The sequence below is a fragment of the Hakea prostrata genome, chromosome 4, assembly GCF_041222555.1.
Source record: "Hakea prostrata isolate BN-2017 chromosome 4, UWA_Hpros_2, whole genome shotgun sequence".
In the NCBI taxonomy this organism is placed as follows: Eukaryota; Viridiplantae; Streptophyta; class Magnoliopsida; order Proteales; family Proteaceae; genus Hakea; species Hakea prostrata.
In genome coordinates, this window is record NC_142603.1 from 48,068,300 (window position 1) to 48,191,649 (window position 123,350).

Consider the following 123,350-nt stretch of genomic DNA (forward strand, 5'->3'; position numbering starts at 1 on the left):
ACAATCTTTCTTTGGCTTCTTCGAAAAGTGGCTTCTACCCTTGACCGTGATGAATCGAAAAAGTGGATGTGTACATCAGAACTACCCTCCACTGCGTCCTTCTTCATCTATTGGTCCCCACAATGCTAGTCCCTATCGGCTATCGCCATCACTCTAGAATGGCTGATGGGAAAAAGGGTGTCGATGCGAAATCTTGGAAGGCAGTGGAACCTTCAGGAGGTCTAGCTCGACTTCAGAGTGTCCCACCTGTTGAGATCTACTCGGCTAGCTTTGTCTTTTATGGGTATGCTCTTGGGTTTCCAAGGGAATTGATCACGGTTACAAGGAAAAAACTAACGGACCTCTGGTCTCCATTGGGAGCCAACTCCGTCACCAGCACTGGAAGGGAAGACTTCAAAGTTTGCTTTGTTTCTGAGAATCACAGGAATCATGTTTTGTCAAGGTCACCATGGTGGTATGGAAACTATATTATGCACTTGTCCTTTGGCCCCATTCCTGATTGTAAAAAAAATACTCCTCTCCCTCCAATTGTTATCTGGATTCAACTAATATGCGAAAGAACTTCACTTCTTTCATATGAAGCTATTCTGATGGCGGCTTCCAGAGTGGGGAAAGTTGTTGAGGTTCAGTTGAACCCAAGAGAAGTTGGGCGCCAAGTAACACGGCTAGAGTAAGAATTGTCTTCCATATCAACAACAAGGTCCAAACAAAAATTTGCTTCAAAACCATAAAAAATGAGTGGTTCAACCTCGAAGTCAAGTATGAGGTGAAGGTATTATGCCAGCGATGTGGAAAAATCTCCCACCAAACCGACTTCTGTAGAAAATATGAAACCGAAGACCATGTGTCTCTAGATGCAGCCCAGCAATCAAAAATCTATGAAGGAGTGACAACTGAACCCCTAGCTGGAGGATGCATGAAGACACTGTCTACAGAAGGCCTTCGTATGTTCTTAAATCCATCTCAAGAACATCCAACATATTTTGGCACTGAGGAAGAAGAAGACATGTAGGGTTTTCAGCTTGTCATAGACTCTCACTTACCTGCTAATCAAGGCTCACCTTCGGAAGGAGACAACTCGGGTAGCAGCAAGGAAAACCAGGAAGACTTTCAAACTGGGAGAGGGAGGAAATCAACTACGCAGTTCAAACTGAAAGACAAGATGAATGTGGGAAGTTCACAACCAATGGAAGCAGGGCTTTCGGCTGGGGGTTTTTCGGCAGCAACGACAACAGGAAACAAAGAAAATAAGGAGAATTTTCAAGCTACAACAAAAGGAAAGCATATGATGGTTGAAATTGATGAAGGACCAAACTTTGACTGGCAACTCTTACTTACAAGACAAAATGAAGTCGAATCCTTGCTCAAAAGTCATGTAGAAGCTCAGCAGATGCAGATTCAAGAGATAAAAAACAAAGAACAAGAAGCAAACTTGTCGATTATGTCCAAACTAGTTGAAAGACTTGAAAATCTAGAGAAGAAAGCACTAATGGGGAGAAGATCAATAACAAAGAGGTTCCAATCTGACAACCAATGATGAGATGCAGGAAGGACCACAAGGGATGCCTACTATTGCCTTTGCAACGGGAATCGACTCAAACCAGCTCAAACAAAGAAGAGTTGAGCAGTTCTCATCTGCTCAAACCACAGTAGCCTCACTCTGTTCAAACTTGGACCATGTCCTCCATAACTGTTCTGAGCCTTTAACCGTTTTCTATCTGTTTAAGACTGAAATGGAGACTCGTCATCAAGTCTTTGAACATCTCAACAACATGAACAACATGAGTTGTCCAATGCAGAGTGGAGATGAGCAGGTCCTCGAAGTTCACACTGACATTCAGCCAAACAATAACCAGGCAGAGGTTAGAAATCCAACTTCTATAGCCCCTCAGATATTCCCCTATCACCTGTATGCTGAAATCTTTGGTCAGTGCATTGTTTACTTTATGCTCTTATTTGCAATCATTTTTAGTTGGTCTAAAATTTGAGGTCCTCTCTTTTTTATATACTATTTAAGGTCATTCATTGTCTATATGTGGTGTCTGTTTTTTGAAATAAATCTTGAAAGGTTGTGGTGTTTCTTAACTACTATTTTGGTACTCCCACTCTTCATCCTTTAAACGTTGTTATATTTACTAGTTATACTTGGTCCTTTTATTGTAAAACTATGGTTGTTCTAATTTTAAAGACGGTGAGTGCAACCGGTGGATCGATCGTGCTCAAAAATGAAGATTATGTCGTGGAACCTAAGAGGAATTAATGATGCATTCACAACCCAATGTCTTTAAAAAATACTTAAGAAAAGTCAACCCGATATGCTATTTTTATGTGAGACAAAAAGCAGCGATCATGAGAATTATCTGGCGAAGAATGGGAAAGTTTTCAAGAATTATTCATCCATTGGTTTTAGCAACAGTCAAGGAGTAAAAGGGTTAAAAGGTGGTATCTGGACTTTGCAAAAGACTGGATTAGGATGCAACCTTTTGATAAAGGAAGAATCCCTCATGGCAATCAACTACTCTTTTCAAGGCAAAGCTTGGATAACTTTTTTTCATCTATGCACCCCCTACATATGCCCTTAGGAAAGTTTTATGGGGACACCTTCTCTCTTTCCTACAATCTATCACCATAACTTTCATCATTATTGGAGATTTCAACGAAGTCATGACCCAAAATGATAAGCTTGGAAATCTATTCAAACCTTCTCCTGCTCTCCCAGCCCTTCAAAATTTGATCTTCGGACTAGACCTGCTTGAGATTCCAATCCCAGGAGTATCATTCACTTGGTCCCACCCCACTTAATCAAAGAAAAAGTTGATAAATGTTGGGCTTGCCCTTCCTAGATTGGCATGTTCACGGATGCAAGTCTTAAGAAATTACCAGCTACTAGGTCTGATCATAACCCTATCTTTCTACGTGTGGCCAACAACTTTGTTCAAGGTAGGAAACTCTTTCACTACCAAAATGCATGGCATTGCCATCCTCTTTTTGTAGAAGCCATAGAAAAAGCTTGGGTAAGTGAAGGTAGCTCTCCCCTTAGCCAAAAATTGGCAAATCTTTCTCGTTTTCTAGTCAACTGGAAAAAAATGTTTTTGGAAACATTGACAATATTTTTTGCAATATATCTGAGGAAATTGAGGTACTATAAAGCAAACCATCCCCCGAATGGGAAAAAATAAGCATCAAAAGGAAAGCCCTCGCAATGGCACTTGAGGCAGAGGAACACTTCTGGTTTCAAAAGTCTAGAAGTAAATACATCATGGATGGGACAGAAACACCAGGTATTACCATCTAGCCTCTAAACTACACCGTCACAAAGGGAAGATTGAAACAATGGTGCACAATGGCAAGATGGTAAGTGCCCCTTTCGAAATTGTTGAAGCTTTTTCTAGTTACATGCAAAATCTTCTCACTTCCTCTAACCCTTTGGATCCTTCCTTCATTGAATGCTTATTCTCGAATATGTCTACTCAAGTCCATCTAGAAGAGATCTCAAGGGTACCCTCTATCGAGGAAATAAAAAAAACAGTGTTCTCCATGGATCCCTTTAAGCTCCTGGTATGGATGTAATGCCTATTTCTACCCAAAAAATTGGGATCTAATTAACACTGAAATCTGTGAGTTTGTACTTTCTTTCTTTAACCATACTACTCTTCCTTTTGGTACAAATCACACCCTTCTCTGCTTTATTCCTAAAAAGGACAATGCCAATCCGGTAGCCTATTTTAGACCAATTAGTCTTTGCAATGTACGCTACAAATTGTGGCAAAACTGCTGGCTCGTAGGCTAAACCCACTGCTGAGAAACTTTATCTCACCATGTCAAGGAGCTTTTGTGGAAAACAGATAACATTATGTTAGCCCAAGAAATCTTCCACTTCTTAAATAAAAAGAGAGGTGAAAATGGGTTCTTGGCACTCAAACTTGACATGTCCAAAGCCTATGATAGGGTAGAGTGGAAAGTCTTAATAAAGATTTTTGAGTTTCTGGGGTTTGATCCAAAATGGTGTGCCCTGATTGAGTCTCTAATTTCTAACGCCACCTTCTCAGTCAAACAGAATGGCAACCGATACTTCTGGTTTTCGAGTAGCCGAGGCTTGCGTCAAGGATGCCCCCTGAGCCCAGATCTCTTTTTATTCATTATGAAAATCCTTTCTAGACTACTGAATGAATATAGAGCATTCAATCTTTTTAAAGGAATTAAGGTGGCAAGAAGAGCCCCTGAGATATCCCATCTTTTTTTTGCGGATGATACTTTTCTATTCAGCAAGGCAGAAAAAGAGGATGCGATGGCTTTCAAAGCTGTGCTAGAACTCTTCTCTGATATTACGGGCCAAGAAATAAACTTTGAAAAAAGTGGAGCCTGTTTTAGCAGAAATGTTATTGTCAATGATAAAACTGCGATTTTATCAATCCTGGGCGTAAATGAAATGAGAAGAGACTCGATTTACTTAGGCTCGAAATTGATACATGGCAGATCCAAAATGAAGAATCTACAGTTTATAATCAACAAAATGAAGAGAAAAATGGCAATGTGGAAAGCAAAAAGTCTATCTTTTGCAGGGAGAGGGGTACTTCTACAATCTGTCTTTCAAGCACAATCCCTGTACCATATGCAATGCTTCAAGTTCCCAAGTACCTTGTGCAAGAAGATAGACGCTTTATGCCAAAAATTCTGGCTTGGAGATCCTACCAAGAAGAGGCAGCTAACACTCATTTCGTGGGATATATGCTGTCAACAAAAACAAAATGGCGGGTTGGGTTTTAAGAGAATGGAAGAGGTTAACAACGCTCTTCTATTGAAGCAAGGTTGGAGAATGCTCAAGAACCCTGAAGCACTATAGGCTCAGACTCTAAGGGCAAAATATTTTCCACACTCTACACCCTTTGATCCTAAGGTAATGAGTAAAAAGGGGTCATGGACATGGAATAGCCTTTCGGGTGTACTACCCACTCTGGAAAAAATGGTGTGGAAAAAGATTGCAAACGGAAGTAATACGTCCTTCTGGTTTGACCCATGGATAAAAGACATAGCAAATCGATCATACTCACTACCTGATATAGACATTTGTTCGAGAAACTCAATAGTTGCACAGGCGGCAGGCTCTCTCATCCATCTAAATAGGGAGTTACCCCTTCCTCAAGTCTCTCAATTTTATGGCATTGCTAATATAAACCTGTCTACCGAGGCTGATGAATGGATATCTCTTATCTCTAGCAATGGAGATTTCTCAATCAAATTGGCTAGGAGACATCTTTCACAAACTCGACACCTTCAAAATCCAAACAACATCGAAAGATGGTGGGTTTTCTTTTGAAAATTAGCCATTCATCCAAAATTTAAGATGTTCTTCTGGCGTCCCTTAAATGCAGGATTACCAATTAAGGAAACCCTTGCAAAATGGATGCCAATCAATCCAACATACGAAATGTGTGGGAAAGAGGTCGAAACATTATGGCATGTCTTCATTTCATGCGAGTGGACGAAAAGAATTTGGGCAGCAGGGCCGCTGGGTTTAAGAACTGAAAGTTTGAGACATTCGTCTATTACAGATTTTTGCAGCTCTTTCATTATAGATCCAGGGATAGACAGAGCTACTAAAATATGGACGGTGTTGGTCCTTATTATAACCTGTTACTTTGTCTGGAAAGAAATAAATGACACAATTTTCAACAAAATAATTCCAAATCCCAGTAAAAGTATTACATAATACCTTAAACTGGATAAATGATTTAAAGCTTTCAGATTCACAATCCTTTGAATCAACAGAAAATGAACCTCCTACTACAAGTAACAAACCTGATACTTGTTTTTGTAAATTGATTACTCAACCCACTAAATTATATTTTTTTATATGTGCAGGGGTACACAATACAGTACTAAACAGTCGGCTCTGGAATGTTGGCCTTTTTTGGAAAGGAAGGCTAAACTTTGTCAAGACTGGAGGAATACAGAATGGAAAGCAAATGGAGGCTTTACTTGCTGGGATGAAAGATGGTTTAGACCAAGCACAACAAAGGAACATCACACTAGATGAAGTTTGGTGCAATGACAAGAACATGCTATCTCTAATTTCAAAAGGAAACCATCACAAATGGCCAATAAACTATGTCCCCATTTTGGTAGAAATAACATGTAATATTAAAGACCTGAACCTAAAGGATCATCCAACACTCCAAATTTGGTTTAATCATTAAGTATTAATGTCTTCCATAGACTACCAGCATAATAATGCTGTTGTAGACTTTAACAAACTATGTAATTGCTTCTCTAACTAATATAAGTTTTTATTCAGTATCAAAAAAAAAAACTTAGAATAATGGGGTGGTTCGGGTTTTCTAATTTCCGCCTCATTCACAAACCGGGACTTCTCAAGAATTTTTCTTGTTCATCTCCATTAACAAGAAGAAGCTCCAATCATTTCTTCGTTCCATTCGATTCTCATTTGCAACTGCAAGACGATCATCATCCCTGTTTCAATGTCTAAACGAGATGGTTTGGTTAAAATTCCAACCATCATTCCGGGAAAGAAGGAGACAATATATTTAAGCTGGGCCTGGCTGCCGACGTTTTTCTCGCCTCCGGCAAAGCCATCACTGGTTACTTAACCGGAAGCCTTCCGCCATCATTGCCGACACCGCCCATTCTGTCTCCGATGTTGTACGTCCAATTCCCAATTCAAGAATCTCTCAATATTTGTCTTCATTTATTGGGTTTTGTTGAAGATTCAGTTCTCTGTTCTTTAGTGGTACAGTAGTGATCCTTTAAAGACTCTGTAGAAATTAGCGAAGGATGTCATTAGCACGAATTTTCTAAAAAGATTTGGCAAAGAAAATAGAACCCCCCCGTAGATTCTCATTCACTCCTTGCCTAATCCAACCACAAGAGGGTTTTAGAAACTGGGGTACCTATAAAACTTTGATGTTCTCGAAAATATTAAGGCAAGCCTCTGAAATCAGATGGGAGTTAGATACTCGGTAAATACAACTCGATTATCATGAAGAGGTTTAGGGCAATTCTCGCAAATCGGATGAACCAGTCATAAGGGGCTAAAGGAATCAGAAATAAGCCTGCAAGTGTGGCCGTTAGGTTCCACTTCAGAAGAGACAGCCTACAGCCAGCTCTTCCCATTTCGGGGAAAGAATTCAAGTGGGGCTGAGTAAACCTGTGACATATATCACTCATACTGTGGTTGTGCCTCCCTTGTAATAATATATGGAGTTTACTCATGGAAACATTTAACTCTGTTTTTTTAGCTTTTGTTGGTACTATGCAAAAATTATGGGTGTGGTGAAAATGCTGAAAATTTTAAATGGCAAATTGGAAATTGATAGAAATTGAAAATTGATACGACAAGGTTATATAGATAGGTCTTCATGTAAGAGTCCATTATATCTAGGGATTCAGTTTTTCGATTTGTGATCTGATTTACAACATTGTTGCAATTTTGCTAGTGTTTGGATGGTAAAAATTGTGGGTTCAGAAGTTGCAGTTTTTTTTTCCTTTTTGGGATGAATAAAAAAATATATTAAAGATAGCGACGCCAAGAATACAAAGGAAAGGGGGGGAAGCCTTTCAAGAAGAAGGCCTAAAAGGAGGCGAGACTCCAAGAACTAAAAATTAACCTACTTCTGGGGGAGTCGGTCACCGGGGGATGGGGATATAGAGAAGTCTAGATGAGACTTCAAAACAGATGACCTTCCAGATCATGTCAAGGGATCGAGATTTGGAGGACCATCACCTAAGATTTCGCTCCCACCATAAGTGGTGAATAAAGCAGAGGAGGTGGCGAAGAGCTTGGTGGGGGAAGGAAGCTAGATGGTGATGTCTCTAGAGGAGCCATAATTAAGGGGAGGGAGAGAATTCCACACATGAGTGAGTCTAGGGTGGGGGGAAGCGGACCACGAGCCTTTAAAGATGAAGGTAGAGAGAGGGGTGAGTTTGGGGATATGAGTATCATAGACAAAGCGGGACCAAGGAGGGAAAAGATGATGCCGGACGAATGCCAAGGCTCAAGCCAGAATGAAGTGGAGGATCCTGAAGAGATTTGGGTTGAGATAGCAGAAAGGGCTCGAGTGCTAAGAAGAAGAAGTTTCCTCCTTACCTATGATGGGTTGGAAGGGATGGGAGCATTCCAAGTAGAATTAGATTTTAGCAAGTGAGAGTATACCCAAGAGACTCAGATGGAATTGTGCTTAGAGGCAATTTTTCAAATGAGATTCAGGAGACAGGCAAGGTTGATATCGAAAATGCGGCAAATGCCTAAGCCTCCTTTGAATTTGGGATGACATACAGAAGACCAGCTGATGGGATGAAAAAAAAGGGGAGGTTATGATGGATTAGAGTTGCAGTTGTTGTTAGTTCTAGAATAATTGAATTTTGCCTTCTAATGGAAAAGAAAATTTGGGATTATGAGTTCTAGATGGTCTCTCATCAAGTATACACTCATTAACTATTATGTAAGCTAGAACCACCCTTTGTAATGATTTTATGAGATGATACTAGATACCATTTGCTATCCCAGGACAATCATGCAAACCTGGAAGACTAGTCATATTTTAAGACTAACTGACTTTGTAGTTTCGCACATATTTTATCATTTCAATCTTAATCTCTTTAATCACCACTGACTCTTGAAAATGGTCCTACCCCCTCCATATTGCAGTTCTCACTCCCTTGAGGGAATGATATTGAAGCAATTGAAATGTTTTTTTTATTTTAAAATGAATAAATAAATAAGATTGGAAGCATTTTAAAATTGGCCCAGTATGATAATATTAATGCATTTGTGCAAGGGCTTGTGCCCCCTACCTCATATGGCCCTCGCAGAAATGGATTTGTAGGTGAGCCTGAGCTAGAGACCTGGTTAGAACTTTCAAGAACCCAGAAATGCTTATCGGTGGAATTCTAGACTCGCCCAGTCGAGGCAACGAAATTCTAGATACAGGGAACGCGGTAGGCATGAGAAAAGCTGGTGCAAACGAAGGCACTGAAGCTCTGTAAATTATTTACTGCCTCTCGGATCCTCAATCACAACTAGAGAAATATACAGATAACAAGTCAGAATTTGGATCCAAATTGGCGGCTAATGGTTATAAATAGAAAACTGAGATTTTTCCCCCTGTAAATTCAAAATTGGATCAGTTTTTACTGAAGATGTGGTAGTGAAATTTACCAGTCAAATAGTGGTGTCTTTTTTTGCATATCCAAATTTAAAACCCTGTTTTAGAATTTGATCAAAACCAGAGAAACGGCAGTAGTGGCATGCATAGACAGTGAAAAAATTTCATCCATGGTGTAAGGGAAATTCTGTCGACCACCATATCCATCATTTAAGATCATCATCACAGAGGAGGGTAATTCAACTAGTTTCAAATTCTTCAATGTGGGATGAGGATTGATGATGATCCAATTGTCTAATCTGGAAATGTTTTGCCAATCTGGAATCTTAAAAACTCTTTTTAATGAGAGAAAGTAATAATGCTTGGTTGTTGCATGGTCCACTTAGGAAGGGCTCCTAGTTCAGCCCAAATACCTGATTACATATATATACTAAACATGCATGTGAACCTTTTCTTAACATATCAAACCACACATCAATAGAAGTTTAGAGGTAGAATTGAATGGTTTTACTTAGATCAGCAATAGAAGCTTATGATTTTTGTTACAAAAAGGTGTAAAAACTGTTTCCAATCTGTTTTACTTTTGGAAGTTATTCCATTAAACTGAATGGCTCTGCTTTCAGTCACTTTTAGCTTGTTCATGAGGCTTAAGATAAGGTGGTCTGCCTTCGCTTTCCTGTGTAAATTGATATGCTTCTAACAAGTACCTGTTTTATTTTTAGTTGAGCTGTTGAGGATGTTACAGCAGCCAAAAACAACCCTTGAATTATTTGATGGTGTTTTAGGGCTGCAGATCAGTATTTCGAAAAGCTCCATTCACATCATGGTCAGCAAGAATTGTGGCCATTTTCATTCTGGGGATTCTACACGTTTACTTGAACTACTGAACTGATAGACAGTTGTTAACGATCTCAAAATCATCAGCTGTTAACGATCTCTCTGTTTGCTATCTTCGTTAATTCATAATAAAAAAGTGAATTTGGTGTCAAAGACTTTCGCAGCAATAGAGTCTGGGTAGAAGCAATAATTGCTTGCTGTACGATTAGTCACAAATTTAAATCTTGGAAACAGAATTAAAGAAGTGTGCATGTGACCAATCTCAAACTCAGTCAAAAACCCTGTGCATTGAATATGATCTTTTGTGATAAACTTGTTTTTGACTTTTAGGATCGTTATCTTTCCAAATCTGCATCAGGTATATTAACTATTCTAAAAGGTAAAAAAACAGAAAAAAGTCTTACATTCTCTTATCAATGGCTTGTCTCCTTGTCATCTGTTGCATTACTGTAAGGAGATGGGTTGGGGATTGGAAAAACATACTCTGGTGAAGGTTTTTATGAATATAAATCATTAAACGAGTGCAGTGATGCATAGGTATACACAAATTACCATATTCGATCAACTTAATTCTTTCGGGCATTATTAATTTGCAAGATAAAACAGGGTGGGAAAAAACAATGTATAAGATCAATTTTTATTGAATTGGAGAGGTCATGGGTTTGACCCTTGTGAACGACAAAGTTTCCTCTAAAAATGTAATTGAAGTGCACGTAAATTGGCCTGGAAGAACCTCAGACAAAAAAGAGAGAGAGAGAGAGAGAATTGGAGGGACAAGAAAGAAAGAAGAAAAAAAATTGCAACAAAAGTCGGTGAATTCCACTTTTTTCATGAAGTCCCAATGAAGAAAATGGAAAGCCATGCCAGGAAACAATCTAGGTTAAGTTAACAAAACTAATTAAAAGTGCACATTAATTAATTATGAAAGACAAATCAAAAGTCGAAGCTACATTAGAGAAAAACAAACTACAAATTTAGGTTGCAACGTACATTATCAGATAAAAATGGTTGAAAAGGAAAAATCGACTGAATAGGTAATTGTGGAACTTTCATCACCCGAACAGGATATCCAGTAGTGCAGTTGTACCAAATCAGCTCTTCAGAAGTCCTCACTAACATTATATTCATGGTGTCCATTGACAATATGAAGAAATGCCCATCAGCTAATACTCCTTCCACAAGTTGGTTGAGTGGTTGTAAGCTTATTCTATATTTCTTCTTCCACGTTTTCTCAAGATAATCATCCATTACCCAGAGCTCCATCCATAATGATCGAAAGCTAATGTATAACAGACCAAGAGCTCCCTCACAGTTTACCAGCTTTCTAAAAATTTCTTCTCCTTCTACCACTCCTTCTGATGACGACGGCAATGGAGTTAACTTCCAATTCTCTTTATCAACGTCAAAAGAAAATACCTTTGATTCTTGAGTTAACCAATGAATAGAGCCATGCACTAGAACTTCGTGGTCTCGAGATAATAAGAGCTTGAAATAAGGGAATTTCACATGGTCCATCAACATCGTCCATGCACCCTTACTAGAATCAAATTTCTCGTAGTGAAGCCAACCTCTATTCTTTTGTGACCAGGAAAATCGAATGATTCTGTAACGTAATGAATCAGATTTTGTCACTATCATTGCTATTTTCTCAGTCTTGTAACGGGTTTTGGGAGTTCGAATTCTTCTCCACTGTTGCGTCATTGGCTTGCACACATAGTAATTCGGTTGGGAGCAGTGGGTTTCAGTACTCATGCAGCAAACCAAACCTTGTGCTCCATCAGAGGTGGCTGCAATCTTGAAGCTCCTCGGTGGCAAGAAGTCTAAAGAGATTGATTTGGGAACTGATGTGGTGGACATGAAGGTGGTGTGATACTTATTCTTTCTAAGATTCTGAACGAAGTAACCAGAGAGAGATTGTGTTTGTTGGTAATGGATGTGCCTTAAACGGGGATCGTAAGTGAGAGTCTTCCATTCCCTGCAAACCAATCTGCATTGCCAGAGAAGATTGTCAAGAGAAACGCGAGTTAAGATCTCAAAAACCATATCATCAGGCAACTCTCCTGAATATGGTGAAATCTTGTAGTTTCCTCCTCCTTTCTCTTCTTCCTTTCTCACTCGAGGCGATTCCATTGTAGAAAACCCTCCTTCTAATCTGAATCTCACGAAAAAAAGGTGATCGAGCTAAAATCTATGAGAGGAGCTCCTCTACGTAAATTTATTTATAGGCCTGTTACAACTCGGAGTCCTATTAGGATTACTCGCTTCTAAGATCGAAACCGAGTCCTAGAAGAAGAAGAATTGCCACTTATTACTCGTTAAAAAAATAGAATCAGACTCAAGACTCCTAGTAGGACAACACGACAACAATCTCACTTGTTGTTTGATTAGTTTTGTGGGTCCCATCCAACTCCATCGTACGGTTTATATATTTTATTTTTTTGTGAGGATAACGATGAATTTGGGAAATTACATGATTAGTTAAATTAGTTTTAATTTTTCCTTATAAAAGTAGCAATCTAATGTTTGCCAACTGAATAAAAAAAAGCTTTTGAATTTATAAAATAGCCAAAACAACGTTTCAGACATTTTTACCCTCATTTTTTACTTTATTATTTATAACTTAGAGATTTTTGGGATTAGCAAAAGATGAGTTAGATTTGGTGGAACGCCATCAAACTGGGTGAGAGAAAGATCGTTTTTTGTTTTTCTCTTTTCCTTTTTTATTTTTATTAAGAGCTCCTAACGTATTGGGATGGGAATGTGAATATTAATGCTGCCAAATGGGTGCGAATCCAAGACCTCCCCGTGGGAGGTTAGGCCTTTAACCGCTTTACTAACTCACCATTAACCCAAGATTGCTTTTGCTTCAATGCAGCTACTGCCGGATAGGTGCGAACCCAATACCTACCCATGGGAGTCTGGGCTTTAAACTGCTCTACTAACCCACCATTGACAGAGAACGATTGCTTTTGCTTTAGTGCAGCTACTGCACGTGCAGCCAACCGTTGGATGTGCAGCGATACTCTCACCTTAATCTGAACCATTTAATTTAATGGCTCAGATGTTGAATGGGTATACGGCTGCTCATGTAGCCGTTGGGTGCAGATGTAGCCGTTGCACCCAAGCAAAGCCCGAGAAAGTGAAGTAAACATGTGGGGTGAGGAAGAAGAAAATGAAAGGAAAATGTTTTGTGAAATTTTTTTTAATTATGGGTCTTATTTTTGGGTTTTCTACATTTTCCCACAAAGTTTCACATATTTTGTAGGACGAGAGATATGGATGGTCGATCGAAGTGAGAAGAGCAATCAGGTGTGAAAACGTCTCCATGATTATGTTGCTTTTGAATTTGAGTTCCAATAGAACACAGAAACCATTACAAACCATTATGTTATTTATTATCTTTTCTTGATATCTTGAAAAGATTCAACACTATGAACCTTCAAGTAATATTTTTTGGTTTTCAAGAGACGCCCTTCCTGTTTTTTGGGCTAGTTACTGTTAATTGTTTTTTGAAACAGTAGAGAAATTGAGAATTAAATTAATTCAAATAATTTCAATAATTTTAATTGATCATTATAGACATTATTTATTACTAATACAAAGGGATAATTGATTGAATACAAAGGGGTATTGGAGGAAAATAAAATGTATCGGTATCCCTTGAGTTCATATTTTTATAATAGTAGTATGATATGATTTTGAAAAAGTATGGAGTGAGAAAATTAGCTTGCCACTTGTCAATGTAGGGTTTGTAGAGTGGTAAGATCCATACTTCCCAGTTGAGAGGATAAAACTATCTAAAGGGAGGGTGCAACATTATTTTGGCTGCTTTTGTAAACACAAACTCATATTTTTGAATTTAGATATTCTTTACCGAAACTCACACTTATGGAGTGTGAGTGTATCGGAAAATTTTTGTTAATTGAGACATTGAGTGTGAATGTATGATTATATGAACAAACTTGATAGAGAAGATATGGACTCTTCTCTTCACAAAAAAAAAAAAAAAGATATGGACTCTTTTATTCAATTTTGTTAAATGAAATATTGAATAACTTGCCAATGATGGGTTAGTAAAGCGTTTAAAGGTTCAACCTTTCACGGGGAGATCTTGGATTCGCACCCATTCGACCACATTAATTATATAAAACTTCCCTTGAGGATGTAATGGTGCGCGCAAGCTCTAATTTTGTTTAGAAAACCTAAAATTGACTAATAATGCAATTTTTGAATTTTCTTTTTTTGGTAAACTCTTATTGGATTCACTATTATATGAATTGTTTTTTCTATTTTGGTAAAAAACTATACGCATTCAGTCATTCTCCGACCCAAGCCGGTCCATATTATTCGATACCGGTCAACGCAGTCAAATAAGAGAAAGGAGAGAGAAAAGTGGCCTAGAGATTTGGGAGAGAGAGAGAAACAAGATTAAATGCTGTGATCAAAGAAACTTAGAATAATGGGGTGGTTCAGGTGTTCTAATTTCCGCCTCATTCACAAACGGGACTTCTCAAGAATTTCTTCCTGTTCATCTCCATTAACAAGAAGAAGCTCCAATCATTTCTTCGTTCCATTCGATTCTCATCTACAATTGCAAGACGATCATCATCCCTGTTTCAATGTCTCCACGAGATGTTTCGGTGACAATTCCAACCATCATTCCGGGAAAGAAGGAGACAATATATTTAAGTCGGGCACGGTCTGCGACGTTTTTCTCGCCTCCGGCAAAGCCATCACTTGGTTACTTAACCGGAAGCACTGCCATCATCGCTGACGCCGCCCATTCTGTCTCCGATGTTGTACGTCCAATTCCCAATTCAAGAATCTCTCAATATTTGTCTTCATTTCTTGGGTTTTGTTGAAGATTCAGTTCTCTGTTCTTTAGTGGTACAGTTGTGATCCTTTAACAATCGTGTAGAAATTAGCGAAGGATGTCATTTAGCACGAATTTTCTAAAAAGATTCTGCAAAGAAAATAGAACCCCCCGTAGATTCTCATTCACTCCTTGCCTAATCCAACCACAAGAGGGTTTTAGAAACCGGGTACCTATAAAACTTTGATGTTCACGAAAATATTAAGGCAAGCCTCTAAAATCAGATGGGAGTTAGATACTCGGTAAATACAACTCGATTATCATGAAGAAGTTTAGGGCAATTCTCGCAAATCGGATGAACCAGTCATAATGGGCTAAAGGAATCAGAAATAAACCTGCAAGTGTGGGCCGTTAAGTTCCACTTCAGAAGAGACAGCTCTACAGCCAGCTCTTCCCATATCGACGAAAGAATTCAACTGGGGCTGAGTATACCTGTGACATATATCACTCATACTGTGGTTGTGCGGCTTGTGCCTCCCTTGTAACAATATATGGAGTTTACTCATGGAAACATTTAACCCTGTTTTTTTAGCTTTTGTTGGTACTATGCAAAAATTATGGGTGTGGTGAAAATGCTGAAAATTTTAAATGGCAAATTGGAAATTGATAGAAATTGAAAATTGATACGACAAGGTTATATAGATAGGTCTTCATGTAAGAGTCCATTATATCTAGGGATTCAGTTTTCTGATTTGTGATCTGATTTACAACATTGTTGCAATTTTGCTAGTGTTTGGATGGTAAAAATTGTGGATTCAGAAGTTGCAGTTTTTTTTTTTTCTTTTTGGGATGAATAAAGAAATATATTAAAGAAGAAGGCCTAAAAGGAGGCGAGACTCCAAGAACTAACAATTAGCCTATTCTTGGGGGAGTCGGTCACCGGGGGATGGGGATATAGAGAAGTCTAGATGAGACTTCAAAACAGATGACCTTCCAGATCATGTCAAGGGATCGAGATTTGGAGGACCATTGCGTAAGATTTCGCTCCCACCATAAGTGGTGAATAAAGCAGAGGAGGTGGAGAAGAGCTTGGTGGGGGAGGGAAGCTAGATGGTGATGTCTCTAGCGGAGCCATCATTAAGGGGAGGGAGAGAGTTCCACACATGAGTGAGTCTAGGGTGGGGGGAAGTGGACCACGAGCCTTTAAAGATGAAGGTAGAGAGAGGGGTGAGTTTGGGGATATGAGTATCATAGACAAAGCGGGACCAATGAGGGAAAAGATGATGCCGGACGGATGCCAGGGCTCAAGCCAGAATGAAGTGGAGGATCCTGAAGAGATTTGGGTTGAGACAGCAGGAAGGGCTCGGGTGCAAAGAAGAAGAAGTTTCCTCCTTACCCAGGATGGGTTGGAAGGGATGGGAACATTCCAGGTAGAATTAGATTTTAGCAAGTGAGAGTATACCCAAGAGACTCAGATGGAATTGTGCTTGGAGGCAATTTTTCAAATGAGATTCAGGAGACAGGCAAGGTTGATATCGGAAATGCGGCAAATGCCTAAGCCTCCTTTGAATTTGGGACGACATACAGAAGACCAGCTGATGGGATGAAAAAAAGGGGAGGTTATGATGGATTAGAGTTGCAGTTGTTGTTAGTTCTAGAATAATTGAATTTTGCCTTCTAATGGAAAAGAAAATTTGGGATTATGAGTTCTAGATGGTCTCTCATCAAATATACACTCATTAACTATTATGTAAGCTAGAACCACCCTTTGTAATGATTTTATGAGATGATACTAGGTACCATTTGCTATCCCAGGACAATCATGCAAACCTGGAAGACTAGTCATATTTTAAGACTAACTGACTTTGTAGTTTCGCACATATTTTATCATTTCAATCTTAATCTCTTTAATCACCACTGACTCTTGAAAATGGTCCTACCCCCTCCATATTGCAGTTCTCACTCCCTTGAGGGAATGATATTGAAGCAATTGAAATGTTTTTTTTATTTTAAAATGAATAAATAAATAAAATTGGAAGCATTTTAAAATTGGCCCAGTATGATAATATTAATGCATTTGTGCAAGGGCTTGTGCCCCCTACCTCATATGGCCCTCGCAGAAATGGATTTGTAGGTGAGCCTGAGCTAGAGACCTGGTTAGAACTTTCAAGAACCCAGAAATGCTTATCGGTGGAATTCTAGACTCGCCCAGTCGAGGCAACGAAATTCTAGGTACAGGGAACGCGGTAGACATGAGAAAAGCTAGCGCAAACGAAGGCACTGAAGCTCTGTAAATTATTTACTGCCTCTCGGATCCTCAATCACAACTAGAGAAATGTACAGATAACAAGTCAGAATTTGGATCCAAATTGGCGGCTAATGGTTATAAATAGAAAACTGAGATTTTTCCCCCTGTAAATTCAAAATTGGATCAGTTTTTACTGAAGATGTGGTAGTGAAATTTACCAGTCAAATAGTGGTGTCTTTTTTTGCATATCCAAATTTAAAACCCTGTTTTAGAATTTGATCAAAACCAGAGAAACGGCAGTAGTGGCATGCATAGACAGTGAAAAAATTTCATCCATGGTGTAAGGGAAATTCTGTCGACCACCATATCCATCATTTAAGATCATCATCACAGAGGAGGGTAATTCAACTAGTTTCAAATTCTTCAATGTGGGATGAGGATTGATGATGATCCAATTGTCTAATCTGGAAATGTTTTGCCAATCTGGAATCTTAAAAACTCTGTTTAATGAGAGAATGTAATAATGCTTGGTTGTTGCATGGTCCACTTAGGAAGGGCTCCTAGTTCAGCCCAAATACCTGATTACATATATATACTAAACATGCATGTGAACCTTTTCTTAACATATCAAACCACACATCAATAGAAGTTTAGAGGTAGAATTGAATGGTTTTACTTAGATCAGCAATAGAAGCTTATGATTTTTGTTACAAAAGGGTGTAAAAATTGTTTCCAATCTGTTTTACTTTTGGAAGTTATTCCATTAAACTGAATGGCTCTGCTTTCAGTCACTTTTAGCTTGTTCATGAGGCTTAAGATAAGGTGGTCCACCTTCTCTTTTCTGTGTAAATTGATATGCTTCTAACAAGTACCTGTTTTATTTTTAGTTGAGCTGTTGAGGATGTTACAGCAGCCAAAAACAACCCTTGAATTATTTGATGGTGTTTTAGGGCTGCAAATCAGTATTTCGAAAAGCTCCATTCACATCATGGTCAGCAAGAATTGTGGCCATTTTCATGCTGGGGATTCTACACGTTTACTTGAACTACTGAACTGATAGACAGTTGTTAACGATCTGAAAATCTTCAGCTGTTAACGATCTCTCTGTTCGCTATCTTCGTTAATTCATAATAAAAAAGTGAATTTGGTGTCAAAGACTTCCGCAGCAATAGAGTCTGGGTAGGAAGCAATAATTGCTTGCTGTACGATTAGTCACAAATTTAAATCTTGGAAACAGAATTAAAGAAGTGTGCATGTGACCAATCTCAAACTCAGTCAAAAACCCTGTGCATTGAATATGATCTTTTGTGATAAACTTGTTTTTGACTTTTAGGATCGTTATCTTTCCAAATCTGCATCAGGTATATTAACTATTCTAAAAGGTAAAAAAACAAAAAAAGTCTTACATTCTCTTATCAATGTTTTGTCTCCTTGTCATCTGTTGCATTACTGTAAGGAGATGGGTTGGGGATTGGAAAAACATACTCTGGTGAAGGTTTTTATGAATATAAATCATTAAACGAGTGCAGTGATGCATAGGTATACACAAATTACCATATTCGATCAACTTAATTCTTTCGGGCATTATTAATTTGCAAGATAAAACAGGGTGGGAAAAGACAATGTATAAGATCCATTTTTATTGAATTGGAGAGGTCATGGGTTTGACCCTTGTGAACGACAAAGTTCCCTCTGAGAATGTAATCGAAGTGCACGTAAATTGGCCTGGATGAACCTCAGACAAAAAAAACAAAAAAAACAAAAAAAACAAAAAAAAGAGAGAGAGAATTGGAGGGACAAGAAAGAAGAAGAAAAAAAATTGCAACAAAAGTCGGTGGATTCCACTTTTTTCATGAAGTCCCAATGAAGAAAATGGAAAGCCATGTGAGGAAACAATCTAGGTTAAGTTAACAAAACTAATTAAAAGTGCACATTAATTAATTATGAAAGACAAATCAAAAGTCGAAGCTACATTAGAGAAAAACAAACTACAAATTTAGGTTGCAACGTACATTATCAGATAAAAATGGTTGAAAAGGAAAAATCGACTGAATAGGTAATTGTGGAACTTTCATCACCCGAACAGGATATCCAGTAGTGCAGTTGTACCAAATCAGCTCTTCAGAAGTCCTCACTAACATTATATTCATGGTGTCCATTGACAATATGAAGAAATGCCCATCAGCTAATACTCCTTCCACAAGTTGGTTGAGTGGTTGTAAGCTTATTCTATATTTCTTCTTCCATGTTTTCTCAAGATAATCATCCATTACCCAGAGCTCCATCCATAATGATCGAAAGCTAATGTATAACAGACCAAGAGCTCCCTCACAGTTTACCAGCTTTCTAAAAATTTCTTCTCCTTCTACCACTCCTTTTGATGATGACGGCAATGGGGTTAACTTCCAATTCTCTTTATCAACGTCAAAAGAAAATACCTTTGATTCTTGAGTTAACCAATGAATAGAGCCATGCACTAGAACTTCGTGGTCTCGAGATAGTAAGAGCTTGAAATAAGGGAATTTCACATGGTCCATCAACATCGTCCATGCACCCTTACGGGAATCAAATTTCTCGTAGTGAAGCCAACCTCTATTCTTCTGTGACCAGGAAAATCGAATGATTCTGTAACGTAATGGATCAGATTTTGTCACTATCATTGCTATTTTCTCAGTCTTGTAACGGGTTTTGGGAGTTCGAATTCTTCTCCACTGTTGCGTCATTGGCTTGCACACATAGTAATTCGGTTGGGAGCAGTGGGTTTCAGTACTCATGCAGCAAACCAAACCTTGTGCTCCGTCAGAGGTGGCTGCAATCTTGAAGCTCCTCGGTGGCAAGAAGTCTAAAGAGATTGATTTGGGAACTGATGTGGTGGACATGAAGGTGGTGTGATACTTATTCCTTCTAAGATTCTGAACGAAGTAACCAGAGAGAGATTGTGTTTGTTGGTGATGGATGTGCCTTAAACGGGGATCGTAAGTGAGAGTCTTCCACTCCCTGCAAACCAATCTGCATTGCCAGAGAAGATTGTCAAGAGAAACTCGAGTTAAGATCTCATTAACAATATCATCAGGCAACTCTCCTGAATATGGTGAAATCTTGCAATTTCCTCCTCCTTTCTCTTCTTCCTTTCTCACTCGAGGCGATTCCATTGTAGAAAACCCTCCTCCTAATCTGAATCTCACGAAGAAAAGTGATCGAGCTAAAATCTATGAGCAAAGCTCCTCTACGTAAATTTATTTATAGGCCTATTACAACTCTGAGTCCTATTAGGATTACTCGCTTCTGAGATCGACACCGAATCCTAGAAGAAGAAGAATTGCCACTTATTACTCGTTAAAAAAATCAGAGTCAGACTCAGACTCCTAGTATGACAACAGGACAACAATCTCACTTGTTGTTTGATTAGTTTTGTGGGTCCCATCCAACTCCATCGTACGGTTTATATATTTTATTTTTTTGTGAGGATAACGATGAATTTGGGAAATTACATGCTTAGTTAAATTAGTTTTAATTTTTCCTTATAAAAGTAGCAATCTAATGTTTGCCAACTGAATAAAAATAAGTTTTTGAATTTATAAAATAACCAAAACAACGTTTCAGACATTTTTACCCTCATTTTTTACTTTATTATTTATAATTTATAAGAGATTTTTGGAATTAGCAAAAATGAGTTAGATTTGGATGGACCGAGAAAGATCGTTTTTGGGGGGGGGGGGGTTGGGGGGGCCGCGCCCCCCCCCCCCCCCGGGCGCCCGCCCCGGGGGGGGCCCCCCCCCCCCCCCCCGGGGGGGTGCCTTTATCCCCCCCCGTGCTTTGCCTGGGCCCGGGTGCCCCCCCCCGGCCCCCCGGTGCTTTGTGCGGCTCGCACGTGGGCCCCGTTGGATGTGTAGCGATACTCTCACCTTAATCTGAATCGTTTAATTCAACGGCTCAGATGTTGCATGGGTATACGGCTGCTCATGTACCCGTTGGGTGCAGGTGTAGCCACTGCACCCAAGCAAAGCCCGAGAAAGTGAAGTAAACATGTGAGGTGAGGAAGAAGAAAATGAAAGGAAAATGTTTTGTGAAAAAATTGTTAATTATAAGACTTATTTTTAGATAAAGTTTCACATATTTTGTAGGACGAGAGATATGGATGGTCGATTGAAGTGAGAAGAGCTGTCAGGTGTGAAAACGTCTCCATGATTATGTTGCTTTTGAATTTGAGTTCCAATAGGACACAGAAACCATTACAAACCATTATGTTATTTATTATATTTTCTTGATATCTTGAAAAGATTCAAGACTATGAACCTTCAAGTAATATTTTTTGGTTTTCAAGAGACGCCCTTCCTGTTTCTTGGGCTAGTTACTGTTAATTGTTTTTTGAAACATTAGAGAAATTGAGAATTAAATTAATTCAAATAATTTCAAGAATTTTAATCGATCATTATAGACATGATTTATTACTAATACAAAGGTATAATTGATTGAATACAAAGGGGTATTAAAGGAAAATAAAATGTATCGGTATCCCTTGAGTTCATATTTTTATAATAGTAGTATGATATGATTTTGAAAAAGTATGGAGTGAGAAAATTAGCTTGCCACCTGTCAATGTAGGGTGTGTAGAGTGGTAAGATCCATACTTCCTAGTTGAGAGGATAAAATTATCTAAAGGGAGGGTGCAACATTATTTTGGCTACTTTTGTAAACACAAACTCATATTTTTGAATTTAGATATTCTTTACCGAAACTCACACTTATGGAGCGTGAGTGTATCAGAAAGTTTTTGTTAACTGAGACATTGAGTGTGGATGTATGATTATATGAACAAACTTGATAGAGAAGATATGACCTCTTTTATTCAATTTTGTTAAATGAAATATTGAATAACTTACCAATGATAGGTTAGTAAAGCGGTTAAAGGTTCAACATTTCACGGGGAGATCTTGGATTGGCACCCATTCGGCTGCATTAATTATATAAAAATTCCCTTGAGGATGTAATGGTGCGCGCAAGCTCTAATTTTGTTTAGAAAACCTAAAATTGACTAATAATGCAAATTTTGAATTTTCTTTTTTTGTAAACTCTTATTGGATTCACTATTTGAATTGTTTTTTCTATTTTGGTAAAAAACTATACGCATTCAGTCATTCTCCGACCCAAGCCGGTCCATATTATTCGATACCGGTCAACGCAGTCAAATAAGAGAAAGGAGAGAGAAAAATGGCCTAGAGATTTGGGAGAGAGAGAGAAACAAGATTAAATGCTGTGATCAAAGAAACTTAGAATAATGGGGTGGTTCAGGTGTTCTAATTTCCGCCTCATTCACAAACGGGACTTCTCAAGAATTTCTTCCTGTTCATCTCCATTGACGAGAAGGAGCTCCAATCATTTCTTCGTTCCATTCGATTCTCATCTGCAACTGCAAGACGATCATCATCCCTGTTTCAATGTCTCCACGAGATGTTTCGGTGACAATTCCAACCATCATTCCGGGAAAGGAGACAATATATTTAAGCTGGGCCTGGCTGCTGACGTTTTTCTCGCCTCCGGCAAAGCCATCACTGGTTACTTAACCGGAAGCACTGCCATCATCGCTGACGCCGCCCATTCTGTCTCCGATGTTGTACGTCCAATTCCCAATTCAAGAATCTCTCAATATTTGTCTTCATTTCTTGGGTTTGGTTGAAGATTCAGTTCTCTGTTCTTTAGTGGTACAGTTGTGATCCTTTAACGATCGTGTAGAAATTAGCGAAGGATGCCATTTAGCACGAATTTTCTAAAAAGATTCTGCAAAGAAAATAGAACCCCCCGTAGATTCTCATTCACTCCTTGCCTAGTCCAACCACAAGAGGGTTTTAGAAACTGGGTACCTATAAAACTTTGATGTTCACGAAAATATTAAGGCAAGCCTCTGAAATCAGATGGGAGTTAGATACTCGGTAAATACAACTCGATTATCATGAAGAAGTTTAGGGCAATTCTCGCAAATCGGATGAACCAGTCATAATGGGCTAAAGTAATCAGAAATAAGCCTGCAAGTGTGGCCGTTAAGTTCCACTTAAGAAGAGACAGCCTACAGCCAGCTCTTCCCATATCGACGAAAGAATTCAAGTGGGGCTGAGTAAACCTGTGACGTATATCACTCATACTGTGGTTGTGCCTCCCTTGTAATAATATATGGTGTTTACTCATGGAAACATTTAACTTTGTTTTTTTTAGCTTTTGTTGGTACTATGCAAAAATTATGGGTGTGGTGAAAATGCTGAAAATTAGGAAGCATTTTAAAATTGGCCCAGTATGTGTGCGTGTGTTATATTTTTTCAAGAATGACAAATGCTTATATTTGTTTCCTTCCAATGCTCATTGGTATTATATCTCTTTTGAATCTACAGGTCCTTAGTGGTGTTGCTTTGTGGTCATTTCAGGCTTCGAGGGTTCCCAAGGATAAAGAACACCCATATGGTCAATTTTTACCTAGTCTTTACTAATAAATCTTAGGATATGCATTGGGTTGCCTATTAGTCCATCTGATATATAATGCATGACTATTATTCAAGAAAAAGAGAGAGAACTGGCTTATTCGCAGAATCGATTTTATTCTATGCTCTGCAGTTGGATTTGACCAGTCTGATGCTTTCTTGTGGAGTTGCTATCTGGATATAAGGTTTGAATAGTTTTCTAGGCCACTTTCTGGATATGGTAATGCCGGGATGATTCCAAAGAATAATGTCCACATGATAATTCTAAATAATCCCAGTATTTGTGGCCAATACCTGTTAAAGAGAGATCGAGGCAGAAGAATAAGAGAGGGTAATGGGAGAAAATGGCTGGGTGATAGAATACCGCACAAGGCAACACATATATTTGTAATAAACTGAGAGCCAATAATAGAAGGAATATCCTACTTGAAAAAGCCTAAAGCCTGATAAGAAATGCACTTACACTAGACACCGATGACTGAATACCTAAACCAATAAGCAAACCACGGTTGGGGAACTTCCCCTGTCGTGTTACATAATATCCCATATCAGTGATATCACTACCAATAATTATTGTTGATGGAAAGATGTAGATGAACTCGAGATGTAGAAATTTGACCTGCAAATCCGGAAATTTCCTCAGTTTCTGTTGTTGAACCCTATTGCCAAATCATAATGTTACAGAAGTTTAATATTAATTTACACCTTTTCATTTTTCAAATCCTTACAACCTGGAGTAACAGTATTTTTGGGGTCTTCTGCTATCAGACTGTCTGTATGACTTATAGAAATTATATTCTTAATATGGCAGTTCCTGCTGTGTTGTGAAACTATATGGAATGATCTCTTTTCAAACTGTACCCAAACTTCACTTGTCATTTTCCTTAAAGGAACTCATGTATAGCAACCAAGTTCTGCAATTTTTTTGATGTAATTGTGTACCCATTTATGCCCTATGTTCAGGCGAGTCAACTAAAGTACAAATTCAACTAATATCTTAACTAAGTTGGGGTTGATTTCAAGACAATGTGATGCTGCTAATTCTACATGGTTATGAATATGGGGAAAAGGCTAAAGGAACTTTAGAAGAAGCAAATTACTTTTTTCACAAGTATTTTTTCACAGTTAATCAAGTTAAAATTAGGCTATACAAGGAAGCTGATAAGCTCCTTAATGAGGATATAAGTTCATATAACCACATCAACGTCGGTCATCTTGGATTTTAACTAACATGTGTGCTTGCTTTCTGTCAATTTAGAGATCTTTCTGGAATGTGGAGTACTGAAGTTCTAGGTATTGCTTTACAAGCACATACCATGCTTGAGTCCTATTGTGCAAATGTATTGATTCTTGTGTTGAATAAGCTAACCCTACTTGCTGGTAGGTCAGCTGTGTGGCTCACGCCTGTTTTGGAGAATAAGGCAAATTCATTTTAAAGAAAAAAAATAAAATCTATGTAGAGTTTCTTATGTTAGCCCCAATATGAATTTTTAAGTGATACCACTGGTTTTTTTGAACTTAAATAACATGTTTCTATTTATGCAAAGGAAAGTACAGAAATACTAGTCTTGGGCTTATTTGTGCAGTTCACTGTGGAATGTGGCTCCCACAGTACTCTTTCTTTCTCCATCTTGAATAAATTTCTCTTTTTCTTTGCAGGACATGGAAAATTTGAGACTCTAGGAGCTCTTGGAATTTCTTGTACGCTTTTGGCTACAGCTGGGGGCATTGCATGGCATGCTTTAGATATTTTGCAAGTATGTTTCAGTTTCTTTTGTGCACACCCTTTACTTCATTTTATTGCACCCTATTACTAATAAGGAGTAGTTCTTGCCCCTACATTAACTTCAGTTAGTTCTTGCCCCTGCATTAACGTTAGTTTCTTTCTTCTTCAAATTTGTAGTATCACAGAGATTTTAGACATTTTAAATTCATATCTTTCTGTTACTTTTCCATATAGTTACAACTTGGTGTGACACTTTTATATGTTTCAAGGTTGGAGTGCAGTGTTGATTGATTGCATCTCTTAGGAAAGTTCCTTTTCATCTGCAGGGATTGCTTATACCGACCTCTGAAATGGTTAATCAAGCTTCGCTAAATGAACATTTGCATAGCCATGGCAATGGTAACCTTCACCCTGGGATCAACATGGAGCATCCTATCCTGGCTTTGAATATGACCATTGTGTCAATTGCTGTCAAAGAAGGGTATGGAGCATTTTCTTACCGTCCTCCATGTTAAATGGTTTGGTATCATGTTAGTTTTACAATTGGGGTGTTTCTTTCTTTTTTGAGTTTTTTACGTGTGGGTCCTCTTAGTAGAGCATAAGCTAATTTTGGGTCCCCTTAGTGCAATATATCATATCTAGGTTACAACCAGACTAACACCGTCTCCCACCGTTAACTCTTTTCAAAATTCAAACTTGGAGGGACCAAAATACCCCCTCTTGCATATCCTTCCCCCCCCCCCCCCCTAATGCCAATGTTCTTAATACCTTACCAAAACTTAATTCTTTCGTTACTCTACATAAGGAGGAATTGAAGGCAGAGATAGGGGAAAGTAAGTGATCGATCTTGCATCTGGCGGAAACATTGATGCCTCGGCTCAGCAGTCGCTGGAACTTGTTCATGACGTCTAGCGGGGCAGTGAGTTCACAGGCATTTACGAGTGAGAGTTACCAATTTCAGCAGGAGAATTGGGATTCTTTCTCAGTTATTTGAGCATATCAGGGATTTCAAGGTTGATAACAATGTGGATCCCTTCAGTTCTACATCGTTTTCATCTTCTTCTTGCTTGAAAGATATACTAGGAATCCTTCAATCTGCTAAGTGGCTTCTTCTTATTGCTTGGAATTATGACTCCAAAACTTCTACTGTAATTGCTTTACTTGCTTTCAATCTGGGAATACTTGTCCTTTACCAAAGCTTTTATCTGCTCAAATAAAGACCTACAAAAGCGTCGAAGAGACAACTAGTCACACACAGATCAATGTGATTGATCCCACCTAGTTGTAGTTGCAACTTCTGATCAAACCAATCCAACTGTAGATGATCAGTATGTATTTAATATCACAGCTTTGCTATGTACAAAGAGAGAAAGAAAGATTGCCCAGTGATGTGGAAATGAACATGGTATGCTTGCTTTTGTTTTTGAATTTGTCCGTTATATTCTCGATGATGAACCCAAGAGAATGGCATTATACTCGTCAGTAATTGAGGTGCAAACCCAGTTTTGCCCAGTGATAGAATTTGAAAGCAAAAAGGAGGTCAGGAATCATGGAGGTCATGTCTCTTTCTTTCCTTTTTCTCGAATCCTGTTCCTTTTCCAAAGTAGAGATTTGAGCCAAGAGACGATGCTAATGCAAAACACAAACTCACGATTTCAATTCCATCCATTTACGTATATAAGTTTCTCTGACCATATTATTGTATGCGCTCCTCTCTTTCACTATTTTTTCAATCCATTTAAACATCTCACTTTGTTTTCCTGTCTTCCCTTACTATTTCCTTACTTCTACTGCATGCTTTAATGCATAGAGGAATTCAAAGTGGGGAGATGAATGGTAAGAGAAGTTGTGGGAAGGGTTCATCGTCGGTGTTCACACAGGTTGAGTTCGAGAATTAGAGGCAAAGAACTCAAGTGAGACGCAACGACTTGAAACCCAAGAAAACCTGTTTTAACATAAATGATATTTTAGAACTCCGCTATAGATTTTTGGAAGTAAATGTTTTCAACGAGTGAAAATCTGGCAATGACCAGAATTTCTTTAACATTAGTGTTGGCATTATAAAGTAAATAGGATATGTAGGGGGTATGTTGGCCATTAATTAACCTGAGGGGTATTTTGGTTCCTCTAGGTTTGAATTTTGAAAATACTTAACGGTGGGAGACGGTGTTAGTCTGGTTGGACCTAGACACAATACATTGCACTAAGGGGACCCAACATTAATTTATGCTCAACTAAGAGGACCCACGCGTAAAAGTCTCTTCTATTTTTTAGGGGTTCTGTATGTATCCAGTTATTGGGGATAAAACTAAATGAGTATAAATCTTTGGATATTGTATTATTATGTTATGTGACTCATTATAGTGGTTACAGTTTGGCATTCAGCAAGAGAAGTACATTTCCCTCACTAAGGCTTGTGGCTTCTTCTTCTTCTCTCTCTCTCTCTCTCTCTCTCTCTCTCTTTCATATGACTGATAACCTGTTCTGGTGATGTCAAATGGTACCTGAGTAGGTTTGATCAGTCACTGCTATTTCCTTTAATTTCTATTTTGAGACACTCTCCTTAGGGTTTAGTGGTGTCAGGTGTGCAGCCACCTATTGCTGTTATTACTATTATTTTTTAATTACTAAGAAGATTAACCATTGGTCTCTGTAAGTAGCACTCAGAATTAGGATGTAAGATGACATAAATAGACAAGAAGAGCCCACATGTGCTGTGGAGCTGTATAGAAACTTGTGAAGTCTCCTGTTCGTCTAATGCTTTATTTACAAGTGAAATTGCAAGCAGAAATAAACTAGGCAAATAAATCTGAGTCAAGCAAGGTATTTACAAGTCCAAATCCAGCTCATACTAAGGATCTAATCCCATCCAGGTGCTAATTCTTGATAGCTAATTCTATGACTGTTATGCCTTTTAATACTCACCCTCAAGTTAGAGCATATATGTTATTCATCCCGAGCGCCGAGCTTGTTACAAATGCAGTGTTAACCCTTGGACTCCCTAATGCCTTGGTGAATAGATCTAATAGTTGCTCCGTGGTATGGATATGTCTAGAAGATGTCAACCCTTGTTGTAGATTGTCACGGACAAAATGACAATCAACTTCAATGTGCTTTGTATGCTCACGAAACATAGGCTTTGATGCTATGCGAATAGCTTTGTTATCACAACAATAACATAGGAGAAATGGAGAATCATCAACAAAACCAAGCTCTTTAAGTAGTTCTTTAATCCACGTTAGTTCACAAGTAACCTGTGTCATTGCCTGATACTTTGACTCTGCACTTGACCGAGCAACCACAATCTGCTTTTTGCTTTTCCATGACTCTAGATTTCCTCCAATAGAAGTACAATAACCTATGGTGGACCTCCTATCAACTGGAGAACCTGCCTAATCAACATCCAAGAATCCTTCCACTCTGCCTATGACCATGATCTGTTGATGTAACCAGGCCCAACCACCACAAAGTCCATCAGAGACTGAACCAGGAACTAAGCCCAATTGGAGCACCAAAGGGCTGGCTGGCCCAATAATTTCCCTGATATTTTTAGGAGTCCATATCTACTTTGTGTTTTTAATTTGGAATAGTGGTTTGAGTCCCAGTTAGAGTTTGAGTTTCAGTTGGAATCAATTTTCAAGTAGGATTCCTCCTGGATAATTGTTGTTTATTTTTGTAAGTTATTTTTGTAAGTTATTTTTGACTTGGGAGATCTTTAGAAGACTCCTTTTGAATTTGTAATTGAGCTGTTGAGTTGTAAAGGGAATCCCGATCCAAAAAGGATTCCTAGTTATAGTCAAAGTTTGTTTCTTAATTAGATAGAGTCCTAGTGTCACTCCTTTAATGTAATGAGGCTATAAAATGGCTCGATACCTTGTGTCAAGATTAGATTGGATTAATAAAATTCCAGAGCATTGAAGGAATTGGAGTCTTGGGTTCCAAGAGAGATCGCCATGGCTGAGTGTGTACAACTTCTTCAACTTCTACTTCCTGTGGCAGCCTTGTGACAGCACTTTCCTCAAGTTAGAGTGAACCAGTCCACTCTTCCACAACTGAGTACAATCCCCAACCCCATTCCCCTCCCTAGCCCCATTGCAAGTGTCCCCCTCTCCCTCTCTTTCTTGCGGGAGCAGCACCTAGCCCTCTCTCTAAACCCTAGAAACCGTTCGCCCCTTCCCCCTCTCACCCTACCCTTAGGGTTGCACCTCTCTCCTCTCTCTTATCCTATCTCTAAAACCCTGATCAGTCCTTTTTTGAATCTGCAGAATTTTCTGCACTTCATCTTCTTCCTTAAAACCCTAAAACCCTAAAAGCCCAAAATCTCTCACCCCTAACCCTAAGCCTAAACCCTTAAAGGACTAGTATCCCCATCCCTAACCTACCTTCGATCCCAACCCTAGCCCTAAGAGTCCTAAACCCTATAGGTGATCTAATTCTACTTGGAAAGATCTGCAATTGCAGATTGGTAGAAACAGAGTAATTCTCTCTAGTTTCGAGACCTAATCCTAGTCTAAACACAACCCTAGACCCAAGCATTAGGAACACCACTAGGCCTCGGCGCAGGTTCCTTGAGTTTTGAGATTGATTTAGTTGCTGTCCTCTGAGTTTCAACCCAAAACAGCAAAGATTTAAGCGTTAGTTTGCTGCTGGTTCAATTTGATATGATCCTAAAGATTGGCCCAGACCCTGGGTTACATCATCTGTATGTGGTAACCACATCCAGGAGCACTTTTGAGTTTTGAGATACCTTAAATCCTCATAACACCATCCAAATGGGTTTTCTTAGGAGCAAACATGAATTGACTTCTAACACTAACTAGAAAGACAATAATTTAATTTTCCAACCAATCTTCTATACTTTTCAGGGTCATCAAAAATTTCTCCATCATCAAGCATAAGTTTCATGTTTGGGTCCATGGGAGCCTCTACAGGTTTACATCCAAGCTTCCCTATATCAAACAATAGATCAATAACATACTTTCTCTGTGATAGGAAGATACCCTTCTTGGATTGTGCTCCCTTAATACCCAAAAAGTAATTAAGTCATCCCAAATCTTTGGTCTGAGTTTGTTGCTATAGGCGAATCTTCAATTATTCTATACATGAGAGTCATCTTCAGTCAATAACAGTGTCATTAACAATGACAACAAGAAATAGCTTCCCAACTTTGGGATGGGAAGAATGCTGAGTGATCATTTCCACTCCTAGACAGTCCAAAATTAGAACGCACGGGAGTGAAGTGACCAACCATGCTTTAGTTGATTGTTTTAGCCCATATAAAGATTTCTTGAGTTTACATACCAAACCACTCTACTCTTGAGCAACAAAGTTGCTCCATATAAACTTCCTTTGGAGATCACCTTGAAGGAAAGCATTCTTCATATCAAGCTGATATAATGACCAATGGAAAGTAGCTGCCAAAGAAACCAAAATATGAACTGAAGTAAGTTTTGCCATCAAGGAGAAGGTATTTATGTAATCAATACTGTAGACCTGAGCTGAGCATGCCCATTTGCCACAAGCTGAGCTCTTAGATTAGCAAGAGTGCCATCTGGATTGACTTTGGCTACGATTACCCAGGCATCCAATAGGGGTGATGTAACCCCCAAATTGAGGGCCATTTATAGGATTAATCAACTGAATTGAACAGTAGAAATTAGGGTTCCCACAAACCCTGCAGTTATATTGTAGAGGCTTTTCTGAATGATCTAGTGTTTGGGAGAAGGGTAGGCAAAGTGTGCCTATCGTTTAGAAGCTAGGGTTATTGAAATCTAAATCTTATTTTTATTGTTAAATTCAGATTTAGGTTTCAGGGTTTTTTGGGGGTATAGAAATTAGGGTTTTCTAATTCTAGGGTTTCAAGGGTTAATAGGGGGTGGCTGGGGTTTGGATTGGAATTGAAGGTAGAGGAGAGGAAGGGGATGATGAAACAAAAGGGAATTGGATTTGGGTGAGGGGTTGGATAGATCTAGCTGATAGGAGATTGGGGTTGCTTGGGTTTGTGGAAGAGGATGAAGTGCAGAAAATTTCTGGTTTTGAGAAAAAATTAGGGATGGGGATCGAAAGTTATGGTAGTGGTGGGGGTGACTATGGCAAAAGGGGTTGGGATTTGGGTGGGAATTGGGAGACCTAGGGTTTAGGATTTGTGGAAGGGCGAGAGGGCTGTCACAAGAGAGAAAAGGAGGGGAAAGGCCAAAGGGGAAGGTGCATTTGGGTAGCGTTGCGGAAGAAAAGGGCATTTTGATTTGGGGCTGTGATGGGTAATAGGGGTTGGGGAAGGAAGAAGGGATGCCACAGGCTGAGAGAGGGGGAAAGGAGTAGGCTGCTATGGGAAAGAGAAAGGGAAAGGTGGGGGTACTTACTTGAAGTAGAGCTTGAAGAAGGACAATCTGTATGAGCAAGAGATCATAACAAGGCTTCTGCAGGTTTCCTTCGTTGGAAGCCCTCACTCCAATTCGTATTCTGTAAGCAAAGCTGATTTGTTTACAAGTGTGGGGCTATATTTATAGCAGTACATCAAAGGATCCCTCCTAGGACTCAAATTGGAGAACAAAACAAACTAGAATTTCTACTTTACTTATGACTCCTGCTCTGCTAAGGACTCTCACTTAGCAAAGGAAACAATCTACGACTCTTTTAAATAACTCTGAACTAAATACACCTGCAACTAGCCCATAGGTTCCTAAGCTCTTCCATACTTCTATTGGGATTTTAAGATGACCTTGTGCCTTGCCTACTTTCATCTTCCTTAAAGCTTCTTTTACTTTGGACATTGAAATTCTCCATATATATCCCTGAAAATTGGTGCCATGGTGAATGGTGTAATCAACCAAATCACAGATACCTGAAGTATATTCGGTAAGTAAAAATTATTTTTATTATTGCTATGCTATTCATTACTGAGGAGTATGTTTATTACACCTACACAATTATAACTGAGTTAAATGTACTGCAACTACTAATTATTTACCACAAAATTGATATCTTTGATAACGAATAAAATGTGATACAATTGTATCCTGTGACTGAAACCGCCCACTTTTTGCATATTTTCTGCCTGGCAGTGCTTCTGTATATTGTAATCTGGCTTTGATATCAATTCATAGAGCTTTTTTTCGTGCTTGAAATGATTTAATTTATTTGGGGTACTTATCCTGTGTTCAATGTCTTGTGAATAGCCTTTTTTGGGTAACAAAAAGAGCAGGGGAAAAGCAAGGAAGTGGACTGATGAAAGCGAATGCGTGGCATCATCGTGCTGATGCTGTCTCATCAGTATTTGCTCTCATTGGTGTTGGTAATAACTCATTTTCAGATACATTCTATTGTAATAACTGTGATAAGATTATTTGTTTTGACTAATCTCATTTTGTTGGACTAGTTGATGCCAGACAACTAGGATCTAGTACCTGAACTTACCAGATGCAATCTTTAGGGGATTTGGGATATTCTGGGCGGGATCTCTAAAGTCTTTTGGAGATTAACTGATTCTTTATGAATGCAGGAGGTTCTATTCTAGGTGTGAAGTTTCTAGATCCTCTTGCTGGGCTCATTGTATCTGGGATGATTCTAAAAGTTGGACTTGAAACTGGCTACCAGAGGTATACGTCTGTTGTACTTTGTATCACCAATTTATAGGGGGGAGACCTACTATTTTGTTTTCTTTTCACAAGACCAACTCTAGAGAGCTTGAACTGCCTGGAAGTTGGATGTATATTTCTAAGTTATCCAAGCAGTAAAAACCTGTGCAATATCTTCCATTTGTAGTAATAAAATTATATTGGGCCCAAAAAAAAAAGTATTAATATTATCTCTGGTGGTAATATCCAAGCATGCTGATGTAATCCCGGATTGAATTTCCCTAAATCTAAGGGCTGCCCAGGAATTTCAGCAAAGAGGAGGGATGATTCAGGGTGTTTGGGTATTCTAAAGCTCTGAAAACTCTGCTGTAATGACCAATTCAGAACTGAATTTTAATGTGTTTTCCAGATCTGAGTTTTATAAAAAAAAAGGGACTGAAAGACATGGTTTTAGGGTTTCAGTTAGGTGGAAGGACGAGCTGCTGCTTCTGTTATGTAATTTCAGAACTCTTCCCAAGGTGTCACTGTGTCAGGGTGTAGGAGAGAGATAGGTTGGGTTAAGTGCAGAATTTTTATAGTTAGGGTTTGTATGTTTTAGGGCTTCTAGATTGAGTAGGGGATGATTTAAGGGTTCGGCTAGGCTAGAACTAACTCTGATTTTGTTGTTTTACAGTTTCAGTATTAATCCTTTAAGGCTATGGTTCAAACTAGGTTCCTTACTTGACTTAGGACTCTTGGTTAGGGTTAGGGCTTCGTCCGATTGGGCTTAGATTAGGATGGAGGGTCACTAGGGCGAGGGGGATGATATTCCTAAAGTTTGGGACAAATCTAATGGTGTAGATTTGACTTTGAATTTTAGGAGAAGCTTGCAGGTAGTCTAGAAGCAGAGGGAGGGGGTCAGGAAGGGGTTGGGGTTGCTGTTTAAGTACTTGGAGTTGAAGGTAGGCTACTGTGAGTGATTGATGGCTGCTTGTTGAATTCTTAGACTGCTGAAATGAAGAAGAAATGATGTAACAAGGGCTAGGTCCCCTAAAATTGGGCCAAAAAACCAGACCCCAAAAAGGCACCTAGAGCTGGCCGAATTCCCCAGGTGTATTTTGTTCATTTTTTCCAGCCCACTTTTGGGGCTCAATATGGGTCTTCATAGAATCCTCTTGATTCAAGGATCATGGATCTACCTTTATTTTTCTGTTTGAGTCAGTAGTTTGAGAGTTATAGTCCTTTTAAAATATTGTTGAGTTAGTTAATTGTGGATAAGGTTCCTTATCAAGTATTGTAAATATGAGTTTTGAGTTAATGAAATTATGAATTGAAGAAAGACTCGAGAGAAGTCATGGGATCCTCGGGGGGGTGTTATGCGGCTGGTTTATGTGCCTTTGTTCTTCAAGTTTAAGATCTTCGCTGTCTTCTCCAAGCTCCTGTCTGCAGAATTCCAGCAAGCTCGCTCAACTTCAAGTAAGTTTAGACACCTTCTGACCCTTTCCCTGCATCTCTAGCCATTCCCCATTCAAAGCCTTAACAGTCTCGCCATCTTCTCCTTCTTCCTGCAACACCAGATCCTAGTCTCAATAGGATTCCCTAAATCCCTGCCCAGATTGAACCCATTCAGCCCTCTTTAGAATCGCCTAAGCCTATAGAGCCAAGTCCTAACACCATGTTACCCAAAGCAGGCTAAAATTCTGGTTTTCAGAATTTCTGCACTTCGACTTCTTCAAGTAGAAGTTGCTGGAATTCTAGAGTTTCAGAATCTGAAATTTCTTAAATCTGGCATTAGATCCAGTTCTGGTTGGAGAAACATCAATAAGAAACAGTTCTGATCTGAAATTTCAGCAACGCTAACTCTTCCCCAACCTCATCCAAAACCCTAGAAATTCAAATTTCAATAAATTTACTGTTTACCCTACCCAGCAGGTTCTTAGACCCCTAAAACCCGTAGCCAGAGCATCCAAAAATCCTAATTTTGTGCTGGTTCCTATCTAGAAGATCCTGAAGATCTAACCCAAAACCCTGGGTTACATTAAGAAAGGCTGTAAATAGATGGTAGGTTGCTTGATCTTGAACAAAATCCTTTACTCAACCATGGCCCCCTCAACTAGGAAACCATGATCCTCAAACTCAATAACTTTGTTCAATAATCAAGACTGAAGAATTACAGAGAATACTTAGCTATTTTATAGTCTTTACAAGGAAAGAAGAATTGGACTCAAACTCTACTGAGACTTAGAGACCAACTTAATTATCACCTAATAATAGACTTCCTAAAATAAAAGATTACCTTCTCTGTTAGAGTCCCCTTTGGGAAAGACTCTTTACCTAAGTAACTCGCAACCACTAATAAAGTCAAATCTTAATCAAAAGCAAACTCCTAAAAAATAAGAACCCTCGTTGTTTAAAGTCTTATCTTATCCATAACCTAACCAATTCCAACACAACTCAAATTAATAAATTACAATGGACTGGGATTCTTTCATAACTCACAAAATACTAATCCCAATAAAAAAAAAAAAAGATCCATAACTCTTGGATTGAAGGGTTTCCAATCAGACCCATCTTGAGCCCTAAAAGGGCTGGAAAATGATCAAAATACCCCTGGGGGTATTCACCCAGCTCTGGATTGGGCCTTGTGGGCCTCAGTTTTGGGCCCAATTTTCTTTTGGGGGGGGTCAGCCTTGGTCACATTGCATGTTGAGTTGTACTCTCTTAATGTTCTTAAATTTTTTGGAGCATTTTCTTTATCAACTCATTCTCTTGTTATTTTATGGTGGATATTGCATAATTTTTTATTCCAATTTATGATCGAACTTTTCTCCGGTTCTAAACATACTCTTTATTTGACATGTTGGTTGGTTAAACCTTTTAGTGTCATGGAGCTGGTGGATGCTGGAGTTGAGCCACATCTTTTAGATCTTTATAAGCGAACAATACTCCAAATTGAGAGGGTCAGGGTAAGAACTATGCTTTTCTCTTCTTTTCAGTTGGACATATTGTTTCTTGTATTCATGGCTTAATTTCTGCATCTCATACTATGATCTACATGTTATTTCCTTTTTTTTTTTTCCGGTTTGCATGATTTCCTTTTCTTCTTGACATTGGATATTCTTATAAGCTGGAGCATAGATTCTTTTTAATTGCACAAAGGTATTTAACAGGCCCCCTATTTAGTAATTTATTGAGTGATGGATAACCTTATTGGATTATTTATATGATATAGATCTTTTATTTTCTTACTTTGATATTGATTTGTCTATTTTTGACGAACTGACGTGTTATTGATGCAGACCCAGCATTGAATTGGCCCATTTTTCTTTGAATTCAATCTGGGATTGGTAGATATGGGTGTTAGGTCTTTGTTTGATAGGTTTATGTGGTCATGAGCATATTTTATGGGCCCCCAAAAGTTCAGTGCCTTGGTTAAGTATGGAAATAGTTTAATTAATTATCTTAATATTTGTAATTTCTGCCTAAGTTATAAGGGCAGAATAGTCATTCCTTATGTTTTATTTTGGCTTTAGGTTTCCTAGTCTAAGTTAATTAGATTCTAATTTTAAGTTAGAGTCTAGTGTGGAGCCCGAATTAGGAAGAACTCCAGCATCTTATGTATAAATAGACACCCTCCAATCAAATGGAGAGATTAGACTAAATATTGAATAAGAAAAGCTTCTCTTCGAGTAATTCCTCTATTTGTTAGAAAGTCTTGGTTCTATTAGATTATCATTTGGGATTTGAAGATCCAAGGCTGAGTGGGGTTCTAAAGGTGAAATCAAGCTTGGACACTTGCAGCTGGTTGAAGGTAAGAGGTCAATTTTCATTTCTCCATCTGAGTATTCCGTCCTGACTTAGGTCCTAAGTCCTACCCAAAAGTAATTTCATAGCCACTAGGAAGCCCTGGAGAAGAGGACTAGATTGTATTGGGCTCCTTGTGCAGCCCATTGTCTTGATCTTATGTTGGAACTTGGAAGACATGAAATCTTAAAGAATACAGGAGGTGATAGCATAGGCAAGGAGGATAACAACATTCATCTATAGGCATATAAGACTATAACAGGCCACGAGAATGAGGACATATGGGAGGGATCTGGTAAGCGTTGTTGTGAAGATTCGCCGCTTACTTTGGACGCTCCATACTAAAACATAAGGATAACTTGAGGTGCTTATTTATTTATTGAGATTGCACAAATCTATGTTGTCAAGAAGAACTTATCTGAAACAATATTTGCTACTACATTTTAGCATGGTGTTGAGAATTGTATTAGAGCATCAAAGCCTCTCATGGTGGTGTTGAGGATTGTTGATGCTGATGAGAGACCAGCTGATCGTTTCGCTAACCAATCAAAAATAAAATCCTATACTAATCTAGCTAGCAGAAAGTACGGGGTCGAACTATGGGGAACTAAAAGGCTAAGTTACTAAGATTGAATTCAACAAAACTAAATTTAAATTAAATCTATTAATTAATGCAAGAACTTTAACTATGAATACGTGAGGATCTTTGGGATTTCAAATCCCCAATGCTTTTCATTAACCGATATAACTCTACGCTTCAAAACAAAGGATGGTCTTTCCTAGATATGGCCTATCTTCGCAAGACTATCGTCCTTCGCCGAAGCTTGGCATGCTTAGTTTGCTTAGCTATAGAACATCTTTGGCCAGACTCAAACACAGTCAACTAGAAGATGTAGAACAAACAAATTAATGAAATAAGCAATGGTTCATCTACATCCCAAAGAAAAGGAACTAGCTACTCATTATAACAAAGTTCATAAAACGAATAAAGATGAAATTTAGAGAGAGAGAGAGAGATGTGGTCTTCTTCTTGAGCAATGAGAGAGCTAAGAGACAAGATCCGTGTTTGCCGTTGTCCTCTCTTCTCTGTGGCTGGCTTCTCTTTTATGTATCCCGCACACAATGAATTCGTCCTCTTTACCCGTCAATTCAACCTTTATTCGTTCGGATTCTAAGAAAACTCAAAACTAGAAAGTTGTAGATATTTTCATTATCTTTCCATAGCATCTTTAATCACCGCAATCCGAGTTCATACAAGAGAGATATGCCCAAAATACTCAAGTTGGGTCTGTTTACACGATTTTTAGATCTTATTACCAATTTTGTTCCTTGGACCTCCACTTGTTTCCAATTTGGCTAAGATTAGTGCTCTCCTTGCATTACTTAAGTTGGATCTCAGCATTCATGATTTCTTGGGCCGCAAGATTGAATCCCCTAATTTATTTTAGTTAAAATCCTTTAATATATTTTCCAACTTTGCTCCACATTATCTATAGTAACCAAAATCACTTTATTCCTGAAAAATACACAAAAATACTCAATTGGCTCTCTTTTAATTAACTAAGTATGGAAAATTAAATCAAATAAATAATGATAAATGCATGCTTATCACCAGCCATGCTGGAAGTTTATATAGCCATGTAAGACACTATGAGGAAAATAAAGGAAAAATTTTGAGATAAAGAAAGAATATGGAAGAAAGTGATCAATATTGTTGATAGGTGATGGGAGTGTCAGATGGAGAGACCTTTTGATGTGAACAAAGTGACCCCCCTTGCCCTAACCTCATTGTGGCACCAAGACCCACCTAACCATGCTGGCCGAACCCCATTCTAGGGGGTATCTTGGTCATTTTTTCAGCCCTTGAAGGGCTCAAGATGGGTATGGTTGGAACCGCCTCCATTCAATGGTTATGGATCTTTATTATTTTATTTTATTTTATTTTATTTTATTTGGGTTGGTATTTGCGAGTTATGAAAGAGTTTGAGTCTATTGTATTTTCTTAATTTGAGTTGTGTTTAAATTGGTTAGGTTGTGGTTGGATAAGACTCTTTAACAAAGAGAGTTTCTATCTTAGTTCTTGTTTTTCACAAGTTTACTTTTGTTTAGAACTTATTTTTATAAAGTGTTTGTGGTTTATTTAGTTTGGAAGTCTTTTCCTAAAGAGGATAAGGTGTAGTTAAGTTGGTCTCTAAGTCTAAGTTGAGTTTGAGTCAATTTCTTCTTTCTTTGTAAAGGCTATAAATAGCCAAGTTTCTCTACAAATCTTTACTCTTGATTATTGAATAAAGTTATTGAGTTTGAGAATCATGGTTTCCTAGTTGACGGGACCATAGTTGAGTGAAGGATTTTGTTCATGATCAAGCAGCTTACCATTCACTTTGCAGCCTTTCTTTTTCATTCCAACAGTCTATAAGCATTCGACAAGCAGCCATCAATCACTCACAGTTGCCTAGCTTCAACTTCAAGTAAGTAAACAGCAACCCCAACCCCTTCCTAACCCTATTCCTCTTCTTCTAGACCACATGCAAGCTTCTCCTCACTTCCCCCCCCCCCCCAAATATACCTTTTGAGTTTTTTTACTTGTCGCCCACTTAAGTGAGGGTGAGACTCTTGACTGCCCACGTAATTGGGAAAAATTACTGGTTAGCCACTTCTAACAAAACCGAAAATTACCCGTTACCCAATGTTAGTTTTTAACCTTGATTCTATTAGTGAATTCAAAATTTGAAATTTAAATGACACTTTTGCACCCATTGCCCAGTATTAGTTTTTAACCCTCATTCTATTAGGCTGCGTTTGTTTGCAAAGGTGGGGTGGGAAAAAAAATGTGGGCCCCATGTGTAGTGGGGTAAGGGAGAAGGAAAGACAGGAAGGGATTTTGCTCACTTTTTGGTTTTTCACACTTTTCCACAAAATTCCACATATTATTGTGGGGTTTTGAAAAGGCATGAGGTGGAAAGTTAACTTGTCACCTCACCAGACAAGTTTCTTTAATTTGAGGAAGCTTGTCTCTAACTTTCCCACCCCAAGCAACCAAACAAACCACACTTTTGGGATTTAATGGAAAAGTATGATTTTTCAAAAATTTTCCCACCCCACCTTTATTCTAGCAAACAAACGCAGCCTTAGTGAATTCAAAATTTGAAATGTAAATGAACTTTTTCCCTTATAGAGGCTGTGATGACCATAATGTCCCTCTCCTATCCAACCCTTAGGTAGGTGAAGTTCTCCCTTCACCCATCTTCTTCCAACACTACGTCGGAAACCCTTCACCCATCTCCTTCCTAAGTTCACGGGAAACTGGCCACTTCCCCTGTCGGAACTCACCCACCATTGTTGATTCAAAACCCTAAGAAGGAAATCACCCTAGATTTGCCCTAAACCATCTCAGTTGCCACTGCTACTCTGTGCAGTCCATTAAGCAAGGAACGGATGGCTTTGTGGAAGAAAATAAAGATAAGGATTGGAGATTTCTGAGAACCCGATTGATGAAAAACTCTAGAACACCCAAACTTTAAAAAACCCTTCTCTCTAGAGTCTGACGTCATCTTCTAACTTCCTCCATTTTGGAGTTGCTATAACTCTAACTCTGCATCTTCATCTTGATCTCTTATGATTTCTTAAGACTCTTGAGATTTTGGGCATACAAAATAAGATGAAGTATAGATATCATCCATCTTCAACGGAAAGAGTAGCTGATCAAAATTTTAGTAAGGTACTAAGGTCGAGAAACCCAATAATAGAGAGGGGAAGCATTGAGTACTTGATGGTTAGGAGTTGTATAGATCCGTTTGGGAAGTTTGCACAGGTGAGACTTGGTCTTATATTGATCGTGTCGCTAACCAATCAAAAATAAAATCCTATACTAATCTAGCAAGCAGAAAGTACTGGGTCGAACTATGGGGAACTAAAAGGCTAAGTCACTTAGATTGAATTTAACAAAACTAAATTTAAACTAAATCTATTAATTAATGCAAAAACTTAAACTATGAATATGTGAAGATCTTTGGGATTTCGAATCCCCAATGCTTTTCCCTAACCGATATAACTCTACACTTCAAAGCAAATTAGGGATGGTCTTCCTAGGTATGCCTTATCTTCGCAAGACTATCATCCTTCGCGGAAGCTTGGCACGCTTAGTTCGCTGAGTTATAAAACATCTTTGGCCAAATCAAACACAATCAACTAGAAGAGATAGAACAATCAAATTAATTAAATAAGCATGGTTCATCTACATCCCAAAGAAAAGGAACTAGCTACTCATTATCACAAAGTTCATAAGAAAAATAAAGATGAAACATAGGGAGAGAGAGAGAGAGAGAGAGAGATGTGGTCTTCTTCTTCAGCAATGAGAGATGAGAGCCGCATTCGCCGTCTTTTCCTCTTCTCTGTGGCTGGCTTCTCTTTTATGTCTCCCGCACACAATGCATCCCCCCTCTTTACCCATCGATTTGACCTTTATTCTTTCGGATTTTGGAAAAACTCAAAACTGAAAAGTTGTATATATTTTCAATATCGTTCCATAGCATCTGGAATCACCGAAATCCAAGCTCATATGAGAGAGATATGCCCAAAATACTGAAGGTAGGTCTGTTTACCCGATTTTCAGATTTATTACCAATTTTGTTCCTTAGACCTCCACCTATTTCCAATTTGGCTAAGATCTCACTTTTCATGATTTCTTGAGCAGCAAGATTGAATGCCATGATTTAAAATCCACCAATATCTAAAATATTTGCCAACTTTACTCCATATTATCTCTAATAACCAAAATCACCTTATTCCTGAAAAATACACAAAAATACTCAATTAGGTCTCTTTAATTAAATAAGTATGGGGAATTAAATCAAATAAATAATAGTAAATGCATGCTTATCAAATACCTCCACACTTGAGTGTTTGCTAGTCCTCGAGCAAAACAAGACAATAAAAGTAATACAGAAAGTAAAGAAAGAAAAACCTAACTCACTTTCGTAGGAATCATGGTTGCACTTAGCATGTGCAACAAGCCTTTAAACCCCTAGGTTACCCTAGTGGACGAGTTGTGTCTCGTGAGTGTTTGCAGAGAATATACACACAAAATTCGTAAGTGCTCTTCTAATTATTCTGGCAATAGTAACATTAAAAAGACAAATTCCAAGACAAAGACACTCCATTAAATATTGAAGGGAATATAGGCACCCCCACACTTAAGCTCTTTACACCCTCTCTTGAGTCTAGCTCTAGGCAAACAATTCAATCGAGAAGTCTCCTCTTATCTTCAGTCTACCAGTTCACCCTCAGATAAGACTAAACTAGGTACCAAATAATACCAAGAACTCAAGATCTAAGCAATATTGACCTTCTTAGACATTTCTCCTTTATAAGCACATTAATTCACTTCTTTCTTTAATGGTCACAGTTCTAGTCCGTGCAATGTCTTGCCTCTTAAGCTTTCTAGATGGCCTATGTAACGAGTGTTGGGTCAACCGCTCTCAAGCCAGATGGCCTTAAGGGACTAGGTGTAGAATACCCCTCGAACTTACTTACTCAAGCCAACTAGGCTACAGGCCAAGACTGGACCAAAGACATCCCAATTGTTTGACGCGAAGCACGATGTTGGTGACACTGAGACCCGGTTACTAAGAAGGAGGTCTAACCTTTAAACTTCAGCATATATATATATATATTTTTTTTCACATTATACTTCAATTCACTTCACATTTAAATAGTCTAAAATCGGTCTCAACTTGTCACCATTAGCACAAGGCAATACAAGATAACTAGATGGTCAAACTTTTTGGACTACCTGGAATTCCTATTTTCCGATTCAACCTCGGTCTCAAAATGTAAAACCCATTACTATTCTCTTAAGAGGGTGTTTATTACTCCAGATGGGATTTCTAAAACACTTAAACTCTCATTTTGTATCTAAGCAAGGAATTAAAACATTTATCTTACCAAAGCCAGAAAAAATTGGGCACTTTTTATCTTTGTGACAATGCTCTACCAACTATCAACAAGTCTTACTCGAGTTGACACCCCCCCCCACACTTAAATTATGCAATGACCTCAGTGCATGCAAAAAAAATAATAGAAGCAAATAGAGGAAAGAGTGTACCCGATGTTTGAACTCATGATAGAGCACGCAACAGTAAAACCTAACAACAAACAAAGAAAATAAAGGAAAAAGAACAATAAATAATATCTAAACATATGGGTTGCCTCCCATAAAGCGCTAAGTTTAGAGTCTTCAGCCAGACTCAGTAAGAAGCAGCCAATGGAGGTGGAAGCTCAAATCTAAATGTGAATGGTGACTGCTCCAAAGAAGTGGAAGAGTCCAACAATGTGTTGACTTCCTCAATATTTAGGTTATATTCCCCAAATGGCAAGTAATGTTGTAGGGGATCATCAATAAGAATGTTTAGAATATAATCAACCGCTACCTCATCAATAAAATTAATCGTAAAGCACTCTTCATCTCTATTTGGGCTTAAAGATACATTCTTTATAGAATCTGGAATTGAGGACTCAAGAGCTTCAGGGAAGGGGGCTTTGGGAGTGTAAGATTCAGGAGTAGGACCCTCTACAATCGGAATGTGCAACCCCTTACAAGGAAATTGATGGGAAATACTCACAGTTGGTGTTTCTTTACTAGGCTTGTGTGCATCATTGCCAGTCTCATGGGTCAAATCAATCTCTTCTCGACTCTCAAGGTCAATGGGCAAAGGTGCATAATATTCCTTCCCACTGCGTGTCACAACCGAGACTGCTTGGACTTGTTCTTTCCTAGACCCAATTTGATGATTAGGGTTATCTATTGGTTGACTAGGTAACTGACCAACCTCCCTCTTACTAATGGCATCAGCTAGTTGACCAAGTTGAGTTTCCAATTTGTTAATGGACTGAGAATGGGAATGCAACAATTGAGTGTTTTGCTCTAATCCACTAAGTGCTTTTAGTACCTTATCCTCAAATGATGAATTATGTGAGGGTTGTGAAGATGATGGTTGCTCATTCCTATAGGCATTTTGGTGCATATTAAATGGAGGTGGCTTATAAGGTATTTGATTAGAGGGATTGGGCATTGAGTTTCGCCATGAAAAATTGGGGTGGTTTCGCCATCCTGGGTTATAGGTATTGGAATATGGATCATTGCCAAATTTAGAGACTCCTTGGGCCAAATGTGTATGCTCCTTAACAAACTCAGGGTATTGTGTAGCCAAATAGCAATCAGTGACATGATGGGATAGGCTAGAACATAAAGCACATGCTTCAATCTGATTAGGTGGAGAGAAACTTGTAGGAAGTGGAGATGGGGTTTGTTGTCCTAATGACAAGAGATGGTCCAATTTCTTTGATAGCAAGTCAACCTTAGTGCTCATCTCAATGGTAGGATTTATCTCATAGAGACCGCTCCTCTTTGGTTGCCCAATGGATGGAATCTCAGTCCTAGCTGCTGAAGCATGGTGTTAGGAGTTTTCACTAAAGGTCTAAAAAAGTTCCCATGCTTCATTCTCATTCTTGTGCATGAAAGTCCCACCACAAGAAGAATCAACCATTTGCCTATGTCGGTCTCTAAGGCCATCATAAAAACATTGAACCAATTGCCATTTAGGAATAGCATGGTGGGGGCACTTTCTAAGTAATTCTTTTAGTCTTTCCCAAGCCTCATGAAATTGTTCTCCTTCTTGTTGGGAGAAACTCGTTATCGCTCTCCTAATGCTATTGGTACGGCCAATGGGGAAGAACTTTTTAAGGAACTCCTGTTGCATTTCTACCCAAGTGGAAATTTTAACATTGTCCAAAAAATGAAGCCAAATGCTTAGCTTTATCTTTAAGGGAGAATGGAAAAAGAAGTAACCTTAAAGCATCAATTGAGAGGTTTTGAATTTTAACCGTGGATGACACCTCTAAAAACTCATCTAAGTGCTTATAAGGCTCTTCATTGGCAAGTCCATAAAAAGATGGTAGCATTTGAATCAAACTAGATTTGATCTCATATTGAGCCACCTCTATGTTAGGCAACTTAATACAAGAAACTGGAGTATATATCGTAGGAATGAAATGCTCACTCAAGGGCCTCATTGGAGGCTCATAGTTTGCCATGGTTCTTTGCCTTATAAGGTTGGCCAAAGTGTCTTCTAACTCTAAGTCAAGTGGAGTCAACTCAGGGTTTAGGGACCGACGACCATGCATACACACAGAAGAATAAAAAAAAAGAATAAGCTAAATAAGTAAAATTAAAAGAAAATAACTATAGCAAAAGGGAGAGTTTAGGACGTACCTGAAGCGCAATCCACGTGATCTTTCGAACAAAAGTTACACATGTGGGAATTGAGGGATGGGGATTTTTAAAAATTAACCTAAACAACCCAATCTAATGCAAATATTACAATTGAAAAGTCCTAAATACAATTATATCTAAGAAAAAAAAGATAACAACCTAAACTAATTATCGAATCGCTACTCTTGCAGTTACCTACAAAACAAAAGAAAAAGAGATTAGTTAAATAAGCAAAGAAAAATAAAAAAATTAAACACTAAAATTACTCTAAAAATTATGCCTAATTGACAAAAATCAATCCTAGCAACCGTGCTTTGGTTCCCCGGCAACGGCGCCAAAATTTGATCGTGTCGCTAACCAATCAAAAATAAAATCCTATACTAAGCTAGCAAGCAGAAAGTACTGGGTCGAACTATGGGGTACTAAAAGGCTAAGTTACTAAGATTGAATTTAACAAAACTAAATTTAAACTAAATCTATTAATTAATGCAAAAACTTAAATTATGAATATGTGAAGATCTTTGGGATTTCGAATCCCCAATGCTTTTCCCTAACCGATATAACTCTACACTTCAAAGCAAATTAGGGATGGTCTTCCTAGGTATGCCTTATCTTCGCAAGACTATCGTTCTTCGCGGAAGCTTGGCACGCTTAGTTCGCTGAGTTATAAAACATCTTTGGCCAAACTCAAACACAATCAACTAGAAGAGATAGAACAATCAAATTAATTAAATAAGCATGGTTCATCTACATCCCAAAGAAAAGGAACTAGCTACTCATTATCACAAAGTTCATAAGAAAAATAAAGATGAAACATAGGGGGAGAGAGAGAGAGAGAGAGAGAGAGAGAGAGAGAGATGTGGTCTTCTTCTTCAGCAATGAGAGATGAGAGCCGCATTCGCCGTCTTCTCCTCTTCTCTGTGGCTGGCTTCTCTTTTATGTCTCCTGCACACAATGCATCCCCCCTCTTTACCCATCGATTTAATCTTTATTCTTTCGGATTTTGGAAAAACTCAAAACTGAAAAGTTGTATATATTTTCAATATCGTTCCATAGCATCTGGAATCACCGAAGTCCAAGCTCATACGAGAGAGATATGCCCAAAATACTGAAGGTAGGTCTGTTTACCCGATTTTCAGATTTATTACCAATTTTGTTCCTTAGACCTCCACCTATTTCCAATTTGGCTAAGATCTCACTTTTCATGATTTCTTGAGCAGCAAGATTGAATGCCATGATTTAAAATCCACCAGTATCTAAAATATTTGCCAACTTTACTCCATATTATCTCTAATAACCAAAATCACCTTATTCCTGAAAAATACACAAAAATACTCAATTAGGTCTCTTTAATGAAATAAGTATGTGGAATTAAATCAAATAAATAATAGTAAATGCATGCTTATCATATATCAGCAAAGAGTGTGAGAGATTCAAATTTTGGGTAGTCAAAACACAAAAGCAACACAACTCCTAAAAAATGACAACGTTTGTGCATTTAGTTTTCTCTTATATCAGAAGGTGAAAATAAAGGCAGTCCTATAGAACAAATCCCTAGGATTTTTGTGAGAAAATAAGAAACCCTAATATCATGAAAGGTTAGGCTTTCTGATAAGCCCCCGGTATCACGAGTCTACACTCGACAGGGAAAACAATGAGTCTACACTCGACAGGGAAAGCAATGGTAGATTTGAAGAGTCCTATTGCATTCAGGTTATTTTTAGGATTAGAGTCATAATACATTCAGGTTACTTCTGAAGAGTCCTATTCGAATTAGGATGATTTTGTTAATTAATTTGGTAAGAATGTAATTACTATAAATAGGGGTAAGGAAGAATAGAAGGGACATGTTTTTGGAGAGTTATTGGTGTCACATCCACCCAGTCGGTACCCTATCAGGCATACCCGAGTGTGTGATCCACAGTACACAAGATCTAGTATCTAGTAAATTAACCTCCCACATTCACAACAATATAATTAAGAACAATACTAAATTAAGGTTAACAATATTATTCAAATGAATCAAAGTAAAGTAACGAGACGATCATTAGAGTGCGGAAATGATACCAATAGATATATAAAATCAAATGTAGAGTGAGGTGGAATCCCACTCCACGAGTACAGCGGAATGTAGATCGAAAGTCAAAGGAAATTACAACTGGTTCTAAAGACAAGAAAGAAAGATATAATCTAACTATGCTAGAGTCTATTCTACTTTATAAAGAACGTCTTCATAAACATAGACTTCATCAATCACGCTCAGACGCTCCCACTCCACAGTAGGGCTAATCTTGGTAACAAGTGAGACCACTCGAGGAATCCTCAATGTAATCTTCATAGTTGCCAACACCTTGCGTATGGTACGCTTCTTCATCTTGTGCTTCTTCATATTGCGCTTCATAGTCATCAATGCCTGCAAAATAGTCTAACAAAAGATGTTGTACGAAAGGAGTGAGCTTCAAAAGAAACCGAGTAAGGCAAGTTATTCCATAATAGCATAAATAACATAATAGCATAAGCAAAGCATAATGTGATATGATATGAGACATACAATGCATGTATGAATCTAACTCTATGTATGCTGGTCTCTATAGGCAGACATGCTTTAAGTTATAGCACCATACTTCTTTGGGTAGGTCTCAATTCACTCATCCTCGGTTGGCAAAGGGTCCTTCATCCCTCTCGGACAATCCATGGCTGGGGTTTAAGTCACCTCTCTCTCACATCACCGTTGGGTCTAAGTACTGGCGCATGTCAGGGTAAAGCCTAGTCCAATGCAAGTCATCTACTTAGTTACATCAACTCAGATCCAGATACGTCCATTCCTCCCCTCTCGGGATCCTTTCTAGTATCCTTCACATTAGAGTCAGCGTATCCGACTCTCTCAAATACGGACTCATCAACCCTATAGGTCATCCACATATAGTAAACGGGAAGCTCTCATGTCCTCTCACGGGTTGGTTACCGGTCTTGTGCGCCCTTAAATCCCCATTGCTACCACGGGTCGTTCGGTCTCAATACCCTTCCGAATCAGGTCTGATATAACAGGGAATACCCTAGCCAAACACTGCTAGACAAGTCCTAGGTATGACAACCAATAATTCGGGAAAGTGTCAAAGGGCAACATTGGAAATATTCCATACTACTCCCAATGATGTCCAAGGACAGAAATGTCAAAAGGACATTCCCCAATCCCAAATCATACCTAAACCATCACAATCATAATTCAGTCATATCATCCACGACATATATCTCATCATATGAAAGAGTATAATAAGACAAGATTAAATGAATAAGCAATATACATGAATAAGTATTCATACATGATCAAGTACATAAATTAAATAAGGAAATAAGATCCTACTGTAATTACAGCATTTATATCATAATAGAAACTAACATAACAGTAGCAAATCTAAGTAGTTCCCAAATTAGAAACTAAATCTATGCAATCTATGTTAATATGGTAACAACTTTCCTTACCTTAAATAGATTCGAATATATTCCGGACGGACAAGAAGATGAATCCAAAGTTAGCAAATAAACCCTAGAATAGCATCACACAATCATTAGGAAGTAGTCCTAAAAGAATAAGCATCAATCGAATCGAAACGGACGAAGAAATCCAATTCTATCATTGCGGGTTGATTGGCTAGGTGGACTGAGTCAGTCGACCCAGGCAGTTTGCCCAAGAGCAAATCCGAAATCAAAAAGAGAATCTTGATCCGAAACCTATGCTATACAATCCGGAATGCGACGAAACTTGGAGAGAATGTCTAGCACAGTAGTCTAAGACTAAAAATCATATTTTAGACATCAAACAACTATTAAAACCTTTACTTACTAATTTGAAATCATAGTTTCTATTTTGGTAAAAATCATGGTTTTCATTGGAAACATGCTATGAATGAAAGAGATGAACTAGAGATGATAAGGTCTCATTCTAGTACAAGAACATAGTAAATCAAAGGTATGAATAATCATGGAGAGGCATCTACAATGCTAGAATAAATCAAAATAAGAATATGATCATAGTTTAAGAAGAAATCATAAAAATCATATTAAGAATGAATAAGATGATTATGGCATAAGATAATGAAAAGAGATTGTAAAGATATGACTACAAGGTTGTAGCATCTTCATCATAATCTCAGTTCAGAGATGAGAGTGATCATGGAAAGAATGAATCAAGAACACAAAAGATTGAATACTAACCTTTGATTGAAGAACAAGAGAGAGAACTAGCAAGATTGCAAGATTAGGTTGTCTTCAACACTTTTGGAGGCTTGGAGATGAGTTCCCTTCGTTCTCTAAGTGTTTTGGAGGCTAGGGATACTAAAATCACGAAGTCATGGGGTATATATAGCAATATAACCTAAATAGAAGATTTTGCTCGAGTTCATCATCTGTGGGTCGATTGGCTGGGTAGCCTGGCCCAGTAGACCCAAGCAATCGACCCAGGCAGACAGAAAAGCCAAGATCAGGGATTTGAGGGCCTTCCACTACTCGGAATCAAACGAAACTTTGAACACATATTCTATAACTTACCTAGCATGGAAAAATGGCTTTAAATCATATCCCACCAAGCTCTATGGTCATCAACCAATCTTCTTTTCATCAAGGCGTAGTCTCTTCTCTATATCAACACTGTCTTCAAATATGGGGCATCATCTTCAATCTTCATAGGTTCGGAGTCGAACACTATATCTTCTACTGATATGGCCCATATTTGACTTTCACTTCTACTTCAGGTCTTCGGACCTACAGACAAAAGAGTATCCGGTTAAGGTTAGGGCCGGGTTTCACAATTGGAGAAGTTTGGGTGAGAGCTATTGCTCTTGGGTAGCTGTAGGATTCACCTACTGCTAGTAGTATATTTTGTTTCTCGTTATACTTTTTATATTACATTTTTAAGTTGCCTTATCTGGGTACTTAACAAATTGGCATCAGAGCCATCGATCCTAGGGGAATGGTAAAGAGTTGAATGGAGCAGAGGGTAGAGGAATTGGATAGTATTGTGAAAGAGATCCAAGGTCAAGTTGGGCTCTTAGCACAACACATAGAAAAAGGAGAAAAGGCTAATGACTGTTTCAGAGAGGAATTAAGGTTTATGCTGTTGAAAGAAAAATCAGCAGAGGTGCATACCTTAATGCCAGAAGTGAACGAAACCGATGGTACTCCAGATTACAACGAGCGAACAATCGAACCAGAAAAATCACGAGACTTCCTAGACATCTTGAGATGCCGATTTTCATGGGAGAAGATCCGATGGGGTGGATCGCAAGAGCTGAGAGGTACTTTGATCTGTATAAACTGAGCGATGGGGAGATACTCAGAACTTCAACTCTATGTTTCGAAGGAGCAGCCTTAGGATGGATATGCTTCTGTGAATTACAGCAACCTTTGTTATTGTGGAGAGATCTGAAAGAGTCGATGATCCAGCGGTTTAGTTCAGCGCAGATGAAGACTCCCAAAGAGGCGTTGATCACTCATAAGCAGATTGGTATGTTCGCAGCCTATAGAGAAGGATTTGAGTTACTTGCAGCGACCGCCAGAGCTGTAGACGAAGATTGGCTCAAGGGTTTGTTCTTGGCAGGGCTACACGATGAAGTAAGGGCTGAAGTTCGATTGTTTGGACCCTTAACATTGGGCCAAATAATGGACCTTGCCCAGGCGATGGAGGCCAAAAATTGGGCTGGAAAATTAAATAAGAAAGCACCATGGGCCCAGCCCATTCAGCCAAACCAAAATCCAACCCAACGATTTATTAATTTGGGCCCAACCAGCACTTTTAATAAAGGATCCGGAACCGGAATGAACCAAGGGAATCACACATCGGTTCAACCAAACCAAAAAATCGGGCCGTCGTCTTCCTCCTCCCAAACACAACCTGCAGCATTTTTTGCGATCGGAAATTCCAGCTGCTCACGATGGTTGTCTCAAGACGAAATTAAGGAGAAAATGGACAAAGGAATATGCTTCCGGTGCAACGCTCCTTACACTAAAGGCCATCGATGCCCCCTGAAACAACTTAAGTTGCTGCTACTTCATGACAACGATGAAACAGAAGTTGAAGTGTCCGTAGGAGTGCTCGATGAGGATCGTGGTGCAGTTGAAATCGAACCTGTGCTTGAAACGGAACTCTCGCATGCTTCTCTAGTTGGAATCGATTCCCCACACACCTTAAAACTAACAGGGCAGATCCATAGCTGCGATGTTATCGTTTTGGTTGACTGTGGCGCAACACACAATTTCATCGCTCAAGAACTGGTGGAGACGATGGGATTGGAGGTAAAGAACACAAAATTTTAGGAAGCTTTGGGGGATGGAACGATTAGCAAGGGCACTGGAGTTTGTCGACAAGTTCCGATTCACCTGGGCGGTGAGTTTTTCGTACAAAATTTTTACCCTTTCAATTTGGGAAGCATTGATATCATTTTGGGCGTAGAATGGTTGCAGACACTTAGGGAGGTACGCAGTAATTGGCGTTTGAGAACCATGAGCTTTGAGTGGCAGGGACGACTTGTGAAATTGAACAGGGATCCGACTTTGCTGCGTTTGGAAACAACATTGCAAAGCGTGCTGCAGTCCGTTCAAGCAGGAGGTGATGGATACTAGCTACAGCCTCAAGAACCCGACGGAGACGATATAGAGATACATGAGAATCCAGCAGTATCAAATTTATTAACCGAATTTGCTCAACTATTTGCTGAACCAACTGAACTGCCGCTAAGAAGGAAGCAAGACCACCGGATACGGCTAGCCGAGAGTAGTACCCCACCTAATATTCGACTCTATCGTTACCCACACTCTCAAAAGAACGAGGTCGAAAGGCTGGTACAAGAAATGTTAACAGCGGGATTGGTACGGCCTAGTGTGAGTCCTTACTCCAGTCCAGTATTGTTGGTTCGAAAGAAGGATGGCGGATGGCGGTTCTGCGTGGATTATCGTGCCCTGAATAAACTCACAGTTCCTGACAAGTTCCCCATTCCCGCAATTGACAAACTATTGGATGAGTTAGGCGGAGCCACAGTGTTCACCAAGCTTGATCTGAGGGCAGGATACCACCAGATCAGAATGGTGGAAGGTGATGAGGAAAAGACAGCTTTTCGTACGCATAATGGGCATTACGAGTTCTTGGTGATGCCATTTGGGCTTTCAAATGCTCCGACCACATTTCAATCACTCATGAACGAGGTATTTCGAGACCACTTACGAAAATTTATTTTGGTGTTCTTTGACGATATTTTGGTGTATAGCAAGACCATGGAGGAACATGTGGGTCATTTGCGAACCACCTTTGGACTCCTCGCACAGCACCACCTCGTCGTCAACCGAAAAAAATGCATGTTTGGGGTTGCTACACTGGAGTATTTAGGGCATATCATATCTAAAGACGGAGTTGCGGCGGATCCGCGGAAGATCAAGTGCATGGTAGGGTGGCCCTAACCTGCCAATCTTAAAGCCTTGCGAGGATTTTTAGGATTAACCGGGTATTACCGCAGATTCGTCCAAGATTATGGTAAGATTGCCGCTCCGCTCACGAACTTATTGAAGAAATATGCATTTCAGTGGGGTAACGAGGCAACAACGACATTTAATGCCCTCAAGACAGCCATGACGACCGTTCCAGTGATTGGTTATGCCGATTTCACAAAGGAGTTTTTGGTGGAGACTGATGCTTCAGGCTTTGGGCTAGGTGCGGTTTTAATGCAAGATGGCCATCCCATTGCCTACTGGAGCCAAGTGTTATCTCCTCGTGCACAAACCAAGTCTGTTTATGAGAAAGAACTAATGGCAATAGTGCTTGCTATCCAGCAATGGCGTCACTATTTGATGGGGAGACATTTCAAGGTACGAACTGATCAGAAAAGTCTGAAATATTTGCTGGAGCAACGCATTGTGGCTACTGATCAACAGAAGTGGGTCTTGAAGCTTTTGGGATTTGATTTTGAGATATTGTATTGTCCGGGCAGCGAAAACAAAGCCGCCAACGCTCTCTCGTGACAGTCAAAGGATGATAAGCAGCTTTACTCTCTGACAATAGCAACTTGGCAGGAAAGTGAGGGTTTAGATGCAGCGGTACATGCCTCGAACTGTTACCTGAACATCACTCAGGCCTTGGTGAAGGGATCCCAGGACTACCCCAACTACCAGCTTCAACAGGGCACCTTACTCTATAAGAACCAGTTAGTCATCCCCGACGGTTCACCATTAATCCCCAAATTACTTTTAGAGTATCATTTTACCCCATTCGGTGGACATTCAGGGTTTTTGAGGACTTACAGGCGATTAGCAGCTGTGGTATACTGGGTAGGAATGAAGGCTATTGTCCGCGAATTTGTGGCTAGTTGTGATGCTTGTCAGCGCAGTAAATATCAAGGCATGAAACTTGCTGGACTCCTTCAACCACTGCCAATTCCATACCGCATTTGGGACGACATTAGCATGGATTTTATTGGTGGGTTACCCAGGACTAAGGGTGGAGATACCGTGCTTGTTTTAGTTGACCAGCTATCCAAGTACGCTCACTTCATTGCTCTTTCACACCCTTATTCCGCCAAGGATGTGGCTACCTCATTCAGCAAGGAGGTTATCCGCTTGCATGGGTTCCCTAGAACCATTGTCTCTGACCGAGATCGTGTCTTTCTTAGTAATTTTTGGGTGGAGCTTTTCAAATTAGCAGGCACCAACCTCAAGTTCAGCAGTGCCTACCATCCTCAAACGGATGGTCAAACGGAGGTGGTAAATCGCAGCCTTGAGATTTACCTACGATGCTTTTGCACTCGCCAACCGAAGGACTGGATTAATTGGTTGCCGTGGGCCAAATATTGGTACAATACGATGTTTCATTCCGCCACTAAAATGACTTCCTTTCAGATTGTGTATGGGCGAGAACCCCCTCTCTTCTGCGTTGGGAGGATGGTCGATCTAAAGTGGATGAGGTTGATGTGTTCCTTCGAGAGCGCAATCGAGTGTTGGAGGACCTCAAAACAAATCTGCGGGTGGCCCAAGATCGGATGTGTGCTTCAGCGGATTCAAAGCGAAGGGAGGTGCATTATCAAGAGGGGGATGAAGTTTTTCTTAAGCTACAATCTTATCGCTTCCAGAAACTCGCCAAACGGCCCAACGAAAAACTCAGCCATCGCTATTATGGGCCGTACCAGATCATTGAGCAAGTGGGACCAGTCTCCTATCGTCTACGTTTACCGGATGATTCAAGGATCCACTCGGTGTTTCACGTTTCACAGTTGAAGCAGGAACTTGGGCAGCATATTACTCCGCAGCCGCTTCCAACTTGTTTGCAGGGAAACGGTGAATTGCAGCTCACACTCGAAGTCTTGCTCAACATTCGTTTCTCTACCCAAGGGATGCTGGAGGTTTTGATTCAATGGAAAGGACTGCCGCCTTGTGAAAATACTTGGGAATCTTATGAATAAATGCAGTCCCACTTTCCAGATTTTCACCTTGAGGACAAGGTGAAACTTTTGGAGGGGAGTATTGATAAGCCCCTGGTATCACGAGTCTACACTCGACAGGGAAAGCAATGAGTCTACACTTGATAGGGAAAGCAATGGCAGATTTGAAGAGTCCTATTGCATTCAGGTTATTTTTAGGATTAGGGTTATAATACATTTAGGTTAGAGTTATATTACATTCAGGTTACTTCTGAAGAGTCCTATTCGAATTAGGATGATTTTGTTAATTAATTTGGTAAGAATGTAATTACTATAAATAGGGGTAAGGAAGAATAGAAGGGACATGTTTTTGGAGAGTTATTGGAGAAGTTTGGGTGAGAGCTATTGCTCTTGGGTAGCCGTAGGATTCACCTACTGCTAGTAGTATATTTTGTTTTTCGTTATACTTTTTATATTACATTTTTATTATCATCTTCTTGGATTATTCCATCAATTGTTAAGTTGCCTTGTTTGGGTACTTAACACTTTCTATTTGCATCTATTAAAACAATTTGGAAACCTCCATTCCTAAAATATATGGAGATTTCTTCTTTAGGAGGGCTTGGAAGATTTTTTTTTGTTAGTTGTGATGATTCACGGGTTGTTTGTGTTTTGGATGTTCAATCAAATAAAAAAAGGGAATAAATTCATGTCAAAAGTCTCTCTCCTGCCGATAGGGGATGGTGGTGGGTGATTTCCGGCAAGGGGCGGGCGGTGGCAGGTACAACAAGCAAGGTTTAGGTAGAAGATGGGTGAAAGGAGAATCTCTTCACCACCCAAGGGTTGGGTATGGGAGGGTAATTTAGTCATAAGACTTCCCTATGGGCAAAATGGTTATTTCAATTTCAAATTAACAGAAAAGTTAATAGTGGGTAACGGGTAATTTTAGGTTTTGTTTAAAGTGCACAACCAGTAATTTTTCCCACTTAAATGGGCAATCAAGAGTTTCACCCCCACTTAAGTGGGCAACAAGTAAAAAACTCTATATTTTTACTTTCCTGAATTTTTTTTGGAATTTTCAAACTTTTTCTTAAAACCTAAAACTTAGGGTCAGATCTATGGCAATCTAACGGTTAAATCTGTCCCAAACTGTAGAAACATCATCCCCCTAACCCTAGTGACCCTCCATCTTAATTTCAACGCAATCGGACCAAGCCCTAATCCTTGTCAAGAGTCCTAAGCCAAGTAAGAAACCTAGTTTGAACCATAGCCTTAAAGGATTAATTCTGAAATTATAATACAACAAATCAGAGTTAGTTCTGGCTTGACGGAACCCTTGAATCATTCCATACTCAACCCTAGAAGCCTTAAACCTTACAAACCCTAACTTGTGAAAATTCTGCACTTCTTCTGCTATTTTGGAGAACTAAAGCCTAACCCAACTTAGTCCCTATGCTACACTCTGAAACCTTGAGTAGAGTTTTGAAATTAATTTCATTTATTGATTGGCCATCTTTGAGTGAATGTTGTGGCTTTAATTTGCTAGAAAGTTAATTGGAGCTCGACTAATGTTGAACAATGCGTGTTGGCTCGATCTTCATGTGGATTTAGTTAATTAGCGAGTAGGATAAGATAATTCGCCTCACATAAGCTCCAATGGAACCCAGGCGTAACTTGGCATCCTTAGTTCAATTCCCTATAGGAATATGATGGGTTTAAACTAGGATGTGAATGCATAAACGGGTCGGAAGATTCCCGTGTATAATTATTTGATATACTTTGCAATACAAGTTTGTTACCATCATGGTTGTCAAGGTGACCAAGGCAACTGGGGCTCCGTCTAGGCGACAAAGCGGCTCCTAGGAGGCAATAAGGTGACTAAAGCATTTGGGTCAAAAATTTTCAATACAACTATTTTCTACAATAAGCTAAACAAACATTCAATAATCATATTCATTAATAAAAAAAAATAATAAAAAAAAAGATTTCATTATTCGGATTTCCAAGTCATTGTCCATTTAATGATTCATTGATTCTTGATGTTGAGCATGACTTATGCTTCACATTCTGTTGCCGACAGACACGGGGATCCCGCTCCGGCGGAGGTGTGGGGGCAACGCCCTTGGAGCTTGGAGAGGTCCCATGTCACTTTGGGCCTCGGAGTTCCTTTGCAGTCTGGGCCTTGATTCCGGGGTTCCTTTGTAGTTTGGGCCTCAATTCCAAAATGACTAGCTATTAAATTTATATACGGCTTTGTATAATAAATTTTGATTTGAAAAATAAATTTAAGAAAAAAATATTATATACAAAATGTCAAAAAAGTGGCTGCTTTAGCGTCTAGGCGGCAATAAGGCGTACAAGGTAACAAAACAGTAGTACTTAGGCAAAAAAAGCGGTAAAAAAAAGCAGGTCAATTAAGCTGTTCAAAACAAGGCTGTTAAAAAACCGCCTTGCCGCCTAGGCAGACGTTTTGACAACCATAGTTATCATAGCCCAAATTTAGGAGAAATTGTTTGCTTGTATCCAAAAAGTGTTGCGCAAGTGCACTTGTCGCAATCAAGTAATAGAGAGTAAGCAAAGTATTATTCCCACGGAGAAAATTATCCTTGACTCTCAATGTAAAAGTAATACTAATTTATAGAAAAATTTAATGAGAATATATGTATTGACGAACTAATTAAAGGAAAGACAAGTGAAACAAACAAGAGATCCGGAACCCGAAGCACACAATCAAAAGAACTTCAATCAGTGGTATGGATGTTGGGATTCAATTTCCCTTCTGTTGAATTTGGGATATGAATGCTACAACAAAGTTGTATCGCAAGCATATAAGAGAACCTGGAACGAAATTATACATGAGAATCTTCCAATTCGCTTATTCATTAACATTCTAGTTTAAAACCATCGTATTCCTATAGGGAATTGAACTAAGGATGCCAAGTTACGGTTGGGTTCCATTGGAGGTTATGTGAGGCGAATGAATATCCCTATGACCCTATTTGACCCACTAATTAACTAAATCCGCATGAGGATCGAGCTAACACACATTGGTTAACATTGGTCTAGCTCTAATTAACTTTCCAATAAATTGAAACCACAACATCCACTCAAAGATGGTCGATCAATAAATGAAATTAATAAAAAACATATATGTTGAACATGATGATACAAATTATGCTACAACAAACTGAACATTCAAGCTCAAATCACAGAATTAGGTACTCCATCATCCCAACATTACAAAGAAATCAGTTCATATTGAAAGCATGGAGAAATATCGACCAAGCAAATAACCGAAAATTTCAGGTTTTGACCAAAATTTTGGTGGAAACTTAATACTTTTTTTTGAAATTTCGACCATAGGTTTCGGGCCTTACATAACCTACATTTCATCTATTTTTTGCCTCCTACTTATTTAAAGCATAATAAACACAATGGAATTAGTATTATGCCAAAAAAAAAATCATTGAAAAGTTATCATTCAAGTAAACTAATGAATGACTGGTTCCAACAAGTACAAATTGTATTGCATACATGCATAGAATTATTAATATGCATGAATTGTTTTATAGAATGGTTACATATACAACAATTCAACAAAATACAATTACCAACTAGATCAAGTGAAAGTGTCTCACATGTATTAAGTTCAAGCCCATATATATCAAGTATACATATATGTATTTAGAAATTTAGAAAATAGTTTTTAAAATTAGAAAATTTTAAAAAAAAGTTGCAATAATAAAAAATAAGTTTTAACAACACACAATCATAGATCAATAGTCTTAGACTAAACATATATTAATTTCAAAGCAATACATGATCATTTAAGGCATTAACAAAGCAAAATGAAAAAAAAAAAATGGAAGTTTGGACTTGTTGGGTTACTTGGGTATGGCTCATGCTTCACATTCCGTTGACGACGAGTTTCCTTTGTAGCTTGGGCTTAGGCCCCTGAATAGCTGTTATGGCTTAAGAGGTATTTGGAGGCAAAAGAGGAGCAAAAGAGATGTTTGAAGGCAAAATAGTTGTGGAGAATCTGGAGATTAGGTGAAAATGGGATAGAAATCAACAAAAACAAGTTTTAGTGTTGAAACCTACAAAATTTTGGTCAAAACTTGCGAAATGGTCAAAACATGCAAAATTTCTGTCGAAACTTTATAATGGACTGAACTTTTTGTTATTTCGTTTCGTTTTAAAAAAATGCAGGCATTTCGGTCGAAATTTCCCTAGTTTCGACCAAAATTTATTCCATGATTGAGAATTCAAAGCTGAGAAATTATTATAGCCATTAATGGAGTTCAACTAGAGTAGATAAAAATAAGAGAAAAAGAGAACCAAATGAGAGCTAGATTATGCTTCCACAATGCTCTAACTTCTCTTCTTGGCCGATTTCTTCTCCTCTCCGTTCTCTGTTCTTGCCTCTTTCGTGCTCCCCCCCCCCTTCTTGGCTGCCCTCTTTCTTTACTTCAGTGCTAGGGTAAATAGGGTTTGTAGGATTAGAACATCTTCTCTTCAAATTAGTGGCTGAGATATTTCAGGTAATGACAAAAAAAAAATCTAATCGTTAGTCTTTGTTTTGGTGATTTGATTTGATTTGATGATGCCACATGTGCTTTGATCACCCAATTTGGAAAAAGTATGTTATAGCATTTTTGCAACATCTCTGCAGTAAATTGAGAAGATTTGTTCTTTGTTCCTCTTCCATCACTCATGCAATTTCTTTATCCAATATAACTCTTCTCCTACAATGCCTAGCAAAGTAGGGTTGATCAATTCCATCTGCAAAAACAACATAAAAGAACTTTACTAGACTTAAAGAACTAAGACTCTCTAAACTACAATCAAGTAAGAACTCTCACTAAAAATAAGATAATTATTAGATTAAGCTATATCAAGCATAAAAGCACTAGAATTAACTCTATTTCATAGAGTTATCACGCCCCAAACTTAAGATATTGCTCAATCTTGAGTAGGGGTGTCAATGGTGCGGTTTGGGGCGGTTTTGGGGTGGGCCTAACGGTTTCGGGCTGAAAAACACCTAGCCCAAACACGGCCCATTAGTAAAATAACGGTTTTGGGCCGGTTTCGGTTTGGTGCAGTTTGGGTTCGGGCTAACTAACGGTTTGGGCTAACGGTTTAGATTCGGGTTGACTAACGGTTTATTGTGTGTAAGAAAAAAAAACAAGAAGAAACAATTGAGCATCCTACAACAAAAGCGAAAATTATATGGAAAGCAAAGTTGTTATTGGTCAATTTCCATTAAAAAAAATCCACCCATTCTATAGAAATCAAGAACCTAGATATTAAGTAGTAAAATGACTATTTGATCTTTAAATTCATGCTTAATTTTTTTAATTGTCTATACTAACTACCTAATGGTAATATAATTATTCAAATACTATTTAATGTAACATTACAAAACGGGTTATAACGGGTTGTGGTTCGGTTTTGGGTTTGTGCGGGCTCCACAACCCTCAGCCCAATTACGGCCCATTAAGGTTCGGTTCGGGCCGGTTCGGGCTCTAACGGGCCGGTCCGGTTCGGTTTTAACGGTTTGGGCTATAAATTGACACCCCTAATCTTGAGCAATAAAAAAAAATCAAGAAACTACAAAACAAAGGACAACACTAAGACACTAAAAGAAAAGGAAAGACAACAACCTAGCTTAGTTATGCAGGTGGATAAAAGTTTTATAGAAGTTTCTTCTTAATCTTCCTCTGATTTTCAGGTCCAACACTTCTTGCCAATAGCACTCAGCTGTCATAAATTTACTCATAAAGCTGCCTTTCAGTGTGTGCGGGAGTTAAGGATCTCACCCTAAATTACCCTAGCCTAGTTGAACTATGATCATCAAGCTTAGTTTAATGTTTTCATAGGTTGACCAAATGATTTCCTCTTCACTAAATAAGGACCTGTACCCTTTTTGCACCCAAGAACCTTTCTTATGCGGATCTTAGCACTCTCCCTCAAGTTAGATCATACAAATGTCCCATGCCCAGCTTGGAACTGATGGATAAAAAACTAGGACCAAAAATGGCCTTAGCGAACATGTCCTGACTGATCAGCAAAACATACAAAAGGTGTCATGATAAATTTTTTTCTTAACATCATGGACAAGGCAATCCACCTACAAACAAAGGGTGATTTGGAGAACATACAAAGGGTGTTAAGATCTACGTGATATTTGGATATAGCTGCAGTTGGATTGGAAATCTGGATTTTCCTTTTGCAAGAATATAGACACGAACAGCTTGAGACAATAACTAGTAGTTGGAACTTGGAACTACCTCTTAAATTAATGAATGTGATCTGTACATTCACATTATCTCCTAAAGGTCCCTTAGACTCAGCAATACTCACGGTGGAATTGCCAGTTATGCCCGACTCTGAAGTAGATCTTTTAAGGAAAACTCACCCAGTGCAATTGGGCTCTAGCACTATAGTGGAAATCACAGTAAGAACATAACAGCAGCCTAAAAGCGCAAGGAGCAGCAGCAAGAACTTGGAGAGCATATTACAAACGATTTTCTGCTGTAAACAAAATAGATCAGTTAGTAGGGTATTATAACTGAGGTCGATCCAACCTCGGGGGTTTTCAGTACAAGTAGTAGATAGAGAAAGATCAGGTTATATAAAAGACTGATCTAACACACTACTTGTAGCAATAGATGGCTGCGCACCAAGACAAAAGAAACGGAACATCTCTCAGAAGACCTTGGTTTGAAAAACACTGGTTTGATTACAAGAGCTCTGATACCATGTGAGAAATCATACTTTTAGAATCAAAACCAGATGCTAGAATGAAGAAGGAAGCAAGGAAGAAGAAAAAGAAGAAGAAGAACCAGCAGGAATAACACATCTCCTGCGATTCTAGATTAATTTCCTAGAACTGCAAGCCTCTTTTTTTGTAGGCTGCAGTCTTCAATTACAATCTACTACTGGGACAGGATATTCTGTCCTCTAGAAAAGGAAAAAAGTATTACAGAATATGACAGAATAATATTGTAGAATATTCTTTCCAAAATAGAAACAGAAACAAATATTATAGGTGATTCAGTCCAATATTCAATCACATAAAAATAGAAAGCAATAAAAAGGAAACTCCAGGAAATCCAGATCTCTAATCCTACTGCAGCTGTATTCAAATCTCACACAGATCTTAACAGTCTATGCACGGGGTTAGATAGTTCCCCCCTTGGGGGAGGGGGAGTAAAAGTAAAACAGGGACACATGGACTAAAGCATACCTGACCCAGTGTACCCCACGGTACACAGGGCCATGTACCCTGACATAATGTTTTGGCACTAATGTTATATTTCACTGTTTAGAATATATGGTGATGTTTGGGTTCTAATCAGCTATTGACTTTTTCAGAACTTAAGTTTAAGAGAGGGAAAATGAAGAATGTCACTTGTGGGATGAGTCCTGGAATAACTTATTTTTTTTTGCTTGATAAGAAATTCTGTAATACCTGTAGGGGTGCCACCGCTTGAGGGGAAGGAAGGCCGGCTCTTCTGTATATCTTGATGTACACATTGAGGTCAGTCTTCATGATTCTTGTGCCATTCTAAATACTAAGACAGCCTTTCTTAAAAAAAAATATTTAAGTTTCGCATCTACATGAGGTAGCTGGACTCTATTTCCTCACTAGCTTTAGCAGCCTGGTTTTCTTGCAGGTTGATCCATTTTTAAGTGTGAGTGCTGCACATGAGATTGGTGAAATTGTTCGTTATAAAATCCAGAGTTCCCATACTGAGGTAGCTGAAGTCTTCATACACATAGGTACAGTCTTCATTGTTTCAGATGAGAATTTTAGGACATGGCCTATTAATGTGATACACCTGAATTTATTTGGTTATCCACCCCTAAAGGGTTTTAATTGTTTTTGTACTGGAGTTCCTGCTCCTCTCTTGCTTCCCCTTCCTCAGTTTCTCCTCTGTTGTGACTGTACTGATGCTAAGTCTTGGGTGGCAGTTGGTTGGAATCCAGTTACCATCTTTAACTAGTAGATGGGGATTGATGGGCTAGATAATCTGAATTGAGAAACTGCTACTGCTGGGCATAGCTTGGCCCATCTTTCCATGCTGTAGCCAAAAACTAGATGCAGGAAAGCCCCATTGTGAGGACCAGGGATTAGAAGCCCATACTATAGTTTCTGTATTCAGCTTTCAACTTGTCAAAACTTTTTGGTATATGATTCCTTGCCTCAGATTTGGGAGAAGTCCAGGAAAAGAAAAGTTTCCTGTTTCAATCCAATTATCTTTGTACTAATTTATTGGATTACGTGAAGTATGGGACATTCATGACCTATCTCATAGACATTGGTTGCATCCATGTTATTTATGGTCCATCTTTACCTTTCTTGTCATTGGATTAATATGTTGGGGGGGGGGGGGGGCTCTGGGACTGCACACTCTTTTTTGATGAACAGAGCACCAACCCCCCCCCCCCCAACCACCACCCGGGGGATGATGGTGAGTGTCTTTGTCTACACTTTTCAGTCTCAACTGACTTTTGGGTTTTTCCACGTGCTAGATCCTACAATTTCACAATGTTCTCCCAGTGCAACAGACCAACCAGAAAATGCAGAGGATCTGATGAAGTTGATCATTTGTTCCAAGAATAATGATGTAGTAGCTCTTGCGTCCGACATTCTCACATCTAAGTTTTCAGAGGTATGATCGTTTTTTCCATGTGCTAGATCCTAGCACTTCCATTTCTTCATTCTACTATTGTTGCATTGCTAAATGCTGATTTTGATTTTGACCAATAAGTCTTTGTCCCTCCCAACCAAACGGGTCAGCTGCATGGATTCTTGCCTTCCAATCAGCTTCATTTGAGGCTGTACTAGATAGAAGGCCTAAGCTATGCATATGCTTTCTCACCACTTCTCTTAAGGTTACCTAAGGTCTGCCCCCAGTTTTTCTACTTCCTTCAATCTGGATTAAACTGCCTTTGTTTAGGGGCCATTTAAAGGCCTCCGGTAAATGTGCTAGTGCCATTTCAATCGACTTTCTCGTAGGTTATTGTTTAATCAGAGCTACTCTCAGACCAGCTCTAATATGATCATTTCTTATCTTATCCTTACTAGTTTTGCTGATTTTTATTTTGATAAACTGAGTTCCGTGCCTGAAGCAACAACAATTGGCAATTTGTGTAACCATGTCATAATATTGTAGAAACTGAAATGACTAGTGGAAAAAAGAACGACATGAGTCAACTCCGACTTTCATACTGGGTCTGACTTGCGGAAAAAAGATTTTAAGTACCTAAGGAACCATTACGCCTTATTACCTAGAAAATCGGCTCTCATCATCTCACCTATGACATAGACCAATGAAAGATGTGGCCATTTTCCTACCTAAGATTAAGCTATAGGCTAGTGCTTGTTTTGGTTTCCAATTATTTTTGCTAGTTTCTGTTGCTGTCCATCTCCCTTCTTTTCCAGTTGCATTACTGATAAATGAGTAGTTTTTTTTTTTCTTTTCCGTTGTATACCATGTCCTCTCCAACTCATGGCAACTGATCATCATTCTCTGCGATCGTTCCTTTTCCCCCCCTTATTTATTTTTGGTTTTGGGGCAGGCCCGGGGGGAGGGGAGAGATGGAGAGGGGAGGGATACAATTTTGGGAGAAAAGTAAGTTTTATATTAGGTGGCTATGACAATTAGTTTAGGAGGTCGGCTTTGGTGCAGCCGTAAGGTTTCAGCATTGGTGCCACTCATAAGGTTGTTTTATTTTTTACCTCATAGGTTTGAGCTTGGAACATCTCTCTCTAAGTAAGGCTGCATACGTTATGGGTGGTAACCACACCCTCCCCCCCCCCCCCCCCAAAAAAAAAAAAAAAGGGAAGTAAAGAAGAGAGAGAGAGATCAAAAGTGGAGGGGTCCTCATGTATTAATACACCTTTTACCCAATGAAAGTCAACCTAGAGGAGGTGAATAGGTTAAGACTAGTGAATCATGTTTGTCTTCACAATTAATTAAAAATTAGTGTAAGTAGCAATAGACAAGACACCAAAGTTTTATAGTGGTTTGATTCAATCTCTAAGTTGCCTCCGTTTTAGACCTCTAGAAGGATTTCACTTGTTTCCTTTTTAGTGTGGTGGGTGGGGACACAACATCTCTTTTACAACTCTTTGTCTAGGCAAGCGTACCTTTACAGGATCCTTGATTTCGAGCAAGAGTAGCTAATAACAAATGAAAATAAAAAAAAATAAAATTCCAAGCACTTACAAAACCTTAGACATGGCACTTTCCTTTGAATAAATAAATGTAAAGGCAGCTCAGGCTTTCTCCAATCTCTACCTTGGGATCAACGCTATAACCTTCTTCAAGGAGAGGGAATGAATCTCTAAAGGTATTTCAATCTAAGGAAGGCTAGATGGCTAGAGTGATGGCACAATTATGAGAACTTTTCACATCTTGGAGTTTATGCCTTAGACTGTCATAGTGACCCCTATTTATAAGCAAAAGGCCGAGTCAGAATCGGTCCCAGTGGATAGAAGACGGTCGCATTTTTTAACCCACGATCGACTGGCTCATTCTAGCCATTGGAAACTAGCTGTTAGAAGGCCAGCTGTCTCCGGAGTTGATTGATGTTCAAATGGGACCATCCACTGTGGGGCTAGGCAAGTCGGTCAGTTGACCAGAGGGCTTTAACGGTATGTACTGTGAGCTATCTAGAATTTTGTCAATTGATAGGCTTATTTAACTCATTGTCAATTGACACTCGAGCCTTGGGCCTTTTTAGGGCTTTCCAAAAATGTTTTTCAAATTCTGTTTGTACCCTTGGAGGTTGACCCAATAGTCCCTTATACCGTATGATTAGTTTCTTGAAAACCTTAAAGTGAAAATTTCATGCAATTACATGTGTCACTTTCCTAATCTATATGCATGGTCTTCAAGAAGGGTCTCTTTGTCATTCTTGAGCCTTGAAGTTGTATGCACATGGGGATGTCCATTTGTTGGTCTTCCATGCCCTTGAGTCCTTATCATTTATCTTTTCATGGCGTCTGGACTGCTTCCGTGTAGTGTACTTTCTCTGCTCTCGTGTAAGATCTCAATTCTCTGTGTTTATGATCATCAAAATGTTTCAAGGGTAGTTGAGTCATTTCCTTAACACCTCAAACAATTATTTTAGTGGTATAAAGTGTTGAAATTTTAAAACAGGAGTCTGCTTAGAAGCAGCCTTTTGGGCTGCTTTAAACTTTTCAAGAATGATGAGCAGAAAACAAAACTAACAACTAGAAAGGTGATTGGTGTGGAATATGGATATAGAAGTTGGACATGGCGGTGCGAAAGAGAGAGGAGGAGGAAGGAGAGTCTTAGATTGTGGGGGGAGCAAAGATTGAGGATTGAGAAGATACTCCCATCTCAGGTAATCGTACAAAGGCCAAAGCCAAATTGCCAGGAAAAATCAACAAAACGGAACCAAAACAGGGTAATTTGAATGAGGCAGTCCCCCCCCCCCCCTTCTTTCTTGGGGTGTGAGGGTGGGGTGTGTAAGTTATGGCATAAATCGGAGAAGGACTGAATGCCTTGAAGAGAACGAAGAAGAAGAGTTTCAAAAGACAGAGAAAAGAAGAAGAAGAATGAGATTGAGAGGAGCCTCATTCAATTGAGGAACTCCGAAGACATACCTTCAATATTTATAATAAAGATGCAATACTTATAATCGAACTAAAATAGGGATAGAAGAGTTCAATATGAACTTAAAAAACCTTCAGATCTCAGCCTATTTCTTGTTTCCCAAAATGCCCTCCAACACTCCGCCTCAAGTTGGAGAATAAACATCAAAGATTCCCTGCTTGTTACAAATATACTTTACTCTTTTTGCCCCCAAAAATTTTGTAAATAAGTTAGCCAGCTATTCTCCAGTTCGTATATGATGAGTGTAGATCAATCCTTGTTGAAGCTTCTCTGGAACAAAATGACAGTCAACTTCTATATGCTTTGTATGCTCGTGAAAGATAGGATTCGATGCTATGTGAATAGCTGCCTGATTATCACACCACAGAGACACAGGAGACTCATGACTAAAGCCAAGCTCACCCAAGAACTGTTTGATCCACATTAGTTCACAAGTGACAAGTGAAATGGCCTGGTACCCTTGACTCTGCATTGGATTGAGTGATTACTGTTTGCTTATTACTTTTCCAAGACACAAGATTTCCTCTAACAAAGGTACAATAACTTATAGGATACTTTTTATTACTCAATGTAGTAGCCCAATTTGCATTAGGAAATCCTTCAATTCTCTTACGACCATGATGTATGTGAAGGAGCCCAATGTAGGAGTTTTCTTAAGATATCTCTATACGTGCACAACTGCATCCTAGTGAGTGGTCTGAGAGCTCGATAAAAACTGACTCACAACACTGACTAGAAAAGCAATGTTAGGTCGAGTCATAACCAAATAGTTTAAGTTTCCAACCAACCTTCGACACTTCTATGGATCTTTAAGGGCATCTCCATCTTCAGGCATAAGTTTTATATTTGGATCCATTGGACTATTCAAAGGCTTTGAGCCAAGCGTCCCCATTTCAAATAATAAGTCAAATCACATATTTTTGTTGAGACAAAACAATTCCCTTCCTAGACTGGGTCACTTTTATCTCCAAGAAATACTTATGTTTTCCCAAATCTTTGGTTTGAAATTGTTTCTGTAGGTAGGTCTTCAATGCGTCGATACCAACTAAATTATCTCCATTAATGATTATATCATCGACATACACAACTAAAACTATTCTCCCTGTACAGCAGACTGACGCTAGAATGTAGAGTGATCACTTTTGCATCAGTTAAACTATACTCTTATCACAATTGAAGTAAACCAGCTAAACCATGCACGTGGGCACTATTTTAGCCCATATAGTGATTTCTTCAAACGACACTCCAACCATTCTCCCCCTGAGCAACAAACCTGGAGGTTGCCCCATATAGATGATTTCATAGAGATCCTCGTTGAGTAAAACATTCTTCACATCCAAATGCAATAGGGGCTAGCAACTAAAGGGATCAGGATCTGAATAGAAGTATTCTTTGCAACGGGAGAGTAGGTATCCAAACAGTCCACACCATATACTTGGGCATATCCTTTTTGATAGGTCTAGCCTTTAATCTAGCAAGTGTACCATCAAGATTTGCTTTCACTACAAACATCCAATACCAGTTTTCCTAGGAGGTAGAGGAATAAGGTCCAAAATATGATTTCCCCTTAGGGTTGCTAGCTCCTCGGTCATTATTGCCGTCCACCAGGTTTTAACAGGGCTTCAGACAAATTCTTTGGAAGAGGGTGAGTTTCAATCGTAGATAAACACACACGAAAAGTAGGAGAAATATTAGTATATAAATCAAAGTTAGAAACGGGATATTGAACATAACTCCGAGTTCCTTTTTGAAGAGCAATCGAAACATCAACGTAAGAAACAGAGGGACTTACCACAGGATCCACGGGTGGAGGAGGCAAAGGTGGAGGAGCAGGATTGCAGGAGGGACTGTAGATGTCATTAGACATCGTCGATACATAACAATGATTTTGGTTTGGATAGGTGGTAGTGGTGGCCTATTGCATAATGTTAGAAGAGTAAGGAACAGACTCAAAGAATGAGACATCAACAGTAATAAAATGTTTTTGAAGTTCAAATGAATAGCAACGATACCCCTTTTGGGCATGGGAGTACCCAATGAACATGCATTTAAGGGAAAAATTTATCCCAATTATAATTCCCTTATTCATCCACAATTATTTATTTATTTGGGGGGGGGGGGGGGGGAAGGGGTTGGTGAGGTGGGTTATCAAAGGGGCTAAGTAGCAAAACCGGTCCGTAGAACTTAGCTAATTGTTATTAACACAACTAAAAATGAGCTAATAACCTCTGATGCATATAATGCTAAGAAAGACTTAATTAGATATTTTGAACGAAAAGATTCTAATTGATACCGATCCAGTGCCAAATTGACTTATTCCCTTTGAAATCAACCTAGGGTTAATAAATACGGATATTGGGCCTTTGTTTCTATTGAGAAACACGACATTGGTAGAATGGCTTATAGATTAATGATCTCAACCCCTCTATTTATAATTAAGTGAAAAGTACATTATTACAAGGAATAGAATTTTACATGAACACAAACTCTAATTGAACTCCTAGTAGAATCCAACACTCCCCCTCAAGTTGAGGCATAGATATTAGTCATGCCCAACTTGCCTACAATAGGAAGGAAGTCTCTTTTCTTTCAAACCCTTAGTGTCTCCAGATCTTACAAAAGGCATGCAGATAAGCCCTTGTTCCAATTTTCCTTTGACAAAAACCTGTCAATCTCAATGTGCTTAGTTCGATCATGTTGCACCGGATTATTAGCAATACTAATAGCAGCCTTGTTGTCACAATATAACATCATAGGGTTTGGAACTTGAACTCCAATATCTTGCAGCAAGCCTTTCAACCATAGTAGCTCACAAACTCCACGAATCGTAGCTCTATATTCAACTTCGGTACTAGATAAAGCTACCACATTCTGTTTCTTACTTCTCCAAGTAACTAGATTACCTCCAACAAAGGTACAATATCCTGAAATTGACTTTCTGTCTGGAGATTCAGCCCAGTCTACATCAATGTATGCTTCTACTTTTAGATTATCAGTGGGTGACAGAAATATTCATTTTCCAGGAGTTCCCTTCAAATATTGTAGTATTCTAGTAACAGCCTTCATATGAGCTAAATATGGATCATGCATGAATTGGCTCACTATCCCTACAACATAAACGATGTCTGGCCTGGTGTGGGACAAGTAAATAAGCTTCCTTACTAGCCTTTGGTATCTTCCTTTGTCCACTGGTTCTCCCTCTTTTTCTTTAAGTTTTGCTCCAGTTTCAATAGGGTTATCAACTGCTTTACACCCCAACATTCCCATTTTTGATAATAGATCTAGGACATACTTTCTTTGGGATAGGAATATACCTTTCTTTGATCGAGCCGCCTCAATCCCTAAGAAATACTGTAACTTCCCTAGATCTTTAATTTTAAACTCTCTGCCAAGAAAGTCCTTCAACTTTTGAATTTTTTCACCATCATTCTCTATGATGATAATATCGTCTACATAGACAATGAGAAGTGTGATGTTAGTATCTGACTTTTTGACAAATAGTGTATGATCAGCATTACTTTGCTTGTACCCAATAGAAGTTATTGCCTTCAGGAGACGTCCAAACCAGCATCTAGGAGACTGTTTTAACCCATAAATTGACCTCTTCAACCGACAAACTTTCCCTACAATATTGTCATTGGAGAAACCATGTGGGATATACATATAGACTTCTTCTGCTAACTCCCCATGTAAAAAGGCATTCTTTACATCTAGTTGGTGCAAGTTCCAGTCTTTGTTCACAGCTACAGACAACAGAATTCTGACATTGTTTAGTTTCGCAACAAGGGCAAAGGTCTCCTGATAATCAATCCCATATGTCTAGGTAAACCCCTTTGCAACTAGTATAGCTTTCAACTTGTTGACTGATCCATCCATATTTTGTTTAACCACAAATACCCATTTGCAGCCCACTGGTTTTTTTCTTGGAGGAAATGTAACCAACTCCCAAGTGTCATTTTTCTTCATTGCCTGCATTTCCTCTACCATAGCTGCCTTCCATCTCTTATAAACATAGGCTTCCTGCCAACTTTTAGGAACAGATACAGATGACAGAGAGGATATAAAAGCACGGTAGGAGTCAGACAAAGAGTTATAAGAAACATATTTAGCTATGGGATGTTGAGTACAAGATCTGACCTTCTGACCTCTTTTCTAACAGCAATAGGAAGATCATAAGAAAATACCTTAAGGGGAACAGTAGAATCTGATTCTAGAGTAGGAGACTGAAGTGGTAACGTATCACCTTTCTCCACTTGCTTTAGTCGGCTGTAATTCTTCCTCTGATAAGTATGCACCTCCTTATTCTGGTCAATCTGGTTTTGAAAGAACCCAATAGTGTGTCTCATAAGAGTGGTCTCCCCTTGGCTAGGTTCTTCACATGATTCAAAAAATGAAGGGGGAGGATTAGAGTCCTCAGGTATACTGGCTGAAGTCTCCCCCTGGTTAGGAAACTCTTCTAGGACTCTTAAGTTGTGTTGGTGTGTGATAGGAAGATCTAGAGTCAGAAAGAACACCTCTCCTCTAGAACTCTCCCCCTGGAGAGGTGTATAGTATGGGCAAGACTTATGAAAAATTACATCCATGGATACAATGGTTTTCCTAGGAGGATGATAACATTTGTGCCCTTTCTGAGTAGCAGAATACCCCAAAAGTATGCAACGTAGGCCGCGGGGAGCCAGCTTAATCTGGGTGGGTGTGATTCTGGCATAACACACGCATCCAAAAACCTTTGGGGGAATAATAAAAGAAGAGGCTCCCTGAAGAATCTCATTAGGACATTTAAAGCCAAGTATCCTTCTAGGCATCCTATTCATAAGGTAAGAAGCAGTGAGTATAGCATTACTCCAGTATTGGTTAAGTACATTCATAGCAATCATAATGGAACGGGCTATTTCTAAGAAATGCCGATTCTTCCTTTCGGCAACCCCATTTTGGGCAGCCGTATCAACGCAACTGGTCTGGTGTATTATGCCAGAGTCAGAGAGATATCTCTGAAATTTACCATCAATATATTCTGTGCCATTGTCACTGCGAAGGATCTTCACAGTGGTATTGAACTAAGTTTTAATCATATTATGAAAATCACGAAAACATCGGAAAACCTCATTTTTTTGTTTTAAAAGATAAATCCATGTAGAACGAGAGTGACTATCAATAAAAGTAACAAAGTACCTATTACCAGTAATAGACACACGTTGGCAGGGACCCCACACATCATCATGAATTAGCATAAAAGAAATAGTTTTTTTATTATGAAGAGAAGGTAAATAAGTAGAACGAGTCTGCTTCACAAAAATGCAGGCTTCACAAAAAAAATTATCCTCATTACAAGAAGAAACTAAATCAGGAAATGTTTTCTTAAGAGTTCCTAGAGGGGGGTGACCTAGTCTACAGTACCATTGATGAAGGTCTGATATTACCGAATGGACTGGATTAGAAGATGTAGTCAAAGCAAACGCAGATCCTCCAATCGGCTCAGAACAAATAAAGTCCATTGTCTAGTTTACCATGTCCAATCTCCTTCCCCGTGACCAGATCCTGGAAGACACAGTAAGATAGGGAAAAAGTCACTTTACAATTCAAATCATGTGTAAGACTACTCAGGTTAGTAGAGAAAGAGGGAACATATAAAACTTTAGACAAAGAAAGTGATGGAGAATGCTGAATGATCCCTTTTCCAGCAATGGAAGAATAGGAGCCATCAACAATTCGAACTTTATCTTTTCTAGAAGTTGGAGAATATTGTAAGAAAGAGGAGGATAAACCTGTCATATGATCTGTTGCTCCTGTATCAATGATCCAAGGAGTAGAAAATGAAGAAACTTGAAAGCCTGTAAAAGTTTTACCTGAAGTAGCAAGGTAGGAGTTGGTATGGGTAGTAGAGAAAGCAGTGGTTGAGGCTGTACCGGCAGTAGAAGACTGCAGAATACGTCACAGAGTAGCGAACTCCTCCTGTGAAAAACCAACGTCTGCAGAGGGTGTGGTGCAAATTGTCTTTGAAAGATTAGCCTTTGGTTTTCCCTTTCTTTGTGCTCGTTTTTGCTCAAAATCAGCAGGGTACCCATGCAGTTTCCAACAATTTGCCTTGGTATAATATGGTTTGTGACAGTGCTCACACTTGACAATCTCCTTAGCCGTATCAGATTTAGTGCGAACAGACTGTAAGGTTGATTTCTCCATAATAGGAGTATGAAGCATGGCTAATCGACGACTTTCTTCATGCTGAACAAGAGCATAAGACTGTTCTAGTGTAGGAAAGGGAGAACGACGTAAGACTTGCACTTTGATCTGATCGTACTCCACATTCAAACCTGCCAAGAAGTCATATACTCGACTCTTATCAATGTGCTTCTTATAAGTAACCACATCATTTGGATTAGTGGGGTGATAATCCCCATAATGATCCAACTCTTGCCAAAGAGATTGCAACTCAGCATAATAGTGGGCCACAGTCAGTTCCTTTTGGGTAGTCTCATGAAGCTTTTTCTGGAGCTCATAAATCTGGGCATCATTCCCCAACTGTCCATATGTTTCAGTAGTAGCCTTCCAGATTTGGGCTGCAGTATTTAGTAATAGGTATCCCCGGGCAATATTTGGATTCATGGAATTAAAAAAAAATGACATAATAAGAGAGTCAGTCAAGATCCATTTATCCTGTAAAACACCTATGGTAGGAGGTTTGATCGTGGTGCCCATAATGTGTCCAAGAAGTCTTCTTCCAGCAATAGTCAGGTAAGCAGACCGAGACCAGATCAAATAATTTGTTCCATCAAATCTCACTGAAAGAGGATGACGAGTGGGGTAATGTTCGGAGCTAGTGGGAACAAGAGTACCATCAATAGTTGTCATATTGACAAAAAATTCTGCAGTTCTTCAGTCTTCACCCTTTCGAAGTAATAGAAACGTCGCAGAATGCAATAGTCGAACAACCCAAACAATTCTAAGTAATGAGCCAATTTTTATCTCTTTTTTTTTTTAAACTATATAAAAAATTACTAATAAACCCTGAAAAGTATGAGCCCCTGAAAACTATATATATATAATCGTAGGAATAAAATATGGTTCGACCAAAGGAGGTCTGGTCTGGTTTAGTCCAGGCGATAGGTTTAATGGGATTGCAGAAGCATTGTCCCCAAATCGAGAAAGGAAGAAAACCAGAGCAGGCGATGGGCTTAATGGGATTTCAGAAGTATCATCCCAAATCGAGAATGGAAGAAGCAAATCAATTTCAGAAGGTTTACCTAGGTGATGGCAGTGGTTTGATGGAAGAAGCAAATCTGAGTCTCGCTGGAAGAAGCAAGCAGAGTCGATGGACTTTTTTTCTTTCCCTTTTTGTTTCTTTGGTCGATGGCGGAGGCAAGGTTGAAGTGAAAGCTTTGTTAGGTGTGATGGGATGTTGCAGATGAAGAAGAAGAAGTTCGGTTGCAGTGGTGATGGTACAATTTCAGCGACGATAGCTTCTGGAGAAATATTTCGGCAATGGAGGTAGGTCTGGTCTTCTCAGCGAGATTTATTTTTTCTCTCTCTTCCCTAATCGAACTTAGGTTCTGATGCCATGTTGAGAAACACGATATTGGTAGAATGGCTTATAGATCAATGATTTCAAGCCCTCTATTTATAATTAAGTGGAAAGTACACTATTACAAGGAATAGAATTACATGAATACAAACTCTAATTTTAACTCCTATACAAACTCTAATTGAACTCCTAGTAGAATCCAACAGTTTCATAGGTTTGTGTGTTCATGGGCCTACCCTATGGGTCCAAAAGTTAAGTATGAAACAAGAAAACAACTAAGTTAAGTAGTTTAATTGGTTTGATAATGTAAGTTCTAAGCAACTTAAGTTACAGGGGCAGAAAAGTCTATTTTTTTATTTTTTATTTAGCTTTAGGTGTCCTAATCTAAGAAAACATTCTTTGGATGTTATCTAATCTGAAGTCAATTAGCTTCTATTTTGGGTTAAAGTTAAATTAGGAGATCAATGTAGATTAGAACTCCAGCTTGTTGTGTAAATAAGCCCCTCCACTCAATGCGATGGGACCCAACTTTAATATATTTAGAGCAAATGCACGGGCACCTCAAAATGGAGGTCGAAAAACACTGACACCCCACTTAATGTTTGAAAAACAAAGACACTCCAAAGTTGTATTTTCATTGGACAAATTAGTCCAATCTGTTGATGAAAACTGTCAAACCACTGTCAAGGTAAAACATTTTGGCGAAATTCGCCCAGTTCGACACTTAGTGATACGAAATAGTGGCGAATCTCGCCGAAAGTCGCTGGATTTCTTCTGTTTGCAACCCTGCAATTCAAAGAAATGAAAAATCCAACCACATCCTGCCTCTCCCAATATTTGCTTATCCTCTGCAACTCAAACCCAAGTTGCTAAAAATCCAACTCTACAACTCAAATCCAAGGTGCAAAAAATCCAACTCTACAACTTTGCAACACAAACCCCAGCAGTGAAATCTGGTTTCAGAAGGTGCAAAATAAGCCCTAAAATTGAAAGCCTTCCATCTTCTGCTGTTTTTCACTTCTCTCAACTTTGAATCTTCACTGGAACCACCACTTGACGACAGAGTAGCGCCCATGGTGCAGCAAAATCTGATTTGAGAAGGTGCGAAACACGCCCTGAAATTGAAACCCCTCCATCTTCCGTTGTTCTTCTCTTCTCTCAGCTTTGGATTTTCGCCGGAACCACCACTCAATGGCAGAGCAGCGCCATGGTAGGTGAGGAACATTGCTCACGCAGAGATGAGAGACCTACACCACCGCCTCTCCCAATATTTATCCTCTTTTTATTCTTTTTTAAACCGCACTAAAGTTTGAAGGAGAGAAGAAATTACTTCTCTTTTGAAACTGGGGTTGCGTGATAGGAAGGGATAATGGGAATTGTGCAGCAAAATTTCAGAAAAAATATCGGCAAAATGTCGTCAAGATTTCGTACTTTGACCATTGTTGATATTTTTTTATTCCAAAAATACCCTTATCAAAATCTGAGGGGGAAAAAAAGAACCCAACAACACAACGTCTTCATTGAATACCCTTCACTGGCGGGATAGAAGTGTGAAGTGTCGACCTTCGTCCTGAGCTACCTTCTCGAAATCTGTGAAGGACCTTCTTGGCAAAATGAGGGATTATATCCTGCATTTCAATATCGATACATCAACACAGAGACATTAGGATTAGAACTTGTAAAACAAGTAGAGGAGAAGGATCGGTTTTTAGTATTACCCTGACAAGTCGATGGCCCTGCTTTCTGTATGAACAAGACTGGACAATGGCTTGTCTACTTAGTGAGCTGCCAGCCTTCCCAAGCTTCGGGATAAGACTTGGAGAGTCCAATTTGACCTGCTTTTTGGTTGGGGTATTTTATTAAACTCATTGAAGAGTAGCAGAACCATCTTGCCTTCCTTGTGTTTGTTGAAATTACTCAAATACATTGAAAAGTAATAGATAGGAGTAGATTAGATCACTGACAGATTGGAGTTATCTGCAGAATTACAATACAACAGTTTAACAAAACCATAAAACGGATTCAATAAGGAGCCCCAGAGAAAGTCGAGTCTAAGGTGCGAAGCCTAACAGGGCAGAGTTCTCCTTCAAGCTCTTAAATGTAATGACTCCCTTCTCAGCATCCGTCAGTAATCGAAACCATTACAGAGCTCTGCAGTCAATGAGTTGTCTTGTACTTTATCTCAACCAACTATCTAGTCTACACCTGCTGAGTTATTCGATTCCCATTGTTTCTTGATGGTATGCTTTGGGGTCCTCCCAATTTAACATCTTTTAGGTTATCCGAGTTGGTCTTGTAATTTCATCTCAACCAACTATTTTGTCTATGCCTGCTGAGTTATTCGATTCCCATTGTTCTTGATGGTATGCTTTGGGGTCCCAATTTAACATCTTTTTAGGTTATCATTTCATATTTTATGATTCATGGCTGGGACAGCAGAATGTTTTGACTGCATAGTGGTCGTCTTGTTGGCATTTTGTCGCCTTGGTCGCTTTGTTGCTTTGACAACCTTATAAAAAAAAATTAAAAAAAGAACTGATTTTATCAGATGACTTGAGTTTCCACATTTATTATAACAACTTAATAAAGTGAGAATTTAATCCACTTATAGTTTCTTAATAATCTACGCTCACTTTGACAGTAAAAATAGGTTGTAAACTATTCCACTGCTGAAGTGATAAGATCTCAGAAATATGGGTATCTAAAAGGCTGCAAGTCTTCTTGGAGGTCTTCAAACTATTTCCATTTCTAATGGCAGCAATCAGAAGAAAGGGAAACAAAGGGCAAACCCTGTGCCAAAGGTTCTTGCACTAGCAGAGTCCGCCACGGGTTGTGGTTTTTCCTTCTTTTTTTTTATTATTTTTTTTATTGGGGGGGGGGGGTTTGCCTATTCAAAATTTGAATAAATTAATTTAATTTAATTTAATAGCTAAAAACTAATGGATTTCACCTAATCTCTGAGACCCCTAATATGAGCTAACAAGGGAATCCTGTAACGTCAATAAGCCCAAAGATAAGAATCCTACTTTCTGGGGGAAACACTATGGGCTAAAACAAAGTATTTTGGGGCTTGATTGGTCACAACTGCATCAGCTATCTTGTTGCTTAAAGAAACCATGACAATTGATGGAATCCAAGTTTTTGACTTTCTGCCTGGACAAGAATTCTCTGTTGTCAGTCATATCAGGATAAAGGATGTTGTCTTTTCTGTCAGAAAGAAATTGGTATGCTGTCTAAACATGTTGTTAGGGCTTCCTAGCTCATAGCATGCATCTCAAAGTAGACAGGTCTTTGATCTTCCAGTCATCAATTTTAAGCATTATCCCAATACTTGTAGAGCTATTTGGATATTCTAAATTAATTTGAAACAACAATAAAACTAGCTGCATCCTTTTTATTTTTTACTTTGTTGAAACTACTGTAGCTTAAACAGGAATGTTAAATTACACTTCAGACAGTTACAGGTCAATTAGAGTCTAAACCTCATTTGGCTAACAGTTTTGCCTGGAATAATTGACCATATAACTTAATGAAGAAGACAACTCATGCAATGAACTGCGTATCAGTGAACATGACCCTTTTTCTGCCCTGTAATATCTGTTGACTTTGAAATAGCACAAATTACAAGTTTGATCCTCTCTTTTAAATTTTACTTTCCACTAGTTTATTCATCTTTTAAATTTATTTTAGAAGTGAATTGTGGTAAATCCATGGGGTACAATGAGAAGCTTGTACCCAAATAAGGTTGACAAACATTTTGGGATATCCAAAACAGGATAGGTCAATCTGGTTGGTTGAACTTCACTGCTATGCATTTAATGCGCAGCACTTTGCTGCGGATGGTCGAGAGCGAGATTCCGTTCTCAACTGTCCATTTCGGTTTTTACCACCAACGAAATGGGCGGTCGAGATTTGATCTCCACATGCTGCGCAGTAAATGCGCAGCATTGAAGTTCGACGCCAGTCCAGTGGGTGGGAGGAGTATTGTGAGGAGTATTGTTGCAGTAGTACATAGTAAATACAGGCAAATACTCAAAAATACTGGAGAAGTTTATCAATCCTCAGACTGGTACAAACTATGGTATTCCATCTGACACTGCATCTTACAGTCGTGGAATTTTTTTTGCAGTAACAATTCTTGCTGGCAGCCAATGAAATGAATAATTCAGTTTTCCTTTCAGATTCTAATTCAGAATTTGCACCATGAAGATACCAGCTAGCGCAGTTTGTTCTTTGAGTTATCATAAACGAGACATACGATTTAGTCCTGTCTTAACCTTCTCTCTTGCCCCCACTCCTCAATGTACTCACGTTGATCTGGTCCAACTTAGGTTCTATAGTGGAAAAGATGTTTGAAGTCAAATGACATTTGTATTATCTAACATTGGCATGCAGATTTATTTCATTAAGAAAATGGAACTAGGAAAACCAAGTATGACACTTATTATTATTATTATTATGTTTTTATATTTACTTTAATCAATTTGATGATGTCGTGAAGAATGAAGCACTTATAACGATTTGCTAGTTGCTTGAATTGTGATTATATGTGTGGTCTCTTTTGCACAGTACTGACCTCTTGTCTTTGAGTTTGACTGTGTGAGGAGCTTCAATCTTGTTTTCTGTCTTGTGTCTGTGACTTGTTATTGTTTATTTATATTCAGCATATTATTGTTATTTTGTGGGGTTGGTTCAAAGGGGGGAAATCTTTTTCCTGGTGTCATTTATTAATTTTTTACTAATGGTGTATTTAAATACCAAAATGAACTTCAGAAGATGGTTGTTCAGCACATAACATACCACTTATTAGAAGGCAAGATTTTCCTCCAGGTTGAAGTCTCAATGCCTCATGAGATGTTTATCAGGTACAATCCTTGACTCGATCAAGGCTAGTCAAGTTCTTTTCCAAGTAACTATACTAATTATCAGGGTTGCCATCTGCAGGGTAGCCAAAATTATCGCAAAACAAGCGGAAGAGGAAATTTTGAAGGTAGCCCCTACTAATGTAAGCCATGTGAGCATCCTTTTGAGGTTAGGGCCTTCAATATCACCAGCTGAAGGACATGAACATTTGTAAATTCTTTGGTAGACAATGATTCCAGACTTTAGAAAGCTAGAATCCCACCTCACTACAAGGTTTCAAACCAAAGTTGGACTGGATTCTAGTGCATGTTAGACCTATCCTTAATAATAACTTCATTTTTTCAGTGAAAGAAGCTTAGGTTGAATGTTGCATCGATTGTATTTTAGCATTGATACATTATTTTGAGTCATTTAGCTTTTCAGGTTGAATTTTACATCAAATGTTTTTTTTAGAGTGATTTGGATGAGTCCGGATCAGCAACCCCGGGTCGCACACGGCTTACCACCACAAAAAACAAGGGGGGCCTAGGGGTGGTGATAGGAGTGCTTTTTATTTTTTTTTATATATTTTTCAGCTGTGGGATCCACCATTTTTGTGGTGGAAAAACCGTTGGAGAGTACAGAGTGCTCCCGTCGCTCCCGGGGGTGATGACCCGGTCTGTGCTACCCACAGGGTGATGATCCGTGATCCGAGACGGTTTTTTCACCACAAAAACGGTAAGTCCCACATCTGAAAAATATTTTAAAAAAACAACAAAAAAAACTCTCCCATGGGGACTGTTTTTTCTGAATGTTGAATGTAATAGTAAGGAACTGTCACTAGAACGATAATAAAAAACACTGAATTTTTTATAATTCTATGCATTTAACTGTTAAAAATGTAAAAGAACTCTTTATCAGCATGGCCAGAAATATGTTATCTGGTCCAAATGATAAACAGAGCAAATAAAAGAAGAGGCTAGACCTAACATAACCATGATTGAAGTAGCAAGGATAGAAATGCCTAGGGCATTACAGTAGGCATTTCAGTATTGACTGCTAAATAGCTTGGGAAGACGAGGACACAATCGCTCGTCAGATCTAAAAACAGAGAATTACCTAAGGTTTTAGGTGTGGAAGGGTAAGGACGACTTCCATTCTTCAAAAACAATTCTATTCATCATACGATCTTGAAATCCCTAATACTGGATAGTCTCCCTTGAGAAAGAAAAAAAAATCCCTAATACTGGATAGTCTCCCTTGAGAAAGAAAAAAAAATCAGAATTTGCCAACATAATCAATAAAATGCAGGAGAATTTCCAGCATTTAGGGTATGAATCAGCGATATTTCACAAATCTGATTTACAATGTAAACCCGGGATCCGTTACCATTTGAGACGGAAAAATAATCATGTTTTTGAGTATCACGAAAACATTCAGGCGAGCAGAGAAGAAAATTTGGTCCAAAAGTAAGCTAACCTCCCCTTTTTTTGGAAGCCTAGATGATGTTATTCTACTTCATCTCGGCAAAAGATTAAGAAAGTATGAAGGATCCCGTTGATCAGATAATTGTAGTCTGATTGATAATCGACATTTTGTAAATTTCCGAGTCAAGTTATCATCACTTCAACGGAACCTAACAAATCATAAAAACAGGAAAATATTCGTCTGAGAGAAATTCAGAAAGAGAAAAGATGTTAATCGATGAGGAGGAAGGCTCAGAAGGATCCATTGGTATTTATAATCAGAAAGGAAAATATTACATTCCCATCAGAAAATAGGTAGTTTTCAACATCACAGCCTCCTCCTTTACCACCCAAAAGGATCAAACGAAAGAAAAACCAAAAAACAAAAGAAAGAGAAGGAAAAAAAAAAACAAAAACCAACAACAACAGAGTTACAGAGTTTGAATCGATGGAGGATTCGCCAGAGATTTATGAGAAAGAAAACCTTAGGCCGGCGATTGCATCTGGAAGCCACACTTTGTTCCTTGCTTTATATAGACGAATGGAAATAGTTGTTTTTGAATGAGGCGCCGCCGCGCCGATGAGCTAGGGTTAGGGTTTTCTGCTTCCTCAAAATCTTGTAATACCCAAAATACCCCTATTGTTTTCCTGTAATTACAATTTTAACAGAAGTTCTGACTTCCGATAGAAAAATCAACTGAAGCAAAACCGGACTTGGCGCAAGGGAAGAAAACACAGTTGTTGGTCCTTTGGTGCCTTAGTATTTGATGAAGTGTGACTTTCATTAAATCTCAACCATACAAAAGAATATATGCAGGTTATACCAACTCAAGTAAAATAAAACATTTTTTCTAATAAATCTTTTGTGCTGTTGAGATTCAATGAGATTCATTTGACATCTATTCAATACTGGCACCTTAGGCGCCACCACGTCAAATGCACCAATCTAACAAAATCCAAATCCATGGATGTCTAATCGCACGTTATGCACTAAATTCACAATTCCTTGTACTTACAAACTTTTGTTTGTTGTTTGTTGCGGGTATCTTCCATGCAACTCTCATATTGTAGCGCATATTATTTTTGAGATTCAATCATTGTAATTTCTTTCACTCTTGTATTCACAATAGCTGGAGTTAGAAAATGTCATGTTTTACCATCTGAAAGCCACAGAGTAGTAAATAAAGAGTTCTATATTCACAATATTAGAGGATTGCTCAACCAATCCTTTCACTTTCCTTTTCTTTTTTTTCTTTGGGAAAATGGACTTTTTTTTTTGGGGGGGGGGGGGGGGAAACGAGGTTCACCTACGTACGTCAGCTTATATGCACATTGACTACATCTTTAGAGTGTAGCTTTTACATATAAGGTAAATATAAGGCAAAGCTTCACCTTAGCCTCGAGGGGAATCAAAATTATTGATCTCATACCATGAGTCATGAGACATTGGTCTTTTGCCGATTGAGCTTCATAAGGTTGCATTTATGACATCACAAGGCAAAAAGAAAATATACGATGTTGGTCAGCAATCTTTCTCATTTTTCTAGCTTAAGAAATACTATCGACCACTAGAATGGTAGTTTACTAACATGGATAACCACAATCTTAGAAAGCAAAAGATACGGATCCAGTCAATAACTGGGAAAGTAAAGTTGTAATATACTTATCATCGAAGGGTTGTTCAGTCAGTCAGTTTAGTCTTCATAGAACTTGGGTGTCTATCCCCCTATGTTCATTGTAAATAACTCTTCCCTGATTACAGGTATAAGGCGCTTCTTAGCTCTTGGGCAAAAAAAAAAAAAAAGATTTAATTCTCCAGCCAATAGCAACTGATAATCAAACTGTTATAACCCCTCTACTATGGGAATTGGCACTAAGAAAGGTAGGTAATGGAAGGAACACTTTCTTTTGGTATAACCCATGGATCCTTTCAACAAGGAACCACGCAGTCGACAATCTAAATCTTGAGATATGGCCAAAGAAAGTGATAGTAGACCAAGTTCTATGTGAAACAAGTGATTCCAAAATTACAAACAATGAGTTACCTTCTACTCTTCAATATAACATAGCCTCTCTTTTTTCTACCACTAGTAATGGTGCACGTGCACAAGCACGTATGATATGTTTTCTGAGTATAATTTTTTTGGTGTAATTTTTTTTAATTTATTTAATTTTTTTTTCTTTGAATTGATTTTTAGATCAATTAATGATAAATATTGTATTATTCTATTAATAAGCATTCTCTATGAATTACAATTACAATTTTGGACATTATTCTTAAATAATTTAAAAGTCTAATTAATTGAATAAGCAAAGATATTTTTGGAAAATAGAATGAATTCATGTTCAACTAATGATAATTATTATATGGTTCTATTAATAAATATTGTGCTTATGAATTATAATTATAATTTTAGACATTATTCTTAAATAATTTAAAAATCTAATATATTGAATGGGCAAGTGTATTTTTGAAAAGAGAAACGTAACCATATCCTTTGAGTTCATGCTCAATTAGTTATAATTATTATATTATTTTATTGATTACATTGTATTTAGAAATGATAATTACAAGAGTTTTTTACATGAGCCCCCTCTTTTTTCATGGAAAATAAACCGCACCCCCTCTAAAACCAAAACCTTGCAAATAACCCCTCCACCTTTAACCCCATTACTTAGGACTATTAAATAATTTTAATATGACCATATTACCCTCAAATATGGTAACGTTTGAACTTTTTATTTTCAAGAATTTTTTACATGAGTCCCTCCACTTTCATGAGAAACAAGGCGTAACCCCTCTAAAATAAAAAACCTTGCAAATACCCCCTCCACCATTGAACCCCATTACTTAGGACTGTAAAATAATTTTAATATAACCATATTACCCTCAAATATGGTAATGTTTGAACTTCTTATTTTCAAAGCCATACCACCTCACTCCTCACAGTTATTATTCACGATGACTCGTAATCTGTTATCACCACTGCCAATCAACACCCACGATTACCAATGGAGGAACATTTGAGGAGAAACAATGCGTACCTCATCTTGAGGAGAAGAAACGTTGCAAGAGAAGAAAAAGAAATGCAAGTGAGGTATACACTACTTCTCCTCAAATGTCCTTCTGGTGGTAATCGTAGGCATTGATTGGCAGTGGTGATGACAGATTACGAGGCATTATGAGTAACTGTGAAGAGTGAGGTGGTATGGTTTTGAAAATAAGAAGTTCAAACATTACCATATTTGAGGGTAATATGGTCATATTAAAATTATTTTATAGTCCTAAGTAACGGGATTAACGGTGGAGGGGGTATTTGCAAGTTTTTTTTTTTTATTTTAGAGGGGGTGTGCCTTGTTTCCCATGAAAATGGAAGTGCTCATGTAAAAAATTTGTGAAAATAAAAATTTCAAATGTTACCGTAATTGAGGGTAATATGGTCATATTAAAATTATTTAACAGTCCTAAGTAATGGGGTTAACGGTGGAGGGGGTATTTGCAAGGTTTTGATTTTAGAGGGGGTGGGGATTATTTTCCATGAAAATGGAGTGGGCTCATGTAAAAAACTCTAATTACAATTTTGGACATCTTTCTAATGATTTAAAGATCTAATGAATTGAATAGGCAAGAGTATTTTGTGTGGATAGAAAAACTCAAAAATCTTTGAAAATGAACATCTAATAGGAAGAGTGATAAATAATTTATTAAAATGGGTAAGGGATTCAAAGTTACAAGTTACAAGTTACAAGTTACAACTGCGGCCGGGGGGTGGAATATGAATATAATCCCTAGAGAGCCCTCTGAGTTAATTACCAATAATAAGTATACTTGTTTTGCATAATCATAAGTATGATTCACTCACCAATCTTAATGTATGCAAGGGTACTTAACTCACTTCTAGACTATGCAGGATGGAGTGTGGAACCATTTTGGAATGGAAACATCCAGTATATCAGGTAGACTAAACTTTGGGAATGGTATAGAAGCCTTGATCTGTGGACTACATGTTGGTATAAATCAAGCGTGTCTTTCTAAAATACAAGTGACAAAGATATTGTGCAATGAGAAAGAAGCTTTTAATCTACTCCTGCGCACAGATTGGCTTCTAAATTTTATCCCCTTCTTTTGATACATGCATGTATCTAGTAAAATTTAAGTATGTGCCAGTTCAAAGATCCCACACTCAAATTATGGCTAATTAACTTAGCAATTAAGGCAGCCAATGGAGACAGTACCCTGGACATTGCTAGACTATGTAATTGCTATTTGTAATGCAATATATTTGCTTCCTTTTTCTCATTTAAACCCCCCCCCCAAAAAAAAAATTTTTTGTTATAACCCGTTTCAAATTAAGAAGGGTAAATCTCACTTATCTCCCCTCTTAGCTGGACAAAAAGCACTTACAACCCCTCTTAGTTGGATAATATCACTTACCTCCCCTCTTACCTAACAAATATATCAAACACCTCCCCTCTGTTAACTTTCTCAATTAAATTTAATTTTTACCGTTAAATATTTTTTTAAAACTCCAAATTACCCTTGGCTAAAACTTTTTTTTTTTTTTGTTATTTTAAACCTTAAATTACCTTAATCACTCTAACAGTTAAAATACTAAATTACCCTCAATTAAGATAATTGTTAAAACCAAAACACCATAGTTAAAACTCAAATTATCTTTAATTATTAAAAGGCCAACATACCTTTTTTTTTTTTTTTTTTTTTTTTAACCAAACTATCAAGTAAAATTAAAAATGCAATTTAAAAAAAAAGGGTATATTGATAAAATTAAACACATACTACTATTTTGGGTTTTTATAATTATTTGATAAATTTAAAAAAATAGGGTATGTTGGGTTTTTAATAATTAAAGATAATTTGGGTTTTAACTATGGTGTTTTGGTTTTTAACAATTATCTTAATTGTGGGTAATTTAGTATTTTAACTGTTAGGGTGATTAAAGTAATTTGAAGTTTAAAATAATAAAAAAAATAGTTTTAGCCAAGGGTAGTTTGGAGTTTTAGAAAAATTTGTAACGGTGAAAGTTAAATTTAACTGAGAAAATTAACAAATGGGAGGTGTTTGATATATTTCCTAGGTAAGAGGGGAGGTAAGTGATATTTACCCAATTAAGAATTATATTAGTCTTGAATCTTACCTCTTCAGCTTAATGCTCAAATCGAACCAATTTCTTTACCTATTTAACCTCTTTATATAATAAAAAAATTTTCTTTGGTAATTGGTAGCTAGTTTTTTTATAATAGGGGATCTGGAGTCTAAGACTATTATATATACCACAAGGTGCCTCGAAGCTGTGACTTCTTCAATAAAAGATGCCAGTGTTACTAACCGAGCTACCCTTTGTTGGTAATAAACTCAAAGTTTTAATGAAAAAAACAAAAAACATATGATATAAATGTAGATCATATAAAAAAAAAATTAGACAGTTAACATAACCCTAGGTAATTATAACGGTTGGCCAGGTCCAGCTAGTAGTTTGGATTAATGAATCACTAATGGTTAAGACTGAACCTGCAGTCCAAAAGCAGAGGTTTTTTAATCCTCAGTCCATACCCTAAGCTTCCATTTGATTTGATTCAGGGCTAGTTAATTTTAGTTAATTTGGTCAGTCTTAACGATTTGGTCTCAATATTGACACCCATGGCCATGCATACTTAAGCTCTCCAAATGTCAAAACCTGCCATGCAAACTGAAATAATCGCTTTGTATCTCCAACGCAAGAAAGTATTACCACCCATGCACTCCTCAAAAATAGATGGAGTGAATTGAAGGTGGTTTTCAGCTTCATAGTGAAACCATTTACTAAAACTATATCTAAGATGTTCATGTCTTCCCTGCAACCAAGGCAGGCATATATATACTTAAACTAATTACACTCCTTTTGAGTGCTTCTTCCATGCATATATATATGACTGAAAACCTTGAGGATCCTAGATCATGAAGATGGTACAACTACATGTCCCAGAAAGATTTCTCCATTTCTGCTTGTCCATGAGATAACTGTTCTTGAAAGGGATTCAATGATTGCAATCTTTTCTGATTGAGCTGTTGTTCATGTAAATTTACTGACCTAGATCCACCAATCCCCAGGAAATCCACAGTCATCATATCATCCCCTCCCCCAGTCCCTCCAAAGCTCGATGAAGATGCTCCTACTGGGTTGTGTTGTAATAACAATCCACTACCACTACTGCTAGCACTGTTTCTGTTCTCATGCTCAATGCTGTTTTTCAAGAGTATTCCATGGCTTTGATTAGCTGCTCCTGTAAATATACCTGAAAACATTCCCATATCATTTGCCCTAGAAATCTGCTCTGGAGACTTCTGCAAGAAGTGGTTTGAGAATCGTCCTACACTGTCCATCCCAACTAGTTGTGATGAATGGTTTACTAGTTGTGTTTGTGTATGATGCTGCTGCTGCTGGTGCTGTGGAACTCCTCCAAATGATGTTGTTCTAGCTTCTGACATCTGATCAGGTCCTGCCATGGCCGTAACCAAATTCTTTTTCATCACGGGAGAGGTAGTGTCGTTACTTGTAGTAGCACCCATTTGAGCTGCTTTCTGCAACAATGCAGTTGCAGACAAGTGGGCCTGGTTTGTTTGAGTTCCTTCATTAAGGCCATCAAAGCTCGAGGAGCTGTTGGCAGTGAGCTGGAGGCAAGGAGGAGGAGAAGCCAAATTATTTCTTGAGTCACCAAAGAGGGAGCTGGAACTGTTTGAGAAAATCCCTCCTGTCATGCTTGGAGACTTTAGTGGCATTGACATAAGATCCTGGGGAAGAGACTTGATCAGTGGGTTCTTGGTGTCCTGATAGTTGAATTCTTGCATTCCTATTGATATGTTGGTGATGGGCAATGATGGCATGATCTCTGAAACCTGATTTTGTAAGTTCCCTCCAAAGGTTGAGCTGAACCCATGGCTTACTTTGCTGTTTTCTTCTGTTAGGGCATCACAGAAAGCCCTGTGAGTGATGAAGCTATCTCTTCTGCATACACAAAGAAGAAGAAGAAACACTTTTTAACAAACAAACAAAACGTCAGATACTCAAAAAAGATAATTGATTCTGATCTCTCAGGACTATGATGGTGGTAATAGTTAAGGGTCCTACCAGGCTAAACCCACTGTGTGGCATGAAAATTCGAATAAACCTGCTCTTGTAGAAGGTAGTAGATTACATATATAAAATTCAAAATAGTTTAAGGACATAAGAGTGCATTGGGATGTGGTCCTATGGTCCCTAGCTAGTAGTTTTTTGCCTTTGTATGTCTATGCATTGTTGTTTATGTTTTTCTAATGGCAAAGTTTCTTTGTGTCTCTGAGGTATCATATACACTTTATATATAATATGATTAAAATTGTTTTTTTTTTTAAATAATAAAAATTCTATGAGATGGCATAGGAAATTCTGACGGTATTGAGATATTTTTTTATTTTTCAGAAAATTAATTGATCTACTAAGGGAGAAATAACATATTGAGTCCGAATCTTTTACCAAGAAGGGTAGAAGATTGTGTTTTCCTCAGCTGCATTCTTTTGCATTTTGTTAGGTTTCTTATAATAGTTGTTCAAGGTGAGCTTCTTCCATTGGTTTATTATGAAAGCACCCACTTAATATTGAAATTAATTAACTAATGATTGTAGTACTGTAGGCCTACAAAGGGGGAAAGAAATCCAAAGGCCAATAATGCAGAAAGTCTTTTAGGGTAAAATGATATTAGAATAGAGATTAAGATTAATTCCTGGGTTGCTTTTTAGGAGTAGGGTTGATGTGGACATTGAAAGTATGAAAGGAATCAAAAGGGATGTAAAAGAGTTCATTACTTTGTCGGCCATTTCACCAATCTTAACACGTTTAGGAAGTTATAATTGACAATAATTCAAGGCGTTGAAAATTTGAAACACCAATCAAGTATTGTGTGCTAGCCAGTTCATCTGTTCATGCAATATTGGACAGCTTATTCTAAAGTGGAACTATTTTGAAGTTCTAGTAAAACCTCCATTGTTAATATGAACATGAGCTCTGTTACTGTAAAAATATGGACTACCCCTTCAATAAGAAGCACAAGAAACCCAAATTAATGGTTATCCAGAACAGGAGAAAATAGCAGACCTGGAGAAGATGGTTCCACAATCACATTTGTACTCTTTTGTGCCACAAGTCTTTGAATGAGCTTTCCAATCTGATTGAACTGCATATTTCTTGGAACACTTGTCACACTTCCATTTCTTCTCTCCATGTTTTCTGCAGAAATGCTTCTTGATTCCAGTAAGGTCACCCAGTGCTCGAATTGGGTTGTGGTGAACACAAGTAGGTTCAGGGCATATGTACACCTTCTTCCTCATCTCGTTTGCTGTTCTTTGCCTAAGCTTCCATGGAAGATTATGACCTCTTCTGTGCAGTTGCAGGTTTTGATCCCTTTGGAACCCCTTGTTGCATATCTCACACACAAATCTGTTTGTTGCCATAAGAGTCTTTGGAGATAGAGCAACCACTTCTGCACTTGGGTCTACACATATACATGGATGATAATCACTATTTGCACTTGCAAATTTTAGGTTTAACAACCCTTAATTAAAGACTTCAAATCTCTACTCCAAAAAGAAGTTTTAATTTTAGAGATCAAATTTAAGAACTATAATCAAAAGTGTAATCTTGAATTAAACAAAGCTTACATGCAAAAACCCATCAACATGACAATGATTTTTCCATTAAAATCTGAAACTGGCGGTACTAATCCATTTCAATTCTAGGAAAAACTTCAAAAATCAAGCACTAAACTTTGATGGGTTCTGGCCCACTCAGATAGGAGAAATCTCCAAAACCAATCAAAGACAAGATCATGAAAAGAGAAAAAGAATATTAAGTATAAGGATCAATAATTGAGGTTCAGAAGAGTAGTTGGATTTGCCTGGAGTTCCTGGAAGATTCCTTTTCTTCTTGATGACCAGTGGTTGTTGTGGGATAGAACCATCGCTGTTAGTTGTACTTGAAGGTCCTGAGTTTGAACCATGGAAGCGATCTTGCACCAGCTCTTGTTGCTCTTCTTCTCTTGTGTTGCCAGAAGAGAAACTCACACTCCCAGCTGCCTCACCTGTGATGTTTGACATGGTAGGAAGAGAATGAGAGCTAGCTTATTATTGAAGTTTTGTCTTTCTTTCTCTCTTTCTTTCTCTCTTTCTTTCTTCTGTTCTTTTCTCAAGTTTGATCTACAAAAAATAAAAAGTTGTTTCCTAGGTAATTTCTTAGTTCTTGGTGCTCTCAAAAGGAAAACGGGGATTTGGGTTTGTCAGTAAGTGTACAGAAAAGTTGGGATTTGCCATTGCTAGAGGAAGACAAAAACCAGAGAATTCTCCTTCATTTCTGGAGTAGAGAGAAAGCTCCAGCAGCTTGATCAAGAACAACATCGCATCGGAACCTGCTCTCCCACCTTACCTTTGTATTTTATAACAGGCTCGAGCTACGGTTTTGTCTCTTTCTTTGGCTGATAAGAATTTAATTAATTTTTTACACAAAAGAAAGAAAGAATTCATAAAATATAGCCACCCAGCCTTACCCCATTTTTTTTCTTCCCCTCTCTTGTTTGCATTTAATTAAGCTTAAGCTTAAAAAGGACAGAAACCCTAACATGGAGAATGCCATTAACAGTGACGTGAGTCCTTTTACGTCATTCCACTATATATACAAATTAAAATCTATTTGTTTATCTTTTTTTTTATCATGAGATTATGGGAAAATGATTCCCAGCCAGGCCTTGTGGATGAATATTCTTTTTCATGCTCTCTAACATAATGGGTTGTAAGTCTGTAGTGACCATCTCTTGTTGCTAGATTAATTTTCATATTTGATTAGAGCGATGTGCGAGATTCCTTCGTCGTGATCTCTTAGCAGAAATTCAATGCATGTAAAAGGACATAATTGTCCTTGACAACTGTGAGCATAGCTACAAACAACATCATTTAGTGTTTAATTTTATATTGCAAAAGATTCTTGTTTAATGGTGCCACATGAAATGCAAAATGATGCAAAATTGTAATGTTTAAGTTGAGCCTTGTGCCTACTTTCATCAAATTCAATATCATTTTCCTTCTTGCCTACATAATGACAAATTTTTTTCCTTGCATGTATGTCCATGCATTATGTTTCATTAATCTATATATTTTTTGAAGCTTAGGTAATCCAAAAAAAATTCATACTATATAACTTAATGCGACAATAATGTATTTGTGCTCAAACATGACGTGTGTAGGCGAATGCTTGTGGCCTAGTTATTTAGAATGATTGGATGTTCGGTTTGATGTCATTAATTTAGATCACTTATTATGACAAAGATATTTAGATTGATTGATGGGTTGGTTTGGTTCAAATGGCTTGGTTAACTGAATTGTCTATTTGGATCGATTTGCTAATCGAAAATGTGTGGAATCGTCAAATGAATAAAGTTTTCTTGCATGGAAGAAGTTTTCAAGAAAATGATTTGTTAGAATGACCACCAAGAATTTATGAATAAAAATAAAAACAAATCAAAGGAATATAGAGATTTGTCATGGTTCACACACAAATACAGTTTATGATATCCACAGATGAAGACGATTTTTTCCTAATCAATTGTTAGAGCAACATTACAAAAACTCTCTTAAGCCAAAAATCTTAAATCTCTACTTCTATTACAGATCTCATGCATCAGGTCTTCAGCCGCCCACTAAAATATATTGGTACAGATCTATCTTCAAAGTTAGGTGTAAGAACTCAATCACAACATAACATGTTTAAAATGTGGAGTACGTCTTCCAAATATAGTAGTCTTCAAGAAGGTAGAGAGACTTCCAAGAAATTTTGCTGAGTTTGAATTTTGAGTAAGCTCTTGGAGAATAGATGGAAAAAATTCTACAAAATGAAAAGGTAAGATATCTTTTCCATATGATCAATTTCAGCTAGTCTAAGTATATATGATTCTAATGAACCTTTATGCCTACCTTACCTGTCTTTAACCCCATTAGAGGACCTGCTGTATTCTAGATATTTATTCTAATTTGAATGCCAGAATGAGTTGGTCAAGCAAATTGCACCTCACCTCACCTCACCCTGAATGAAAATGAGAGAGAGAGAGAGAGACATTACATGAAGACATTACATGAAGACTTGCAGACGAAAAGGGATGGGCCAGTGGGTTGAGAAGACCAAGCATTGAAATGTGTCATTGAGAGAGAGAGAGAGAGAGATAAAATAATGGAGATTTGAGTTGAGACATCGCTGGCAGAAGAGGAGGTGAGCTTATAATCTTGGTCTTGTCTGATTACTTGTGGGGTTAACTCACTTTGATTTCAAAGTTAGCTCATTAACCAAGTGGCCCAGTGAGCCCTCCTCCAAGTCCCATCCCCATGCTGGTCTTTTTCACCAAATATTCCTTCACTCCACTCTTTCTCACACTTATTTGCTCATTTTTTCAAACATGTCGGCTGCCTTATTGTGTCCCAAATGCCAAACCATCACAAACTAAGATTTGGATATCTTATCCACCGAACATATCCGTACAGTCATACATTTACACTCACATGAATATTGTAAAATTCATAAAAGCAAGTCAGAACAAAGGCCGTATGAGAGTACATAACCATACGGACAATTTAGGTGAAGAGAATCCAGACTCAATGAAATACCAAAGGAGAAGGACATTCTCTGGGCCTGTTTGGTTACATGAGTCTGGAGATTTCAAATCTATGGAATTTGAATTTATAAAATTAGATGTTTGGTTGTGGAATGAAATCTGAGGAATCATCCTAAAAAACTATTTGATCGATGTGATTTTTGTGAAATGTGCAAATGTATAGCTTTTTTGAAATCTCTGGATTTCACCCATTACCCATAAATCTACAGATTCACGTTTTTAGTGTAAAAAGATGAATCTCTAGATTTCATGAATCTATAGAATTTTTACAATCAAACGGGATATAATTCTCAGATTCATGAATCCAAAGATTTCAAACAGGCCCTTAAAAAAGCAGAGGACATTCTCATCTTCTTAATATTAAAATAATATATATCAAACTTCTTATTTTGAAACCCTAAAAATTGAAAAATTTTATTTCCTAAAAAAATAACCCATGCAGATCTTGAACATATTAGACATGAGGGTATTTTTGTCATTGCAATAGATTCCTCTTTTACTCTTTTTTAGAGTTTTAGTTAATCGATCAACGTCGAGTTTTGAATTGATAGACACATCACTTTGTTTTTTGTCTTTCTTGAAAATGTTTTTCTGATTTAAAAATTAACAGAGGGGTTTTCTGGTTGACGTGGCCATTTGTCCATGTGCGCCTTGAAGGAGTTAAAAAATTGTTCAAATTTTGAACGAGAAAAAAAATTTAGTAATTGAAAAATAAACATGAGGATCATTTTTCTTCTCAATTTTCCATGCCATCGTCTATAATAAGGTTTCATTTGACTTGATTTTGGGTTAGTTTGGTTTATGGTTAACAGTTTGTGCTAACGGTTTGAATTCGGATTGAATAAGTTTTGAGATCATTATTCAATATCAAATTATGTTAGATTGTTTCGTAAACCAGATAAACCATCCTTTTTAATTCGAGTTATAACGGTTTGGGGTTTTTAATGGTTCAGTTGGTCAGTAATTTGGTCCATTTGGTCTAAGCTTAGGGGCCGCTAATGGGTTGGATCAAACCAATTTGAAATTGATAGGTTTTTCAATCGTAATCATACCTGACTAGTAATCCTTGGGTTGGTTTGGTTCAATTCTAATGAGCTTATTCAATTTTATTTTAGCGGATCGCAGAGATGACACCCTGAAGATTCTACACATGCACTAGTCTGATAGAAATGTAGAAAATGTTAACCATTTTACAAGTTACAACGAAAGAGACTCTTTGTTAAACTTCGTTTTCTTTGGTGAAGCTTGGAACAATTAGAGGGTGTGTAGGGTTTGTGTAGTACTTTGTAAGGGAAGGAGTTGTATATATAAGTTTTCAGAAAATGGTGAAATATTCTATCTATCAGGTATACAGTAGACAATTTTATTTTATTTTATTTTTAGGGGGATCTGAGGTTCATCTGAGTTAGCTTACAGGCACCTTAAGTACTACATCCTCAAGGAAAACTTTTATATAATTAATATAGGCAGGACTTCGCCCTTTGCCCTTAAGGAGATTCAAACTCTGACCTCCTACATGAAAATGTTGATCTTTTGTCAACAGAGCCACCCCTCGAAATTAACAATGAGCAATTTTATCGCGTGCTAAACTAACTAATCATTCATTTATTTTTATCTTTCCTTAAATGATAAAGATAAAGTAGGTGATGGACCCTCTGCGTATGAGTAGAGAGACTGAACTCACTTGTCTCACTCATGAAAAATGGATGGAAATAGCAAATTTTTGCTGCATGGTATGGTATTGATTATACTTGGGATCATGTGAAGTAGGTAGTCTTTTGATAAAGCGAAAAAGAGTTTCTATTTTATATTCTCAGTGCCCACAATTCACATACACAAGGATAGAAAGACATGCAGGTTTATCCTCGAATTTCAAAAACTTGGGGGACACCATATGTCCATTAAACTTTTTATCCTTCCGATCTGTAATCATCATTATCTTTAATCATCATGTAATCTTTTTGTTAGTGACAGAAAATTAATTTCTATCATTCTTTCTTTCCCACATTTCTATCACATATATTAAGGGCATCTACCAAGATTCCACCCCTAATTTTATCCTATTATAATTTAAAGGTAAGTTCTCCTCCTTGAAGAAGTATAAGAGAAACACAGATCTCTCTACCTTGATGGATAGAAAATTCCAACGATGGATCACAGGAAGGACACTGTGTTTTCTTGACACTTTTGAACCACATAATAGAAGAAGTAAATGGGTCTTATGTGAGTCTTGTACCCTAATGCATTATTTAAGGGCCTATTTGCTTACATAAATCCAGAAATTTGAAATATCTGGAATCATGAATGTGAGATTTATATTCATTTGGTTGTGAAAATTCTTGGATTCATGAAATCTAGAGATTCATCTTTTTACACTAAAAATTGTAGATTTATGGGTATAGTGTGAAATCCAGAGATTTCAATCCTACTATAAAAGTGCTAAACATTTGCAAATTCATAAAAATCACGTCGACCAAACAGTTTTTCAGGATGAATCCACAGATTCAAGTTAACCAAACAGTTAATTTTATTGATTATGACTCCATAGATTTGAAATCTCTAGACTCATGTGACCAAATAGGCCCTAAAAGCATATGAGAAACACATTGTTCTCCCCTAACAAGAAGCGGATCTAAATTCGATCTAATCCCTCAGATGAGTAGTTGAGATAAAAGAAGCAATGTATGACATCATTCAAGTTGCTTTTACTCTAGGGATTTACTCTAGGGATAAAGAATATCAAGCTCTTCTCTGATTGTAGAGCAGTGGTCTCCAGTTTACATGGTGATTCTAATGCTTTGGATTGGACTTGTTTTAACTTAGTTCAGCTTATTAAGAACTTTTTGTTAGGGTTTGAAAATTGTGTTGTAGTACATATTTCTCAAGAAGACAATGTTTCTGCTGATTTGTTAGCTAGAGGGGCCCGTTGTTTGGGTATGTCTAAAATTTGGTGGCTACAGCCATCAATGGGGCTTGATCATTTGTATAGTGTTCTTGCTGGGAGGATATCCCCAGATTTGTCCAACTGGTTTTCTAGCTTGGTGGGGTCCACTAGTTGGATGGCTGAGATGGCCTATCTCTTCATGGACTCCACCTCCAGCATTCCCTTAGGAGGTGGGTCATGGTCATGTTGATGGTGTCATGTCATGTCATGGTCGGTGGCATTTTTCCATCCATTTGCCCAAGTGTCAGGCATTAATAGATCCATGTAAAATGACTTTCTTAATGATATATCTCATCTTGAATTGGATTTAGAGCTACTTCCAAGTTCCAATCGTCTTCAATCTTATCTATTAAGTATTGCATACTAACTCCAAAATTATTACTCAATCAGGAAATTTATTTGTCCTCAAAGAAAACTTACATAATTAGCATTGCTTCTAATTAGAAGAACCATTTTAATTTCATTTATTCTCTTCATTTTACTTCCAAAACACCTAAGAGTTATTTTTTTAAACATGAATTTCTTGTACAATTTTAATGATTATCTATAAACATAAAGCCTATCTATGTTAATCTTATGTAATTTACCACAAAAAAAATGTCAATCTTATGTGTTGCATGAATTTGATTAATAATCAATTGTAAATTTAATTAATAATTCAATAGAATATGAAAGAAACTTAAATATTCCCTTACTAAAATAATGATGGAATCAATTTATTTGCAGCAACTTTCATGCCTCATAACAATTGATATTTTAATAGACACATTTCTATGAAAAAATGATAACTTAAGAACTTGCTAATTAAGAATTAGAAAACCAATCTACCTGCAAAGGAAGTTTCAATTTTAAATCAAATGTAACTATTATACTATAGAAATGAAGACCATCTATTTAGTCCTTTGAATATGATGAAAATGATATAAAGGTTTTATCCAAAAAAACAAAAATGATATAAAAATGCTGTCCTAGTTGTCATGAATGGAGCAAGATTAATATATAATTAGAAAATGGTGGTAAATTAAAAGATCAACACGTAGGTTAAAAGTTCAAATTTTCTTGAGGTCAAAGGCTAGTCCTACCATATATTTGACTTGTATATAAAAGTTACCCTAAGGAGGTAGTTGAGGGTTATGAACTAACGGGGTACTCGATATCGAATCAATATGAACAACACATTCGCCAGGGTCCGATGCCTAAAGAATATATTTTTCAAAATCAAAGGTAACTGAATACTACTAACTTCTACCTATAGCATCTGATATAAGATCATTCTTTTGACTTCGTAACATCTTTGTTTTGAGCCCTTTGCACCTACTCATTGAGGATCTGGTGTTGCAATCGAATATTGAAATTTTTTTTATGCTAAATTAACTTTCTATTACTTAGGACAACAGTTACATAGATTAGTAATATCTATTACATCAATTGTCTTTTGATAGTCTATGGCAGATTCAAATGCTATATGATTAAACCATTGTTGGAGTGTTGGCTGGCTGCAGCCTTTGAGGTTAATGTCTTTAATATTACATATTATATTCACAAAAAACGGAACATACGCTATTGGCCACTTGTGATTCCGTGGTGAAACTAGGTCTAGCATGTCCTTTTCATTGCACCATATTTCATCTAGTAAAATGTTCCTTTAATGTGCTTGGTCTATTCCATCCTTTATCCCAACTAACAGGGCCTCTATTATATTTCTTGTCTCTATTCCTCCTGTATTGGCATACTTGAGCTTTCCATTCGAATATTGAATTGATTGTCAATACAAGTACTTGACCAGCAGAGTCAGCCTGCTCTCACTATTTGTCACTATATTTAGATTTTGAACCAAATTGTTGAAAATTCAATCTTGATTCACCTGGAGAAATTGGATTTGAATGCAATAAGTTGTATGTAATTTGTATTTTTGTATAAGACCATTTTCATGACCCAAAGTTCAAGTTTAACACAACCATGCATGTAAAGACAACAAACAACCCAAAAGCCAACACATTTGTTTATAGCGTATCCTCAGACACAATTTGTCCTTAGTTCTGTCACCAACTCACCATGCATTATGGTTCTCCAAGGATAGATCCATGCATTATCACATGTATCTCTTACCATTAAGATCAATTTATTTTTTATGTAAAGACCAAGGTTTGATCAAGTAAATTAATGTCAATATCAAAGTCTCTTTCAAAGAAACTAATTAAGGCAAATATATACTTGTTAATTATCATTTAACTTGTTCTTCAACATGGTGCGAATCTCATGACTCTTTATCTTTTTCTTGTAGTTAAATGATCAAATGAAGCTAATGTGGGTCTAAATCATAAGAGACCTCTTTTTATGTTTAATATTTCTTGTGTAGTTCCGTATAAGGCATGCAACATTAGGATCAAATTAAAAATAAAAGTTCCTCAATCAAATGGATTTTTTTTTTTTTTGGGTTTGCCAACCCTGGTTTTCAAGGCTTTGCCCTGACTAATCCGGTGTTCGATCCGGGTCACACACCTGGCTATGGTGGGTGAGTCTCCCAGCGGGGATTTTTTGCATCAACAAGGTCTCGATATCGGAACCTTGCTTAAGGTGACCAAACTGCTTACCACTTGGACCAACCCCCGTTGGTAGTCAAATGGATTAATCCATAATCTTTTACGATTATCGACCCTACATCGTATGATTGAATTAAATGAATATAATTTAAATATAAAAACCATACAATATAGGGGTTAATTAAGAAGATCTAAAGATTAATGGGTTATAAAATTAGGGGAAAAAAGATGTTGATGGATAACAAACAATCATGTGGCAGTTCATTCCTCCGTCACTTAAAAAAGAATTATTTTTTATTAATTATTCTTATGGATGGTAGGCATATTATAGAATTTTTTTTTTATTTTAAGTTCAAATTAATATTTTTATGTTGTTGGGTATACCTTACCTCTAATGTGCTTTTCAACTGACCAATGAACTATCGTATTAGACCTTTTCTCACTCATATTTATAAAAGATTAAAAAATTCCAAGTTGGACTCATTTAAACTTATAAAATAAGAATAAAAATAAATTGGTGCTTCAAAGATAATTAGGTAGAGCATTTCTCACTGGAAGAAAGTTAGAGGACCAAAAAAATTTTGTATTGCAATTTTCCTCTATTGGGTAATGGAAATTTATCGATGCTGAGAATTCAAATTCTCACTGAAGGATATTTTGAGAAACATGCTCAAACCCTAACATGTAAATTAAGAGCAAAGTCCCGTCTTATATTTAATTATATATAAAAAGCTACCCCTTGAATATGTAGTCAATGTATACGTATGCCGGTCCGAGCAAACCTTGATTTAATTTAAAAAAATAAATAAATAAAAGAAAAGAAAGAAAGAAAGAAGAAAAGAAGAACCTATGATGGTTTGGTGAACCTTCACTAAGTGATCAAGGAAAACTTTTCTCTATTGATATTGAAAGTAACCTAGTATTTTAAGAAAGCTTCCAATGTTGGTTCCACCAAGCAGGAATTGCAGGGATGTGGGCTTTGGGTTTCTTTAATCCTCAATGTTGCATTTTGGTATTTGAATAAATCCTATTTCCAAACCCTGAAAAACCATTCAAGCCAAAATTTCTCTTTGAAAAGGCCCATCGAATAATCCGTTTGAATCTTAGGTGAACCACTGGAGAATCATCAAGAATTTAAAACTTTGAAGCTTCTTCAACTCTCTAATCAGGTGCTGCCATCAAGCATGCATGTATCCAAGGATGGAGCTGGACAAAAATATAAATCCAGTTCACGTAATCAATCCAACATCACAATGAGAATAGAACAGAACTCCAAAATAGAAACTATGATTTGATACAGGGGGACTAACCTTTAAAATCACTTGAGAAACTAGATACAGATAGGAAGTCAAGTTTTAAAATCACAAGGGAGAAACTAATGTTCAGTACAACATGCGCAGAATCAATAATAATGGTTCCAAATTTGTGTATGATATGGCTCTACAATCACTGAAAACAATTGGAGTAAGACCAGTCAATGCACAGTATTACTCCTTTTAATTGACATAAGAGAATGAAATCCTCCAGCTTTGCTGGTCAGAACTGCTTTGCAGCATTGTATCTTTATGGCAACCATATGTATAGAAACTGACGAATGTTCCAAACCTGAATCCCTCTGAAGTCACTTGATTTCTTCTCCCTATTTTTCAGGAGCAAAGTTTTGGTCCATCAGATGTGATTGACCTGTCCTGAAGCACCATTTCCCCCTATTATGTTTCACTGCTTTTGGCAGAAGCTTTAAGGAACAAATTGCTCTTCTCCTTGCATGTAATGGGATAAAGAATCCAACAAGAGATGACGATCTCCCCAGGTTACAGGTAAATACAATGAACACAGGTACGAGGGCGGGTCACCTGGCAGACTACTCTTTCCCAACTTACTTGCATCTTCATCTGTAATACCCAAATGATGTCACCATCTAACAACATCAGTTTTCTTTACACGGAAAAACTTCAGAATGACATGTAGGTTTAGTGATCTCCAGTAACTCATGATTCTCAATCTTCTCAGATCCAACCAGGGACTTGCTAGTTGTGTAGGTCTCACTGTTACATTCACCATCAACCACTGCCACAACCTTGGAATCCATAATCCCAGCTCGAAGATCCCAATTTCCAGCAACTCCAACCTTGCCACGGGCTCGTCTGGAAGGCCTTGGTATTGCCTCTGGATCCTTCTTCCTTCGCTTTGTGTTCATGAACCCACTAGCAAGAGCCTCCAATGCCTTCGTTGTCAATGGCCGATTTCTTGTGCTCTGCCTCCGTGCAGTTACAGTAGGCTGCTGATCGACATTATTGGTTCCCAATGCCTCAGAATCCTCCAGCTGCTGGCTGGTTTCAGATGACAAACATGACCTCTTTTGGTTACCCTGGCTGTCAATCTCTTCAGTAAAGGGTTCATCAGTTTCAAAATCTGGTGGTGCATGAGGTAGATTAAGGTCTATCAAAGCCCGTGATTGACGTTTGTCATTAGGCTGTTCACCAAAACCCTTCTCATCCACAGCCCCTTCACTGCCACTGTCTGGACTGCCTTTTGCTGAAGAACTTGAAGAAGATACCTTATCCAAGCATTGTGCCACTTGAGAAACCATGTTACCACTTGCATCAGGTGAGTTTGGCTGGATGGAAGGCTCTTGTTTTTGTACAGGAGGCACAGAAAAACTGTTCCTGCTGCGGCTTGTTTCTGAATGACTACACGCAGTCAACCTTCGCCTTTTTGTAACGGGGGCATGGCTTGACTGGCTGGGTTTCACCCTCTGGTTGGAGTGGCATCTAGCCTTTCTTGGTTGCTTCTCAGCATTGGAGTGTGTGTTCTCATGATTGTCTGATGGATCACTGGAGGGACCTGAACCATTAGCAGTCTGCTGGAGTTCACACTTAATCTTCCTTGGTTGCTTATCAGTATTATGACATAAATTCTCATTACTGTATGATGGTCCATTTGAGGGTTCTTGATAGTGAGTTGAAGTGTCAGAATGAGACCCCTTGTTAGACATGACCTTTGAAGGGTTGGAAATATTAGCATCGCCTTGATCATGAGCCGGGTCTGGATCATCCACACTCTCCTCAGAGCTATCTCCCTCAGGTTCTCTGATGAAGTTTGCCGGGTTGGAAGCATTAGCAGTGTCAACAGGGATACTTCTTAGTTCTCTAATTCTTGATGGTTCTTCTCCGTGAACCGAACTGGTATCCACAATCGTAAACTTCGTAAGCTCCGACTTGGAATTTGGAAGGCGTGGTCGGAGATAACAATGTCGTTGATGATCAGAGAACCCACCTTGATCCAGTTTTAGCTCTGAGTCCCACCCAAGTTCTTCCTTGCCTCCATTGTTAACTGCTTCAACCTCAATCTCCAGAAGTGTAGGATCTGCTGCAACTTTATGCAAGACATCACTAACAGAATCAAAGTATTGATTTCCTTTCACAAGTTTCCTTTTTGAGAATTTCTTAACACCAGGTACAAGGAACACCAGTGCATGCTTGGAACCAGTACAACCATGATCCTTGGGCTGCTCAGAGTGCCACCCTCTAGCTAGTAAACGGGGCCAAACTGCTTCCCAGAAGAGATCATTTGACCGGCCTTTGCTTAACCGGAAGTCTCCAGTTAGAAACTTGATAATTTCCCCAGATGTAAGTGATGAGCATGCCTTGCCGGTTGGTATTTCTGGACGAGTAGAAATAACTTGATTGGACTTCAGAGGTTCAATCATGATGCCAGTCAGATCTTGTTTCCCTTTGCCAATTCCTACAGCTTCAATAAGGATCTTCATGCCAACTGTAGCCTTTAAGGTGGAGACATATTCTTCCAAAGAAAATTTTCCCTCTACAAATGTCCTAGACACCTGCCAACCGCTAACCAGTCAGTTGCAGACAAAAGGGCATAGTATTTGCTAACCACATAAAGTGCAATATTAGTTACAGACACAGGTCCAACATTTTCTTTACCAGTCACTACAAACCAGAATTGGAAGCGTATCTACAAGTATTAAACTTTATCATCCAAGACCAAACAGAGGGGAAGGGGGGGGGGGGGGAAGGAAATAAAGAAGAATAGAAGAATTTATAAGCAGGGAGGCTTTATGACAAGGATACCTCCATGCCAATGTCTATTAATGAGGAAACTTAGTAGTACAAGATTGTCTGCTATTTTTCATACAGTCCCTCATATTAAGGAGTTTCACATCAAAATTCTCCTAAGTCCAAATACTCTTTAGGAGAAGCATATAACAGGATACATAAATTCTTGACAAACAGCACCCAGGTAATAAGAACAGTCTATATAAAACACAACCCAGTGTATTTTTCAATGTAAATTCTAAGAATTTCTTTCCCTACATTTGCATTATTTCAATAGATACGGCCACGTAATTTCGAATACATTTTCTTTCCCTGGTGTCCTATATTTTTCTATACGAACTAATCTTTATAGATTAGTATTGATAAGAGTTAACATGTTATCAATATTTGTCCAATAAGCACCTCAGTGGTTGCTAGACGCACTATGTGCATGTGCTTGAGCGCATAATATTGTTCTCCATCTTCTTGGTTTGCTATTCTAAGTTCCCAAGCTTTGTTCTAGACATGTGCATGGTGTTAACTGCATATGTTGCAATGAGAGGCTATATTACCAGAGCACAAGGCTAAAACTGACATTTTTGTTGAGTATGGTGAAACACATCATATGGCAAGCATTTTTTTCATCAGTTTCTGGCATACTATGCTTACTTAAGAATTCTCTGTATCCTCTCCAATGAGAATCGGTTCCAGGAACCACAATGCAGAAGTCTCTATTGTCTCCTCAAAGGGTTTTCTTTTTTTCTTTTGGGACTTTTTTTTTTTTTTTTTTTTGGGGGGGGGGGTTGTGGAGAAACTTTGTCTCCTCAATAGTTGTCAACATATACTAATACTTTCAATTGAAAACAAGAATCCTGTTTCTCTTCTGGAATACCAAAACTCTTGAATTAATCAACTACCTATTTCCCCAACTCTTTGGACACTGCACAAAACTGATAAGAACTGAAATTTACACATATAACAGTTGAAGCTGAACTCAGCTGAACTCCATTCTAACTAAAACAGGCTGGCCCAAAAAATATTGTTTTGCATTCAACTCTACAATCACGCTTGTTGCAAATAACAGTTGAAAACAAGACTAGTTATAAACCAATCTCTTGAGTAGAACTGTGCACACGTGTTTGATGCATACAAAATAGTATGACAAAAAATGGCGTTTGCTCATTACATACGTTACATACTTATAAAATAAAAACCCTTTCTTTGCAAATTTAAAGTTGAACTCAATTTAAATAGTTTCTGAAATTTTTCTTCCCAATAATAGTTAATTCTGATAATAAAAAAATGAGAACTGAAGAAAATTAATTTTATTACCCAACAATGGCATCAACTAATATGATACCTCTAGAAGATCCACAAGATGAAAACAATACAGTAAACAATAACTCCAAAGAAGACCAACAATGAGACAGGTAAGATGGAATAATTGGGTTCAAGTTTTTCCTTTTTCTTGGATGAATAATCGGGTGTAAGTTGGACATAGAAATGATTGCTAATTCCAATTATGACCATAGGTCATTAAAATTCTTGGTTATGAGTTGCTGAGTTGGCTCTTTGAAGGGAAATGCCACAATGTCCATGCACAGCCACAATAGAAACTTGGTAGCTTCCCACCTTAAAAAAGCCCCGTCACTGAGGCACCAGATCGCTCTAACAAGACAGCAAGCAAACCTATATTATATCCTTGAAAGATCAGACTAGAGAACCACATGCATCGACAACCGAAAACATGTCAGCCCTAAACTTTAAGAGTGGCAAGATTTAGGATTTACAGCACATAGACAGTTTCTACTTTACATGAGCCCACTAGCTATTTCTTAGTTAGATTTTATATCATTCTGTTCCTTCACTAATGGCTGTCTCACAAAATGGATCAAAAGGAAAATAAGGTGTTACTAGGGACAGAAAAAAAAAAATAATTTGAAAGACAAACACTTCCTAATACTGACCCTACTAGCTCTAAGGAGAAACAAGTGTGGGCCATAGAATTTGAGAACTGTGAATGAGTAGCAGTCATCTGAGAATTGGAAGGAAATTGAGAATTTCCACCTTATGAGATAACAATGGGAAACCCTGATGAAGGGAAGACCAATAGCAGCATTAGTGGAACAGTTCTTTTAGACTCCAATGCAGGGTGAATTTAAAAAATAATAGGTTTAAACAGCAAGATGAAATGTGAGATCTATGCTCACATAGAAGATACAGACTTAAAAATAGTCTAAAAGAAAATTTTCTCACCCAAAGCTAAAAAATTCAAATATGTTTGGTAAGTACTCCCAAGAATAACTGAATCATCTAGTTTGCCTAGGTAGGCGTAAGTCAAGCTCATTATATTGAACTCCAGCACTTAAGCCAGTCTGAATATGACCCAGAAGATCAAAGCCTCAGCCAGGCTCCTATGGCCCGGATTTTGTTTTCAAGCCAACCAAAATCCAGCCATTGATAATCAAACTAATGAATCAACATGGCACTTAGCAATCCACTATGTTACAAAGATATAGGCAGATCTCAGAATCTGACACAGGCAGAAGAGTAAACTCAGCAAGCCCCAAATAATAGGATTCAGGGACTTGAGAGCATAAACAAGGGCATTCCCAGTGCTAAACGTTTCTGCACTACAGGATCTCAGGAGAATCATATTGTATGCAGCCTTACACCTGCTTTCAGAGGAAGGCTGTTTACAAACACAGGGGCATAAAGAAATATTAATTTCAAACATATGATAGAAATTGACTATCTTTATTTTCATGTAAAGATAAACTTACTTAAATCCTATCCTTTTCCACATTTTTTTTTTTTGGGTGAATAAGATAAATAGTACTAAAACCTAAAGGACTTGGAGGTCCATCTCCTAAGATTGTGTTCCCAACGAACATGAGAGATTGCTGTGCTAAACACCAGCTTGCTTGCAATGTCATAGATGGAAGAGCCAGAGAAGGTCCTTGAGAACCACAGCCAGTCATGAGCAAAGCCAAACAATTGCCTAGAGCGAGGCCATATCCAAATGATGAGAGAGAAGAGGCAGGTACAAAATTAGGTGCTCAATGTCTACAGTGCCATTCATACAATTGGGGGATATATGTTAGTGGCGATGGATGAGGAAGGATTGGGTTGGGAGACATATGTTAAAGGTTCCCAAATAGTGAATGCATGGGAGGGGGGGAATATGACCTTTAAACCAAACCGAAAAAGCCCAAGGGATGGACTGCGAGGGCACTATTGTAGATTCCGACCTACGGAGGAAGCAAAGGTACAAGATGGAGAACGAAGCCAGATTATCCGGTCATGGGGGTGAGGATGAAGGGGTAGGAGGGAGGACCAAATCTAAGTGAGACTCGGGGGGGGAGGCAAGCACCATTGGAGATGAAATCTAAGAGAGGGGTGGACTTAGGGATGTGAGAGGCATATGCCAAAAAAGGGCCAAGGAGACTGTAGAGGATGCCCGATGGGTGTTAGGGACAAGCTAGAAAGAGGTGGAGGTGCCATCATCGACCCAAATAGATATGGAGGGCAGAGAAAGGGGGTCTAAGGAGAAGGAGCTTTCTCCATAGGTTGTTGCAGAGAGGCCTTGATTGAATAAGGAAACCAGCCAAGAAAAGGTGGGATTTCTCAAGGTTGATACGAAGGCCAAATAGGGATCCAAAAAGGAAAATGTAGGATAAGATTGAGGAGATAAAGGAATGAGGGTCCTTGAGCAGATCATAAGATCGTTAGGAAAGGCGAGGTCGGTCAAATTGAGGGATTTGTATTTGAGAAGAGGGGAGATGATGTGTTGATTAGTTTTGGACTGGATAGTACTCCAAAGGACTTCCAGGGCTAAGGAGAAGAGGAACAAAGACAGAGCAAGGGCAGCCCTATCAATGCCAACTCGGAATGGGATCCGGGGAGCGATTGGTGATCACAAAGAAGATGGAGAAAATCAAATTTAAAGTGAGAAAATAACAATCTACGACCCAGGATCACAACCTAAAACCCAGACAACAGTAGAATGAAGATAAACATTTGATCATAACGTGAAAGGTAATTTCCTCTCTACTGACCAAGAGATAAACATTTGATCATAACGTGAAAGGTAATTTCCTCTCTACTGACCAAGAGATAAACATTTGATCATAACGTGAAAGGTAATCTCCTCTCTACTGACCAAGATTTGGACCTCCCACAAACCCAATAATGTCTATCTATCAACCCAATCCTAAGACCAATAGCCTACAAATATCTAAAATAGCAGTTCTCCCAATAACCTGCCAAAAGCACATTATCAGAAACCTGGTCAAAGAATAATCATATATGGTTGCAAATCTGATCACAAGGGAAATTAGGTGTGAGGAATCGATTAGGAAGTTAGGGTGTATTCGGAAGCCAAGAAAAGAAGAGAAGATTCTCTAAATTTTCTTTGCTTTCATATTTCAAGTTGCTTGGTTCATAAACTAAGGAAATACAATTATGTTATAAAAGTTAAAAGAAAATTAAAAGAATTAGAAAAGTTTTCATCAGAAAGAGATCTGAATTGTTTGTTTCTTCATTTCTGGATAGCTCTTTCTTCTAGCTGTGTATGCATTTGTGTGTGGCTCTTTTCCTTCACTTTTTGTTGGAAACTGCAACGAAGGCAAATGTACTGGAAAGTTAGGGACCTCCAGAAAAAAAATGTGAGTTTGCTTTCCCTCTTTGAATGGTCTTAAGAATGTTATAACGCTAAATTTAAAGGAATATTCTGAAATGTAAGCTGTTTAGACCAACAGAGAAGTAAGGTTCCTAATTCTAGGCTTCTAGTTTTCTCTGTCTTCATCCATTCTCATCTCATTTATAGCCGTCCAGTTTCCTGTCTTTAGCCATTCTCATCTAATACAAGGTTTCCAGTTTCCTCTGAATTCAATTTCTTATAAGACATCCTTGATCTCATTTTCTCCTCAGCTCTGCAATACTTTTTTATTTTCTGGTTCTCCTTTTTCTTTTCTTGTATCTATCTCTCTTTTAGTCTTTACCACCCCAAACCAGCTTTTGGTTTCCTTGTAGCTTTTAACATTTCATGTGTGGGTCCTATGAGATTTCTTGTGTTCCATATTTTTGTTTTCCCCTCGGATCAACTTTCATTCCCCCCCCCTAATAAACCCCTCTTTTTTGCAGATCTTTATCAGGTTCTATGTTTATAGCTTGTCAAGGTTCTAGCTTTGACATGCGCATTGTGTTACATTATGATTCTTTTTTATATTTGACAACCTATCTGATGTGGGACAACTAGCCAGGAACCAACTCGAACCAGCATTTAAGGCCACCTCAAAACACAAAAAAGGGAGGCCAAAACACCGTTCAGGTGAGCAGTGTCACAGCCCTTTATTTGGTATATTGGGAATGCTTCATAAAAGATTTGTGGGGCCCAAGATCAGATTTTATGAAGATTTGATTCTTGGCAGATTTGGAACCTTAGTTTAACTTCTATTTTGTTAGTTTCTATTTTAGTTATTCATGCATGTGCTGAAATATAAAGCTTAGTAGTTTCTATTTCAATTACTTTCTATACTTATAAGATTCTATTGTCACTAGTTACTAGGATATTTGTTTTATTTCTAGTCTACTAAGTTTGTATTTCTTGTAAAGCTTTAGCCAAGCTATAAATAGGCTCTTAAATTGCAATAATAAAAAAAGGACTTGTGGAATAGAAAAAAGAATGAAGTAAAGCTTGAGCCCCGTTCTCTCTCTCCTCTTTTCTTCTTCTTATGAGTGTTCTTCTACTTCTTCGCCTTCTTCAAGACCTTCTTCTGAGATTTTCGACTATCTTCTTTATCCTTCTTTCTTCTCTATTCTGTCCCCCAGTACTATCGTATAGAACATTGTGTCTCAATCTCATCTTCCTTCTTCCTACCACAATCTTTCTCTTTCATTGTCTACTAACTTTATTCCTAAGAATCACCATGAAGCAATCGCTCCCATCAAGATATCTTGAGTGATATTAATGAGTCTACACACATGCAAATGGCTCTACTGTACGTCTCCAGGCTTGGTTGGTAGCGAAGGGATATACTCAGACCTTGGTGTGGACTAATTTGAAACTTCTTTTTCTGTTTGCGTTAATTATGTTCATGTACTAATCTCATTTCTTGTGAATTTAGATTGCCCCTTGTATTAGATGGGCAACAAGAATGCAATTTCTCTATGGTGATTTTTATAGGAGGTCTCTATGGAGCAACCTCCTTTGTATGTTTCTTAAGGAGAGAATTAAGCAATAATATGCAAGCTGCACAAGGCTATCAATGGGTTAAAACAGTTACCATGACTATGAATTGACAAATTCAGCTCTATTCTTGTTTCTTACTCTTGTTTTTCTTAATTAATGTTACTCTCTAAGCAAACTGCGTTTATCTGTCGCCAATGCTCAGAAGGTGGTTATTCTTGTTGTCAAAGTAGATGGTACTATTATAGAAGTGGATGATGCTTCCAGAGTTGCAAGAGTGAAGCAATATCTTTATTAGCATTTTCAGATTAATTACTTGATCCTGTCAGATATTTCTCGGCATTGAAGTACTATGGAGTAAGAAAGGAATCAATATATTACGAGAATTTAACTGTTAAGACCCACTGACTGAGACTCGTATGCTTGCATCGAAACTGGTTGATACTCCCATTGGTGCGCATCGGAAATTTGAGAAATCTAGTGGTGAAGATTTTGACAATAAACACCAGTATGGGAGACACATCTCATTGTAACACGACCTAACATTTCATTTGTTGTTGGTATTCGGAATTAAATTATGCAATCTCCTATGAAGTTTCACTTGGGGGCAGCTTGTCGCATACTGAAGCATTTAAAAGGGGCTCCAGGAAATCATTCTCATCAGAGTGTTGGTCTGGTGAGACTTTCAAATGCTCAAATAGGCTGGTTCTAATGGTGATAGAAGGTCCTACCACAAGGTATTGCACATTTTTTGGCAGTAATTTAATCACCTGGAGAAGCAAGAAGCAGACAACTCTGGCTGGGCCCAGTGTTGGGCTGATTATTGATCTATGGGTCATACTGCAGCTGGATTGATGTTGCTGAAATCATAGCTCCTGAATTAAGCTTTTCAAGTCCCTTCACCTATGAAGATGTTTTGTGATAACCAGGCTACCATCTACATTGCCAATAATCTAATGTTTCATGAGAGAATCAAGCATATTGAAGTTGATTGTCATAATGTAAGGACTGCTATCGTGAACAAGATGATTGTTACACAGTTTGTTCATCTCATCAACCCTTGCATTCTAGAAAATCTGTTTCAAGCTGGGCATGGCTAGCTTGTCTGCTCCAGCTTGAGGGGGAGCGTAAACAACAACAACCTGTACCATGTTCCATATAAGGTGAGCACATGGCTGGATTCTTTAACTAGCTTTGGTTATTATTTTCCAAGTAAGATCAATTGTTTTCTCCTATTTTGACTACAAGTCTAATATCCAATTATAATTTTCCTAGTATGTTCTCTTAATAAAGAGACATGGTTGACTGGACTGCTAGGTCTACCAGCTGCTCAGTCTCTCCATAGTTCTCTTTCACTTGCTTTCTGGTGCCTGCTGGTTAATGTTGTAACAGGATAAAGTTTTGAACCATTCTGTTCACTACACTGGTTTTGACAGGAAGGGTAGGGAAAACTTGGAGTTTTGTGATTTCTGGATAAATCACTCCCACATAAGCATGGAGCAAGTTGTTCAATAGCAGTAGAACACATTGGGGCCAATGTTTTGACATTTGTGAAGATTTGTGTAAGATTCAAAGTTGAAGGTATGGGTAAAAGGATGACTTGCTTGTATATTAACTCCTATAGTTTTTGCTCTCTGAAATGAGCCACGCATAACATTTGATATTGAAGAATTTCTGTGAATTCATTCTTAATGTGCATTTTAGTTGTCATAATCAAGTTATGTATGTTCTAATACTAATGTGGAATAAGTTATATTGGAGAATGTATAGAGCAATGTACAATGTATAAACTATGTTAGAGGTCTGAATTTGGGTTTACCATAATTTTAGGAGCTTATTTTGACATTAGGCCTACCCTAACTCAAAATCAACTACCAAAACGTAAAACTATGACAGCAGGACAGTTTTGAACCCACCAAAACTCACAACCGCTGGTTAATTTCCTTCTCAAGTAGTTCAGGTAGTCTGATCTCTTACACTGTATTTACAAATTGAAAGAGATAAGGAAAATGGGAAACTTCTCATGCTTTAAAGTACCCAAGTTTTGGACAAAATAGAAACCCTCCTAGAACTTTACAGAATAGAAAAGGGGGAAGAAACTATGGCAGCATTGCAGCATATATATTAAACACCTATAGTTCCTCTACCCAAAAAAACCCTATACGTATTACGTAGTACTAAGATTGGGAAAGGGGAAAAAAAAACTAACTTATTAAAACAGAAACTAACAGTAATCCTGTAGAGGTCTTAATCACTCATATTTGCTCTAATAGAATTGGCCTGTAATAATACCATGCTCATAGCCTCTATAACCCACTGGACACTCAAAATTACGGATCACTTCTTAACCCAGTCCAACAGCCTGGTTTGTTATTGGCCTCCTTGTTATTCTAAAGTGCATCACCAACCCCCCCTCACCCAAAATAAAAAAGATGAAAAAGTTTATATATTACCCAACGGACACTCATCTTCTATTCCTGTCAAAGAATAGAAGGCAACCCACCTGACATCTTAATCTTCTCCATGCCCATCACAAAAAGGTTTATACAGTGCAGTTCCTCAAGAAAAATATCATAACTTAGCAGCCACTGTCAAAGCAATTGTAATATGTGATGAGTCACCAACAAAATAATAGCAGACATTAATGATTAAACCAATAGTTCAGCAAATTACTCATACACTTAGTGTTTATGTTACATGGGAACTTTAGTCACTGGGATATCATGTCTGGAGTTGTAAATTGTAATTACATATTTGTTCTTGTTACCTGTCACCTCCCTAGAGAGGCATATGTAATTCCAAGCATGGTAGAAGATCTCGCTCTCAAGCGAGAACTTGCCACCTTGAAAAACTGAGATCTCGACCATCTCGGCGAGATCTTGGTCGAGATATACAATTTTATGGTGTCAACTCAATGGCCCATCTCGGTGAATTTTAGGGTCCCAATTGGGTTGAAACTTGGTATGTAGCTTATTTAAGGCCTTTTGAACACATTGGTGGCCTTGGATTTGTCAAAAAACAACCTTAAGTATGATTTCTAAGTTTACCCATAGTGTGAAACTGAAATGTTATAGGATTAGGGAATGCAAGGTTATACAACATGTAATATAGAACCTTTAAGGCATATAAATGAAAAGCAAGTGTATCAAATGCATCAAGTAACCTAAATGTTATCAAAATTCCATCCATATGAGTATCACAATCTCAATTTTTAAGAATAGAATAATAAAATTATACAACCATTAGAAGTTCAATATAAGTCATTAAATCATAAGTTCATAAGAAAAACAGAGAATGATTGATCTTCCTTTGATTTTGTAGATGTGCTAAGAGTAGTTGCAAGTGAAAATCCAATCGAAATCCACAAAAAAAGGAAAAATTGAGAGTTCCAGAGAGATCCAGGCGAGATATGGTGAGATCTCGAACGAGATACTCCAACTCTCTGCTCTCGACCTCCATCTCGTCTCACCTATTTGAAAAAACAAGATATCTCGCGAGATCTCCCACCACAATTCCAAGAATATGTTCAATGTAACAGCTTGGTGACAGGTGTGGTGAAAGTCGTAATTTGTATGATTTTCCCTGACCTCTCTTCTTCATTTTCTTCACTTCTCTTCTTCTAAGCTAATACTGATTGCAACTTAGAGGAATCAATCCATACCTAATTTCTAACTGATACTTGTAAACCATTGGAGTTTCCATGAAAAAAAGGACAAGAGCATGGGAATGGGTATTGGGATCTCTCCTACACCAAATTGCTATAGTCAAATCCCTGTGGCGATACCCAATTATGAACCCACACAACCCATGTCCTAAGTTTTGGGAGTCAAGTAACCTGATTCTTTGACACCTACCATGCCTGAACCCATAACCACAATAGCATAACAACGCTTGCATACCTACATTCGGCTTATGGCCACACCTGGTCAGACATGCTCATTCTTCACCCAATAATCAAGTGTCCTAGCTACTATAGAAATTATGAAATAAAAGAAGAAGAAGAAGAAGAAGAAAAAATCCCATAATTCCCTAGTTCCCTTGTCATTAGTATAAAGAGCAAACCACCATGTATCAAAACACTTCCAAAGAACCACTGTTACAGGAATTACATGCCCAAACATTAGCAGCAAACACATTATGACAAAATAATATACAAAAGGATATATGATAGTCAAAAAGCCTGGATACAAGACAGCCACGTAATTGTACACACATTATAAGGAGAGAAAAATTTGACTATCATGGAAACCCTAAAATTCAAGATATAAACATCACAATATTATATATATCATTTGACATCAACATATTCTCATTGGTGAAATCTAAAAGTAAAGATTCGAAAAAAACTATATCATGTGTACCTCCTGCAAAGTATTCTGGCATTCTTCTGACATTTGAGGAAGCAAGCGTGACAACAATTCTTGTTGCCTCAATCCGGTAAAAATTCTTTGCCCATGAATGCACTTTCTGCTTCTTATCTTCCTGCACTCTGACCACTTACGATACCCATCAGACCTATAAAACTCCCCATAATAGAAAGATAATATGTCCCCCATTTCTTTGCTCTCCACAAACTTCTTCACCTGAATAAGATTCTTTCCAAAGATATATAGACCAAGGATAAAACTCTCCTTCTCAATGTCACTCCAAGGTCCACCTAAAGAGCCTGGAACTGGACGATAAGTTCCTCCTCCACTCATCTGAGCCAGGTTAGATTTTCTTTCTTGCACCATAGGCAACTCCCCATCCTCCTGCTTGCTTACCACCATAGTAGTCTCAAGGCTTTCTGATGGCCCGAGTCCTTTTCCACAATTTGGAGCAACGTCCAAAGATTTAAGCTTCAAATCTCCATTATTTGAAATAATATTGTTTCCTTTTTTATTTTCAGACACTACCAACCCATTTTGGTTCACTGCATCATCTGGATCACCGAGATGCTCCAGTGATTCACTTTTAACATTAGCAAGCCCATCATGGACCCACATAATAGGGATGGGTAGTCCAATTAAAAATGAATTAGAAATATGAACCATGTCTTCTGCATCATTTGGATTCTTTATAAGCAGAGAGCGCTCAGATTCTTCTATCAGAGTTGGAATTGTCACCTGGTACTCATCCCCAATTCGAGGAAGCACCTCTGAATCTCCAATGGTCTTGCTAATTTCTGGAGAGCCTGGTGTGAGTAACTTCTCAGAAGATGTTTCTTCTATGCACTCAAGGTTCAGTTCAGCTGAATCCATCTGCTAAAAGGAATTAAAGCCAATAACTGTAAGCAGACTATCTGTCATCTTTATGAACCCACTACTTCAATTACCACTCAAATCAGATAACATCACTGCAACTCATGACTTGGTAGTAAATGAAATTACTTAAACCAAATAATGTATTAAGTCAAGGACAGCTTAAGCAAGCTTACATTAACAAAATGAATAACCTTTTTATATCAATGACATGCTTGGGCTCAAAAAAAAAAAAACCTGCTTAGAGACTGACATACTGACCTGCTTGGCCTATCAACTTATTGTAGTATGCATGTAGGTGCAAGACAAACCATTTTGATACCTCAATTGAACTAAATGTTTGACTGATGTGCCAAGAAGAAGAATGACAAAAATAACAGATGAAATTACATTTTTGGTATTAAAGGTCTAATGTATTAAAAGCTAAGTGATGATAGCATTGATATATATCTTTGGAATGCTCCCCACCTTATTATAAGGCACAACCCAGCAAGATGTTTCAAACATAAATTTACAGATGTAGTTCTCAACAGTAGATACTTCATTAACATTGCTGCACATGGAATGTAGTGAAACACAGCTGGACACGAAGCAACATACTCACCTCTAAGACACAAACAAAAACGTCCTTTGGTTTTCCTAGAAATGTGCTTCCCACAACTAACTGCTAAAGTGACAAGTCACCAATTAAAATTTAATCTCCCCAAATTGGAAGTCAAGTTGGTTCCACCTTCTCTTATATATTGCAAAGCATTAGTATAACCTGAAACCTTGAAAGTACTAAATGAAATTTTGAACAAGTATTTCAGGATGATAATAGTTCAGCTTCCCCAAATGAATTCAACACAAAACCAAATAAACATCCATTCTGGATATAGTAAAGGCAAATAGATGCTCTTTCCCAAACGCCACAAGAAATGCATGCATGTAAAGTTTAAATATCTGACTAGACAAAATATATCCCCATTAGTCGAATCGGTCAGTAGTAGTCAGCATCCTGGTAGGAATGCCTCCTTGGTCAAAGAGCCAGTGTAGCAACATGGTTAAGTACGAAGAGCCTTGATGAGGTTGTCGACTCAAATGTTAAGGTTGTCTGTGACCACCTTATTCTCTATCTTTATTTCGTGCCAGAAAGCAGGAAGTAAGTGGTTGGGAGCTTCCGAAAGAAGCCCCCATTCAGCCCATGACTGGATACTCTGGACCGAACAACAAGCAGTTACTGTATATAAATTTTCAATGGGGAAAACACCAAAACCTGAAATAGTTGATAAAGATACTCCAACATGAGAACTCATGTTAAATGGCTTTATCTGCCAAATAAAGCCATGAGAATTTAAGCAGACAATGCCCCGAAATCAAGAAAATGCAGAAGCGACCTCATTGAGCCAATCAGGCAAAGCCAATTAGCCATACGTACGCCACCAAAAAAGAGCCAAATCCAGGAGGAACTCTTGGAGAAGAAATTAAAATAAGAATATATATGATCAGAGATCCCAATATTTGAGTATGAAAATCAGAGAGAAGACTCCACTTTGACACCAGAAACAATGTGGGCAAACATTCCAAGGGTTAAAAGTTAGAACGCTGACTAAACCCACAGCCAGATTCACTAAACAGAAGCAGCAAAAACCACATAAAAGCAGAGGCTCAAAATCAGAAACCAGGCATAATGAAAACGAATTCCAGATCCATTTACGAAGAAGCAACATCTGACGCTAACCCGCATAGAACCATCTCAAAAGAATATCAAGAAACATAAGAAGAAAAAAAAAGACCAAATTGAATAGAAACCCAACTGTGTTAAACTGTAGAAACTGAACTCCACATTATCAAACACTACAACAACTTTGAAACTAAGCAAACTGACCAAGCATCACGAAACCAGCATTGATAATGAGAATTCCCATGTGATCCCATCGAATTAAACTTATTCCAAAACTTTAAAAAACCACAAGAACAGCAGGAGAAGTACATTAAATCGTCACACAAGGGGACCAAAAACATACAGAGAATAATGATAGAAAAGATTTCCTAACCTCCATTGAAGAGCTTGAACGTCAAAACCCACGTTAAAACGAAAGCCTGCGCAAATGGGTCTTCATGGTTATGTATCGATTGACCTCGATTGTCAACTTCCTTAATAAAAATGACGAATACAATAACAACAAACGAAGCACAACAGACACATAAACACCACAAGAACAAACAAACACGGATAGAAAAGAAATACAAAGAGAGACAAAGTCACAGTAAAGGATGTTTACCTGCTTTAAAAGAGCTCAACTTTCATGGCTAACGGAAGGCAAAGAAGAAGAAAAAAAAAAGAGAGGGAAGGAAGGGGAAGGAAAACTAAACCAAAGTCGTATTGTCGCTCTGCCTAGACTATCGAAGAGAGAGAAGCTCAAGAGAGAGAAATTAATAACATACGAGTTTAAGCAAAGGAGGGGCGATTTAAACACAGAGACAGAAGAAGAGTAGAAGAAAATAAAAAACAAAAAAAATTTACGCTGCTTTGGAAGAATTTCTAGTCACATGAGTATGCGACTACCGGTTTCGTAAGCGGGTTCCATGCCATATTCTGACCATTTTACCCTTGTCATCTGAAATTTCAAATTTCCATTAATCCATAAAAAATTATGGCAAAAATTAAAAATGATAAAATTAAATCCTGACCATTCAGACCAAAATAAGGTGGTCCATCCGATAGTCAGAACTCCGAATCTGTCAAAAGTTTAGGCTTTAATCCATCGCTACATCCACCTGATGTCTCAATCAGTCATTTTCCAGATGGAATCAAACGGTGACGAGGTAAAGTTTAAAAATCTGGAATCGAAATTGAATCGGACCGGTCCGATCCGACTATTTTTTTCTCTCCGAGAATTTAGAAAATAATAATGACGGGGAGGGGAGGTCCACGCTTGAATATGAAAATATTGAAGGGCAATCAGGTCATATCGACAAAGTGATTAAGGTTGCTTTTCGAGTTTTGATTAGGGTAGTTAATATTATAATTAACCTGATTATCCCGATATATACATGTGCTTTCTGTGAATACAATTTGGGAGGGAAGGCAGTTATACGATGCTCATGAGAGATACGGTGGGCCAGGGTTGGTCTTGTAGGATAGAATCGACGTCCTGAAATGGGATCAGACGGCCTAAATTTGTATCTCAGATTGTAGCGTTGACTGCGTTGGGTTTTTTTCGACTTTGAGAACCACTTTAAGAAAGCTAGTCCAATAGACCACTAGGTCCCAACGAACGGATAATGATAGTTACGGATGTAGTAGCCGCAGATCAGGTTCGCCAGTTGCCAAGCCGGCGATGAAGGAAAAGACTGCATTTGCCACGTGCATAGTTTGATTTACCAATTTGGAATCAACATCGACGGTGTGAAGAGATATTGATTGTCCAGTCAGGAGTTAGGAATTCGCATCTCTTATTTGAACTACGGTAGAGCTTGTAGTAGCAAAGGAAATTTCTGTAGATTCTTTTTTTTTTTTTTTCAGAAAAACTTCTGCAGACCGACAAGTTAGCTTCCCAACGAGATCTGCCGCAATGTCTTTGCCGAAATTGTTTCAGTAAACCCATTATGATCAAACGAAATTTTGGATCGTCAGATTAAAGTTTGAATTAAAATTTTAATCTCAACCATTGAATCTCAATTCACCATTTGATCATCTAGCGTATATAATGCACAGGACTTAAACAAGATCGTACCTTTGCTGGGTTGTTAACCCGGGAGTACGGAATCTTGGTTTTAATTGAACTGCTGATTTGATCTTTCAAAAAAGAAAGGACAGTTCCTACACCACAAGTGGGTCCCATTGATACTAACGGTTGTGATCACGGCGCTCGCAATCTTATCAGAAATTATGGGATAGTGCTTTCTGAGCTGGCAGTGTGTAGAACCAGCCAATGGTGAGGTGAGAATCGTGAGACACACATATTAATGCTGCGTTTGGTAGTTAAGAAAGAATTTTCCGAAAAAAAATTTTCATTTGAGAAAAGAGATACACACATTAGACAATGAATGAGTTCTGAATTCCTGATTTGTGCAGTTGCCATGTAGATGCTATTACTGTAACTGTTTCTTCTTTTTCTTTTCTGAGTGAAAATTTTATTTAAAAATAAAAAAAAATATCGTAAATATAAATTTTAAGTGGTGTGAAATGACAAAAAAATTTGGTCAAACAACTAGTGAATAAAATAGAGAAGATAGTAAACAAACGAACAAGTACTACACAGCTTTCAAACAAACAGATAAAGAGAAAAAAAATGAAAAAATAAGTTGATTTACTTCTCATGGAGGTTGTGGCCGAAGACGAATTTCCTTTGAATCGTTATATAAAGTCAATTTACTTCTAGGCATTCAATGAATTGTCCTTCATAAGAATGATAAAGTTCTACATTCAAAATTGCAATGCTATGAAATTGGAACTGATGTAGAATTGCAGATCTAGTTGACCTAGTCAGTGAAACATGAAAGTTATTAGATCTTCTACAATAATTCTTCCATCAAGAAGATATAGAGATTATCCAAATGATATTTTCTTTTTCTTCTTTTATTTTTCTTTTTTTGTTGGTAGACGTTATTACTACAATCTAGTTGAGCTTGAATGTCAAATTGTCAATAATGTCTAGTTGGTTTTGGATGTTTCACAAAGTGGCATATTCAAAGTGAAGTCTTGTCTCTACATCAAGACAACACCAACAGAATAAATTTTGGGTCATCAACACCCAAAAAATTTTCAATAAAGAACTTTCAAAAAGTCAAAAAAAAATTTATGGAGAGCTTACAATGAAGCAACTTGTTAGAGGTGAAGAGAGATTGTTCCTCACTTATGTTCACTCTGCTCTTTCTGATTTGATCTGTATGGTTCAATCAAGTGGCTCACTCTTTTACCCTCATTTTTCAATGACACAACAATTACTGAGGGCATGGTTACAAGAATCGGACGGAATTTTTCAACATGATGATTTAATCCACCATCAAAAACCTCTTTCGTTTGTTAGAACCAAGAGCTAGCCACCTCTTGAAGTGATGTACTAATAACAGATTTTTAGACAGTATAAGGATTAAGGAAGCCACTTCACAATCCTGACACCATCTTCACAACCACGGAGACGAAAAGGATAGAGCCATGGGTTTTTGGCTACAACCATTTGTGAGGATGTTGAAGATGAACAATGGCATTGCTTTTGCACTAGGTAAGCTTGTAGGAGGCCTAGGGGTGCTGATTCATGATCATATAGGGATAGTGAAGAAATTTTGGTTATGTTTGAAAACATTTACCATGCCATTGCAAGGATAAGTGTTGGTTGTACATTATTCCCTTACTTGTGCACTTATATTTGGGACTCACGATTTACAAATTGATTTGGTAACACCTAAATGAAAGACTTAAAGACTCCTCACTTGAAGCAATCTTTTATTGAAGATATAAAGCAACTCTTCTCATCTTTGACATCCATCACTTTTCATTTTATTCAAAAGAGCAACAATATTGGAGTTGACACTTGACAAGGAAGGCCCTATTGCTTATGTTTAAAAAAAAGAGAGGTTATATTTCATTTATGGCTTCAAGAGTTATGTGTAGTAAAAATCTTCTATAAAAAAAATGTTTAAGAGCCTGTTTGGTTACATGAGTTTGGAGATTTCAAATATCTAGAGATTTTCAAATCTATGAAGTCACAATCCATTAAATTTACTATTTGGTTAACTTGAATCTATGGAATAAAATCTGTGAATTCATCCTAAAAAAACTATTTGGTCAATGTAATTTTTGTGAATGCGTAAATGTTTAGTGCTTTTATAGTAGGAGTGATACCCATAAATCTACAGATTCACGTTTTGAGTGTAAAAGATGAATCTCTAGATCACATGAATCCAAGGATTTTCACAACTAAATGGGTATAAATCTCGCATTCATGATTCCAGAGATTTGAAATCTATGGATTCATGTAACCATACAGGCCCTAAAATAACTATAAAATCCAACATTAGTGCATGTGTATTTCGTGCATGGTTTGTTTTTAAGTTTCCAATTATATTGGATGTGTTTGGTAATGTTTTTGAAGAATAGTTCTAGCATTCTCTTATTCTTGGAGGAACAAAAAAATGGGTGGTAGGTGTTTGTTAACAATGGTAATGAAGAACCGCTTTTGCAAAACATGAAAGGCATGTTCTTTTAGGGGGGGAAACTTGATCAAATGGTCTCAACATTGAGGGTCTTTTGAGAACACCCAGCCTCCACCACTACTTGTAGATCCTCCCCACCTTGCTCTCCTACCCCACATCTTTGCTTGAGAACAAGATTTTTCATATTGTGGGCATAATTGGGAAATATTTCTAGAACAGGTTTATCAAACACCTATTGCCAAATAAAGAACAATGTCCTAGCACATAAACATGTAAAAATGGTTTAACAAAACATAAACATTATTAAACACATCCATGTATCCACACATTGTTGTTTGAAAGGAACAATGAATTATACCTATGGAATAGAACAAAAGGCAATATATATAGAAGAGCATGGAAGACAAATCATCACTCAACATTGATACATTCTCACATATAGAAAATTAGGTTCATAAATGAGAAAGCAACACTATCATGGTAGGAAATGAAATACTTGTTTTGGTAAGTAAAGTGATTAACATTAGTTGATGTTGAAATGAAGTACACTAATGAGAAGGGGAAATGTTGTACCTTTGAGAGAAGCAGCTAATGAATTGCAAAGAGCAAGAATATAAAGGGGGGAGAGAGAAATGCGAAGGCACTCTAGAATCCCTCACTACCTTTGAGCCACCCAAGATCATTCACTACCTTGAATTTCTTAGATTGCAAAGGTCTTCAACCAAAAACAAGAATTGCTACAAAAGATGGGATGCCTGGGGAGAACTGATTCTTCTCAGACCATAGAATCACTCATCACCTCGATTTCTCAAACCACAAGGTGAGACGCCTTCTAATAAGGAGAAGATATGGAAATTGAAAGTTTAGGGCTTCTTCATCCTATTTTAGGAAAATGAGTTGACATGGTGAAACCCCCATTTTACCCCCTAATTCAAACCCTTTGTGCCAATTATGCCCTTTTAACGCACTATCACGACTCGATCCATCCGTAAAGTTAAGTTTGGCAACTCACAAGGTTCATGCTTGATGATTGAGCCTTGCAGGTGGTTCATGGGGTTTCTGTTTTGTATTTAACTTTTTACCAACTAGGGTTGTGAACAGATTAAAAAGGAAAGTTCATTAAATCTTCAAATTCATTAAAGAAGCACAAAATAGATTTTACGAAATACATTATAATATTTTTAGTAAACATGAAACGATCGATGCATAAATTATGAATTGTTTTTTGTTTTTTGTCAAAATCAAGATTAAGGTTGAGTGTTTGACTTAACCCAACCCAACAAGGTTAATGTTAGTATTGGGAAATGCCATGTTAGCATTGCCACATCAGCTTCCATTAGTTTTGATGATAACACAAACATGAAGTACTAATGTTTATATTGAGTTATGATTGTCCAGTTTAATATGAAAGCAAGTGGACCTAATCCAACTTATTGGACCCAACTCATAGATGTTCGAAGCCAAGTCAAGACAAACCAAGCTTGAATAAGAAGTCTAAGTTGAAATAAGTAGAAGATAGATGCATAAGAAGACTCAAAAATATCAAGCTCAAGCTCAAGCAAGGAGACTTAGAAAATTCAAGACTCAAGACACTCTCATGCACACCCACATGTAATTGCACTCAATTGCACATGCATTATGTCATTAAACTGACATAGGACATGTTAGGAGAGTGTATGAGGCTTAAGGGTTGGCTATAAATCCCTAAACCTCCTCCCAAGTTCCTATGATGGGACTTACTGGGCATTATGTGCTGCAGACAGACGTCCATATGGACATAGAATGCCAGACGGAAATTCCATCTAGTTTCAGTAGCCCATATGAAAATTCTGTTTGGTTAAAAATGAGCCTAACGACTATTTTTTAACGATTACTTTTCAGATAGACGTCCATCTGAACCAAAATTGGGATGATATTTTTATCTATTAGGAAGCTGGTCAAGCAATTGAATGCCATATTTATAAGCCCAACCAACCCCATTTGAGAGATTTTGCATTGCCTATTGATTAATAACTCCCCTACAACTCTCAAGCTCTCAAATTGGGAAGAATCATTTATTACTTGCCTTCCATCCTCATTCAACCTTAAATGACATACTAAGGTGTTTAAGCAAGCTCATTGGAGCCAAGCTTGAGGTGATTGAAGGTTATTGATGTCTCAGTTATGGTGCATCCATCTTCATCAAAGCTTTCATTCTCATTGCATCATACTCACACAAGGGGTAAAGTGTCACACCCCTTTTTAGGTAACATCTTTCATCTCTTGTATTGTGTTTGTTCAATCCTAGTTTAGGTTGATTAGAATTGATTAATGGTGCTCTTGTCATAGGATAAACAAATATTGTAAATTGTACCCTTGCCCTATAAAGACCAAAGATTACAAAGGGTGTTCTTGCCTTATAGAACATAGATTGTAAAACTTTGATCTCTACCCACTATATTGAAAGATAATCATTAATGGAATGCTTTCTTAAGACCAATAGAAGAGTTGACGTAAACTTATAAAGTCAAACCACTATAAAATCTTTTGTCTTATGGAGTGATTGCAATATCTTAATTTTATTTAAAGTTAAAATATATCTTGTGTTTGCAATTAAACTGAAAAATTAGACAAATCCACTGATTGCAACATATTTGGGATTTTGAAAGCCAAATACAACCCGACCTTGTTTCAATCTAGTATAAATATTGGTTGGCAATAGGGGTTTGGTGGGAGGGGTTGTGCTTACTAGATTCAAACTATTAACCAGTGAGCTTCTTTTCATTAGGATGCCAATCTTGTTTGTTAACATTGACATTTATAAACAGTAAGAAAGCATAAGCAAACTAATGAATTGTTCAACACCACCATTATATGTGTTTATTCAACATTCTCATGATACATGTTATCCTAAAGTCAGTATGAGACAATAAAAACTTTGGAGTTAAAATTTGTTATGTGCAAAAATAGAACCATTTACTAGATTATACCAATTTTACTGTGAGATATGTTAAAGGACTGGACTTAATTTATTCCATCAACTTCAGGGCTTTTGGCATATTGATCGATAAAATCACCTACATCCACCAATAGGTGAACTTAAAAAGAAAAAGTGAAAGGTAATATATGTAAACCAACTAAGTATCCTTATAGTCTTCATATTCCTCCACCCATGACAAAGATGTGGTTGTGTGAGTCACCTGTTTTTGCCTCCAAAAGTTTCTTGCTCAAGTGTACCTCAATAGGCCTTGTAATCTTTTATTTATTATATTTTTTCTTTTATCCAATGAAAAAAAGGATAATTACTGATGTTCTCTTATATTATAGCTTAATTACTATTTCATCTCCTAAGTTTTTTAAAATTACTAATAAGACCTTAGACTTTATTTGAAACTTATGATATTCCTGCAATTAAGTTCCATTACTTATGATGACTTGATATATCCATAGTTTTTAAAAACTTGAAAGTACCCCTAGAGTTTGTTATTATTTATTTACCCATTATATCATATCATTAGGATCAAACGCTTCAAAATTCAAAATTCAAAATGAATATAATTAAAGGACAAATTTAGTATTCCATAATTCTAATGAAGGATAAAAAAAAGGTACAACCTAACTTAATAGTTTTTTACTCTTTTAACATCGTCACAAGTGAGTGGACAATAATAATTTCATAAAAATTAAGGCTTGATTAGTAATTAAGTTATAATATAAGGAGACATAGTACTTATTCAAAAAAATATTTTCCATTATTTTTTTGGCGGCAACTTGCCTTTTTATAACGGGAATTAGAATGTGGATTGATTGCAATATCTTAATTTTATTTAAAGTTAAAATATATCTTGTGTTTGCAATTAAACTGAAAAATTAGACAAATCCACTAGTTGCAACCTATTCATCCCCCCTTTAGGTTGCTTTAATAGTTAGGTTTTGACTAGGGTATTTAGGAACAAGGTTTGGGATTTTGAAAGCCTAATACAACCCGACCTTGTTTCAATCTAGTATAAATATTGGTTGGCAATAGGGGTTTGGTGGGAGGGGTTTTGCTTACTAGATTTCAACCATTAACCAGTGAGCTTCCTTTCATTAAGATGCCAGTCTTGTTTGTCTAACACTGACATTTTATAAACAGTACAAAAGCATAAGCAAACTAATGAATTGTTCAACACCACCATTATATGTGTTTATTCAACATTCTCATGATACGTGTTATCTTGAAGTTAGTATGAGATGATAAAAAACATTGGAGTTAAAATTTGTTATGTGCAAAATAGAACCATTTGCTAGATTATACCAATTTTACTATGAGATATGTTAAAGGACTTGACTTAACTTATTCCATCAATTTCAGGACTTTTGGCATATTGATCAAGGACTCTGATAAAATCACCTACATCCACCAATAGGTGAACTTAAAAAGAAAAAGTGAAAGGTAATATACGTAAACCAACTAAGTATCCTTATAGTCTTCATGTTCCTTCACCCATGACAAAGATGTGGTTGTGTGAGTCACCTTTTTTTGCCTCCAAAAGTTTATTGCTCAAGTGTACCTCAAGAGGCCTTGTAATCTTTTATTTATTATATTTTTTCTTTTATCCAATGAAAAAAATGGATAATTACTCATGTTCCCTTATATTATAGCTTAATTACTATTTAATCTCCTATGTTTTTTGAAATTACTAATAAGACCTTAGACTTTATTTGAAACTTATGATATTCCTCCAATTAAGTTCCATTACTTATGATGACTTGATATATCAATAGTTTTTAAAAACTTCAAAGTACCCCTAGAGTTTGTTATTATTTATTTACCCATTATATCATATCATTAGGATCAAACGCTTCA

The 123,350-nt window shown here is 37.8% G+C and overlaps 4 protein-coding genes and 3 non-coding genes across 9 annotated transcripts; 2 read left to right on the forward strand and 5 right to left on the reverse strand.

The window, feature by feature from the left end:
• Positions 1 to 10,925: 10,925 nt before the first annotated feature.
• LOC149019237 (F-box protein At5g49610-like) lies at positions 10,926 to 12,089 on the reverse strand. The gene has a single exon (XM_089154074.1). The coding sequence runs from the start codon at positions 12,087 to 12,089 to the stop codon at positions 10,926 to 10,928; it is 1,164 nt and encodes a 387-aa protein (XP_089010200.1).
• Positions 12,090 to 22,261: 10,172 nt separating this feature from the next.
• Positions 22,262 to 78,804, forward strand: LOC149019238 (metal tolerance protein 2-like). Its single transcript, XM_089153279.1, has 12 exons — positions 22,262 to 22,634; positions 23,404 to 23,473; positions 25,150 to 25,247; positions 25,543 to 25,697; positions 32,395 to 32,510; positions 32,718 to 32,814; positions 35,654 to 35,738; positions 61,724 to 61,786; positions 61,923 to 62,028; positions 62,782 to 62,921; positions 78,190 to 78,281; positions 78,361 to 78,804. The coding sequence occupies exons 1-12, from the start codon at positions 22,299 to 22,301 to the stop codon at positions 78,491 to 78,493; spliced, it is 1,491 nt and encodes a 496-aa protein (XP_089009405.1). The 5' UTR covers positions 22,262 to 22,298; the 3' UTR covers positions 78,494 to 78,804.
• LOC149019239 (small nucleolar RNA R71) lies at positions 44,179 to 44,285 on the forward strand. Its single transcript, XR_016173231.1, has one exon. It is a non-coding gene; the product is annotated as a small nucleolar RNA R71 (small nucleolar RNA).
• A 1,009-nt stretch (positions 78,805 to 79,813) lies between the features above and the next one.
• On the reverse strand, positions 79,814 to 79,890 carry LOC149019240 (small nucleolar RNA Z155). The gene has a single exon (XR_016173274.1). It is a non-coding gene; the product is annotated as a small nucleolar RNA Z155 (small nucleolar RNA).
• A 78-nt stretch (positions 79,891 to 79,968) lies between these two features.
• Positions 79,969 to 80,065, reverse strand: LOC149019241 (small nucleolar RNA R41). Its single transcript, XR_016173268.1, has one exon. It is a non-coding gene; the product is annotated as a small nucleolar RNA R41 (small nucleolar RNA).
• Positions 80,066 to 85,374: 5,309 nt separating this feature from the next.
• LOC149019242 (zinc finger protein GAI-ASSOCIATED FACTOR 1-like) lies at positions 85,375 to 89,175 on the reverse strand. The gene is made up of 3 exons (XM_089153280.1): positions 88,653 to 89,175; positions 87,854 to 88,250; positions 85,375 to 86,728 (listed from the first exon to the last, which is right to left on the reverse strand). The coding sequence occupies exons 1-3, from the start codon at positions 88,849 to 88,851 to the stop codon at positions 85,696 to 85,698; spliced, it is 1,629 nt and encodes a 542-aa protein (XP_089009406.1). The 5' UTR covers positions 88,852 to 89,175; the 3' UTR covers positions 85,375 to 85,695.
• Positions 89,176 to 98,174: 8,999 nt separating this feature from the next.
• LOC149019243 (uncharacterized) lies at positions 98,175 to 114,832 on the reverse strand. Of its 3 annotated transcripts, none has more exons than XM_089153283.1 (4): positions 114,646 to 114,832; positions 114,418 to 114,463; positions 111,503 to 112,381; positions 98,175 to 100,737 (listed from the first exon to the last, which is right to left on the reverse strand). In XM_089153283.1, the coding sequence occupies exons 2-4, from the start codon at positions 114,421 to 114,423 to the stop codon at positions 98,824 to 98,826; spliced, it is 2,799 nt and encodes a 932-aa protein (XP_089009409.1). In that variant the 5' UTR covers positions 114,424 to 114,463; positions 114,646 to 114,832; the 3' UTR covers positions 98,175 to 98,823. The 3 variants fall into 3 exon arrangements, with proteins under 3 accessions (XP_089009409.1, XP_089009407.1, XP_089009408.1); XM_089153281.1 differs by having other exon boundaries at positions 111,503 to 112,384; XM_089153282.1 differs by having other exon boundaries at positions 111,503 to 112,384; positions 114,418 to 114,513.
• Positions 114,833 to 123,350: the final 8,518 nt, after the last annotated feature.

What these genes read in the sequence shown, in the direction of transcription:
- LOC149019237 (XM_089154074.1), bottom strand. Translation starts at nt 12,089, where the DNA reads ATGGAATCGCCTCGAGTGAGAAAGGAAGAAGAGAAAGGAGGAGGAAAC.
- LOC149019243 (XM_089153281.1), bottom strand. An exon ending in GCCAGAATACTTTGCAGGAG is followed by an intron (nt 100,738 to 111,502) that starts GTACACATGATA and finishes AGCGGTTGGCAG; the next exon opens with GTGTCTAGGACATTTGTAGA.
- LOC149019242 (XM_089153280.1), bottom strand. Translation starts at nt 88,851, where the DNA reads ATGTCAAACATCACAGGTGAGGCAGCTGGGAGTGTGAGTTTCTCTTCT. An exon ending in GAATCTTCCAGGAACTCCAG is followed by an intron (nt 88,251 to 88,652) that starts GCAAATCCAACT and finishes GTATATGTGTAG; the next exon opens with ACCCAAGTGCAGAAGTGGTT. An exon ending in TGTGGAACCATCTTCTCCAG is followed by an intron (nt 86,729 to 87,853) that starts GTCTGCTATTTT and finishes TTGTGTATGCAG; the next exon opens with AAGAGATAGCTTCATCACTC.
- LOC149019238 (XM_089153279.1), top strand. Translation starts at nt 22,299, where the DNA reads ATGGGGTGGTTCAGGTGTTCTAATTTCCGCCTCATTCACAAACGGGAC. An exon ending in ATGCTTTAGATATTTTGCAA is followed by an intron (nt 25,248 to 25,542) that starts GTATGTTTCAGT and finishes TTTCATCTGCAG; the next exon opens with GGATTGCTTATACCGACCTC. An exon ending in CCTCATGAGATGTTTATCAG is followed by an intron (nt 78,282 to 78,360) that starts GTACAATCCTTG and finishes TGCCATCTGCAG; the next exon opens with GGTAGCCAAAATTATCGCAA.